Source organism: Haemorhous mexicanus, chromosome 4 (genome assembly GCF_027477595.1).
Source record: "Haemorhous mexicanus isolate bHaeMex1 chromosome 4, bHaeMex1.pri, whole genome shotgun sequence".
NCBI classification, from domain to species: Eukaryota; Metazoa; Chordata; class Aves; order Passeriformes; family Fringillidae; genus Haemorhous; species Haemorhous mexicanus.
The window spans coordinates 16559815-16679984 of record NC_082344.1 but is presented as its reverse complement, the minus strand read 5'-3'; the positions used below and the strand labels follow the sequence as shown (position 1 = coordinate 16679984).

At 45.0% G+C, this 120170-nt stretch overlaps 5 protein-coding genes across 28 annotated transcripts; 3 read left to right on the top strand and 2 right to left on the bottom strand.

Annotated features, from left to right (window-relative positions):
* Positions 1 to 23168: 23168 nt before the first annotated feature.
* MEPE (matrix extracellular phosphoglycoprotein) lies at positions 23169 to 29130 on the bottom strand. Its single transcript, XM_059843882.1, has 5 exons — positions 28315 to 29130; positions 27529 to 27600; positions 25894 to 25947; positions 25660 to 25752; positions 23169 to 25559 (listed from the first exon to the last, which is right to left on the bottom strand). Exons 2-5 carry the CDS (start codon positions 27586 to 27588, stop codon positions 23574 to 23576), a joined length of 2193 nt encoding a protein of 730 aa, XP_059699865.1. The 5' UTR covers positions 27589 to 27600; positions 28315 to 29130; the 3' UTR covers positions 23169 to 23573.
* Positions 29131 to 29929: 799 nt separating this feature from the next.
* Positions 29930 to 83383, bottom strand: NUDT9 (nudix hydrolase 9). Of its 19 annotated transcripts, XM_059843867.1 has the most exons (13): positions 82523 to 83153; positions 81681 to 81917; positions 80577 to 80672; positions 80005 to 80091; positions 79004 to 79115; positions 78688 to 78834; positions 78355 to 78439; positions 34213 to 34277; positions 34083 to 34133; positions 33885 to 33956; positions 33644 to 33697; positions 31558 to 31659; positions 29932 to 31274 (listed from the first exon to the last, which is right to left on the bottom strand). In XM_059843867.1, the coding sequence occupies exons 1-13, from the start codon at positions 82621 to 82623 to the stop codon at positions 30735 to 30737; spliced, it is 1749 nt and encodes a 582-aa protein (XP_059699850.1). In that variant the 5' UTR covers positions 82624 to 83153; the 3' UTR covers positions 29932 to 30734. The 19 variants fall into 19 exon arrangements, 18 of the variants coding, with proteins under 18 accessions (XP_059699861.1, XP_059699864.1, XP_059699850.1 ...); XM_059843864.1 differs by lacking the exons at positions 29932 to 31274; positions 31558 to 31659; positions 33644 to 33697; ... (2 more) ...; positions 34213 to 34277; positions 82523 to 83153 and adding exons at positions 43568 to 45473; positions 45592 to 45846; positions 46328 to 46369; positions 46469 to 46542; positions 83237 to 83383; XM_059843862.1 differs by lacking the exons at positions 29932 to 31274; positions 31558 to 31659; positions 33644 to 33697; ... (1 more) ...; positions 34083 to 34133; positions 34213 to 34277 and adding exons at positions 43568 to 45473; positions 45592 to 45846; positions 46328 to 46369; positions 46469 to 46542 and having other exon boundaries at positions 82523 to 83155.
* Positions 64760 to 73263, top strand: SPARCL1 (SPARC like 1). Its single transcript, XM_059843891.1, is given in 14 exon segments — positions 64760 to 64778; positions 64781 to 64811; positions 64914 to 64968; positions 67346 to 67768; positions 67771 to 67846; positions 67849 to 68498; positions 69175 to 69244; positions 69906 to 69969; positions 69971 to 70022; positions 70594 to 70602; positions 70605 to 70716; positions 71444 to 71580; positions 72034 to 72182; positions 73083 to 73263. Coding segments are annotated over 14 exon segments (2028 nt in total).
* Positions 83384 to 83438: 55 nt separating the features above from the next.
* Positions 83439 to 91414, top strand: LOC132326117 (estradiol 17-beta-dehydrogenase 11-like). 4 transcript variants are annotated; one of them, XM_059843883.1, is made up of 8 exons: positions 83439 to 83737; positions 86093 to 86200; positions 87646 to 87777; positions 88415 to 88521; positions 89217 to 89354; positions 89616 to 89732; positions 90360 to 90518; positions 90681 to 91414. In XM_059843883.1, exons 1-7 carry the CDS (start codon positions 83528 to 83530, stop codon positions 90481 to 90483), a joined length of 936 nt encoding a protein of 311 aa, XP_059699866.1. In that variant the 5' UTR covers positions 83439 to 83527; the 3' UTR covers positions 90484 to 90518; positions 90681 to 91414. The 4 variants fall into 4 exon arrangements, with proteins under 4 accessions (XP_059699866.1, XP_059699867.1, XP_059699869.1 ...); XM_059843886.1 differs by having other exon boundaries at positions 83521 to 83737; positions 87612 to 87777; XM_059843885.1 differs by having other exon boundaries at positions 83521 to 83737; positions 87606 to 87777.
* A 3420-nt stretch (positions 91415 to 94834) lies between these two features.
* Positions 94835 to 102408, top strand: LOC132326119 (estradiol 17-beta-dehydrogenase 11-like). Of its 3 annotated transcripts, none has more exons than XM_059843887.1 (7): positions 94835 to 95138; positions 97494 to 97601; positions 99047 to 99178; positions 99816 to 99922; positions 100618 to 100755; positions 101017 to 101133; positions 101842 to 102408. In XM_059843887.1, the coding sequence occupies exons 1-7, from the start codon at positions 94929 to 94931 to the stop codon at positions 101927 to 101929; spliced, it is 900 nt and encodes a 299-aa protein (XP_059699870.1). In that variant the 5' UTR covers positions 94835 to 94928; the 3' UTR covers positions 101930 to 102408. The 3 variants fall into 3 exon arrangements, with proteins under 3 accessions (XP_059699870.1, XP_059699873.1, XP_059699872.1); XM_059843890.1 differs by having other exon boundaries at positions 94929 to 95138; positions 99013 to 99178; XM_059843889.1 differs by having other exon boundaries at positions 94929 to 95138; positions 99007 to 99178.
* Positions 102409 to 120170: the final 17762 nt, after the last annotated feature.

Here is a 120170-nt window from a genome sequence, read left to right as displayed (position 1 = left end):
CTGTAACCTGTAATGATGGTCAGCTCACGCAAAGAAACTTGCTTCCCCCAATCTATAAATGCAGTTTTCTGAAGGCTGAACATATGCCAGAATATGCACATGCTTTGTGATCCTGTGTGACATGGCAAACCCTGGTCTGATTTCAGGTTGTGTTAAAACTTACATAAAAATGCCTCAGTTCTGACAAACCTGCTGCTTTCAATACCTGAGGGGAGCCTACAAGAAATCTGGAGACTAACTCTACAAGGATATAGGACAAGGGAGCTTTAAACTGACAGAGAGCAAATTTAAATTGGCCATTAGGAAGAAATTCTTTGCTGTAAGGGTAGTGAGGCACTGGCACAGATGGACCAGAGAAACTGTGGAAGCCCCATTCCTGCAAGTGTTTAAGGCCAGGTTGAGTGGGGCTCTGAGCAACCTGGTCTAATGGAATGTATCCCTGCACATGGCAGGAGAATTGAAATTAGATGGCCTTCAAGGAACCTTCCAACCCAAACTATTCTATGATTCTATATACTTTCTCACACACAGCTCACACAAGGGTGGTGGAATATCCTTTCAAAGACAAAGAAATGAGCCAGACTTTCCTCTGCAGAAGCATTTCCTAAGAACCTGACCAAACATGGGATCATCACATTTCACTGTGTGTTTGCCCTTGCTCTTCAGGTGGCAAAGCACTTAAAGTTGTACACAGCTGAGCCCCAAGAGCTGTTGAGAGCAATGGAGTATGACACAGTGGGACTGGATGGCTGTAGCCCAGGGAAGCAGTGGTGAGTCATCTCCTGCCTGGAGGTCACTTTACCCAGATGGGCAATTCCCTGCAACGTGTCCTCACATGCAAAACATATAATCCAAGACGGAAACAGGGGACTGAAATAACAAATGGTTTACTTTCCCCTGCTCTCCATGCCAGGTCAATCATTAAACATAAGTGAAAAATTACATTCCATCAACACGAACCCTCACTAGTAGAAGTAGGCATTTGTGGGCTCTACAGTCATTACTATAAATCTTTTTTGAGCCAGTATACCTTAAGAAAACATCAGCCACTTTCTCTCTTATCTTCTTTATTCACTGCAGGAATATACAAGTGCATACTCTGTCCTCCATCCATAAGACAAGACACTGCAGCACAAGTGGCCTGCCTAATAAATCACTGGGTAAAAGCAGGTAACAAATTTGCACCCTGAGGAACTGCAGACCAGTCAGTCCCCCCTCAGTGCCTTGAAAGATCCTGGAGCACGTCCTCCTGGAAACTGTGCTAAAGAACACGGAAAATAAGGAAGGTGATTAGTGACAGCAAATGTGGCTTCACTAAGGGCAAATCATGCCTGACAGATTTGGTGGCATTCCACAACAGGATTACCCTGTTGATGGATAAAGGAAGAGTGACTGAAATCATCTACCTGGACTTGTTCAAAGCATTTGACACTGTCCTGCACAACATCCTTGTTTCTAAACTGGAGAGGTGTGGTTTCATGGCTAGATCACTCAGTGAATAAAGAAGTGACTGGATGGCAGCATGCAAAGTTACAATCAACAGCTCATTGTCTACCAGGATACCAGTGATGAGTGGGTCCCTTGGGAGTCAGTTTGGACAGGCATTAACACTTTTGTGGCACGCATGGACAGTAGGATTGAGTCCAGAGTCAGTAAGATTTTTGACACCACAAAGCTGTGTGGTGTAATAGGCACACTGGAGGGAAGGGATGCCATTCAGAGAGACCTGGACAGACTTGAAATCTTACGAAGCTCTACAAGACCAAGTGCAAAGTCTGCATCCAAAGCAGTGTGGTCAGAAAGTCAGGAAAGGGGATTCTGCCCCTCCACTTCACTCTGCTGAGTCCCCACCTGGAGTGTTCCATCCAGCCCTGGGATCCCCAATATGAGATGGACCTGGAATTTTTGGAGGGAGTCCAGAGGAGGTCACAAAGATGATCAGAGCACTGGAGCACCTCTCCTGTGAAGACAGGCTGAGACAGATGGGGTTGTTTAGGATGGAGAAGACTCGACTCCAGAGAAACCTTATAGCACCTTCCAGTATCTAAGGGGGGCTGCAGGAGAGCTGGAGAAAGACATTTTACTAGAGGACATAAAGAACAACAGGGAAGTGGCTTTAAACTGACAGAGGGCAGGTTTAGATTAGATATTAGTTAAAAATTGTCTGCAGTAAGGGTAGTGAGACACTGGAGCAGGTTGATAAGAGAAACTTTGGAATCCCCATCTAATTGTTCAAGACCAGGCTGTATGAAGCTCTAAACAACCTGGTCTAGTGAAATGTGTCCCTGCCCCTGGCAGGGCGTTGGAACAAGATGGTCTTTAAGGTCCCTTTCCACCCAAACTCTTCTGTGATTCCGAGTTAGAAGGTCTAGGAGCACACATGACTAAGCACAAGTGGTATATACACACAGCATATACTTTTAAAATTAATTTTCTAGATATCAGAAGATAGCTGGTTATCTATCAGAAGGTACCCCCATCCTGCCGGGAAGGTGTTCAGAAGGGGAGCTGGAAAGATGACTAAATATTTTGATTTCCAGGTAATTGCACAAAGGCCACTTCACAAATCTCCTGAAGATCTTCTTGAATCAAATTCCTGCTAAAAACCAGGAATCCAAAAATTGTTGCCAGTGTTTCATGATATTTTGACCTATTCAGTCTGATTACTTGCTCTGTCACATACAAAGAACATAATGAACATAACAGTCACAGCTACAGCTCAGCAAGGATTTCCCAGATTCCTGACCCTTCCAGCCAGCTTTTAGAACCTGATTACTCTTCTGGCTCTGTCTGTGAAACCTGTGAGAGGATTCATCTGTTAAAACCCAGGACCTTGGTGGCCTGGGTGGTCCTTGTCTGGGCAAGAGGATAATGCAGGCAAGCAGGTGCAAAGGAGGGTGAGGGTGCCAGGCACAGCTTGGATTTATCATTCATCTGACACTGACAGTGGTCACTGGACTGCCACAGGCTCACAGTCATACAAAGTTCTCCACATAGCTTGTCATAGGGTACAGAAAGACTTCTTAAGGAAAAACAAGCAGGAAAAGGCACAGAAAATTTGTCAGGCCAGTCACTGACAGGAGGTGGTTTAAGCAAAGCATTGTGTGCAAGGATTCTGCCTCATGCACCCCCATCCACAGGCTCTGTTGGCTTGTAGCTTCTTGCAGGTGCCCATCTCTCAGACCAGACACCTGCAGGCTTTGTAGAATGAGCCTGACTCTCAGAAGGAGCTGAGGTCCGAATTTCCTCTTCTTGTTTCAAACATAAGGAAACACACATGAATTCTGAGCAGCTTGAGAGATGTGACAGACTGCTTTGTTTCAGTACCATGTAAAACTTTAAACTGGAATTTTCCAGCAGCATTCCAGTGCCAAACTAATGATTTATGAATCAGCAAGGTGTGTCAGTCTCTGCAGGAAGGGACTGAGCTCTCTGTTGCTCACTGAAATGAGAGCAGGGTCCAGCCTGTGCAGTGCTCTACTTGTAAAAAAGAGGGGGTAAAACTTACACCAGTCACCAGACAACATCTCTCCAGTTCAAGCTTTGCCTTTCTGGGGGCAAAGTGACAGCTTTCCATGTCAAGACAGAACAGCCCCAAGTAAAAGTATTTCTTAGGCGCACAAACATGGAATATCTAAAAGTGTTAGAAGAACACAAGTAGCTATCAGTAAGTGCGTTTATATGAACTGAATTGAATTATATCAGCATTTTGCTAGAAACTATACTGGAAACTAATTCCTGTATGGTTTCTGCAAGAAGGGGAGGGAAACAGAGCAAGCCATGCCACATACCTTGACAAAACCTCCCCTTTGTGCCTGGCATGCATCAGTGGCCCTTGCAGCAGGCTATGGAAATACAAATCCTAAGTGCAGAAAGAGTAAGAAACAACATCACCATTGCCCTTCTGATACAAGTCACACCAAGGGATTGGTTAGCAGAAGTGGAGGATTAAAGAGAAAGCAAACAAGCTAAATACCTTTTTTTTGCTAGCTGATTCTCTTCTTCTGGAGAGCACATCACAGTAGCTGTTCTAGACTATCACCTGTACACAGTCAGCTGTCCCACATCGAATTGTTTACAGCCTTAGGGCTTTATCTGCTCTTGAAAATGTTAGCTTTTGACCTGTGCCCTTATATTTCTTCTATCTCCGAGCCCTTAAAAACCTTTTCTGTGGTCCTCATGGCTACTGGAATACTTCTGCAAACGCTGAGAAGCAGAATAGCTGTTTTGAAAACAGTCTCATACAGCAAGTCCATGCCAAAGCCCTGCACAGCTCTGCCTCCTGAGCCCAGCAGCCCTAGGAAGGGGTCCCCTTCCTTTCCCCTTTACAGTGCCCTGGATAAGGCTCTGAAATGAAGCTGTGTACTGGTCAGTTTGTCCCTGGTAGCATGGTCTTTGAAACCATGGAGAGAAACCAAGGCTGACACCAGCTGCTGCTGAGGCTTTTGTACTGTGGTGCCAAAGTATTTTATTGCTGTCATTAAAAGTCAAGTGATTTAATCTCACTGGTGTCCTAATGCATACCTTGTTAACTAAACCTCATTTTCTAGTTAGCCATGAACTATCAGACTAGTCATGCCTTTAAACAAGCAGGACTTTCAGGGATTAAGTCTGGTGCAAAGCTTGCTATGTCAAACCCACTAGCACCTTCCCTTCCTATCAGGTGTGCCAGAGCAGCCTGCCCAGACAGCATGACCCAGGATAGTGCCTGGCCACAGACCTCAGTCCCTGGGGCATCAGCCCTTTAATTTTCCCCTTCGGAAGCGAATGCCGCTGCCAATGCAGAAAGTGTTAAATTTTCTCCCCCACCACAATACTCCTCCGGATGACAGAGACGCCCTGCAATTTCCCTCCACATGCCCATGTGGAGAAACACAAGTCCACACCCCAACAAACACCTCCACCTCACAACTCAGGGGAGGTCTCTCTGGCTCTGGAAAACCAGGCCTGGGCAGTGTTTGAGCTGCATGGAGAAAGAACACAGATTCGTTTTTCCAGTGATGATAGCAATGCTTTGCTCTTTTCTGGGATCTGGCTTTCTGTTTTAAGTGGCCCAGAGCCAGGCAGCACTAAGTAAGCAATAGCAAAGGTATAGCATAGTTTCTGTTAAAAACCTACTCCTGGCTCTGCAAACAGGAAGCTAAAACCCTTACCTTCCTCAAACACATCTCCACAAAGCCCCTTTAGTAGGACACACTGGTTAGGGCAGGCAAGACAACACGGAGGCTAAGGAAAGCATAAAGGGCTTACAGGGAAGTTGTGCAGGGTGGAAACAGGGAGTGGAGACACCCTCCTCTGATGGGAGAGGGCAAAAACATGTTAGACCATGTGTATCACAGCATCTCGCCCTAAGTACTCTTAGGTACTCCCAACAGCCCTATCTGGTGACTAAGGGAGAAGGCACACAGGGAGGTTAGAAAAAGGCAGAGTTTCCTGACATTCATTTCCAGGAGCATTTACTCATTGCTGGAAAGTGCTGAGAGCAGCAGTTGTTCCCCAGTTCTTCCACAGAAAATCCAATCTTGCCCCAAGGCATGTGTCAGAGACTTTTTCCAGTGATCCATGAGAGCTGGGAGGCCACAGCAGACACTGGGTCCAAATGAGATGACAAAATCATCATCATCTGATTGTGACTCACCTCAAGTAACTTAGTTTTGGGAAATTAGCTTGGAGACCAACATCCTTCCCCACCTGTTAGTGATTTACATCCAGAATTTACATCCAGAACCTTGGGTACAGGAACTGTCTGCAAAACCCAGAGATTTTTTTCAGGGGAAACTCATCCTGAAGGGTCCCTCCTTAGCTGCAGCATGGACCTCCTCCTGCTAAGTGGAGTCAGGACCTGTATGAAGTAACCTACAGGTCTTCAACATCAACTTTCTCATCCCCAGTGTAGCAGTTATTTACTTTGTTAAAGGGGACTATTGCACAGCAAGAACCATTCCTTTGCATTAATGATCATTATTCAGATGCATTAATGATAAACAGGAATAAAAGCAAAAATTTTCCAGGCAGCAAATGAGACTTCCAGATATGCCAAGCCATGGCAGCACTGGGTCTCTTGATGTTCTCCCACAGCCTTCCCTACAGCACCTTCCTTTCACTTCTGTTCTGGCTCATTCAAAAAGCATAAAATTAAGCTGGGAAGCATAAAAGAACCAGATACAGTCAGTAGCTGTCTATTGTACAAAACTGATATCTAAGGGATTTCATTAAGCAGTCCCTTGACCTCATTTGGCTGAGAATTTTGGACAGTCAGAGCAAGGAGCTAGCACCAGTTTACTCAGGTTGAAACAGAGAAGGTGAACACTGACAGAGGGCAGAGCAGGAGAAAATAAAACACCAGGGTGGAAATGCATAGTGGAAAAGGCAAAGCTGGAGAAACAGCAGTGAGAAAAAAGGGTTGAGGAGGAAAATGCCAATAGGGCAGAAAAGCCAGAAGTCTGGGAGGGAGAAGGATTGGAGCAAAGGTAACTAAGGAAACTGGACTGGAAAAGGGGGAGAGAAAGCAAAATAATGAAGTGAAATCCACTCCATAAGGCTGAGCTGGTCTGTCAGAGGCTGAGCTTAAGCAGAGGGAAAAAGCGTGGCCCCAAGTCTCCCTGTCCCCACAGGATCACAAAGCCTTCTGCACAAGTCTGTGGCAGTGGTCCCTGCTGGGGTAGGTCTGGCAGTGTCTGTTCTCCTGCATCAACTGTGCTCTCATGAGCTTGTTTGCTTAATTAATATATTATCCCCAAGAAATCAACTTTGCAAGCCCTGCCTTGAAGCTTGGTGTGATCTGCGCAAAAAATTTTGAGTGTTAACTTAAAATGTTTATGGCACAAGTCCTGGTGCTCATGCAGTGCTCTGAATTTCCATAGCTTGCCTAAGAATGCCGGTGTTATTGCTGGCATGTACAGCCTACGCTGCCATCAGGACTCCACTTAAATACATGCCAACTGCAACTATTTTATGCAATTTCTCTCAAGGTGGAGAGCGGCAGTACTGGCAAAGATAGAGGTAAAGAAATGTTGAGAACTTCTGCCTCACGACCAACCTTTTTAGTGTTTCTGGTGATTGACTCACAACTCCTTTTTTAACAGGGCCAAAATTTCCTTTAGGTTTCTGTCTGTTGTTTACATATCTAAAGAACCTTTTCTGGCAGTTTGCAACATCTCTGGCCAACTTAAATTCAAGCTGAGCTTTTGCTTTTCTAACAGCATCTCTGCAGTTTTAGTATTAGGAAGAGATGCTTGTCATCAAGGCTATGGGATTATGACCCGACCAAGACAAAATGTGTTTAACATCTGATGGCTGATTCACATCACCACTTCTCGCAGCAGCATCCCCTGGTCCCTGCCAGACAATCATTACATGCTTTTGTCAGGTTTCTATATATGCTCTTTTCTGTGAATTTAAAGCAGACCTTCCCTTCCAGTAAATTACAGCTTTCTTTTTGCTTTCAGGCCAGGCTCATGTTTTCATGCAGCCCGAGCTCCTTGCGTTTGGCTTTTCCGAGATGCTGACTGCGGAGAAGGTTAAGCAGTTTAGTGGTTGAGTGGCTAGTACAAAAACAAACCTACAGATTTCTCATCCAGAACACCAAAACAACACAGTATAGAGAAACATCTCAGCTGGGACCAAGTATACGTGCTATTGCGTTACACACCCCCGGTGCTTATTTACAAAGCAAGCCAAGTTGGGCTGCCATCCCTCCTTAAACATGTACTTTTCATGCCCAGAAATTGTCCTTGGATCAAGTTTCTGGTGGGAGGAGTGTGTAAAGCAGCAGTGCCTGCAGGATCTGTGGCCAGCAGGCTTCTCCAGCACATCTTCCCAGAGGTGAAACCTGAGAAAACAATGGGGTTTTGGCACCTGTGTCGCAGGCAGAGTGGGAGCTTCAGAAAAAGTTTATTAAGAGAAGCCCTCCAATTAAGTCAAAAGGTGTGGAAAGAACCCCCTTGCTCTTTGAATTCCTCGAAGAAGAGCTTAGTTTGCAATCCAGTCTTGGGCACCAGACTTTGTCAATGGTATATGTCCAAAAGGTTATACAGGGGTAATTAAGACTTTGCACAACTTTGTCCAGCAGCGCAAAGGATGGCAACCCAAATATATTTATAAAAATAAAATTAATTATTCATTTAAACTGGTTGCAATAATAATAATTTTTTTAAGGTCTTAATCAGAATTATTTACAGCTAGGTAGCTATAACTACTAGTATAGTGCACTGGTTTTGAAGCAGTATTGAAGCAGTTATAATAAAGCAATTATATTGAAGCCATTATGTCCTTAGGCTTACAGGCTTTTTTGAGTCGAAGAGCTTCATAGAAGATGGCAGTGCTCCTGTCATCAGCTGGCAATCATCAATGGAACATTGTAACCAGCGACAAAACAAGAAGCAGCTTGGGCAATAAACAAGCTGTCTAGATACAAATGAATTATTCTCAATGAAAATAGTTGCCTTTGGATGTGTGCACAACCTGCTGCTCTTTCAACCTTCAAAGCACTGAAATAATGACATTTTTTAGCAAAACATCCAGCTGTGTCTGTCCTAAGAAGCAAAAGCCTTCTCACCCCAAGGTGTTTCTCACCCCAAGTCTGTTTCCCTTTCCCTATAAAATACACGCTATCACAAGAACTACAAAGCTTATGCCTTCAGCATTTTCCCCCCAAAATCAGTTACTATTGTGTGATGAGAAGAACAAGCACTTCTGACTGATCAAACCAAGGGTTTTATTTCTGCCTGTTGAAAGAAATCTCTGTCTACCAGCAGAATCTAACATAAATGAGCAGACTTGATTATATTTAAATAAATTAAAAATTTATTTGTAATTAAATTCTGAGAAAATGGAACTTTATACAACAAAAACTATATACACATAGGAAAAAACCTCATTGTACCACTTATCCCCCCCAAATCCATCTGAGACTGTCTTGAAAAATCGAAGTACTTATATATAAATGGGATGATATTGTCCTGGAGTGAGATCTGTCCTGCAGGTTGGGCAAAAGCTGGCAGTCTGAAGGGCAAAAGGGAGGCATTGACTGCAGAAGACATGGCCACACAGTGTTGACAAAATCAGTCGTCCACTTTGCACAATCTGGAAGAAAGGAAATCACAACAGGAAAGAATTTGAGTTAGCTGCTTTACTGGAAGCAGGCAAATAGGACTTGGAGCATCTGCAATGTGTCAGTTACTGCTGAATAATGAGGAACACATAGGTCTGGCAGTGCCTCCTTGGCAAGTGTTTCTCCCTCTACATACACCAACAAGAAGTAACTTTTAGAGCTCCAAAGCAAGGTCTGTGCTTCAAACCAGCTGTCCACAGCATCCCACATCAGCCAGCTCAGTTGTACAGCTCCCCATGTGCCCCATTCCCCACCCACAAAGATGGAAAGATGACAACAGGTGGGTCCTTACCTGTGGGTAAAAATCCATGCAGATCGGACACCTAATAGTACCTGCTGGCCAAGCACTAGAGAGAACAGAACCAAAAAGAACATGCAGCTGTTTATGTCACCACACTGAGGGTCACTGGCACATAAAATGTCACATAATCTCCAGCCGCACTGAGCAGCCATGACACATTTCCTCTGGAGAACCCTGCATATCCTTAACTCTCTCAGTTTGCTGTATGCAATAATGAGTGTGGGTCTCCCAAAGGAAAGAGCATCTTGGTTTTCATTAAGAGAAGGATGAAGTCAGGCACTCTGCTCTAGGATCTGAAGTATCAACAGGCTCCAGCACTGGGTAGTCCATGTACAGCAGCATTTATGTCCAACAGGTCATCAATAACAGCTTTGTAACTAAAGCATTGAGCTGTCCTCCAGGAATTATTAGTTCTAGAATGGAACAAGGCCTGACACTACAGAGTAACACTGCAGACAGCTCTGGCAAGAAGGACTTTGCTCAGCATTAAATGCTGCTTTTCAGCCTCACCTAAACAGAGCAGGAAGGCACAAGTTGTAACAGAGCAGCTTGAGATTAAAGGGAAAAATTATGCCTTTTTTATATTAAGTTCTCTCCTATCTTGCCTTCCAGTAATCCAAAGCACACCAGCTTTATTAAAACCTGCACAGAATTTGTCCAGCTTCTGCCAAGCCATCAATACCAATGAAAGTATTCCCTTATCTGATGGCACTACTAGAGCCTGGCATGAAAAGAAAATGTAATGTATTGTGAGCTATGGCCTGTGCCTAATCACCCTCTCTTGCTATACTCCCAAACTCATCTCAAGGGTTGTGTGCAAAGCTTTCCATCTGCCTTGGGCTGCCTTCCACCTTCCTCCTCTAAAGTAAAAATGGTGTAATTTGATTATCATGCAGCATGGGATGTGGTCATCATTGGAAGAGGGAAATGAGTAGAGTAAGTAAAGGTTTCAAAGGTAAGCCAGTCCACAGCAGTAAAACACAGTCTTGTCTGTATGAAAAACAAAAGGCAAAATTCAATGTCTGGTACATAATGAGGCATACATACCCTGAACTTCCAGTTTCATCTTCTGATGAATCCCTTTCTTCAGATGCTGAATCAGTCACAGACACATCATTACTTGTTGCTTCATCTTCATCATCATCACTCAGTGCAGAGCTGTCCAACAGCAGCTGGCTTCTTTGCTGATCACACTCTGCAATTTAATTTCAGTAAGTTAGATCTATTATTTACTCTCTCTCCTTGGAACTACCCTTTAAATGAGTTATTATTAATTGTCTGTAATGGTTCCTATTTGAAATGGACCCTATTCAACTGGGTTAAAATCAGTCTTAAATAAACTAGTTTTCCTAAATACTGAGGCTGAACTCTTCCACACACTGAGACTATTCTGCTACAGACCAACACAAAACATTTGTTCTATGCTCCCTACGAACAGCTAAAAATGTTACTTGAGAGAGTCTCAGTGTCATAAGTTCCACAGAGTTATACTATTTGTGAACAAATCTGCCTTATAAAGGGTAGCTCTCTCGCACAATTCTTACTAATAGGGTCTGCTGTGGTCCTAAGGTGTTAAGGTAACTTGAAAGTTATAACACATATAGTTCAAAGGAGATACATTTTTAACGGCCTGGTAACACCCAAAGGGTAAGAGCTGCTGTTTGCTTTTTAATTCTTGGAATACACATGCAACAATGATCTCTGCAACTCCCATGTCCGTGTAACAAAAATCAAGCACTAATCAATTAAAATTACAGAAAATGTCACCAAATTAAAGTTCCTTCTTACATAAGTATTAAGCAAAAACTTATGTTGTGGGGATTTTCCGCTGTGCTTGATAGCAGCCATCAGACATAGATGGGATCCATTCTTTAAGACACTGGCCTGAGGCTTTAGGACTGTTCTTTGCCTTTTGCTAAATGCAGTTTCAATCCCTGCTGTTCGAGATGGACACAGAAAAACTAATGATTATATTTATAACAATTCCATTATCAACTTTAAAATGTAAACTCACCTTCAATAAGCTTGCATCAGTGCATATGGGAAGAGAGAAAAAAGAAAATGCAATTAGACTTTGGTGTGCAGCCCTGGTGTTACATACCACCACCAGCTCATCCAAGCAATTACAACAGGTCAGATGAAGAATGCAAGGATATCGCTCTCTAATTTTGGTTAAGAACATTAAAAGTAGTAGCCAAATAGCTGTTGTCCTGAGAACAAATAAGAGGTTGCAGCTAGTTCTCTTCCCACTGCTGGAACAGGATAGAAACAGAGTCAGCTTTATAACCACCTAAAAACCCTCCTCCTTGCTCCCATTTCAGTTTCCAAACTGGATGTTGGCTGGAGGTGTTTCTTTCCCTCAATTTTCCCCAATCAGGAAAATTCATATTAGACGAACTAAAGAAAAAAGAAAAAAAAAAGAAAAAAGAAAAAAACCCAAAGCAAGCAAACAAACAAAAAACCCAACAAAACAGGGATTGGGAGGAAAGAATTCCAGTTGTCTGCTCTATGGGCACTAGGGAAATAGAACTCTAATATTTGCAATCTCTCAGTAGCTGCTAGAAGAATGAAGAACCCACAGATCTGCCAGTGCCACCTTGGCAGGAGTTTCCTCCTCAGGGTACACCACCAAGAAGTGACTTGGAGGGACGAGCTATTTGGAGCTCCAAAGCAAGGGCTGTGTTTCGAGCCAGCTGCCCACAGCATCTCACACTGGCCAGATGAGCTGTATAGTTCCCTCTCTGCCCCATTCCCCTCCCACAAAACAGAAATTGTAACAACACATGGATCCTTACCTCTAAGTACTCATCCATCCAGTTTGGAGAACTAAGAATACCTGGTGACCATGCACTAGAGAGAACACAGCCAGAAAGAACATGCAGACATTCATTTCACCACACATAAAGGGTTACTGATATATAGAATGTCAGAAATTGAAACATTCCCTACTCTGACTTAGCAACACCCCAGCCCAGCAACACAATTATTCCAAAAACTCTAATGTACTGCAAGCATTTCAGCACATCTCAAGCAATTATGTAAGACACATTCATTAATGACCTCATGAACAGAGAAGAAAAATTTCCATTGGATTTTGCTAGGATTTTTTTTTTTAAGTAGTTCTCTTCCAGACAGGCCGCTATATTCTAGGTCTGAAGTTTTCACACAGAATTAAGCAGAACCCAAACTTTGTCAAAAGACTGTTTCTACCCTATGTCAGAAATTACACTTTAGAGAGACACTTTATCCCACATATACCTATTATTGTTTCTTCCTTCCTCTTCATCACTTGCCAGTAGCATGGCTGAATTATTATCTGCTCTGGAAACAAGTGAGTGCTGCTGGTTTTGCTCCAGGTGCTGCAACAGGGTAGAAACAGAGGCAGTTTAGGAACCACCTACATACACTCCAGCCTGCTCCCCCAGTTCCATGATTGGATTTGGTTTATACATGTTTCTTCTCCTCTTTCGCCCCCAAATGGGCAAATTCAGTTGTGATAGCCACAAACACTTGGTGTAAGATGAAAAACTGCTGAAGAAAGGAAAACACAACAGGGACTGGGAATAAAGGATTCCAGTTTGCTTCTCTATGGGCAGCAGGCAAAGAAGAAGTGAAATATCCTCAGTCAACTGCTGCTAAATAATGAGGAACCCAAAGATTTGGTAGTGCCATGTTGATAAGGGTTTCTCCCCTGATGCAAAAAAATTACTTGGAAAGATGTACAGATTGGAGTTTCAAAGCAAGGGCTACACCTCAAGGCGGCTGCCCATTAGACAGAAGAGTTCCATAGCTCCTCCTCTGCCCCATTCCCCTCCCACAGAAAATGAAAGGAAGATGACAGTGGGATTCTTACCCATAAGAAGCAGTCCTTGTAAAGCACACTTGTTAGGGGACCAAAGCGCCTTGTGGTAGAGTGAACAGAACAAGAAAAATATGCAGTCATTATTTTCACCACACAACAAGGGTTATTGATACATAAAATATCAGAAATTAAGTATTTCCTATTCTGATCTAGCAACACCCCAGCCCAGCAACAGCCCAGTCCAGAACAGGAGCATTCTAAGTACTTTTATGTACTGCAAGCATTTCAACATATCCCAAACCACAGTGTAAGATACAATCAATAATGGCTTCATGGACAGAAAAGTTTCTGATGGATTTTACGGGTTTGTTTTGTTTTTGTTTTTTTTTTTTTTACTCAGTTCTCTTCCATACATGCCACTATATTCCAGGTATTACCTTTTTGCACAGGATTAAATAGAATCTAAAATCTTGGCAAAAACCAGTTGCTGCTCAGTCAGAAATCAGACTTTGGAGAGACACTTTATCTGTCACATACCCATCATCATCTCTCAGGTCTTCATCATCATCACTGGCCAGTAGCGCAACTGAATCATCCTCTGGTATGGAGAGAAGTGGGTACTCCTTCATTCAGGTGGGTAGAAAGGGTAGCAGCTTAAGAAATATGTTAAAACCCTCCTCCTTGCTCCCCTGTTTCATCCCTATCTGGATTTAGACTGCAGGCAAATCCTTCCCTATTTCTCTCTTAATTTTGCCAAACAGGCAAATTAAGTTGTGTTAGCCATAGAAATCTCATATTGGTTGCAGAGCTGATGAGAAAAGAAAGCCAGAACAGGGATTGGGAGGAAAGAATTCCAGTTGTCTGCTCTATGGGCACTAGGGAAATAGAACTCTAATATTTGCAATCTCTCAGTAGCTGCTAGAAGAATGAAGAACCCACAGATCTGCCAGTGCCACCTTGGCAGGAGTTTCCTCCTCAGGGTACACCACCAAGAAGTGACTTGGAGGGACGAGCTATTTGGAGCTCCAAAGCAAGGGCTGTGTTTCGAGCCAGCTGCCCACAGCATCTCACACTGGCCAGATGAGCTGTACAGTTCCCTCTCTGCCCCATTCCCCTCCCACAAAACAGAAATTGTAACAACACATGGATCCTTACCTCTAAGTACTCATCCATCCAGTTTGGAGAACTAAGAATACCTGGTGACCATGCACTAGAGAGAACACAGCCAGAAAGAACATGCAGACATTCATTTCACCACACATAAAGGGTTACTGATATATAGAATGTCAGAAATTGAAACATTCCCTACTCTGACTTAGCAACACCCCAGCCCAGCAACACAATTATTCCAAAAACTCTAATGTACTGCAAGCATTTCAGCACATCTCAAGCAATTATGTAAGACACATTCATTAATGACCTCATGAACAGAGAAGAAAAATTTCCATTGGATTTTGCTAGGATTTTTTTTTTTTTAAGTAGTTCTCTTCCAGACAGGCCGCTATATTCTAGGTCTGAAGTTTTCACACAGAATTAAGCAGAACCCAGGAACTTGACAAAAAACATCTTTCTACTCTTTGTCAGAAATTACACTTTGGAGAGATGCTTTATCTCTCACATACCGATCACTATATCGTGGTTCCACGTCATCATCACTTGCCAGTAGCATGGATGAATTATCATCTGCCCTGGAAAGTGGGTGCTGCTGGTTCTGCTCCCACTGCTAGAATGGGTTAGAAACAGAGGTAACTTAGGAATCACATGAACACCTTCCACACTACTCCTCTGTTTCAGTTCCCTGACTGGATTTAGGCTGGAAGTGTTTCTTTCCCTCTTTCTCCCACAAATGGGCACGTTCAGCTGTGATAGCCATAAACTCTTTGTATGAAATGAACAGCTGCTGAAGAAAAAAATCCAACCCCAAACCCACACTTATTTTTGCAGAATTGGAGCTGGGTAATGCAGATTCTTCCATAAAGTTCAAAACCTTTGCCAGCATCACTGCTGCATGTTTCTGCTTTGCATGGTAGCAGTGGCTACCATGCAAAGCAGAAACAGGGAATAAACTACCCTGTGGGCTGGATCTTTGTAAAATACTTATTGGAGTAAAAAATAGAACTGGATTAATAAACTTTAAATACTTGGAGTAATAAACAGTCAGTACCCCAACCAGCTACAGTTGTGCTTGGTACCTAAGTGGCAGGAGTACCTCAAATCAATGTTGCAGCTAAATACTTTGCATTTGGGAAGTCAAAGGCTTACTGTCCTCATCTTTCCTTTTTCTTTAAGTCACTGGCCTACATCTTGTGTGTTTCTAGAACAGCTTTAAATTTAAATCGGTACCCTCTATTCTATCACCCATGATTGCTAAACATTCTCCCCAAGTTTTGGAGCAACAAAAATTTTAAATTACTCTTTAAATCACTCTGCAAGTGATACTCAGAGATGCTGATGCATTCATAGATGCATTTAGGGTTGACTGGGAGCTATATCTAAAGTATGTAAGTCAGATCTGTGTTTCAGCCCTGAACATTTGGATGCCAGAAGGCAGGCCTGGGAGCACAAGGGAAAACTAATTTCGCTGTGAGATAGAGAGAAACTTGTCATTCACTACTTACCACAATACTGCCAGAATCATTGCCAGTTAGACTGATGTCTTCAGAGTCAGGAGAGTCAGCTCTGACACCTATGAATTCCTCACCAGCTAAAAACCAGAATGTTAGAATCAATACGAGAAATTGCAGAGGAATGAAATGGGTAGCCCCAGAGGAACAGGCTGAGGTAGGATTCATCTGTGCCCTGGGTCTCTTCTTTTCAGGAATGTGTCCAACATTTCACTCCAGCTTTGCTCTCAACAGTCCACAGGAGAGCATTACCAGACCTGTCCTCTGCAAGAAAGAGTGGCTGAGCTCCTCACACAGTTCTGTTGGATGACAGCAGCTTGCAGAAGGTACATATGAACATAAGATTTATCTAACACAGGGGAATGTTTACCATACAGGAAAAAAACCAAACCAAAGCTGGAATCATAGCAGTATCCCGATTTTACAGTACCATACTGTAGAGGTTCCCTTGAGAGACGGGGCACAGCTAATGACAAAGTTTCTTTATCTGCTTCCCAGCTGGGAGATCCCAAACTTAAGTTTGCTACCCTGTGTAGTGTAAGCTGGGGCAACTGCCTGCTGCTCAGAGTGACATTAAGATACTTGTGCAAATGTATCATAGCGCAGTAACAAACCCATGTGCTTGCCGCGAGCCTTACTGTTTACAGATGCCATACTAGGTGCTTCTAAAATCCCACATTTCCCTTCTTCCCCACTAAAAGGCCTAGAGACTGGCAAATGCACATATTTGAGTGGACCCCAGCCCTCCAGAAGCAGGTTCTGTCCTTACCAAGCTCAAAAGAAAGTGTACCACTTTTCTCAAAGTCTACTGGCTCTAGCTCTGAAGCTCCATCTGTGCTAGGAGCCAGCAACCTGCTCCATTTCCTGAGCTTGACTAGAATCACTTGCTTCTCCACAGTGCTTTTGCTGATTCTAAGAGGGAGCAAAGCCTTAGCATTTTCTGTGGGAGTAAGGGTAATGTGGCCTCCATTTTTGCAATACCAATGAAAGCATGAGGGTACAGATAACACTCATGCAAAGGCTGGAATATGCATCACATGGTGCTATGGGTCACTCCTCCCTGAGCACATGTCATCAAGGAAAAGGAGTTGCCCCTGATCTCTTACCAGCTGTTTCACCAAGAAAAAGCCTATCCCAAAGGCTTGAAAATGAGGACACTACTTCACAATTTTATCAGGTCATTGTTCACACTGTAAGCATTTCTGAACTATTGCTAGCACCCAGAGAGATTCAAAATCTTCCATCTCCTAAAACATGAAGTTACATGAAGTCTTAATAGGCTTCTGTTCCCATGCATTTACTATAAACTCTTTAAATCCTTTCCTGAAGTACCCCAGACAATGTGTTTTAGGAATAGGATTTGCATTGAGTAGTAAAGTACTCACTGTGCTCATGGTGTTTCATGACCTAAAACCACTGGAAGAATATGCGGGACAGGCATCAGAGAAGGATGTCAGAGAAGCTGCAGCAATTGATCCCTTCAATTCCTTTAGGAAGCACGCTGCTACAAAACCTGGACTTCTAGGGGTCAGAGAACGATGCTCTTCCAAACCTACCAGAAGAGAAGAGAGGAGATTACCTGTCTGGAATACTTGTTCTCTTAAATACCACCTCTGCTCCAGGATTCCCATCTCTAAGTCCCCAGTTTCTGTACAAGTTCGGTACTGGAGCCTCAGACACCTGCAGCTGGGCCAGAAGTCCAGAACAGCCCCTCATCATCAGAAATCTTTCCAAAAATAGTCTACACTTACCTGTGTAGTCAGCCAAGAGTTTTCTTCATAAATGTCAGCAAATCACCTTCTGTTCCCACCAGGGATGGAGCAGACGCACACCACACGGAGGAGACAGACACTTTGCATCTGCTTCCCAGCAGAGGATCCATCAACTGTTTTAACGGACCCCAGGTCACATGGGCACCCTGGGATGGAATCCTTGTGGCAATGGTTTGGCTGTGGCAACATTCCATTAACGGTAGCAGAAGCCCTCTTTGCACCCTCCTGGTGTCCCAAAATGCTTTGGCATGGAAGGGACCTTAAATATCAGCTGGTTCCAATCTCCTGCCATGGGCAGGGACACCATCCACCACATCAGGGTGTGCAGGACCCTGGCCAGACTTGCCTTCCAGGGAAAGGCATTCCACAGTTCCTTCATGTATTTTAGTCTGCGGTTGAAAACTCTCATGAGACTGTTTTAACTTTAATCCCCAGTAAAAAGAAATTTAAATTAAATTAAGAGATTTTTGAGGCTGGGTTGGATTTTTTTCTAAATTGATGAAAGTCTAATAATTTAGATTCTTATTTAAAGTCTCAGAAGTCTTGAATTTTTCAAGTGTTCTACTATCCCACTGCTGAGCATTTCTCTAGAGGATTGGGAGGAGATTTTCTCTGCTCCTGGAGACAGCACCTTCCTCTTGAAGCCCTGCTCTGCTATGAAAGGCAACAAAGCAAGGAAAGCGAATTTAAAATTCAGTTTTTCTTCTAGCCAGTCTGCCACTGGACCTGCATTCAAAGGGTTTGGCTGGCGCTCCTGAGAGTAGCAGTAAACCCATCCCAGCCCTGCTTAATACAGGGATGCTCCTCAGCCCCTGGTCCCATGAGTGCACTTGGGTGTGGGAGGATGGCAGAAATTCATCCAGTGCTGTGGATAGCATATGGATATTTTCAGCTCACAACCTACATGAGGAGGATAATTTCTTAAAATAATTTCTCTGCTGATACAACAGTTGCTATTAGGTAATGGAAAAGTATTGAGTGTTTAAAGATGGTTGGGGATGACTTTCCCATTTTTCTCAGTCCTGTGTCTGGAAATTGAATCAAAGGTTGGTTTTGGTCATCATACACACATCCTTCATTTCTCATATTCAGTGTCTGGCACAAAGTACTTACTTATTCATATATTAAACATGTATTTGGAATTGATCTAGCACCTTAGCATTTTTATTTCAAGCATTAGATCTCCTTTAGGATTTTTATTATCTAAAACTCTGCCCTTTGGATCCTACATTTTTGGAAAGCAGGAGAGTTTAAAATGAGATGAAACACTAGTGGATTTACTGGCATATAAAATATCCCATGTGTTAAGGCAGGGAACCTGTACACTCACTCTACAGGTACAGCTGAGGTTGGCTGTGTGGGCTCAGCCCCACTTGTATTTTGGGGTGGAATTGGATGGCTCTTTGCAGGAATGTGTCAACAGGGATAAGGGAGGAGGGAGCACTGAGGAAAAGGAGGGTCAGCTTTCAGTAAGTCAAACATTTGAAGGCTGTCAGGCTTGATCTTCCTCATCGCTGGTGGATGAAGGCAGCAGGGGGCTGGGAGATTTTATTGTAAGGCCCAACACTTTTTTTAATTAAAGCCACTATTGAAAATATTCATCACATGGTGGTGGGAGGGAAATAAAGCTCCTGCCCCTTCTCTGCACGTTGCAGGGAAGCTGAAAAGGCAACATACCTATTTTATCTCCTCCCATGCAGGCCAGCTTTGAAGCAAGGTGTAAGATCTCTGAAACACCCTCTGGCATTCCATTTCATGACAGAAGAAGTTTTTATCTACCAACTTCCCAAACTTAAAAGATTAATTCTAGCCAACAGCCTAAGCTGAACCCAAAATGACTGGCTTGGTATATTAATCACCTGGAGGAATAGCATTGGGATTTTCACACAGTGGCTGTAGTTTGCCAGGATTTTTTGGCAGGAGAAGTTTTTTCCAGACAACCTCAGGAAGTGTGAAAAACCCACAGTTCACTGGCCAGAGATTGTCAGCTCTGTACTCTCCCAAATCAGGTGTACCCTGATGATCAGAGCAAGGCACATAAAGTAATTTAAGAAGGGTGAATGCAGTATAGATGTTGTTTAACAAAGTATCTAGCTGCAAGGCAACTGCTCCCCAAAGAAACCTTGCAGACCAGTCCCTCTAAAGTTACCACGAGGATGCAGGGAAATAGGCAAGGATTACCAAAAGAGGCCCCAAATGGATTGTACTATTGGCTAATAATATTTTTACTTATGTCACTGAGATTTGCATTTTACTCCATGTATCAAAATGTGCCTTTACTTGACTATAGCAATGGTTCTGACTTCAGAATATGTTTTCCAAAATATTTACAGGGAATTGCTGGTGGATAGTCTATTAGAGACTGTTCAGAGTAGGTAAAAACATTTCTGAACCCCCCTGATAATAGGCAGTTCTGTGTGACTTCCTCTGCAGAAACAAAACCCAAGTTTCTTATTGCTGGGGCTGCTTTGCACCCTCCTCAGTGTCAATGAGGCAAAGGATGGAGGCTTTGGGGCATCTTCCATTGTCTAAAAACCTAGATGTACTCAGGCCTCCTGCAGTTGCCCAGCCTTGGCTGCCAGCTTAGGAGCAGGAAGGCTGAGCTCTGGGAGGAAGGGTTTGCTGGGCAACTACACAGTATTTTAGTCCCTGTCAGTCCCTAGTCTTTGGTGTGGGTTGAAGATGGGTCTCACTGAGTAACTACAGCAGGTGACAAGGAAAATCATTATTGTCCTGGAACCATGCTCAGTCTCTTTTGAGAGATGCTGCTTTCAGGTGCTCCCTCTGGCTGTTTGCTTCTGCCCTCTTCTGAAAAACCATGGTGTTACAACGGGGAAGGCACTCTTGTCTCTCTGGGAGGTTCCCGCTACCACCCCACAGCCAAGAAAACATCTGAGAAGGGCTATTTGTGATGGGCACCACCTGCCCCGTCCATACAGCCAGCATTGATCTCTGTAACTGAAAATATACAGTTCAAAACTCCATTTGAATGGTTTCTCAAAGGGCATCGTTGGTTTTTAGACTTCTTTTAGAAAGTATTTTAGCAGTTCTTTGCAACCTTGCTGGCCTGAAGCAGCAGTGTGTACCCATACTTGCCTGGTCACATGACCAAAATTAATATTCATAAGAGTAGCTGGGATTTTTAGGGACAATTTATTTTTTGTTCTGTACCCTCAGACAGTACATATCACTCTTCACTTGGGTTCACATACTTACAAGATGGGATGAATGACCTTAAATCACTTCAACAACAGCCTCTGCTATCCCAAAGAAACACCTGTAGATCAATCACTGCTGCCCTTGATTAAAAAAACAAAACAAAACAAAACAAACCCCAAAACACAAGGAACATAATGTAAATGTATATCCATTAAGTATTATTAATATTAAAAGTCTAAATTAAATATTTTCTCAAAAACACACAGCTCAGCCGAGCCAAAGAGTAAAAGGCCACAGAAGAACCTCTCCCAGACTTGGTGACTACCTCTAGCTCAGCTGTAAACTTGCTGTGGGTGTTTGAGCATGAGAGGTGGGCAGTGTCACCCTGCCAACCCCCATCCTGCCAGCCCTCATCTGCTCACCTTTCACTGCAAGGAAAAAACACCTCCTTCAATACTCTGGGAAAACCTTTTCCTAGGGAAACTTGCAATTTTTATATTCAGTGGCTTCTTGTGCTATTTGGCAGGTGAGTTTTGAAAGAGCAGGACCAGGCAGCATTGTGGTGCTGAGCAGGGGACTCAGGGTGAGCATACCAAAACACTGTATTCTCCCAGATGTAGAGCCAGGGTCACAGCACAAAAATTCCAGGTGCTTTTGCAGTGACTGTTCAAGGAGGTAATGCTGGTTTATATGTATGCCATTTATACCTGAACTAGCCAGTTTTATACCTGACCTTGCCACTCAGGCAGAGCTCTCCAGGACCTCGGGGAAGCAGTGGGACAAGATTGCAGCAGTGCCCCCGCCAGCATCAGGCAGAACTGGGCATCATTCAACAGGCACAAAACATTCCCTGCAACAGGCTTTTTATTCCACTAGATGGTGCCAAGTCCTCGCTTAAGGATGTTGCTTAATCTTTTGGACAAGGGTGTGGTCAGGACTGAGGACGGAGGGGCCTGGGCGCTAGGCTGGGGCTGCAAACTCCTTAGTTCCAACCCTGTCAACGGTGAGACCCCAAAACCATCCTCTTCATTCGCCAGGCAATCGTGCCGAGCCTTAGACCCCCAGAGCATTGCCGTAGTCCAGAAATCCAGGGGTGTGATGTGCCATGGCAATTCGAGGGGTGAGTTATCCAGCCCAGATGGGCAGCAGCCATGCAGCACCTTTTAGTCTGAGCTGGGTGGGCCAGCATGGGAGGTCCATGAGCCGTTGGGGGTCTTCTGCATGCTGCCCCAAGCCTGGGAAGCTGCAGGCAAATCCCTGCCACGGGCTGCCTAAATCTCCATGTCTCTGAAGCACTGGGACCAAGGTACACAGAGCACCTTCCCCGGAGATACCAGAGCCTAATGTCCTGGTGGGGGCCATGGTGGGCACATGCAATTTTGACTTTTTCTGCTGGAGAGCATGAGCAGTAGCAAAGCAGAATCCCAAGAGCTGGTGGTAACTTATAGAACCAGTGAGTCAGTGTCCTACTGTTCCAGCATGAATCAACTATGTATGATCCCTAAGTACCAAGTTGCTGCAAGAAGCTATGGATGTTTCATCCCTGGAAGTGTTCAAGGCCAGGTTGGATGAGACTTTGAGCAACCTGGTCTAGAGAGTGACATCCCTGCCTGTGTCAGGGGAGTTGGAACTAGATGATCTTTATGGTCTCTTCCACCCCAAACCATCCTGTGATTCTGGGTCCCGTAACAGGATTTGCCACTTCCCTGCATGCAGGTGTGCAGAGGGCAGGGAAGCAGGTGTTCTGTGAGTACTTCACTGACATCATGGCTGCTCCTGGCTGCTCCTACCTGCTTCCTGCATGGGCACAGCACTGGTGGTGAGTCCCTTCAGCATATGCTGAGGCAATACCTCTCCCCTCAAGGCTCAACGCCTCTCCCACTGTGCCATTCACTCTGGCATGCTCCTGAAAGCACCTGTTTTAGCAGATTCTCAGACAGAAAAAGCAACTTGAAATTGCATATACAGTGATTAACTTTGATTAATACTCCAGTATGTCGAAGCCCAGCCTGGCCTGTGTGCAGGGGCCAGTGGCAGGAGTGGTGGTGGCACAGTCAGTGTTATAGTGCTCCTGGAAGGACAGTGTGTCCAGGAAATGTACCATCAGGAGGGCGTGATGGGGACTTCTTGCTGGGGGAGGTGGATGAACCAAGGGGTAGGATGCTCTGTGGGCCTCCCTAGCAAGCCCAGGGATGCCGGTGGCCCTGGGCAGGATCTGGTATCCCAAGGGAGGGATGTGTAGGGCTTGTTGGCCAAATTGCAGTCCCACAAGAAATGGCAGGGCCAGGGATGGGCTGGGGACAGAAATCCCCTTATGCCCAGGGACCCGCACACCCCCAGCACGCTGTGTGTGGCAGTGACTGCCTGAAGTCCCATTGCAAACACCAGAGTCAGCAGATCCATAGGTACAGAAATGCCTTTATTTCTCCAGTAGGCTGGAAGTGAAACTGCGAGGACAGAGGCTTTTTCTCACTGCTTCTTTAGTTGCTTCGTATCAGTGCACAAACACCGCTACCCTATGCCCTGTAGCATAGCTGCTGTTCCCCGGCTGTCTAGCACAGCACACCCATGCATTCCTGCTGCTGCGTCATGATTAACAGCTCCCAGATTAACAGCAGATGGCATGAACCAGTGATTTTTGGCTCCTCAGCTGTGAAGCACTGTCTGCCCCCCAACAACCTGCCCCTCACTCAGGCAAGAACAGAGCCCACAGGGGGGATGCCAAGGGGGAAAACACAGTGAGTCACGCCCCAACTCCACCACTGGACCACTGGAGCCTACCGGGGTGGATACTGGCCATGCCTCAGAGGGGCCCCTGGATCCAGTGGCCTTGGGAGTACCCTGGGGATCCCCACCCTGAGGGCTGCAGTCCCGTCTGTCCACTCTCGCTGTGGCTGCCCCAGTCCCCCTCGGAGGACTGGCTGCTGTCGGCACTCCCGAGGCCAGGGTAGGGGCCGTGGGGGCTGCCACCCTCCCCACCAAGGCTGTAAAAGGCTCGCTCGCGGACGTGGAGCTCGTCAGCACGTTTCACCTGGTCCAGCTGCCGGCTGCGGCCCAGTGTTGCAATGGTGCCCGACACACCAGCCCCCAGCCTCCTGCTGTGGTGTCCGGGCAGACGGCCGCTTCCGGCCCCCAGCATCCCTGTCCCACTCTCTGCACCTCGCCCCCACTCCCAGCCCCTGCCTGCTGCTATGCTGCCCTTGTCTTGCCCTGCCTGTGGAGCGGGGCTGGCTCCTCCTTTGGTGGCAAGAGATCTGCCCCCAGTGTCACCATCATAGCTGCCAACACTTCTCTGGGCCCCACTCAACACCCCACCACTGGGTTTCCCACTTTGGAATGGTGCTTTGTCCATCCTGGGTGTCTTGTCCAGCCCTGGTCCCCCTGGACGGACCCTCATCCCTGCCCCGGGCCGTGCCTCCACACGGAACGGTGTGGAGGTGGCTGTCCCCACTTCCCCACTCCCTCCTCTGCCAAGCACAGTGCCCATGCCTGCCTTGTGATTGCTGGCTGTCACTGGTGGGGTGGTGAGGTCCCCCTCAGTAGCAGCTGGGTGGATGCTGGCCCGCTTGGCTGGGACAGTGATAGTGGCCTCCATGTCACCCCTGTGGTGGGGGATCGTGGTAGCCACATGGTTTGGCTTCCCCTTGGACTTCTGCCCCTCTCCTCTCAACTCATCATCATCTTTCCCATGGATGCTGGCCACTGTGGGGTTGGTAATGTCACCACTAGTGACTCTCCAGGGGACAGGGGTTACCAGTCCTCTATCAACACCAATGGTGGTGGCACCTTCCTCATCCTCTCCAGTGAGACGGCCGTTCCTGAGGCTGTTGGTAATGCTGTTCCCATGGTTTGGGGTGGCTGTGGTGGCCAGTCTTTCAGGCTGCCTGCGGGCAGGCTTGCTGTCATCTTCATCTCCACTGGGTGGCACAGTGATGTCCAGCTTGTGGAGGGGCCTGCTGCTTCCCACAGAGGGGATGTCGTCATTCTCCCTGCTCACTGTGACACCAGCCTGGGTGGTTACCTGCTCCCCCACATGGATGTTGGCCCTCCCAATGAAGATGTTTACCTCGTCATCCTTGCCTGGAGAGACCTGGGTGAAGCTGTGGGCCCTGTCTGTGCTGCCCATGCTCCCATGGGTGATGGTGACACTGCCTGAATCGGGGACGTAAGTGTATTCATCCACACCTGCAGCATCCACTTGGACATCCTCCATCTTCTCAGTGACAGAGGACAAAGCAATGCCTCCTGTCCCTATACTCTGCTTAACACTCTCCTGCCCTTGGCCAGAGACAGTGGCCTCTCCACTGCCCTCATCCCCTGCCCCTCTGGTAGTAGGGGCCCTCCCCCTCCCAGCAGTCATGGCTCCCCCCACCGGAACCACCCTGGGGGCACCATCATCCTTATTCTCACTTCTGACCATGGACCTGTTCCCCATCACAACCTCACTGGGGCGTTCACCCTGAGGAAGAATGGGAACACTGCCATCAGCTTCCACCACCAAATCCAGATCACCACTGCCCTCTGAGCTGGATGGGGTGGGACCCATGCCACCACCACTGCCACGTGCTCGCATGCCAGTGCCAGGGTGAGTACTGGGATCGTCCCTGCTGATGCCCGGGGTGCTGAGGTTTTCAGGATTGAAGATAATCCCATACTCAATTACTTCAGTGCTGCTGTTGTCACTGTGCTCTGGGGCTGTCCCAGCTGACCCAGCTGGTGGCTCCCGCCTGGCATTGCCCTCATCCAGCCAGTGGCTGGGGATGATACTCTGGTGGTCAGCCTCTTCTTTCTGTGTAGTACACACAAGGGAGAGGTCAGGGTGATGGATTGCTGCTGGAGGTACCGCAGGCAGGCCAGGGTCCCGCAGTGTCCCCTGGCTATCTCCTTACCTTTATCTGTGTCTGGTTCCTCCGTGTTGAGAATGAGTAGACATATTTGAAAATGTAGAAGCCATGCTTGGCATTGCACCTTTTCAGAAGTATCTGTTAGGGAAGAAAATCATCAAACCCCACAATTTTCTTATTAATTACATTGGCAGGAGTTTCCCTTTCTGCGTCTGGCACTGCAGTAGAGTCCCACGAGTACCCACTGAGGCCCCAGGAGGTTGGCAGAAGGATACGTACCCGGTGTTGGCCCACACAGTTCCCAGCAGCTCTCTCAGGCAGCTGCGGTGGCACCTGTGGGCAGCAAAACACAGGGAAGAGCTGAGGCATTAACACTGCCTTACCATACAGGCAGCTGCCAGCGCCAACTGCTGACCACCCACCCTTTCTAACCTTCAGGGAAGGGTGGGAAAACTGCATTGATAAGCCACCAAATTCCCACGCACTAGCTGGCGTGCTGACTTAAAGACAGCAGTAGTAGGAAAGGTCAAAATCCCATTTCCAGGGTCTGAAGAGTATTGTGAATTTTGCTACAGCATAATTGTATTGCATGCTAGCTTTCTGATGGTATTGTTGATAAATAACAAATAACCTTTTCCTGGAGTCTGATGCAGAGGATTTTACCACAGAGCATTTTTAATACACAGCACCATTGCTCACAAAAGAATGCTCCCTCTTACTGCTTGGATCTGCCTGTGATGAGAGTCCAGAGCTGGTTAACTGGTGGAGTTTCCAGTGTTTACTAAGCTACTGAGCAGCAACGTCTGTGTCCTCACAGTTGAGTTTCTGTACATGCTTGCAGGTTTCCGGCTCTCCCTGATTATCCTGCCATCTTTTGGTGGGTATTGGCTAGTGCATCCCTCAGGGCTGGGGAACCTACTGATGCGAGTATTCTGTGAGCCCCAAAAAGCCATTTCAGGCATCCTTTACATGCCAGAGTGAGAGACAGCCCCATGGAGGAGAGTCCTCTTTGATTTCAGAAAAATTAGTCACTGAAACATCCCAAACCCAGCTGAAGGGGCAGAAACACACCCCAAGGTATTGAATATCCCCAGGTTGTTTCATTGTTTGTGAACAGTGTCAAAGGCTGGATTACAGCTCTGGTCACAGAGCATAGCATTAACTCCCATCCGTGCTCCTATCTGAAAAGCAAATCTGTGCTGATTTATTGCCTTCCCCTGGGCTGCTCTGCTACAGACCGGGTTGTAAGAGCTTGCTCTATGGGGTAAAAGACACATGGGAAAGGGGTAAAAGACACATGGGAAGAGCCATCTCAGGGAAGATGGGATTTCCCTCCTCCTTACCCTGACCAAAAAAGCAAGCCTTTTCTAGGAGCAGACTTTCACTCTAGCTGTGTATTTAGTAAGCTGAGCAACAGTTATGCAGGACAAAAATGGCTCCTATTATATTCATCTTAGCTTGCCCTGTTTTTAGTTAAATCTCTCAATATTTCAAATTAGGAGAGCGGGAAAATAATTGTGGGCGCCCCTCTGACCGCTGTTCTCCACACAGGTAAGATGAGCATCCTTCCTGCACCTCCCTTCCTGTGGCTTGATTCAGGCCGTTTGCAGGCCAAAAGCATCAGGCAGATCCTAGATCCACAGAAATCCAGGAGGTACAGCCACCCAGACGGACACTTGTGCAATGCCATGATTGCTAAACTGAAAGAACATGCTCAGCCACCTCAGTGCTAATATATATTTTTTCTTCTAGGGTCACCTCTGCTGTTTACCTTACTCCGTTCCCCAAGCATCAGAGGTGGTGTACACAACTACAACCCCTGTTTTCCCACTGCTGAAAGCATGCCAGGATGCACCAGATAGCACATCTCATGCTTCCAGCAGTAGCTGGGAACCCAGGAAAAGCCGTACTCACAGGTGTGGCGAGGGCTGTGCTGAGCAGGCACAGGCACAGACAGACAAGGGATGTTTGCATCTTGGACTGCTCCTGGAGGTACAAAGTGAAGCATTGCTGCAGTTTGTATTTCTGAGATTTCTGGTCCTCAACAATCCTGGTTAGCAGCAACCTAAAAGCTCCTGCTATCCCAAAGCTCCCATGACAGCAGGGTTTTCCAGTGACCCCAGCTTTTCCCAGGCTTTGCGGTGGCCCTTGGCATTGTCCTACCTCTTTGCATCCCTCGCAACAGGGGCAATGCTCTCACCATGTGCTTAGGGCACAGCCAGCAGCTGAGTGGGAACCCTGACACTGGCTATTAAAACTGCCTAACTTCCTCTGTCAAAGCAGCTTGGGTGGATATTTGCAATACATGATCCCCTAAAGTTGCTGCAAGCTTAGCTGCTCATAAATCCGAATCAAGAAAGCAGCAGGCTTTAGGCTTTCACAGCGCTGATAAATGGCAGCAGGCAATATCTCCACTGGCCAATTCTCATTTCACCCAACCACCCTTGCTGGGCTTGCAGATCCATCCCAGACACTGAAGCCATACCAGTATTGCTACAGGAAACACCAGAAGGAAATACATGCACAAAGATCAGCAATACAAAAGCAATGTAAGCTCAAGAGATGTGCACAGCCAAGGATTGGGATGTCCCCATCCCCATTGTGGCTTGCCCAGAGTGAAAGCAAGAGAATCCCTGCTCAGGGACAGCAGAGCTGAAGGGCTAGGGAGAGACGGGGCAGGAAGCTAGGTAAGAAGATTACCTTTTCCCGATGGAGGCAGGTCCCAGTGGCAGACTGTGGAGCCTGTGCCCACTTTGCTGAAATTTAAAGTTGGCCCTGGGTGCACAAAGCCAATCAGCTTCTGCCCAGGGACATTTGTCATCTCTGGCAGCACTCACAGATAACCAGGGGGAGTAATTTCCAGCTAAAAATGTGTTTGTGGTAAAAGACAGCTATCAAATGTTCCACCTGGTTGGATAAACAGAAAGAGTAGTTTATAAATATCTGTTCTAGAGGCAAAATTGCTCAATGATTAGTGCAGATCTTAATGTGGCACACATCCAGCTTGGTTATTGATAAGAGGGTGTGCAGTGGGTCTTGACTTGCTCACTGTGACCAACATGGGAAAGCTGGCAGGGCTGCAGAAATGGTACGGCAAGATCCAGAGCCAGGTCTGGTTCTGGCCCTTTGGCACAGAAGGGCAGTGTTGGCCAAACTGAGAGCCACCACCATGCTGTGTCTTCTGACACTTGCTTTTTTGGTTTCAACCTCAACCCCTCTGAGTTAAACCTGTGCAAGCGCAAAAGAGAAGGGTGGCAAAAAAGAAAAAAAATATGTATGTTTTCCCATGCACTGCTTCCACAGGTCCCTTTGAGCCCAACTTCGTTACAAAGAAGTGCTACAAGGGTGTGCACAATGTACAAACCCTTCTTCTCTCCGCCTATACTTTTGGTGGCATTGGAACCCTTGCCAAGAAGGGTTCCCACTGCTGCAGCCAGCCTGGCTCAGGCAGTCACTGTGGTGGGTGGTGACAGCAGCTCCCATCCCACTCTCCATTCTGCCCTAACCCAATCTCTGGGAGCTGGCACGATGCCCATGTTATCACCAGAAATGTTTAAACCATCAGCATCCAGCCTCAAGCAGGAGCAAATCCTGGAGCCAGTGGCCAGGGAGTGGCAGTCGGATGCCATCCCACAGGGCAGCCAGCCCATGTGCCTTGGCTCCTGCAGGAGAGCCTTTGCCAGATGCCTGGGGGGCTGACGCACACAGGACTGGGCTAAGGGCCCTGTAGGAGTGGGACCTGGTCCCTGGCACCGCCAGGGCCCTTTGTCCATGCCAGTTTCCTGACGTAGCTGAGCACCCCCTGGGGATGTGGATGATGGAACTCTTGTGTCCCCGCACCAGCCATGAGTGCATGCAGGGCTCCTCAGTGCCACCATAGGGATTTGTCCCCAGGGGTGCCCATGCTGCAGGCAGCACCTACTGCCTCCCCAGAAGCTGCAGCCTGGCTTTGGCATACAGAAGCAATTTTGTACAATGGCCAGTGACTTGCTGCTGCAGGAATAGACTAGTTCTGCAGTTAGACCTGCATCAGAAACTGAACTCAGGTTTCCTTCCTAGGAGTGCAAAAGAAGCACGGTACCTGCCATAAACTGTGAATGAGGGCCATCACTATTCCCAGGTGGTGGCATCTACCGGGAACCCAGTGGGATTTGTTCTATCCCTATCCATAGTGCAGATCACCAGTTGGCCAGGGACATACTCCTGTTGGGAATGGACCCTGAGCAGGGATCCTGAGGACTGCCAGCTAGGCATTGCCATCACTGATGGAGGAGGGGAGTGGACGCACCACTGTCATTGTGACAGGCCCAGCTTGCTCTGGGAATGAGGCTGTGTGACAGGGACATTTTGGGCTGCAGTAGTGCTGTTCAAGACACACATCCAAGTTGCCCAGCCTTGTACCCATGTGCCTGGTGCAGGGACAAAGCAAAGTCCTCATTACAGGGGTGTGCATCTACAACTAGTGATGCACAGAAAGAGAAATTAGTGGTTTTGCCCTTATTAACATTGTCTGATGTGTGGTCAGGCCTTGGGAGGCACATTACCAAGGAATAGAAGACATGATTAAGTTATCACTGCTCATGTATTGGAAATTCACATCAACTTTACATAAAACATGGCTGTAATCCCACAGCAGTGTCCCTAAAAGCGCCCTTTCATTTTTCAGAGGGCACTCTGCAGAAGCTTTCCAAGTTAGCCTTGCTATTCCTCCCTCCTTTTAAGTGCATCTGAGCTGGAATAACAAGATTCAGACCTAAGCATCATGGGCAACCATAGACCCTAAGCCCCTCACCAAGCACTGTGCTCCTCCGCTGAACACAGAAAATTTGCCAGCAAACCTTTTGTCACCAACAAGCTCAGTTCAGTTGCTTTATTTCATTTCATTTCATTTCATTTCATTTCATTTCATTTCATTTCATTTCATTTCATTTCATTTCATTATTTCATTTCCCTTTGCAAGATACAAAAAAAAAAAGCCTGGGATGGAGCCAGGGAGGGAGCCTGCTCATGGCAAGCTGCCTGGCATCCCCTCTGGCACGCAGAGGCTCCAGGGAGCCTTTGAATGCACCTTCCTGAGTGGCTGGGGCTGAAATGGAGAGCACCAGGGCTGTCCCCCATGCTCACTGGCTGTAGTAGTAATCGTGGCCATACACATCGTACCCGTGCCCTTTGTAGTAGCCGTACTCATCCTCATAGGCCCGGTAGCTGTCCCCGCGTGCATACTCATCCTGTTCCTCGTACCCACCCTCAGTGGTGCCCTCATCCCCCCGGCTGTGGTCCCTGGCTGTCACATCATACTCCCACAGCTCCCCAGCTGTGGTGGCATCTGTGGGTCTCCCACCATCCACAGTGGTTGCCTGTGTCAGACCCTCTTCGTTGGTGGTGCTTGCAATGGTCGTGGCTTCAGCTTCTTCCTCCTCCTCCTCTTCTTCCTCTTCCTCCTCTTCCTCAGCTTCACCAGTGCCCTCCTCAGCCACCACAGTGCCATTGCCATGAGGTCCAATACCCTCTGTGGTATTGGTTCTTGTGCCATTGACACCATTCACATTGTCATCTACTTCTTCTTCCTCCTCTTTCTCCTCATTCTCATCACTGTCTTCATTTTCAGAGTCCTCCCCCTTGCTGGCAGTTCTCTGCCTGATCCTTTGGAAACCCTTGCCCTGGCAGAGGGAAGACAGCACAGCATTACTTGGATATCAGAGACTGCAGCTCCATGTGGAAAGGGCACAGCTGAGCATCCCTCCACACTTTTCTTGGCAGGACTGTCTTTTTGGGGTACCCTTTTCAACCCCAAGTTAATGCCCAGAGCTTGGTCCAGCTATAGGTATTTCCACAGCAACTCCCCAGGCAGAAACAGGGTGCAGGGTATCCCATGGATACAAGCAAACATGCAGTGAACAGCCCCTTCCCCATGGGTGCTCCCTCTATCTCCCCAAACCACACCTGCTGGGGGGATGTGATGTCTCCTTCCAGTGCAACTTGGCAGTCCTCGGGGGCTGCTCCAGCAAGGTGTTCAGCTGCCTTGGTTCCAGCATAAAATGGCTCCTACAAGGACAGGGACAGGACAGGGCAGGGTGCCATCAGCTGGAGTGGAGCGCAGGCCTCCCCTCAGTGAGAGGGATACAGTGCATCCAAACAGAGCATTTGGGCATTGCTCCGAGTTCCCTGTTTTCTCATGGGTCTCGCTCCAGGCTGAAATGTAGAAGCTGCAGCAGGGCATCTGGAGCTGTGCAATTACGTGGTGGTGGCTGGAGTTGGGTGTTCCCATTCTGGCTCCAAGTTTTGCTTTGCAAAGCATCTAAAGGTTTTCTTCTGAAGTTACCTCTCCAGTTTCCAGTAAACAAAGCCACAGGCACACTACATGTGAACACACTGCACGTCATGTGTGGACGGTCAGTGAGAGTGTGATGGCTCAAAGCCAGGCATGAGCCCAAACCCCACCAGCAATCAGCCATCAGCAACACTTGGCCCCAGAGATCAGCAGGAGAGTGGGGCTCTCAGTAGGGTGCACGGCTAAAAAAAATTAAGTAAGGAATAGCCCAAATACAAACAGAGCCTGGAGCAGACACTGAGGAACTGGTGGGGCAATTCACCCAGGGCCCAGCCTGGGAGGTGGAGCTTGTTGGCACCAGCATATGAACCCAGCCGTGGCATGGAGATCTGAGGTCAGTGTCATCACTGCCCTGGGCAATCCCTGCTGCTCACATGCCAAGACCAAGGACACCTACCCTGGCATTTTGGGCCACTTCAGACCTTGAAATACAGGTGAACGCGCTGTCAGAGAAAATCCAGGCTGCTCTCCTCTCCAACAGGAGAGCCATCAAATTGCACAGTGCAGCCAGCTGTGCCAGTGGAAGTGATGCTCCCTATACAGCAGCTAATATAATGCTTTTTACATACCGATATGCTTTATAATGCTTTTTACATACCTATAACTGACCTTGGGGCCTTTCAGCATGATTCATCTTGCTGACCACCCTGCCAGTGAAGGCACATCCCTGCATGGGATCAGCCACTGCTCTGGTGCCCTCAAAATGAAAAGGGCAGACCTAAAGAGCTGCTACATTCCTGCATACCAGTTAATTTCTTCCTGAGAAATGAAATTCCATCTTTTGCTGCCCATCCCACTGCTCAAATTTATCCCTAGAGATTGCAGTGGTAGGGGAAAGAAACAGCTAAAATGGGGCAAGTTGCAGGGAGGGGCCAGGGCTGGCACAGGGGCCACCCCATGCTATATCCCAAGCCCTGACAGGCCTCCAAAGTGGGGTTTAAAACCAGATTCCCTGGCTTTCATTAAATAAATTTTAAAAAGAACAGAATAAAAGACTTGATTAAGTGTGACACACAGGATTCTAAGCATACCAGATCCTTATTTCAAAGCACCTATGTGCCTGAGACCACTGAACTATTTTTGAGCATTTGCAGCACGATAAGGCACAAAAGATCTTTGTAATACCTTACATATAATTTTGGACCTGGTTTGCTCTCATAACTCCAGAGGTGCCCAAGCTCACACTGACCCAGCAGACAGGAGCAGCTTTACCATCTGACTGATACAAATTTGACTTTCCCAATACAACATCAGTTTGTGTCACTCCACAGACACACATACAGAACATAACTGGGTTTTCTGTAGGAGTATTCTCAGTGCTACAGGAGTAACAGACCCTGAAAGAGGAAGGTAAGTGGAGTTCCTAACAGCACCTTCTTCTTTGTGTGAACCTCCCTGGTTCTGTTCTTTGGCCTGTCCTGCTCTTTTCTGAGCCACTGGAAACAGAAACCCAGAGAATTTGTCTCAGGGTTGATTGGTGCAACCCCTGCCCAGGAAGAAAAAGGAAAGCAAAAGGAAAATATCGACCAAAAAATAAAAAAATAAAATAAGGTACAGAGTAGAAAATCCAGTTGTATCCAGAGTGCAAGCCTGTGGGAAGTCAATGACCACAAATGCTGATGAGCAGAAACTACAAAACCAAAGAAAGTTCCCAAATTCCTGTACTTGTTTTGCAGACTGCTGGTTTGCCATACTCACCCCCTCTTCCTCCTCCTCTGAGCCATCCCCCTCTTCCTCAGACGAGTCACTACTCTAAGAAGAGGAAAAACCAAGTTGGAGGTGGGTGGGTGGGTTCCCAGTGGTGTAATGAGTACAATGTTCTGTGCCCAGGCCCACAGGCCATGCCAACAGGGCACAGACCATGCCCCCATCTCATTTGGGCCAAAATCTCTGCATTTGGAGGGTGGTGAAGCAGCAGCAACCCCTTGGAAGCACCCACCTGGTACTGTTGCTGCAGGGGATACACGTAGATGTATCTGTACAGGTAATGCCGGTGCTGGCTCTTGAAAACCTACCAGGAGAAGGAAGGGAAAAATCCCATCAGTCTGGGGCCTTGGGTACAGGAGCCACCAAAATGTGCTCTTCCTCAAGATGAGCCCCATGTGGGACTAGGCACACAGGGTGGGGGAGACTCTACCGCATTCTCTTCTGAGTCATCCAACTTGGGTTGCCGCAGCCAACTCTTGACCTGGGGGAAAGGGTGGGTTGGTAAAAGCCCCACACCAGCCCCGGCAAGACCAGGGGGCCCCCCCTCACCTGGCACTCACCGAGAAGGTGCACACCATTCCCACCAGGCAGACAAACACCAGGACACTCCTCATGGCTGCTGTCTCTAGGAACACCAAAACACACTGAGGCCTTGCTTGTCAGCTAGAAAGCACCAACACCACTCCAAAACGTCCACAGGTCTGTGTCCACATGGGTGACTGAGGAGAAGAAAGGCTGACCTCCAGCCTTCCTTGGTGAGGTCACCCTACCCCTCCGTAGATCCAATACTTTGTTTTTCTTCTTTTTTTTAAAGATCTGCCTCAACTTCCATTAATACATTTTGTTTTTTCTAGAAGCCACAATATACCAGAAAAGCAAGTTTTACCATGTAGTGAACTCAAAGCTTTCCTGGAGAAGGATGACTTATTCCTGTTTTCCCATTGCCCTTAAGGGAGGGGAGAAAGCCAAGCCCCACTGGAGATGCAACAGGAGCAGCTGGGAGCACTGCCCACTGTGGCGGCCCTTCCATATCTCCAAGACCTGCTTGGGCTTTGCCCAGGAAGCAGTGCTCCTGGGAATTACACCACAGACAGTGTAACCTCACTGAGGAAAAACAAACAAGCAAACACAGCCTGCCTTGGCAAAAATAGCAGTGGCAAGGCACCAATGCAAAGAGCCCCCACAGGCATAGCTGGAGAGGACTTAGCTCTGGGCAGGTCTGAGCTGCACACCCAAAGCACTAAAACACAGCCTACCCTCCTGCATTAAGGAGAAAGGAGTACAACCAATCTTTCCAAAATCACTCCAGCCTTCCCCCAGGGAACAATGCTCCCAGCATCCCCCTGACCTCACTCAGGCTTTCTCCTACCCTTCCTCTGCCTAAACTCATTATCAGTTGTGCTTGTAGGAAATTATTACATTTATCTGTGCTTGAATTTTCCTTATTTTTGCTTAATTCAGGCTATAAAACAAGAGGCCACAAGTTTCTCTGACCTTGCAGCAAGGCTCTGGATGCTCATCCCCTTCACCCAAGCGCTTCATGAAGCCACAGATCCAGGAAAAGACTAAAAGCAGCACCCCAATCCTGCCAGCAAGCTGACCCTCCCATCTCCCTGCAAAAAGCAGATATCAATGTACAACCCAACTGGGAAAAGCAGCAGCAAGCTTACCCTGCCCCAGCACCAAGAGCTAACCATGGAGTCAGCCAGCAGAGATTTCCTCCCGTTGCTGCCCTGCTGGAATATAAGGTCTGGCTTTGCCCCCCCCAAGCCAGTCACCGCCCTACCCAGAATGACGCCAGCTCTCCAGCATGCACCAAAACCCCTCCAAAACTTCAACGCTGGCAGATTTGGTGCACAAACATAGTACCCCATGCCACTGCCAAACCCAGCAAGGTTTGCATTGCACCACTTAATTGAGGGTCCGGCCTCAGATGTGCGGCTGGGAGGCTGAGGATATAATAACACTCTGGGTTTTAATTAAAATAAATATTGGGAAATCTGTTGCTGGGGGGTGTCCACCTCCCTTTTTGAGAAATCCTGTCACTGTTTTTTCAAGTAGACAGAAAGACTGACCTCAAAGGCCCAGCCCCACAGCCACTTGTACAGAGCCGTTAGACCGAAAAAAAAAGCTAAATACAAAAAAAAAATCCCTCTCCAGGGTGACTGCAGAGGCCTTGGTAAGGGAAGGGAAAGAAAAGGGGACTCAGATACAGGTGTCACTCAGTGCCCCTTTCAGAGCCATTTCCGCCACAGTATTGCTACCAAATGCAGGTCTGCTTTGTTTCTAATGCCCTGCAAACTATGCAGACCCACACACGGGTCAGCCCAGTCCCCTGCTCTCAAAAATCAGGCATTGCTCAGCTGAAATCTGTGTATGTCCCCAGCAAAGCAGAATAACTGCCTGGGAGTGGGGGGAAAATTAAAAAACCCCACCCACATGTGCACTCAAATCACATTGGGGATCTTGGTGACAGGATACAGCAAGCAGATGCTGCCCCCTGCATCCACCTCTGCAGGGATGTCTTTTCTCCTTTACCTATATTTATCATTTCCTGCTTGGATTTTATCCACCCAGCTCTCCAGTGCACCTCTGCTAATTATTTCCCAGATTTTTCTCGCACTCATCAGCAAAGGCCCCTAAGCTCCTGCATATCTGGGCTGCAGCAGTTCAGGGAATAACTATTTACCAAATGCAACTTTGCTTTCTGCAGTGGCAAGGAGAGCTGCAAATCCCACTTGATGCTTTCAGCCCTACAGCGCTAGGAAAAGGAAGAGAGGTGCTGAAAAATAAATGCCTTCAGGCAGATCTGTAATGGCAAACAGCCAGTGGTAAAACTATGGTTATTTAGGGCAGAAAAATCCACTTTGCCATGAAATGCCTGAATTTTTCTTCTCAAAACTAGGGGCAAAACCAGCCTCAACTACACGCAGGGGAGCCCATCATTGACAGGTACATGGTGGGGTGTTGATAATTGCTGATGGAACACTACGCACATAAGTTGTTTCTGAGGAGGGAGAGGTCCTCCATAGCCCCTCAATGGTCCAGCACCCCTGGCAGCAGACCATGCCACATGCCCACCATGCAACCCCTGGGGCTGCAGGGTACAGCTGCCCCATGGGCTTCAAAGCCCCTTGTGTCACTGTGAAGAGTCCTAATTATAAGGGAGGCCTGGAGCTGGCCATGGCTTTCAGCTGATGCCTTGTGCCAGGAAAAGCTATGCAAAAAACCTCCCCCCCCCCCAAAAAAAAAAAAAAAACCCACCAAAAAACCCCACAAAAAACCAACAACAACAACAACAACAAAAAAAAAACACCACAAAAACACCTCAGCCATGCAGTTCTTCAGTGCCTATGCAGCAGCCTCTGATAAAGAGAGAGAAATCAGCATTGGTAAGGATGAGGATTCCCATGTCCCCCCATTGATCTCCATAGGGCTGGAGCACCAGGAGGGGCTGCCCTACTAGGCATTCAGGACAGAGATAGCCCTGCTTCCCATTGTCCCCAGCTGTGCTAAGCTGCCTGGCCTAGGAAAGCAGTGAGCATGTGCCTGGCTTTGAGCTTAAAATTTCATCAGGGCTTGGGAACAGAGAGTCCTGGTGGGAGGTGATTTTTAATGTAATTAAAGGGCTTCTGCTCCAGGCTGCTTAAAAAAATATGGAAAACTGACTATATAAACACATGTTTCACCCAAGGTCCCTAAAAAGCACCAGGATAATTAACATATGCTGAAGTGCCTTGTGCAGCCAGCACCCATGTTTAGCTCCTGGAGCGGGTGCTGCCCAGGCAGGCTACCAGCAGCAGCAACCTCACCGGCACCATGGTGGGAAACCAGCAGGGAACACAGCCAGCACATCTGAAACATTTCCATTTGAAATTTATTTTCTATTACTACTTTAAAATCATCACATGGCAGGCGTGGAGCATTGCTTTTGCAGGAACTCCATCTCTCCAAGGTGGGAGGGCTTAGAGTGATCACCCTTATGTCTGAAAGGAATCTGTTATTAAAAGTGAATGCAGGCTTTGAAAGCTTTATTAAATTATATCACCTTGCTGGAAACAAAACATAGAACAGCTTATCTGCCTCCAAAGAATGAAGTTTTAACCAACGTGGTCTAGTGGAAGGTGGGGTTTGCATCAGCCACTGGCTGCAGCTTTCTGCTGCAGCTTGCACCCAGCAAGGGCACCCTGTGCAGTTTGGGTGTACTTGCCTGGGCCCCTGAGGATCTCAGGGTCAGAGTGTCCCTGTCTGGCTCAGGCTGACATGGCTCCTAAGTCCAAATTTAGTTATTATTTTTGCAGAGCGGTAAATGAGCAGAGCAGAGTGCTCCAGCCCCACCCGGGCACACCGCAGGGCTGAGGCCACACCATCCTATTTCCATGCCCTGGAGCTATTCTGAAATGAAACCTCAGGGCCAAAAATAAGTAAAGAAAACAAAACCAGAAGGACACTTTGAGCATGGTGGGAGGAGACAAAGGTGTTGCTGCAGCTAGGGAAAGGGGCACCCCTGCCATGCAGCTCAGTGGCCAGGGCACCCCCAAAACCTGTACAGGAGTCACCTGAGCCCTGGCTTCCAGCTCTCCCCACAAACTGTCAGGGACAGGAGTGTGTGTGCCACTGTCACCATCTAGGGAGAGAAATGATGAGCAAGAAGAAGGAGCAACAGCATAAGAATAAGGAATGCCTCTCTTTCCCCTTACCTCTCAGAGCACAAACACAAATGCAAACCAGCATCAGCTGCACACACAGTTCATTATTCTTTTGCCAACGTCCAATTTTAGAATAAAAGTGTGAGGGGCGAATATCTAAAATGCACCTTGTATCAGTCTCCATTATCAGTACACAACCTTTATATATTGGCCCTCTGCAACTGAGTATTTCACATGATTTTCCTTTTTCTCTGAGTAGAAACCAGAAAAAAGGAAATTAATTCTATTTCCCAGCAAAATGCAGGCCAAGATAGCTCTGTAATGTGAGCACTTTGAAGCATCCTGAACTCTGGGAACCAAACCCAGCAAATCACTGAGGCTAGGTTGCAGCATTATCGCAAATCCCAGACTTGCCACCACCCAGGCCCTCACATGTTTAAGCAATATCTGTATATTGGATCTCCTCTGTTTGTTTGTTTTTCTTTTTTTCAGGAACAAGAAACTCCTCATCAGCCAGAGCAAGTTACCAGGTCCGGTCCCCCCAGCTGTCTCTGCCTCCATCCACATATGAGAGCTCTCAAACACATCCTCAGGAGAAAAAGCCAAATAAACCCCCCAAAAGATCTTATTTTTGGGAGGCAAGCAGGAAGATAGCCTCTGTTCATTGCAGAAGTAACAACCAACCACCTGCACATCCAGCTCAGGAACTGAGCTCTCTAACAAAGTTAAATCAGTGTCCCTGGACCTTCAGGCATCTGAATGGCATGGAAGCACACTGCTTCTGTGCTGCACTGGTGATGGCTGCCCACCTCCCTGCCACTGCATACACTGCTCTAACTTGGTAAAACCCCTGAGTCTGGCATTAAAAAGGCCCCACTTGCAGCAGAGACAGAGTGTGCTGTGTGTATCAGCAGGAACTTCTGCTCTTGAACTGGTTATTTGTTATCGTGTACACACATGAGTTGCAGAAGAGTGATGTATGTATCCACATATCACAGAATCACAGAATGCTTTGGATTGGAAGGGACCTTAAATCTCATCTAGTCCCAATCCCCTGCCATGGGCAGGGACACCTCCCTCCAGACCAGGTTGCTTAAAGCCCCATCCGAACTGGCCTAAATACATAGAGAAGTATGTGTCTTCTGCAAAAAGTACCTAGACGCTCAGGCACTCATTTCCCTTTTTTAAAAGGTGGCTTTATAAAGTTTTCACACTGTTGTAAAACTACTTTGCAGGTGAAACAACATCAGGTCTAGGACAGAAAGGGCCGATGTTGCCTTGGCCCCCCAGGTGCAGTTTCAGCCCCTGTGTTCAGCAACCCGATGCTTTCTGCTAAAATACAACAGCTCTTTGCAGCTTTGCATTTCAGGAAACGGGAAAAACTGAACTGCAAACTACTTGCTCACTCTGAAGGTTTCCATCATGAATTTGGGGAGTGCAGTACGAGAGGATTTAAGGTTTCCATCATGAGCTGGGAGAATGCAGTACAGGTGGATGCTAACACTTACACTTTACTTGTACTATCCTGTGGTGCCTGGCTTCTTGGGGCGGCGCTGGGGGAACTACAAAACTCCCAGGACATGGCTAAGCCAGGGATGGGAAAGTTATTTGCCATAAAAGTGCATGACAGTAAAGAGAGCTGGAAGAAAAATTTCCTTCAAGCATTCAAAAGGTTTGTAACATTTTGGGGTTTCATTGAGGTCAAAGGCTGTTTTCCCATGTCTGAGAGATTTCTTTTGTTTAGATTGATGGCCTCAGTGATTCCGTCAGAGGTTTTTCCTCCCCATTGAAAAGGACAGAGAAACGCAATCAAACTCTCCTGGCCCCACTGTGTGCTTGGAGAGGACTGGTTCCCACAACAGAATTATATCACAGAGGGCACAGATGAGACAATCCCATCAGACCTGAAGGGAGCCTACAAGAAAGAGGAAGAGAAGTTTCTTACAAGGGCATGTAGTAACAAGACAAGGGGAGGGGATGACTTCAAACTGAGAGAGAGAAGGTTTAGATTCAATACTAGGAAGAAATCCTCTACTGTGAGGTTGGTGAGGCACTGAAACAGGTTTCTCAGAGAAGCAGTAGGTGCCCCGTTCCCGGGAGTGTTCAAGACCAGGTTGGATGGGGCTCTGAGAAACTTGGTCTAGTGTCCCTGCCCATGGCAGGGGGGTTGAATTGAGATGGTGTTTAAGGTCCCTCCCAACCAAGACCATTCTGTGATTCCATCATTGTTTCTTCCACAGATTTTCCTATTTTGCTAAACACAAACACAGGCCAAGAAAAAGCCCTGCAGCCAGCTGTGGAACTCAGATCACCATGGGAAGCCCAGGAAATTTGTCTGCACTGTCAAAAAAGCCACTGCTGAATGGAGAGGTGGTCTGCAAGTACAGGGGTCTCTCTGTTTCTCCCACCAAATCCAGGAAAATAATGAGGTTGAATAAATACAGCTTGTATGCCATGGCTGCCCCAAGTTCAGCTGCCACAGCCAGGCTCAGTACTGCTGCCTCCCACCATTTCAGCCACTAGATACTTATTTAAAATAGAATTTTTTCTTCTTAGGACAAAAAACAAAAAAAAAAAAAAACCCAAACCAAACCATCAACAACAACAAAAAAAAAAAAAAAAAAAAAACACACACCAAACCAACAAAAACAAGAAAACTTTATTTTAAGGTTATACAAACTCATGCTTTCAAAAACCCAAATGGATCCAAAAATACCTACTTTAAACCCCAATGCTGATTTCTGGGTAAATTGCTGCATTCAGCTCTGGAGGCCACCCCCAATGCACAAAGAATGTCATGGGGATGGATAATAAAAGCGTACATTGACGTGGGCATTTTTTATCCCTGCCTAACCCATTGGGAAAAGTGATTCTGACAACTTCATCACATAATCATCCTGAAACTGGAGGCAGGAACATCTCCAGCGATGGCATAGCCTGTGGCTGACCTTCTCAGCTGCTTATCCTGCCAGCCCAACAGCAGAGAGCAGGAGTTTCCCCCTCCAATGCTCCCAGTGCACAGACACATGGCACAAAACCCAAATTCATAACCTCCTAAAAATGCCTTTAAATTCTCCCAAAGAGCATCTTTCGGTCACACTCCCTCTGCCCCTCCAAAACCTCACCCTGTGAAATCCTGCCCATCATCAAACCCTTCTGGATGTCAAGCAGGGTGGTCCTCCTTATACACGGATGAACAGCATTTGATAGGGATAGTCCGATACCACCAGTGTCCTCCAAAACCTTGCAGATGTCCTTGACAGGTTCTGGGCAAATCCCTGTGTGAGCCCAACATGAGCACCTCCCTCCCTGAGGCCAAGCAGGAGGTTTTCCCAGAGAAGGGCAATGCCCAGGAGGGATGGTCCCCTGGGAAGCTGTCCTGGCAGGACCAGCAGGCAGCAATCAGCTCTGGCACCGGCTCCCTGGCTTTTGGGGAGCAGCCAGCCAGCAGGAGGCAAGTTTTGGGCGTTGCTGGCCAGGACACGAGTGTAGTGGCAGCATGTCCCCAGGAACACACAGCCGGATACCCTCGGCCCTGTTTGCAAGGCACTCGTGCCTCCCGCTCGCACAACCCAAATCAATCCAGTTTTTCTCTCCACGCATGAAATGAGGAGGACGGGGACATGCAGTCCCCTGCCCAACTGTGCCAGGCTGCTGTGCACCCCAGCACCACTCCCACAAGGATGAAGATGGACACGTCATGAACAAATTTGTAAGAAGAGGTTTCACCCCACTCCTGAAACGTTTCCACTGTCCTACTCGCAGGCTGGGCTCACTGCAGAGCTGCACGCCTCTTCCTGGAGGAATCCGAAAAAAACTGCTCCATCCCCACCCCCGCCAGCTGTCGCTACGTGAACATCTCCTCCGACGGTCCCCGGGGTGTGACCCAGCCCTGCGACAGAGGCGGCGCCACAACGTCGCCGCTGCCTGAACAGCAACACCACTTGCTGTTCACGGGAGAGCTCTCGGCCCTGCCTGCCCCGCAGCCGCAAACACGTCATTACTCCAACTTTAAACTACAGCGACAGTGATGTGACCCAGACCTTTTGGCTGCAGCCCAACCCAAGATAGCCACGCTTGCTGTCTTTCACCCCAGTGGTGGAGCTGCACTCCAAGATTTTGGTGCCCATGACCCTGACAGGCATCACTGCCATCCCAGTATCCCCAACTATTCACACAACTGATGTGAGGGGTCCAAAAAATAAGGACCAGGTCACAGCTGAGGTATTCACAGTGAAGTGGGGACTAGTGGGATGAAGGGTCAGGAAAGAAGCTCATTCCCAAGGCAGCAGCATGGGGAAGTCACAAGTTTCAGAGTTGATCTCATACAGAGGCAGAAAAAGGTAATTCACAGGGTGAACATTAAAACATAATTTCCATAAAGACCAGGAGCTGTTCAGCTCCCAGCCTTCAAGTGGTGGAAACAGGCTACAAATTAAGTGTGGTTCTGCTATAAGTAGCAGAAAAAGATTTCATTCTTTTACTGGTTCTTGAATTTGGTACTGCAATGCTCAGCAGTGACACACACCCCTGAGACTTGACAGCTGAAAGGAATGTACCCACTCACCCTGGTCCCTTGGGGACCGTCCCCTGCAGAGCCACAACTCCATGCTGTAAAACTGCACATTAACACAACAGCCCAAGGCTTCACCTTCAGCATTGAAACCCACACTGTACTGCTTGTCTTGCACATGTGAACAAGGAAGAAGGGCCTGGGTGGCATTTAAAATAATGTGATTTTAAATAACATGTTGTTCATTGGCTGATAGGAGGAAAAAACCAACCAAATGTCACACAGAGTAAAACAGGCTTTATGCATGGTAACACCTTTACCTTGCTCACCTCTATCTCTGCTGCAGGGAACCTGGTACCAGGCGCCACCAGGGGCACACAAAGCCAGTGGACCAGAAGAGTCCTCATGCCCGGGGACACCTTTCCAGCACCTCAGGAAGAGCAGAAAAACCCTAGCTCACATTGCAGAAGGTGATGGCCCTAATATAGCAAAGCCTTAGGCCCAGCTCACTGGGGTCATCGGCCAGGTTTTCCACTCCACTGCGGATTCACCAAGGGGCAGGGGTGGCCTTTGGGGCACCTGGAAATAGAGGGAGTGGGAACACTCTCAGCTTTTGCTTTCCCCCTCCTCCCAGCATGCTGTGGCTCCCCACACAAATATCCTGCCCTTTGCTTCCTGCTCCTTCTGGTCCAGCCCCAAATTGCAGACCCTGACCCACCCAGGAGAAAAAACCAGCAACACCTCAAACCACACTACAGTGGAGTTTAGTGGTTTTAATGGTGATTAAGGAAATCAACAGAATATATTTCAGCTTTGAAATACAAGTGCAAAAAGGATACAGTATAATGTTTTCTGTACATTTCTTACAAAATAATAAAAATATTACATACATCTCATCCTGAAGTGGTACTTCACACCCTGCTGTGCCCATGCACCACATGTGCACACCAGCTGTAGCTTTTCCTTTTTATGTGCTGGACATAGGGTTAACGGAAAGCTCCAACTGGATTCTGGGCAGATGTGTTTAGGGCAGTGGTAGGTAAACACAAGGGGTGAACACAGGGACCAGCATGCCCAGCAGTGCCAAGCCATCACTGTGCCCCTCGGGCAAGTGGGCAGCATCACCCTGCTGGCACTTACAGCTCTCAGCTGCTCTCCAGTTTGATACAGAAAATACCCTTTCTTGCTGAGATTTGGAGTTTTCCCTGTGCCTGGCAACCCTTTCATTCCCTGTGTAGCATGCCCAGGCCTAGCTCTGGCAAACCCGACTCCATTTTAACCTCAGCATTAACCACTCCATTTTAACCATTTCTTGAGAAGAAGTCAACCAGGCTTTATGGCAAATAAATTAACCCCTCCCCCCCCCCACACCCTTCATGCCGCTGAGGCCACGGGGCGCAGGTCAGTACCCGTCCCGGCAGTCATTGTCATCATAGTCAGCAGCAGGCCTGTGGCGGAGGGCAACCAGCCGCTGCTTGAGGCCCCTGCTCTCCAGGCTCTGCAGGGAGCTGTCGTCCCCGTGGCTGCTGGACTCATGAGTGGCATCCTCCTGGGAGTGGCTCTCCATGTCATCCTCATCTTCCTGGGACTCACTGTTGTCACTCTCTGTGGACCTGCTGTCCTCACCTGTGTTGTCCTCTGGGCTGCTGTCATCCTCTAGCACCTCTGGGCTCTCAGCTGATGTGCTTGGCAGAGGAGGATTCTCATCCTCCTCTGACTCCTCCACAGTGGAATGGCTCTGGTCATCATCATCTTCCCTGGACTTGCTCAGTTCACTCCCTTCTTCCCTGGACTCACTGTCAGGTGTGGACAGCACACTCCTGTCCTCAGCAGAATCCCAGTCCTCCTGACCCTCCCAGGTTCGACTGTTGCTGTGCTCATTCAAGGTTCTCACCACCTCTGGAGTCTCCCCTGGCTCTTCATCTGACTGCTCATCAGTGGTCTCCCTGGACTCACTGTCCTCATCTTCCCTGGAGGGGCTGTCCTCCCCGTCCCCATCACGATCCCCATCCCCATCCTCCCTGGAGTGGCTGGAGCTTTTTTCCTCTGACTGGCTGTCAAGAGGCTCTTCTGACTGACTGTTGTTCTCTGTAGATGGGCTGTCTTCTCCAGAGTCACCATCCCCCACCTCGGGGGACCCACTGTCACCCTCCTCCCAGTGGTGGGAGCCAGCCCCTTGGGCATTCTCCCCACTGTTCCCCAGAGCATGGGGGCCAGCGTGGCGCATCCTGTAGCTGCTGCCCGGGCCATCAAAGACAGAGGGATCATCCCCCTGCATGGCTTCATCCTGGAAGTCATAGCTCTCCTCCTCCTGGCTGCTGCTGCTGGCCCCTCTGTGCCTGTAGCTGTGCCCAAAGCCATAGGTCCTGTAGCGTCGGTGGTCTGCCCCAATGCTCTCGCTGCTGCTGCTGCTGCTGCGCCCCACCCCAGCCCCAGCATCCCCAGGGCCAGTGTGATGCTCGTGTTCCCCTGTCCCATCAGCACCAGCCACATAGATAGGGTCTTTGCCCCTCTCTTCTTCCCAATTGGCATCGAAGGTGTCGTCCCCACTGTCATCCTCCTCGTCCAGGAACCCGCCGCCATGGGAGGGAAACCCATTGGCTCTGGTGCCGTAGTGGTCTCCATTGTCAGCATCATCAGTGTCACGTGCATCCACCTCCTATGGAGGTGAAAAACAGATGAATGCAAAGCCAAGCACAGCCTTGACCAATGCCAGCTTTGGGACCAAGGGAACTTTCCTGGCAGAACAAAACATTCCTCTCCACTCACTCACTCACCAGGACACCGAGGTCATTCCCATTGTGGGCTCTCGTGTCTTTGTGGTCCACCTGGTTCACGTGCTGAGCCTGCCCAACTCGGCCTCCCTCATCCTGGCCACTGAGTTCACCCAGCTCCTCATCCATGGCATTCCCACCCGCCAGGTCCCTGGCAAGCACATTTTCCCCTGTCTCTGGACCGGCAGGATGATGTCTGCCATCCCCACAATCTAGGTGGTTGCCCAGCTTGCCGATGTAATCTTCATTTGTGGTATCCTGGAGGCAAAACATGACATGGTGCTTTTGGTTTATTAAACACCAACCACAGTACATTTACTGCTGCTGCTGCAGGACCTCACTCCCAAGCCATGCAAGAGCTCAAGTCTTTTCTATTTCTTGCACCTCAGTCCTTTAATTATTTCTGCAGATACAAAATAAAATGGTAGACACCAACAAAAGGGCAGCCCAGAAAAGCCCAAGCTGGGATAGTTCAGAGCACAGAAACTCCTTTTTTCAGGGCCAGCACAGCAAAAGGTGTCAGGTGAACTGGGAACTTTTTCAGGAAGGCAAGTCAAAACAGGGTGAAACCAACCCAGTTTGAAAACACTGAGCAGACAGACAAAGCTCAAAGACCCATAGAAGCAGCAGATCCCTCCTAGGTTCCTGGTCCAAGGATGCCTGCCTAGGGCTGGCTCCCCATCCCAGACTTGCTCCCTGAGGGACTGCTCCCTGTGGGACAGGGGCACCTGTGGCTTACCTCCTGCAGGGTGCTGGGGTGGGCAGGTTCATGGCCAGGCACCTAAACACATCCAGGAGACATTTGATCAGTGATCAGTGTGCCTTGGCTGGGCAAAACCAAGGGGTTTGGGGTGGGAATGTCAGTCCAGAGGGTACTTACAGGGTAAGCACAGGCCACAGCCCATAGGAGTGGCACCAGGAATGTAGCCCTCATGTCAGTCGTGGTCCCTGTGGCTGCAACAAGGAATGAAATATTTGCAGGCTAGAGCAAAGCCTTTGCATGTGCCTCTGGCTGGAACTTGGTCCCACAAAGCCCTCCCAAATCACAGTGCTCAGCCTGGCGTGTCATCAAACAAGCCAGGGATTTGTCCTTGTGCCACCTCCTGGCACGTCCTGTGCAGAAATCTCCCTTTAGTTTGGGATTTGAAATACCCAGCCATGTACTGGCAGATTTTTTGTCTGAGCATCATTAAGGAACAGGAAAGCTCTCCTGAGCTTCCTGTTCCCATAGTAAGGTCACCACTCAGCTGAGCTCAGAGGTTGTGACAGGAGCCTGCACCTCAGATGGGCAGCACTGTGAGACTGCAGAGCTGCACCTCCCACCTGGAGTGGTCCCCATAGCCTCATAAAATCTCCTACCATTCCAAAGTAGAGCATCCCAATCAGATAACGCCACAGACAGCTGCATCTCCAGAGCCCTCTGGGTGGGCACCCAGCAGCATTGCTGCCTGGCAGGCAGATAAAGCAGTGGGGGCTTTCCTCCAGCTCTGCTCTCATTTTCCAAGCATCTTCTTTAAGCCCAGCCCAGCATCTCTTCCCTATAGGATACACTAACCACACTGAACATCATCCTGCACCCAAAACATGCTGGAATGAGCACACTTCTAATTTCTTCCCTGACAAAGTAACACCTACATCCCAGATGATAAGCCTCCTGCTTTCAACCAAAACTTGTGAGGAAATCTTCAACCCTTTTCCCAAACATTGCCATTTTCCCTCCAGGCAATGCCAGATCAACCCAAAGAAACCAAGACCTTTACCTCAAGGTGTGATGCAAGCCTGTGTCTCCTGTGGTGCTGGAGAAGGGATGAACTGGCTGTCTGTGTTGGAATGCTCCAGGCTGTGTGTCCCAAGGTGGCCAGGCAGGCATTTAACTGCTGGTTAGTGCCAGCCCCAGGCCGGGGGCAGCCAATGGCACCACCGGGCAGCGCTGCTGTGCCTGGAGGTGTCACCAGGAACTGGCCTCCCACACTTCCTCTGGCCTCCACCATGACACCAGCCCTAAAAAAGCTCCTTGTGGTTGCAGGATGATGAGATGGGAGGGCAGTTAATGACAGACTGTGCTGGCCCTGGGTTTTGACTGCTAAATTTATCCCATTCACACATTTCCCTCCATGACACACGCAAACAACTACAGCATCACCCACGCCAAGCATTGGACCCCATCCCAGGGATGACATCTTCCTAACCTGTACAACCTAACCTTGGGAGCAGAGTTTGCCCTGTGCCATAGGCCAGGGTGCTGAAATACACAGGGACCATTTCCCTGCCAGGTCTCAGCCCTGTCCTGTACCTTGGGGAAGGAGTACAAAACCACCTTAGAAAGAGAGTACTCATCTTATTTGCATGCCCACACAGGTACTTGTACCAGGAAGATGGGAATTACTAAATGGAGGTGTATAGGGAGCATCACACACTCTGCACTGAGTGTAGCATTCCAGTGCTCCTTCCAGCTGCTGGACAGGGAGGGGATGCTACCTCTGCTCTGGAAAACTCAGGCTACAATATATGCCATGGGGACATGGACAGGGTTGCAGCTTTGCTGACATTCACAGGAGATGCTGGCACTGTGAAATAAATGACTGAAGGAAGCTTGGGCAGGGTCAGGATTGAGCCAGGGCTCTGTAAACTGCAGGATGTCTGAATTAGCTCAAGCTGTAGAAAACAGCACCCATATGGCATGCCTCGTGCTGGACAGAGCATCTTGTGAAACCAGACATGTCAGTCTGCTGCTGGGTGTAATATCATCCTCACAATCTCCTGCTGTTCTCCCCCTCATTACCAGCCCACAGTCCACGTGTGTCCGTCCTGCGAGGACTGCAAGGTGCTGCATGTGATGAGTATAATTTTTCTCCTTCCTCCTGCACCCCATGCAGGGAGGCCCCAGTGCCACTGTGGCCCCACTGCTTTCCCCACAGCCCTATGACCTCAAGATGGTCACCATCAAGCTGCTCATTCCTGTGCCCATACCTTTAGCAGATGTTTTCCCTCTTCTTCCCCACCTGACCTCTGACGCAGATACCGTGGGATGTATTTTCCTTTTGACCTGTGTCAAAATTATACCCCTGTCCCCAGACAGACATGAGTTCATGTTGCCAACCTTTTTTAAGCGCCCCCAACAATTACCATATTTTGTCTTTTTCTTTTTTTTCCTTTTTTTTTTTTAATGTCAAACCTGCGTTTAACTTAGCCCCAAAAATCTGGTGGTGCCTCACGTCCAGGTGCTGTGGTGCAAGAAAGAGATAAACACCAAGATCTGCGTGCCCGGCTCTTTTATGACACGTCACCCATTGCCCCACCAGCCACTACCCCAAGATCACTTCCCTCCTTTGCAACGGCCCTGAGACACCCACAGCACCAGCACACCCAACAATGCTCTCTCTGACAGCACACTGACCTGACCCACACCCCTGTAATCTCCAATAGCCCTGGGTCCATCAATGAGGTCTGTGCCCCAAATCCCTTCCAGAGATCATCCTACAGCATTATCCAGATTGCCAAAGCAGATCTGCCTGTGTTTTTCAAGTAAAGGAAACCCAGCTGACATATTGCAACCTTACAATTAGCCTTACAAAGAAAAAATAATGTTAAGGATTATTGTTGTTACATCAGAGATGAGAAATGGATTGAGGAGGGGAGCTGCAGCTGTCTGTTGGGTGTTTTAAATGCCACTGGGCATTTTCCCAAGTCCTACCCTACCAAGATGCTCAGTCCTTGGAAGGAAGATGGGGGAAGCCTGGCCAGGCTAAAGTTGGCACTCTCAGACTACCAGGGAGTATGTGGCCAAGTCAGAAACTAGAAAACTGGCAGGGCTGGTAAGAAGATGCAGAAGATCCTCTGTTTAACAGTCTGGACTGCGTAGTGTTCATGAGAACAGAGGAAAAAAATGAGTGCAGACAGCAGGAGGGATAAGAGACACCAAAGCCAAAAGACAAGCTGGCACTACAGCCAGCCAGCTGGCAGAGAAAGAACATAACAAGCTGCTCTCCTCCACTAATCGAGACAGCTCAGCATCAAAAACTCAAGAACTAAATAGTGTTGAAAAAAACACTGTTCCCTCTTTTGTTTTCTAGTCCAGGGTATTTTAATAATATTAATGTTGCTGGTGCACTTCTCTCCTGAGTAGACTTAAGGATTTTGACAGCAGCATCAAAAGGAAAAGGATCAATGAATGAGGGAAGTAGGGAAGACTAGGATGAGAACAGTATCCAAGGCACATGTCCTCAGCATTCAACCAAACACTCAGTACCAGCTCCTACCTTATGGTCAGATCCAAATCCAAATCCCTTTCCTCCACACTTTCTGGTGACAGGTGTTGTAACACAGTTTCATTTTGTTACCTGAGTAAACATTGTCTGCAATTCATAGCATTAACATGACACAGAACCCGGTAGCTAATGACGACATTTTAGGTGTTTGAAGAGCAACACTGATATTCCAATTCCTTCTGGGAGCAAGCCCCATAGCTACAAATGCTGTGATATGGAACTACCAGCATGTTTGTCACAGCACAGAGCCATGCACAGGCTTGATTTCTTCTAAGCCTCTAAAATTTGCTACTTCACCTTGCTGGAAAAGAACATCTCACAGGAGCCTGAGTCCAGGGATCCTGAAATACAGACCCGCACAAGGCACCCGCTAATGCCAGACCTCTGCATAAGATCAACAGCCCTCTTTCCTGGCGTCCTGTCAGCACAGGGGTAGGAACATTAACCCTATTCCATGTCCACCATGGAGTTTTCTCTACAGCCAGACAAAAAAAGGCACTTTAAAAGCGCCAGTCATTTGCTCTATTTCAGGCACCTATTTCAGACATCACAGATTGCTTGAAGTCTGTGTGACACTGTCAAAGGGAGGTGTTGACCCTATCCTACTCACAAGATGCACCATGCCCTTTCCCAAAACCTATGCGAGGCAAGCTCCCTAAATCCCTCACTTCCCATGTCCTGTGCCAGCCTCACACTCTACATATGTCTATTTATGTCATTTTTCTACCATCCTACTCTGAGCAATGACCTCCAGCAAAACCAGCACATCGCCCCGATGGTCTGTGGGGACAAAGTTTCACAGGTGTTGTACCTGCTCTGTGCAAAGCAAAACACATGGAGCAATAACTGCTATCCACATCATGCCCACTGCAGCTGGAGCTCATGGCTGGACAGGTGCTTTGTGCCATTCCTCCCAGATGTATGTGACTGGATTGTCAGGTCCTATTAATCTATAGTCATCCATCAACTTGGCTGAATTCACTAATTTGAGGCTGTGACGTCATCAGATGTGGATAAGGATGTCTCATTTCTGCCTGGCCACTTTCAGATCCAACACACCTTCCTGCACACAGGCACTACTGCATCTTGCTGCCCTCAGTCAAAATAAGGGCAGGGGCAGATGCTCAGCTCTGCCTCACAGCAGGGACCTGTTTTGACAATGCTGGCACAGCTACCAGGTAGCTCCAGTGACACTGGGCTGTCAATAGCTCAGCACTGACAGCAGTAATCATAGAGACACTAGAGGGTAATTACAGCTCCTAACATCTAATTCAGAATACAATATCTTTTACAAACACTTCCTGCTCACAATTCAACCCCTTGGGAGGTGGGAGCAGTAAGTATTTGTCAATCACAAGCTGGAAGTGAAACAATAAACAGCCTTAATACGAAAAGCTTTCTGCAGCCTCAATATGAAAAGCTTTCTGCAGCTTTCATCCTGTGCTTGCTCCAACTGGAATCCAACAGGAATTGCAAAGATCTGGAAAGCAGCATAGTGTCAGTGCTCTCAGGAAGGAAAATATAGCAGCGATCAGGGGTCAGCCTTGCCCCTGATCACACCAGTAAACTGCTCAGGGTGACATAGGGGCAGTTGTGCTGTTTCTGCAGGTCAGGTGTGTGTATGTCTCCTGAGTCACAGCACCCTGATTTCTTGTTGGAGGGGAGAAAACATCAGAAGGAAATGACTGGTGGAAAAGATTGTATGAATCATGCACTGCAGGAGTGGAAACGGGTAATGTGAAGGCACAAGCTGCCCAGAGGGAGCAGAGAAGTCAGGACAGGGCTGGTAGCTCAAGGGATGAAGATGTCTATATGGAGAGCCAGACCCTCTTGGAAGAACCGTCAGGAGTCCTCTGATTCCTGTACTGTCATTATGGCTCTCTTGGGCTAAATTTATTGCTGTTTGGTGTAGCTGGACAGGAAGCACTACCACAGTCCCCTGGGAGCCTGGAAAAACTGACACCAAGGGTGCAGCTCTGAGCAAGAGATCATCAGCAATCTGGCTCATACATCCAAAGGGTATTTCAATCCTCAAAATCCTAATAACTTTAAAACAATAATATAAGGAACCAAAAAAAAAGAGAAAAACCAACCAAACAAACAAACAAAAAAAAGGCAAAAAACCAAACACAAAAAAACCAAAAACCACCACCACCAAAAAAATACTGAACCTGAAACCCCTCACTACCAAAACCCAAGCAATGCCAAACAACTCACAAAGCTAGAGAAGTCTCAACTAATACAACCTCAGAAAATAAAAGCATAGCACATCACACATCCGGTGACTTTCATCTGGTTCACAATTTAACAATTTATTAATTATTATTATGCGAGTGCTGTACCCACATCTTCCACAATATTCTACATTGCACAAAGGTCTATGCAACAAAAATCCCATAGCAGCTACATGCTTATGATAAACTGCTTTTCAGCAAGAAACAAGTATTAAATCCAAGGAGATGTTTCTTGGTTTTTCGTGATTCCTAAAAAGGTTGTTAAATACTGGGGGGAGGGGTAGGCCAAGCTTAAGCAGTAAAGGCGTGTTCTGAATATCAGAGTAACAAAGAAAAATCTGGAATAGTTTACTGGATGTTGTTTTCCTGAAAACAGTATGTGGGATTGTTGGTGACAAACCTGTATAAGCATTCAGCCAGCAGCCAAAACACTGGTGGGCACTTCCCAGGGAAGCTGTGCACAGCTGACTGTCAGCACCCTAAAATACAGCACAGGAACATCACCATGGCAACTGACAGCAGCCACCCCTGATCCTGAGGCAGGGATCTGCATTTCTGCTCCACTTTCACAGGGACTGCAGTAGGAATTGAAGCTGATTGCTTTTAAGACCTACATTTATGAGATCTTCAACTTATTCCCTCAGTAGTTAATTCACCCAATTCAGATACCAGTCTTAAAGGCTGGATCCAGCCTTCACCCTTCCTTGATGACTTTAACACTCTTCCTACTCCCTAACCATTCCACCCCCACCCCACCCCCCACTCCCCGCCCCACCAGGTTGTTCTTTGTAATTTCAAACCAATCACCTTAAATGAGCAGCTGTAAATGACAGATGAATTCTTACACAACTCATTCACACTTTGTTAAACTTCCAGTAGAATTTAATGGTATACCTCACAGCAGCTGCATATGTGTGATTGCACATGCCAATCAATACCTTTTGACTCAGTCCAGTTCCTCTTCATTATTCCTGCTGGAATACTCTCTCATTACTGGTGGTTTTTTTCTGAATGCTGAATGCACAGAAGATTATTACACAGGAGATTAGAAGCAGGAATCTTAAAAAAAAAAGCTTATAAGAAATGAATACTGGGTAAGCATTAACTCTCATGCACAGAATTTGATTTTGCATAACCAGTCACAAACAGAAAGATGTGAAAATATGTTTGATATGCAAGCAGGGAAGACTGATGCAAACAAATGAGAGCAAGGTGTTATCTGGGGAAGCACGGTCGAGAACATGTGCTGCCTGTTCCCTACCTGCATGGTCCCACAGCAGGAGCAGGAACACAAAGCTCCCCTCCAAATTTTTTAGTAACTTCAGGGCTTCAGTTATTGACAAAACCTTTCCTGAGGGTTTCTAGTATTTCTGACTCCTGACATATCTGCAAATTCCAGCACTGTCTGCTCCAGTCACATACGTAACTGTGCTGTGGGAGCAGCCCTGCTCTGCCCAGATGTAATTACATGGTACACTTTGTGGCTTTCTACAAGGAAATAGCATCATCATCTCTGTCTTCCACCAGGCTCTTCTCCAGAACTAGCCCAAATGGGAATGCAAAGCCATGAAAGGACTTCCTTTGTCTGCCCAATCACAGAGGATCACTGGAAGTGTCACCCCAGCTTATGTGCCAGGGCATCCTTTTACCTTCAGCAGGGTCTTGGCACTCCTTATTGAAGAAATCAGGCCAGAATCACAAAAGTTGATCCATCTCACCCATAATCCTCCCAGCACTGTGGGCTTAAGCACTTCACTACCCAGCCCACGTTCAAATCTTGCCCATGCCCACAGCCATCATCTCTTCATATGACTAATGTGCTACAGCAGGTAAGCTCAAATCTTTCCGTTCCCTCCAATTGAAAAATAAATGGAATAAAGGGAGGTTTCAGTTTGATTCACTTCCCCTTTGTTTTTCCTTTCAATGAAACCAAAGCCCAAAACAAAGCCAGTGTGAGCTAGCTGAGCATTAGTGCACTCAAAGAGGCATCATCAAACCCCATTCAGGTTGTGATATTTTCCAGAAAAGCCATTTCCCATTAACAAACCAGCCCTTGCTGTGCTGTACCAGGACAGCCCCACCACCAACAGGGGGCTAATAGTCATGATTCCATCACAGTGGTACAGCACAGGGAAATGCTCCATGATGGAGGTGTGGGATGCAGCACAGAGGGGCTGACATGTGGGAGCAAGATTTGGGCACGGGCTAGGCACTGCAGACCCCAGAGTGATGCATAGCTCATCAGAACATGGGCTGAAACTTCTGCCTTTAGGGGATAACAAAGAAACTAGAAAATATATAGTATTATGGAGAATTTTGAATGTAGAAATATTCCAAGCTATTATCCTTTTTTTCCTTTTCTGTTATGATTAGATCCTGAAATGGTGGCCATGGAGATCTTGCTCTACACAATGTGGGGTGCTGCTGAGAGGCAGTTATTTAATGGCTGTGGACCTTAGGAGATTAATTTCTGGGGCTAAGCAGGCAACAGCCAGGGATCCCTACAAGGTGGTACTTCCTCACAAGTGCTTGGCTTGCTCCCAGTTTGGGTCCTGCTTCCTTCTGAGCACAGGGAGACAGGCACCCATGCCCACACAGGAAGAAGGTATAGCATCCTTTTCCTTCCCCCTGCCTCATCCCATGGCAAAACGATAATTTGATTCCTCTCTCCTCAGCTATTTTTTGATTTTTCAGCACTGAAATTAGCATAATTCATACAGACAGAAAGTTGTTGCTACAGCACTAGAGAAGGGTGCTTGGAAATGAAAACCAGTCTTTGATCACACATCTCATTGCTCCTTTGCTCCCTTCTCCCCAGTACAAATCCAGCGTCCTGAGTGACCCCAACAGGCATTAGGACTGCAGTGAAAGCCACCAGCCACTCCACCACTCCCCTCAGCGTCCCGTTCCCTTCTTAATTAGTAAATTTTGTTTTGATATAAACACCTCTTCAAATAGCTTTCCCATCAGAAAACTGAAACGTGCTGGGCGTGGATTGCCTTCTAAAACTACTCTCATCAGGTCATTCACAAGTGGTATTTTTAAACCCCTGGCTGGCTGAACAACAGACATTACAGACATTACAGCCACTCACCCACAGCCCCGTTTTTGTCTTTTCAGAGGCTGTAAGACATCATACACACAGATGGCAGGTTTGATAGTAGCCTGATCTTTGTGCTGGCATGAATAGCACTCTCTCCTCAGTATTTATTTCTTTTTGAGGAACAGGCATTGCATAGAGTTGAGGATGCATGAAGCAAGGGGAAAAACCTGAGGGAAGAGGGGAGCAATCACCCTGACACTGGGGACACAATGCCATGGGGAGGGTACCAAAACTGTCCTGTGCCCTGAAAATCCTAAAAGTAGCTTTCTGATTCAGGGAAATGCCTAGCTGCCCACAGCTAAGTCAAAATGCCCCAAGAGCTGCTGTTCCCAAGCTCTCAGGGGCAAGGGAAGCTTTCTGAAATGCTGACTTGGAAGCAGGGTAAGAAAGGCCAAGGAGCAGGACAGACTCGTTCAGCTGTACAAAATAACACTTGGGTTTTTCTGATTCCTGAAGAAGACAGACCCAGCATTAGAGCTGAAACAAGTCAAACACTATAAGGAATATAAGCATAAGCAGGACCATGACAGGAGAGGGTGACACTCCATGCTAAGACCATGCTGTTCCTGAAATAACAAGGAACAGATGAATTGCAGTGTTTTACAATCCTTGTCTCCTTATGGACCAAGGCTTTGCTGCTTGTCACAGAATCACTTAGGTTGGAAAAGACCTCAGCAATCATCAAGTCCAGCCTGTGACCAAACACCACCATGCCAACCAGACCATGGCACCGAGTGCCACACTCATTCTTTCCATAAACAGCCCCAGTGACGGTGACTCCACCATGTTGCTGGGCAGCTCACTCTAATGTCCAATCCCCCTTTCTTATGAATAAATTCTTCCTAATTTACAACCTAAACCTCCCCTGGTACAGCTGGAGGTAGTCTTCTTCTCTGGTCGCTGGTTGCTGGGGAGAAGAGACTGACCCCCACCTGGCTATACCCTCCTCTCAGGCTGTTGTAGAGACTGATTAGGTTTCCCTTGAGCGTCCTTTTTTCCAGGCTACACACCCTTAGCTCCCTCAGCCATTCCTCAACAGAGTTGTGCTCCAGACCCTTCACCAGGTTCACTGCCTTTCTGTCATCACCAGAGATCACAGCACATACTAAATAAACAACCTTGACAAATTCCTTTGCGTGTTTTGACACACTTTTTATATCAGATTGCCCATCAAAAGTGGACTTAGCTTTTTCCCTGACTTATATTTGCTTCATGGTGCTCCCAAACAGCTGCAGAGCCACTTCATAGGGCAGTCAGGTTGGAAATCCAATGAAATGGCACCCATGCATAATATAAAACTTGTTTTTTCCCTATCCTAAGATTTAAACCCATCTACACAGGCAGTTTTAAGGCAAGTGCTCAGCGGAACATCAGAAACAAGGAAGATGAGCCACAATGAGCAGTCCTAGCTGTGTTACACTTCCCCAAAAGCCTCCAGCCATGCTGTGCATCTGAAATAATTAAGTGAAATAAGAACCTGCTCTCGAGACACACGTGGAGATTGCACAACCTCCACAATGTGTTTTCAGCAGTATCGCTCTTAAAATCCTCACACTGAACTTAATCTCTTTGGCTCATTACTAAAGCAAATGCACACTACAACAATAAAAATAAAGCACATCTCTACAGCCCCAAAGAACAGAAGGGCATAGATAAGATCTTTTCAGGTTTGAGCCCTGTCTACCTCTTGCTGGCTTAAGAACTCCTCCTGCTCATTTTCATTCCTCTTTTTAAGAATTTGGTCAAGAAAATGGTTTGAACAATTTAGACCATTAGCTGAGTCTGTCTGGCTGAAGGGCAAAAATAGTCATCTTTCAGTCTAAGCTTTAAAATAGCTCCTCCCCAGTGGGACTCAAATGCTACCCAGCCAGGCAAGATATTTGTTTCTCTCTCTCCTTTTAAAACATATAATTTCCACCTATGCAGGCACTGTGGTAAAGCATGACACGGTCCAGAGCAGCAGCTCTCAGGAGAGAGGGATGAGAGTCTCTAATATCCTGACTGCATGACAGACAAAGCCTGATATAGCAGCAGCACAGGGCAGCCGTGCTGGAACCTCGGCCCCATTTGGAGTTGCTTTCCACACACCGGAAGCCTGACTCATGCCATACGTCCAGGGAATAGGAGGTCTGCCTGGCACTTCTTGTCTTCCCAGGCATCAAGAAAATCACAGACAGAATTGCATCCCATACAGCATTTAACACAGGTAGAATAAGAAATAACAAGCCACAGCAGGGTTTCGATTAACTGAGATTGCTGAAGAGTTGGAAAACTCACTGCAATAAAGTAGAAAGTAGGCAGAACTGCTGCTGTATGGAATAAAACACTGGTGATGGAGGGCTCCTGAATTAGAGCAAAATATAAATTGCAATCACATCATCTGTATTCAAGAGAACCTGATTTTAGATGCAGAGCTGACCAAATAGCAGGCCACAAAAAGAACAAATAGGAAGACCTTTAACTTCACATCTCTGTGATTTTTTAAAAGTTTTTAATGATAAGCCACACTTTGTGAGATTTTTCACTATAAAGCTCTTGGGAGATAACTCAGTTTCAATATACTCATCAGCAGCTCATATGCATTTATTATTATGCTCCAGAGATGCTTGCTAATCTTGAAAGGAGTCAAGGCATTGTCTTTTGAGTCAAAAAAGACTGTAGAGAAGGGCAGCCTTTAGAGTAAAAAAAGCTGTGCCAAAAATTCATTTTCCAGAATATAAAAAACTTAATTCCAAATTCAGCACAAAAAGCCTCCAGAAGGAAGTTAAGCTTTCTTTCTTCTGAAGAAAGAAAACAGGAGAAATGTACTAATATTACTTAGTCAAGGGGTTATAACTTAAATTTGTCTGTGCACACATCTATATATTATATTTACTATAATTATCAGTGATTTATTTTTGGTAGATAAGTTATTTTAGAAAGAAAGGCATGCAAAAGTACTTGGGCAAACTTCCTGGGCAGAATCACTATTATAAGATACCTAAAGAGCCACAACTGATATTCTCCTGCCTCCCCAAAAATAAGGCATAGAAGGCCCCCATGTCCAGCATTCCTTTGGTGTGGCACAACTGAACAGAACTGGTCAGAGGCATCAGCTCCCTCCTACCCCCAGCACTGTCTCCAAACAGTTTTTCTACCTTTCTCAAGAAAACTAAACTCCCCATTAAATGCCTCTATGGTCCACATGAACCCTATCAATTATATCCAGTAGGAAAGGACAAAAGTACTTGCCAACATTTCCAATGGGAGTTGCTACATGCTGTGATCTTTTGAGAATCTAAATAATTAATACGGTAATCTAAATGAAGGCCATTTCATCAGCACATGAAAGGCTTCAGACGCACCTTTTGTTAAGGAAGTTACACCGAGATTTCCCTTAATTTCTTGATCACGTATTTAATGGCTAAGAGGCAACCAGGGATGTGCTTAGAGCCTTCTCAACACCACCTGGCAGACTGTGATCTTCACCACCTGGAACTTCACAGCACACACACATCAGCACTGACAGCAATCAGACTCAAACTGTTTCACGTCTGACTGTTGTATTCTGGTTCATTTAGTTGGTTTTTTTCCTCTGTAATAAAAAGAGAAAACATATAGACACATAGCTAGGTATTATATCGTTGATATATTAGCCAGTATAAGTGCACAGTTTCTTTACCTACACTAAAACACTTGAGTTCCACCTTGCTTACACTTTTTCATTTTGGGGTAAAGCATATTTGATGGAACAGCCAAACTTTATTTGTAAATCAGAATGAGCACTGATATTAAAATTTACTTTTTATTTCAAAAACCTGGAAGTTGAAGCCTGGTACGTGGTCTGGAAGCCAATGGCTCAACACCACTCTCTTGTGGGCAGAGATATGAGCCCTCTGGCAGGACTGAGCATGCAAAAGTGCAGACAGCTCAAATGAAAACAAATGTCTTTTGAGCCTAATCCACAGTCAGACCCACAGATCATTGCTGCCAGAGACAAGCACATTAATAAATATAACAAAAAATCACCTGAGGTTTTGCTCTTCTTCCTTTGTTTAAAGTGTTTTGTCTAGCAGCTGCCACAGTGTAACAGATAAATCAAAAATTTTCACCTCCCTGTACTCCTCTGTTTTCTTTCTTCTATGTTTAATCTTTATTGTTTGCTCCATATCCTCCCTTTCACTTAGCTCAGCAACTGCTTGCCTTCCCTCTTCCCCCCCCATACTTCACCTTGATAGCACAGCACATCTTTCTGGTGAGAGAATTACTAATCCTCCACTGAAAAGGTTTCCAAAAAGCACACTGCCTGACACAGTGGGACTGGCTGAGGACTGGAGCACTAGGACTGATGGCTCCAAGACAAGCCCCGACCTCTCACTGACATCAGAAAACAACCAGAGATGTTCTCAACTAAAGCATTTTGTCATTAAAAGCAAAGATAGAAAATTTTGCTTAATGAAGTATTTTGTAAATATGTAACAGCTCTGATAAGCAATAATTCCTCAATATTCTCAAAACAAAAATGTTTCCTCCCCACTGTCTGGCAAGCCCCAAGAAAGCTGTTTAAAGGCAGAATCAGGCAAAGCCTACAAATCACATACAGTTTTCCAATAATAACCTTCAAACTCCTACAAATTTCCACTTCAAGTTTCTGCACAGTTCTTCAGAGTCTGGCACTTTTTTTTCCTGTGAATTAAGAACTTCAAGGCAAGGTTAATAGCCATTATAGAAAATCTTATGACAAAAAGAGTTAATATTTAGTTACCATAAAATTAACATTGCTGTACTTGTCCTAATTTCAGGGTTGCCACCCAAACAGTTTTCTTTTAATAGCTGAGAGTCCATCCATATCTCAAACATTGAAAAATCACAGCAGAGCCACTTATATTTGATAACCCAGTAAAGCTAATCTGATGGTACAGCACAAAGAGTTTTGAATAAATAAAACCAATCATCTTTTCAGCATGCACAACAAAAGAAAAAACAAATGGGAAGTTCTGAAATAATGCCCACTCCTTTCAGACACCAACTGGCTGACAGACAAGCAGAATTTCAACTCCAATAGGCATGGATTAGTTTCCAGGAAGAGAAGCAGAGATAAAAGGGAAAAGGATTTTAAGAATTTCTCATGGACTTTTGTCAAAGGGTTTTTTTTCTGCTTGGTCTACAGAGTGAGGGCTCAGCTCTGATTTCAGGCTCTTTTGGTTTATTTTAAATTTTTTTTTATTAACTATAAACTTCACAGTTTGCCACATAAAACATGGTAAATTTTTGTACATTTCTTACTGTATTTTTTCTAATCAACACACAATGTCTATTACCTTTTTGGGTGAACAGAAGAGAAGCCAGTAAAACTGTAACCTTAAAAAGAACCAATTAAAATATTATCTAAAGTGACTGGATTTTCAGCATTTGCATTACAGTTCTTACCATTCGCACACTTCATTTGATTTTGCTTCAACCTCTCTTCTAATCACGTCAACACAATATGTAAAGTGTCCTCCTTAGGAAGAGAGGATATTGGCAGAATGTGGAATTTGAGACTGGATTGCTGCCTTTACTACTGAAGTGCGGTAGTGCCTTTGCTCTTACATTGGTGCATCCCCTCCACTATTTCTGAAAGTATTCCAGCTCAGGTGGAGCATTTTATGGAATAATGAGATGACCCAAAAAAAAAAACCAAAACAAAACCAACCAACCAACCAAAAAAACGCCCAAACTTATTAATGCTTGCAGAACCAGAAGCCACAAAGCCTCTGCTGCAGAGGCTCATGGAGTTTCCACACTCCTCACCAGCTCACTCTGCATTGTCCCTATAGCAGACAGGCAGCACAGCCATAGCAACAGCTTCCAAACAGCAAACTCCTCAGAGTTAGGCAAGAGTTTCCAACCAATACTGGGTTTTACATACCTAATTTAGAATTTCTACTTTTTTGCAGGCTCACACACACCGTGTGAAGCATACTGAAACAACACTGGGCAGCTCAGCAGGGACTGGCATCCCCTGTGCTCCACTTTCCCAGCCAACAGCGTGGCTGCCCCAGCAGATCTCTTGGTTCAGCTCTTCTGGGAGCAGCTGATTCAGCAGAAACTCTCGCATCGGCTCCCTTTGGCCCCCCTCCCTGCAAATCACTAAGTATGTCTTTCCCACACAACCGCTGAGCTCCAGTGGCCCAGAGCCCATGAGCACTAAATTGTCTTTCTGATTCAACCAATCCACCAGAATTCCACCAGCCCATTGCCCCCCACCTTGTCCCATGGAATCCTAGGATTCCTTGTTCAACCAAGACCCAAAGAGTACCATCCCCCTTCACTGACACTTGCAGCACAAGGCACATGCTGAGAAGATCTGTTCCAGACACCAAAACACATCTCAGGAAAAGCAGCAACATTTTGCAAGGCTCAAGGATTTCCAGTACATCAGTGGCAGGCCAAGAAGGAGCACCTCTTCTACTGCTATGGTACTGTTTCTTCTTTATTCTCAATTAAAACTTTAGAATGCTTTATATCTAACCCTCTGCAATTTTTTCTACTGACTACAAAATAGCTGAAGTTTTCATACAGTGTCATCTGCTTTAAGGATAACACATTTCAGATGTTTATGTCTAGAACAGAAAATGACCTTTGTAAGAGAAAACAATGTGTAGTTGCTGTGTTTAGGAATACAACCCTTATCTTACCACTGGAATAATTATTTTTCCAGTGATCCTGCAAAACAATAAAGCATTATGGCCAACAAGAGCCAAGAAAAGCACACACCTCCTTTGGAACCGTACAGTGGTCCAGCTGAAAGCCACAGTGGGACCTAATTTCCCAACACTTCAACAGTCTCTTGAAATATCAGTTTAAGAACCTTAGTCTGATAGACAAGGCCAAAAAACCAGATTTACCTTCTTTTCTCCTATTGGAAAAGAAAGAGAGAGAAATGCTGGCTGGTCTTGGAGGAACCTTTCAAAAACGTTTTGGTAGACCTAGTGAAAGCATGTACCAAACAGGGAGCCCTTGAAAGAAATGTAGGATCTGGGAGAGGACAAAACCCACCAACTAATATCAAAATAATTCTGCGTAATAGGTAAGTCTCATTTTGATCCTCCTCAAATTAAATCAAAGTAGCTCATTGTGACTTGATCTGGTCTTAAATTACAGACAGCTCTGGTCCAAAAAAAAAAAACAAACCAAAACCAAAAAACCACCAGAACTCTAAAAACTCAAGATCTAACAAGATCTACACAAGCATAAAATAAAATGAAATTGTAGAAAGGAAACATAAGAGATTAAACAATTACAGTAAGTTAATGTGAATGGTTTGTTAAAAATTGTTTTAACTTGTCCTGAAATACTTTTGGTTTGGTTTTGATCTTGTTGCAGTCAGCCATCAAGGACTTATGTCCGATGGCTTTTGCAGCTGTAAAACTGGCAGCATCAGAAGGATCAATTCTCATTATCAACTATTTACTGGTACAGAAGGAGTGAAATAGTTTTAATGCTTTAATTTCTTTTTCTTTTTGTGATCTCTTCTTTTACTCAGATCAGAAATCTGCCTCAAAATCTGCCTTTCAGTTTTATGTGTGTGCACACATGAACCAGCTTCTACATGTATAATGTGCTCATGCTCTCACAAGGGGCTTTTGAAACAGATCTGGAAACAGGAAAGTGCTATACCAGTTGTAATTTAAAAGTATCACACTTATACTTTTATTAAAAATTCATGTAATTGATTAGTATTTCAAGTGACTGCAGACACTATTAGAATGGCAGCCTGTAGCCTCCTTGCCATGCAAACCCAGTACCCCTTGTCACCATTGCTTGCTCAATAACCCAAGATGAAGTACTGTTAAATTACTCATTTTTTGGTCAAAAACCCCATCGTACACAAGAAATTTTCCTATTCACCTTTTGGCTAGGTCTTCCTACAGATTCTCCTGCAGAGTATAATGATTTCATTTTCCCAGAGAGATGTCTCCCTGCTCATATTTTTTAAAAAAAGCTTATTGCGTAATCGTTCCTTTCTGACAGTTCTCTTAAACTTATATGTTACAAAAGCTTGCTTTTAAAAATTCTCTTTTTTAGGACATATTTAGAAATTAAAGCAAGAATGAAGTGCCTTCCCACTTAGTGTAAAAAATATCATCTCACAATCCATCATAGGACACTCCAATCAGTGTGGTCAGCCTTCTCTAATAATTTAACACTTATTCAAGACCAAATACTTAATTCAAAACTTATACTTCCTATGGTCTGCTGCAGGCTTGCTGTTAAAAAAAAATACAAAAGCCCTGTCCTGCCACCTTAACTCAGATTTATTCCAACTAGTTTTTGATTATTTGAGCAAAGGTGGTAGAGGCAACTTTTACAGACAGAGACAAGCCAAGTTAGACAATTGCAATCATAAATTAAACACAACATGGAGAACTTTTCATTTATAACCCTCAAACTAGTTTAACAAAACAAATATGACAAATGAGAGTTTTAAAGAAGGAAACTCAGTTAAGTGACATGCCCAGGTCTGTGTTGCTCACCAGCAACAGAAAGAAATGGCGTACCTGACATTCAAATCCTTCTTTCCTCAGTCACTTGCAAGGCCTTCAAAAAGCACAGTATGCAGTTTTTAAGGCTTTACATGAAATTGGATTATTGCCCTGCATTTCTGACAAGCTGCCTGCATAATCCTCAGTCTAACCACACTTGCCTTGATCTGAAGTGACTGCCCATATCCAGTCCAGTGAGGCATTTTGCATGTGCTCATTACTAGCTTTTGTTGTATTCTGCCTTTCCCTCTGAGAACATCTTAGACAACTAACTGTGAATGCCAAGACATAATAGATATTTAGTCAAGAGGTAATTTGGAGACTAACTGCAAGGAAAAATGGATTGCATACAAGACATGCCCCACTAATGAGTATTTTGACCTTCATTAAGGAAAGATAGTGACATTAAACAATGTTTAACAGAGGGCTCTTCCAAAAGTGTACACTTCAGGTGACAATTTCCAAGAAAACACAGAAGCAGGACTGCATCCAAAGCCGGACTGCACCCCTTCTTCAAGCAGCCTGGGCAGCACTTCTGAGCTTGGAGACCTGCTGAGCAGAATTTCACTACTTAATTCTTCCTACCAGACACAGAGGGAAGCAGCCAGCCGTAGAGGTGCCACAAACAGGCACTGCCTTAGAGCTCAGTAAAAAAGAGGCATCTTTCACAAAGTGGTATCTCATAGGGGTGGATAAATACTTACAACTATTTTTAAGTATTTAAATAATTAACCTATGTCCATTCACAGCTCTGCCTCTCAGTAACACCCACCTGGAGTTTTTGAACACAGCCTATAGCTTAATCACTGTCAAAGAACTGAGACTAAAATGTCCTCTAGTTAAGCTGGTCTCACATCTGTTTACAGGACACTGCATAACAATTTTGTGGGTCTCTAGACTTAACAATTTACGGGAACCACTACACTGCTTCCATCAGTCATTTCTATGTCATTATACCCAAATCCTAATGTGTTTTGTTTTCATGTCTCTTGCAGAAAGGAAACCTCTAAGCCCTACCCCTGAACCATTAATTATTGTCCTCTACAAGATCTGGAAAACATGAAGGCTGTAGCCCTCTTCTTTGTCTTGTAGGACCAGTTTTTGCTATTTCAATAAGTCCTCACCATGCTATTATTATCTGTCACTTAATTTCCCATTCTGAGAATATTCTATGCTTATGGATGTGCAGATATTCATATATTTGTCTTTTTTAGACCCATCCTGTAAACCACAAGCTGAGAATTCACAGACAGAAAGCTCCAGAAAAGGTACTCTTCTTGTTCTTTAAACAATAGGAAGTAACTTACTTTATTAATCTTAAATATAAAAACACATTACCACATATATAGGTTGGCAAATTGATTTATGTTAAAAAACTTGAGACCCTCTCACCTCAAGAATTAATGCCAAGTATCTCATGCCTTGCATATTAACTATTGCAAACAGGACAAAATCTAAAGCTCAAAATGGAAGTTTCATTTATTTACAAAATTACTTTAAATGAATCCCCACATATCATCATTACCCGTATTTGCACGTGACAGTGACAGTCAAAATTGTTGTTATTACAGCGCCAGTATAGGAGGAGGATGAAATCCTCAATTTATCACACCAGGGGATCATATGCAGTCTCAAATATGTAAGAATTTTAGCCACCATATGTTTCATTATTCATGGTGCAGAGCATTAGACACAGCTTATCCTGGCAGAGAACTCTGTGGCTGACAGGCCAGGTGCCCTGATGGCAATGAGACAGAGGATTTCACCAGCCCTCCCTATGCAACATATGTGTGCTAATGACGAAGCCCATAGTTTTGCATTCATGGCTGACCCAAATAAAAATTCCTTTTTATTGCACTGAGCCTTTGTGACTCAGACAAAATGGATCTTGTCTCCAAGTCACTAGATATTTCAGAACTACTAAGGTCAGATCATGCTTCCAGATACATTTCATAACATTCTGGATCATGCTCTGCACTATGAAAACAAAAAATTAACTTTTCCTAAAGAAGTATCCAGTAGAGGAAATGGTATAAAGATTAGTTTGCATCCTACAGCTGTCTACCAGAAATAACACACATAAGACACTTACATCAAAAAAAAAACCTTGCAATAGCCAATGAATCATCAGTTCCAAGTATGTGCATCATCTATCAAAAGCCAGCTCTCCCCCACAGTATCTGATCACAGATAGTGACTGAAATTTGCTCAAGTTCCTTCAGTAGCACCTAAGTTCTAAGCTGATTTTACCCAGGTGACAAAGGTATAACAGAAAGCAGCATCTGGAAGCTGTATCCAGGCACATCTCGGCAGAATTGGTGCAGGACAAGGCTTCCTGTCAAGACATGAGTCAAATCTTTCTCAAACTGCTGCTTCAAGCACAGGTACCCACAACAGAAAATCTTAAAGACTGTTTGGCCTTGTGTTTTCTGAATCTGTAGAACTTTGGAAAAACTCCCCAGTAAATTTTTGTTAGATTCTGTTAGACATACAATCTTCCCCTGAAAAAGTTAGAATTGGAATTTACACAGTGAATATAGTTCCCAGTACTATTTCCACATCAGCAAGGACACCAGGCAAAAGACAAAATTGTAAAACATTAAGATACCACTTTGACATTCGGAAATAGGATATAGCTGATCTACAAGAATCAAATTAATATTTCCAATCCTACCTTTAAAAATAAAATAAATATAAGCACTTGTGAGTAGAGTGCTTGTTTCCAAGCAGTCAAACTAAAAGAAAAAGCTATTCCAGCAACTCGGATGGACCAAGTGAGAAGGCCCATTCTTCCCAAATTAAACCTCCCAAAAGCTTTAAGAAATATCAGCATCAGGTCCTATATTGTTGTAAGCAATAAGCATCACTGAACATCCATAGATAGATGTTGTTCAGAAACACACACAGCAGCAGAAAGGTAATTGCTTCAGCAAGGCCTGACAGTCATTTTAGTACCTGCTTTCTCCTCAAGCATTTGAATGATTTCCACTGAAGGTACCACTTTTGCTATTGTCTTGACAGATTAAGTAAAAAAAGGCACTCAAACATCTGTTGTTGATCTAATAATTGTTACCACACACAATAGTTCCTGGTGACTTCAGCTAGGAAGTAATGATATATTGGGCTCAAAGTAGATTTATATATGGATTATAAAATCAATGCAGGGCACTTCTCAGGAATTACTACCACAACACCTTGAGAAAGGTACTCTCTCTTCGCCTGCTCCTCTGTTCCCAGGTCCCTTATTTTTCCCTTATCTGTGCAGGAAGTAATGTTTCGCATCTCCCTTCTCTGAGGTAAGTGCTAATTACTGCAGCCTACAAGTGCCTATGGTTATGACTAAAAAACTAATTAAGCATTCTGAGATCTCACAAGACACCCGTATGCATCTGTCTCTGAAACAGAGTTGCACAGACCTCTCCAGAAACTCCATCAATAAAAGAAGGGACAGATAAACAGATTTTCTGAGAAAGAGAAGGCACATCAGCTGTTAATGTCATGCTCTAGGCTAGTTTAAGAGGAGCAATACAAAGAAAACAAATAAAGCCAGTGTCATGCTTTGCAATACAAGGCAAAAATAACACTGCATCAGCTTAAAATAAATCCTAAGATTTATTTATCTGTTATTTAAAAAAAATTTTTAAGAGTGAATATATTCATCCAGAAGCTTCAAAGGAAGAGAGCACAGGGTATGTAGACAAGGGTGATTTGCTGCCCACTCCCAGAAACTTAAAACCAGGCTCTGAAGACAGGGATGGGCCCCAGACCATGAGGAAACAAGAAAGCACTGGGAGCAAGCATCAAGTAAAAAACAGCCTGAAAAGCATCAATTTCCTTGCAGTGCACAACATACTAGGTTTGGTCTCTGATAACCAGGACAGTGACTCTGGGAGCAGCGGCAGAGAACAGTCCAGCTCTGAGCACAACCAGCTCAGGAAACATGAGAAACATGGGAACACAGCAAACCGACACCTCCCAGGCCCTGCAGAACACCCAGTGGGCGCTTTCAGCCTTCATCATGAGCATAACATGTGGAAATACAACAAAAATGCTGTTGGCCTGTCCAAAATAAAAACAGCGAAAGCAATGATGAGGAAAGCATGGAAGAAGAGGATGAGAAATGGGGTGAAGAAACTGATTACAGAGACACAAACACAAAGACCATCAGACATGTCAAGGTGACCAATACAATAGACAGCAACATGAGAACAGCATGCAATTAGATGAACTATTGAGAGATTACAGCCAACTAACCTGGAAAAACAAAAGACACAGTGAGAAATTCGACCTAGAGGAAGAAGAGAGGGAGAACAGGAAGAAGTCCTATAAAGAAGAAATCCCCCTCTCTCAAAAAACCCATAATGAATATCAGGATGGCAAACAGCAAAGTCAAGAGAGAAAATACCGCATTGAACTGAACTATCAGAGTGATCATGATACAGTGGTGAAAATACAAGATAGGGAAGACAGTAATGATGATGACAGTCATGACAGTGGTGACATTGATGGTGAGGAGTATCTCAGCAGTACCTCGAAAGAAACAGCCAATGAAGAAGAGGAGAGAATCCAGAGTAATGACCAGGAGAGGACCAGTACCAAGCCTGAAGGAGAAGGAACCACTGAAGATGACACTGCAGTTCACAGAGAGACTGAGGATTACCAAATTGTCAAGATTAAAGACTTTGCTCACTCTGAACAAGATTATTATGATCACGAGTCACCCAATTCTGACAACAAGCAACAACTGAAAATGAGTAGCTCCATTCAGAACATGAATTCAATGGACAGTGAAGATAAGGTAAATTATCATTAAAATAAAACTTGAGTACTACAAAAAGAGGGAGACGGACCAGTTCTAAATTTAATTCCTGATGATTGAAATGACCTGTTGGAGAAAAACAGATGACTTCTTAATATGCAGAAGTCTCATCTCCCTTTATACTCACTATTCCTCTGGTTCATGCTGTGTCACTGCACCCAGAGCACTTAGGTGAACTGGACCAGAAAGGAAGTGAACACCATTCACATAAGAGCTCCAGATCCAGTGGGGTGTGTAATGAAACACACAAATAAACACAGATACACAGATGCAAAACCTGAAATCCAGTCTCCAGTTTACTAGGCCAGCCTGTTCACTCATCTCTCACAAAGATTTTAAATGCTACTACACAAAAGTGAACAGCTTGAAAAGGCAGGACTAGAGTTAATAGAACAATTATAAGAAACTCAGGCCTTACTGAGCTCTATTTCTCTCTCTCTCTCTCCACCTCCTACTCTATTTTTTTCCCCAAATAACAAGAGCATGGTAATTCTACCAGAGGCTTTATGCTCTTCTCACAGATTTTGCGTAGCAAAACAGAGCAAACTGTGCCTCAGTCAGCTCTGTATTTGGATCTGAAAAAAAATTAGGCCAAGTATTTTTTTCTTCCCAAGATTTACCACAACTTTCTGCTTATGCCTCTGTGACTGTGCAGGTTAAGACTACAGGCAGTTCCCATGGTGAGATGGAAAGTGTCAGCAACAGGAATGAGGAGGCTCTCCTTGGTAAGCCCCAAGAAAAGCTGTCATGTAACTCCCAACTCTCTGCCACTGGGGAACCTGCTGGTCTGCATTTCTTTTCTGCCTTTTGCAGCACAGGATTTCCTGTGACTGAACTGTGCTTGTGCCTAATCCTGTGTTCCCAGAGCATCCTTTCCACACTCCCTTGGATTTAGTAATTTGTTAGTGAGAAACATTTGTAGGCAGTGCACAAATTTTTATGTCAGTTATACAGAAATGGGCTTACTTTGTGCTGAGAGCTTTCAGTTTCAGAACAGTAGCTTGAATTCAAGTAGGAGTGGGACAGAGGCCAGTGCTTGATTCAGCAAAGACAGATGGGATATGTTTCACCAAAGGAAGCTGGAAGTCTGGAAGTGAACGTCAGTCTCTACAGAACAAACAGCTTTTTCTAAAAAAAAAAAAAAAGAATAGTTCCCCATCCAATTCAAACCTGGGACTGCTAGAAGTCTTCCAAAAATTCTCATTTAAAGTTTGGCTTGTTTTATACAATACAAGATCCAGCTTCATAAACAACTTGAAAATGCAAACTTAAAAATGCATTTGAACTTCTTGATGAATACTGGGCTGTGTTTTGCTTTGGCTCAGTAGTATCTGACAAACACTTGGCTTTATCCCATCATCCCTTATAGTCCCTCTTTCCTGCTAGGACTGCCAGACACATGTTGGAACTTCCACTGCAAAAGAGGCAAAGTCTGTCATGCAGACAAACAACTGCATTTGCCAAGATCCTGCTGCTTGCCCTCCCACCAAAGACTATGAGCATGTGAGTATTTCACCCAGAGCACAGGACTGGGAAAAGCCACCTAAAGTGTTCACAAGATAACATATTCCCCTGCTATTATTTAGCATGGTTCTACCCTAAAAATCATGCAAGTTAGTTTGAGTGATTCCAGTAATTGAAAAATTAAGTATAAAGCACACAAACTCACTAAGTGTGGTTTGAGAGCAGTATGAACCCATGTAACTACATAGTAACTGACTTGCTTTACTCAGTCTCAGGGATTGCACCTTTTCCCAGTCACAAAAAATTCTATGTATCCATTTGGTATTTTAGAGCACATGCTTAGTACACATTCAGTGAAATAATCCCACAGCATCTCAGAGGCTATATTGCAACCATAGAATTAAACTGTAGTGTTGCATAACTGGGCATACCAGTACAGACAACTACTAGTCCTCATAAGGACATACAACAACTACTAATTCCAATACTTCTGATCACATGTACTCCCTGTGGTATTCACCACATTAATGACGCTTTTATTACTGTAATGACTCTGAATGACAAGACTTTTCTCAACACAGTGGTAGGGTGGCGTTTTTCCTTCCTCTAGGTTTGTGGTTTGTGGATAACAAGACTTATGATGGGACGCGTCAACTCTTTGGCACCAAATGTCAACTGGAAGGGACAAAAATAGGACACCAGCTGCACCTAGACTACATGGGCTCCTGCAAATGTAAGCTTCTTTTCCTTTGAAGAATTCAGCTCGGTATAAAGAGCCAGTAGCTTTAACACATCTGCCAGCCCTAAATTACCCTTCTTCCTATAATCTGCCACTTGTGCATCAATTATCTGCAAATTAAGGCCTTCAAAACCCTAAACATGTTTAAAAATTATCTGAAACCTTATCTTCCCCCTGCACTGTCTTATATGTTCCTATTGCTATAGTCTTTGAAGATTTTTGTAAATCCTTGACGAGAAAAACAGTGTTTACAGGGAGTTGATAAATGAAAATGTCCATCTCAAACCCCCATGGAAAACAAAAAACCAAAAAACGCCAACCAAACTTAGATGCAAAATGCAGAAGTTAGGATCTAAAAGCCAGAACTGATTTCCAACCTCTTCAACTGCTGCATATGGTAGGAGGAAAGTGCATTCCCAGCCAGAATATTCCTTTGCCTCAAAAACTCTACTTTCATGCAACTGACTGATTAGAGCTTCACTGCACAATTATGCTCAAAAGCTGCACAGATATATAAAGATTGTGGTTTGCCCAACTGGTTAAGCTTGTACACTAAAAAATTGTAGATTTATAACTGAACACATTAGGTGCATTGAAAATTTTATATATTAACAGCTCCATCAATTCTAATTTTTACTGGAAGTAGATCTCAAATCTCAGAAATGCTCAAATGGGGACTTAACAGATGACTTGTTAACAAAAGCTTTTCTTGTTGGCACAGACATCCCCCCCTGTACTGATTATGAAGTGGATCAGTTTCCCCTCCGGATGCGAGACTGGCTTAAGAACATCCTTATTCAATATTATGAACGTGACCTGAACATTTCTGGGATTCTAACTGAAAAGCAAAGGAATAAGGTCAGAAATTCTTTTCAAATAAGACCATGCAGTTATAGGGACTAGCCCAGAACACCTCATACAAAATGGCATGAATTAGATGACTTCTGAGATGGTTTATTTCCCACCAAAACATGCGTTGCTTGCCTCAGGACAGAAGAGGTGATATAACTGGTTTAATCTCCTAACATGCTGAAGCTACTGCCCCCCTTAGCTGAGTCTGACAATTAAACCACAAGAACTTCACTTCCTTTCTAGTTACTGCCAAAGGTGACATAGAGAGCAGCAAAAATGTCATGGACTACTAAGGCAAGCTTTTCATGCTGCATATGGTCACCAACACTAAAACACATTTCCCTAGGGGTATTTTATTATCAAGTTTCATTTCTCCAAAACACCTTCTTGCCAGATAGTTCTCTTCAAGACAGATCTTCAACTTGAAACAAAAAAAAACAATTTCTGTGTTGAGCTCAGGTAAAAAAGATCTATCAGAATGACAAGCGCCTTGTGGCTGGTGACCACCCGGTTGAGCTGCTCCTGCACGACTTTGAGAAAAATTACCACATGTATGTGTATCCTGTGCACTGGCAGTTTCACCAGTTTGATCAGCACCCTGTTGACAGGTAAAAAAATATCTGTGGTTCCGTTCAGATTTGCTGATTAAACTCAGGCTGTTTTACTTTTTTAAACACCTCAAGGAATTCTCTACATACAGAACCAGTCCCTCAGCTGTTAGAAGCCAGTATGACCCCCTCTCTAACACAGAACTTTTTCTCTCATTGTTTTCCTGATCATAGTCTAGGTCAGAATCTGCTATCCTCTTGCCTTGCACAATCATGTATTACACTGTAAGCTCTACAGTGTCTTAATACCTACTAATGCTCTCAGTCAAGAGGAAGTCCTGTTATTACTGAAGCTAAGAGAAACAGGCAAAGTACAAAGGACAGAGCGCTGGCAGCAAAAATCCACTAGTGAGGTATCCATAGTTTTCAACTAACACCACAGAGGTCTCTCAGTTTAAGGAGCAGATATAGTCACAGTTCAGAGCAGCTTCCACCTTCTGAGAACATAACTCAGATTTCAAGGTTTTGGTCATATCAAAAAGTGATGGGATCTGTATTTCCAAGTTCAGACCTTCAATATCTCAGGACAGCACCTACCATTTTAGAACATAATTAAGCACTTTGCAAGCTTGGTATCCCGAGGATTAACAGCAAAACTCCACAAGCAATGAGTTGTGAGCAAGTTGCTCCTTTCAGTACCTGTAATTACTACAAAAGTAATACTTGTTCTAGGAAAAAAGATGTTAGCAAACAAACATTCAGCAAAAGCATTTTAGCTCATCAGATATTAGACATCTATCATGACCTGGGACATTTTCACTACAGAAGCACCACAACAAAATCCACTGGGACATCTCTGATAAAGGCATCACTGTCGTCTTGTAGCATCTTAGATCAGCTTTGATAATCCTGCTGGTTTATTAAGGAAATGCAGCTCTCCATACCTGCCCTTTCTTTCAGATTATTAACACACTCAGAGCTTGCACCCTTGAGAGCCTCCCTTGTTCCCATGGAACACTGCATAACCTGTTTCTTCCAAGAGTGCAATAGAGACAAGGACAAACTCATTGCTTTGAAGGAATGGTGCCACTGCTTTGGGATTAAAGAAGGTAAACCTAAAAGAATAGGTAGATGTACCTGACAGAATGTTCCCACCAAGAACATTACTCAGACCTCAAAGAAAGACAAAGAAATTGTAAGCAGAAGCCCATGGCTACTGTGCCTAAAGGAAAACAGAACACTAATAACAAGACTGCAAAAGGTCAAGAGGGTTAACAACGTAGCACAGGTTAATCCCAGAAGAATTATGGGACAGAAGACACTTGGCCAAACAAGCAGACTGAAGAAATGTGTTTAAAATCCTACTACCAAGTCCCTAATTTAAGTGGAGGCTGATTCTGGTCAGAAATCAGACACACAGAACCTTTGCTCTTCCCAGAATTTTTCCAGCTCTTCTGATGACATTTTACCAGTCATGAAGGACAAAAACTGCAAGGAGTTATCTTAGTATCTATATTTCTGCCACTAATTGCTCATTCATAGCATCAGTCCCTTTATTTATAGTGATACAGCATAAAAATGTCTCTTCAGCATAAAATGTTAATAATGTTTTCTTCTTTTTTGTTGCAGAGGACATAAATGAAAATCTCCTTTTCTGAGCCCAGCTGAACAGACTCCCACTACTGCACTAAAATTGATGAATCCTGCTTACTTCTGTAATTAACAGCTTAACAGCTTTCAAGAAAACGGTGGAATGAGGTTCACTGAATTCTTATCAAACAACCCAAGTGCAGAAAATTTCTACATTCATTAACAGCAGAAAAATTTAACTACTTCATAGTTAAAAAACAGTGTTTCCCCCCACATGTATCCACGATCTTTCTGAACCAATAAATATTACTAACCTAATGACTAAGCTGTTCACAAAACTCTTCAGTAGAATTATAGAATGTAGATGTTATCACCCCTGAAATTGTCAGCTTAACACGCTGCATAGAAGTCTCAAATAAAATAGAAGTCTATTGGAGATATGGGTATCGTCACAACTTTGTTGAAGAAAATTGTGTTTCTTTCACCTTTGCCCATCTTTTGCTCTCCTCAAGAGAGACACAATTTAAGCATAAAAAAAACCCAGGACAGGATGAGATTATTCCTGAATCCCCATAAACTTGTGATTTTAAGGTAAGCACTTCACTGAAAACATTCCAGGCATATTCTGCTTTAAGGAAAAAGCCCCAAATGCTATTCTTACAAAGGATGATCAGCAAACACCTTTCGCCTGAACCACATCGCCTCTCCACAGAAAAGAATATGGGAGTCAGAAATGCTATTTTGGTAGCTTAAATACCAAGCTGGTATTTAAGTCCCATCCCCCTCTGCTAATTTGCTCTTGAACCAGCAAAGACTGATAATCGTAGTCCAATGCCAGGCTGATGCCCTGGGATACAATGAATTAAGCTGTGATTATTTTCAACAAAAGGACTTCTTACACAAACCAGAGATTACTCCTAGCACTGCCAGTTTTTTTCCATAATCCTGACCTGTTGCTCACTTCACATTCTGCAGTGTTACACAGAAGTGCGTAAATAACTCAGCCTTGATGGCATGTACAAAAGCACATTCTCTATGCCAGTTCTATTTGGAAAAGATCCTTTCTTTGGGACTTCAAATGTCTTGGGAGAGAAAGTAATTTTGACAGCACTTTTCCAGCCTGGCTACAACCTATTGCTTATTTGCTCTGGTTTTTTTTAACCCACACAGAGTTGGGTGGCAAAAGCACAGCTCTCAAACTGCAAGTACACTGAGGGTACACAGCTGGCCTCAAAAGGTAATGACGTTCACCCACAAATTCCCATTTCTTCAGGAAAAAGAATTTATGCTGTCTCTCAGTTTGCAGCTTCAGTACTCTCAGTATTATCACCCGAGTACTCCTCCAGCATTGCTGCTGTCAGAATATCAACAGTGAAAAAACAAACAACAAATATTCTTTTCATAACACATTTCCACTGCCATCCTGTCAATCCTCTAAGGATTAGCAACGGTTGTTACAAAAAAGCCCTGCAGGTTTTATCAGCTGAGAAGTAAACTAATAACCCAAAACATCTGAAGAAGTGATGATTAATGACATTTTGTGGTTTTCTGATGCAAGACAGAGTATTAAAAACTGTATACAGACACTGCAGATCCACATCCCCTGACTCTCTAAGAAGAGTCTGCTCTTATGGATCATGCTTTCAAAACCAAACTACACTGCTGGGAGTCTACTCTGCATAATGCAGCACATCACAGAAGAAAACAGACGGGCAGGAAGAGGTGAGCAAGGATTGAAAGAAAAATAAATACCTTTTGACATTGCCTTTTCATTTGAAAAGAACACTAATAACTCTGCAAGATTCCCAGGGTTTCCTGCATAAACACCCATAACTCCTCTAGGTTTCACTAGCTAATTGGAAGGCAGGGGTAGGGTTGAAAAGTGGAAAGTCCTAAACCCATTAATTAGTTAAACAGGATGTGGATAAAATCTCAACAGTGCATGAATGTGTCACAGTACTGTTACACAAGGTAATTCCAGACCATGACATTTATCACCAATTTACCTCAACATATGTGTTGCGGTGTGAAGCAATATCCTGTCCCAGTTTTTCAGGTGTGCCAACTTCTTCCTTCCCCTCCCCCTTGCCCCCTTCCTAAATGCTGTCCGTCAAGTTCTACATACCAGCAAGTGCGTCGTGTGATTGGCAGAAGTTCAAAAGATGCTTCTCAGACCTGGGGTCATTGGCCTGTCCAGGTGTCATTGTCCCCTGAGACCCTCCCCCTCCCACCTGGTTGGTGGCTCACCTATCCTTTCCCTCCCCCCGCCCTGTGAGCTTAAAAGTCACGGAGACATGCGGTCGGTATTCTGTTGGAGCTGTTACCAAGATTCAGAGCTCTGTGACCCTGGAATAAAACTCTACATTTAACCCTCCCGCAGAATCCGCTCTCTTTCCTCTTCACCATTGCCTGAACCTTTTCCACTAGAGGTAAACTGAGTTTCTAACATGCTTGGACTCATTCCAAGTGCCTAACTGCAACTTCCAGCCAGCCAAAGGTGTCTCTGAGGTGAAACTCCACAGCTGTTGCCTTTGGTCCAGAGCACTAGGGCCGGACGAGCCCAGGCACATTCCACCCAGCAATATTGGGATTTTATTTCAATACACATGGATCAAAATTCCTGAAGTCCTCAGGTCTCAACATCAACTTTCAGCTGTCACTGTCACCAATTCCTGACACCAGTACACAATTAACAGCAATTGATTAAAAACTCAGAGAGAAATGTCAGCAACTGTTGAGCAGCCCCTGTTAGCAGCATAAATGCCACAGAAAGCCCCCATCAGCCTCCTAACTGCAAGTTATTCACATCACCTGTAGGGTAAGAAACCAGCACAATTTACAAGATTATACTTCAAGGCTCTTTCCAGTGATTCTTTTTATGATGCAGTCTCCACAACAGTTGTACTGTACCCCACAAACCGCGGGAAGAGAAGGAACCACAAAATTCAGCTCCTCAAATCAGTCACAATTTCTTCTGACACAGAGGCACAGTTACACATTCAGATGTGAATCCCAGTCACACTGTAAACTAAAAAGTAATTGAATGTGAAAACTAACCGCTCAAAGTAGAAAATCCCTGCAAAGATATGTTAAGTGAAATGACTCAGAGAAGAAATTTCACCTTATTACGCAGCACTTAAGTCATTATTCAGGTTATCCTACAAGTCTCTCATTCCTTAGGGATTCATATTCCTGAAAAAGAATCAGTGCAAAAATAAAGAGCCTGTGAACTACCACCAGTCAGAATGACAGTGCTGCCATGCAGATCTGCTGACATTATGAAACAGCTGCAAATAATGAAGCCAAGAAAGCAAAGCAAGAGCTCCACATTCTTCTAATTTCACACTAGCTAAGAAATCAAAAGAAGCAATCTGAAGTCTCTGAAAAAGCCTCTGTTTATCACTGTCCAGTGTTTCTTCCAGCTGAATTTCACAGAATTTTCACTGAGGATCACAAGGACATCTGTTTCACAGCTGGAAAACATGTTCTCCTCTCAGAGTCTGTCAGTTCCTAGTTTCGATCACTTGTGGCACTCAGAGCCAGGATCCTCACTCCAGTGGGCTCCCTGTTTCTCAGTCACCAGCTTGATGAAGTAGCTGTGACTCGCATACAGCTCAAGCTTCTCACTAATGTCAACCCACTTCACCACTCCAGCATCATCACCTGCTTCCAGAGGCAAATTATCCATTGTCTCACCTGTTCACAAAAAGACAGAACACGCTATTGCATCTTTTCTTCCTGCTTTTTCCCTTCTCACATCCTATTAATTCTGCCTTTCCACAATGCTCCTTCACAGGTAGCAACTTTCAATGGCTTCTCAGAGAAAAAACAATTAAATCTCTCACTGATTCTGTGCCATAAACCTTTTTCAGACTTGCACTACTTTAAGGCAAATCTGAATGGCAGAAATGGTGTTAACACCCTATCATCATTCCTAGGATATCACCAGCAGCATGAAAAGTTACTGGAAACCATCATGACAACATGTACTTATTACCCCAAGTTTAGCCAATACATCTGCCTGGATTTTTGCTTGTTTGCTTAATATTTGACTGCTCCTTTTCTCACATACTATTCTACAGGACAAACTGAATTCTGAAACTTATATACAGTCATGAAAAAAAAAATGAAAATTTTATGGAAGGCCCCAAAATAAAAAATACTAGTTTTTAAAAGGGGATGCTGTTGCTTCTGAATTGCTTTTTTTCTCCAAGTTTTCACTCTGTTTTTAAAAAGAATCTCAGGACTTCATAGACAACAACCAAGGAAATGCTTTTCTCTTCTGTATTGGAAACAGAGGCCAAAGATACACTATCTCCACTACTTTGGGGGACTAATAAATCTAGGACCAGTGACATGAGAAACTTCACAACTGGCACCTACTATCCCAAATTCAGTGGAAATGTCATTGCATGAAGTCTCTGGCTTGAACACATCAGAAGCATTTAAGTAGATTGATTTATCTTACAGGTGAAAAATGGGAGTCCAAGATAACAGATCAATTTAAGAATCTAGTCCCATATTTTACACCTGACTTTCATGCTCCCCTGATTTCATTGCCATTCTCAGCTCAACAACAGCCCCAATTTCAAACCAACATATGGAGTAAAAGGCAAGTAAAAGCATGCCTGGAGATATTTACCTGTTTCATCATGATAGTTCACAGCCTCTGTCTCCATCCAGGCATTATCAGTGTTACGAGGGTCATCCACATATCCTCTGTACACCTACAAGGCCCCGAACAAACCAGAACAAGCTCAGTGTCAAAACAAACAAGGTGGAATCAGTCATACTTTTTTCTTTCCCTCTAAGACATTTGCCCTTACAGAGTTTTCAACAGTCCCTTCAATTTTCTACACCCCAAGAAGATGAGCATCACAACATATTTTCATTTCACCTGCACTTCTTCAGGCTTTATACAGCTATGAGTTACATGTACAGCTCAAAAGGCTACCACAAGAGACACAGAGCTCACCACAAAGTGTTCCTGGCTGAACAGCTTCTGGAGCTGCTTCTCCAGTTTTGCTTTCTCCTCAGGTGATTTCTGCAGAGAGTTCAAGGCCTCCTCCTCAAATTCTCTCTTCAGAGTAGCAGTGATCTTTTCCCCTGGGTCTACCATCCCCTTAGAGGGGGGGAAACAAATAAACAAAAAAATGCTATCCCTCAGATTCTACACATTTTAACTCCTAGCTCTTAGTATATTACATCCACTTGCATCACACATGTGCCATATCTGTCTCATGGCTTCACCAGCAGGGAAATGCCAGCTGCCTCTGAAGCTTTGCCCTTACCCCTGGAATGGCCCACTCCCCACAGTCTCTCCTCTTGATGGCTACAAACTGCAAGATGTTCTTGCCAGAAACTGGATGAGCAACTTTATTGCCACTTCCATCCCTTTTCCACCTGCAGAAAATGATAAACAAGAATATGTTTTGCTGTTTCTTGACACCTGGGCCTGAGAGAGGAAGAGCAAGGCACTGCAACTTGTGTGGTGACGAACAAAGCAGAGAATGAACAGCTGGGGCAACCAACAAAAGCCATCCAGCAGGATTGCAACCAAGGACAGAACAATGAGGGCTTTCCCCAGCCAAAAGGGCAGAAAATGCCCATAAGATATGTTTCTGCAGAGAGGCTGGTAGCAGGAGCTCCTCTGAAAGCTCTCCAAGCTGTACTGGTGCTAATTCATACTAAGAGGATGAGAATGTTTCTGCTGGAACAGAATGGTCACACAAGCTGCAGCGGCACCAGGACACAGCCACAAGCAGTCACCATCACCTTCAGTAAAGAACTAAGAACTACCAATAAGTTGTATAAACAAAACAAACAAACAAAAAAAAAACAAAACAAACAAAAAAAATTAGAGCATTCACTTGCAAGGAAGCAATTCAGTAGCATTGGTATCCTTCAGGAAAGGGGAAGAAGTGAAATGCATCAGGATGATTTTCCACAATGGTTCTGTCTTCGGCATGGCACTTTCTAGCTCACACTTCTGTTAACAACACCATCTTTTCTGAATGCTTTGTGTAAAATGGTTAGCACATACACACACACCCTGCTGGAAAAGCACATCAAAACAAAGCATACAGTGACAAAAAGAGTATCCTAATCCTACCTCCTCCTGTCATAGACTAAATCAAGTTAGTGTTTCTTACATTAGCAAAAGCAGAATGGGCTTACACATAGAAAACACACATGGAAAAAGGGCAATGAAAAGTAATATTCTGCCCAGAGAAGCAGAAAAGAAGCAAAATGCATGGGTTTTTTCTCTACTGCAGGGTACCTTGCCCCTTACCTGGTTACAACAGGATCAGCAGCATGGTTTGGTCCCCAGCGCCCTAACAATCCTCGGCCAGTGAGGCCAGTCCTTCCCACTGGATTACTGAAATAAATGCCACAGTACATGACTCATGTAGTCCTGAACTGGCTCCAACTGGAAATTAAGCCCAGCCACACCCAGCTCCTCTGATCTCTGAGGACCAGCTGAAACACAAGGGAGTTTATTTTCTGCTAAATTTCCAAACCCTTAACACATTACATGTATTTATTTCCCCACATTCAAAACAGTCTACAAAAAAATAAAAACCAAACAAAAAACCCAACCAAAACAAACTCAAAAAACACAAATTAAGATTAAATAACAAAAAAGGGAAGGACAGCAACACATATTTTGTATTAAAGCACATACATACTTTAAAGGGCAAGAGACACAACACGTGTTTCTCATTCACCAACTCAGATTCTTCAAACTAGATTCCATTTTTCACTCTTGGCTTTGTAGGTACCATGTATTGGAAGTGACAGACCTGTAAGAGCACTGAAACTACACCACTGAAATGAATATACAAACAAAAACCCCACACTCACCGGGGTCTCCCATTTTCAACCACATACAAGCCATTCAGACTCTTCCTCTCCACTTCTCCATCTCTCTCATTGAATTTGGGAGAAAAACCTTCATCACTGTGTGGGAAATAGGAATTTAACAGAGACAAATTACAAAACACAAAAGCTTATATGCCAGCCATCAGACCAGCAGCGCCCCTTTGAGTGTGCTGATGAGCAGTTTTTACTAGAACTAGAGTTGCAGGCCCTCCCTTTTCTAAAGGAGCCTATGAAGTCCTAACCTTTTCTGATTACAGTCCCTCCGTATTTAGTTCTGCAGGCAAAAGTGCAGAACTAAAGTTGCATCTCTCTCGAGCTTCACTTAGACAAAGTGTTTCAAAAGTATTTTTGTTCAGATTAGAGGTGTAGAATCACACAATCATTTTGGTTGGAAAAGACTCCAAAAATCACCAAGTTCAATGCAGCACTGCCAAGCCCACTACTAAACCATGCCCCCATGTGCCACATCCAGGTATCTTTTAAATGCCTCCAGGGAAGGTGATTCCACCAGTTCCCTAGGCAACCTGTCCCGCTGCCTGATAAACTTTTTGGTGAAGAAATTTTTCCTATTATCCAATCTAAACCTCCCCTGGCACAACATGAGGCTATTTCCTCTTGTCTTATCCCTTGTTACTCAAGGCAGAAGAACTGATACCTACATTGTTACACAGTCGCAAAAAAAAAAACCTGTGTTTCACAACCTTTCACATTTCCTGAGTCAGAGCGCTCCCTTCAAAAACTACAATTACACTTACTTTCTCCATGTTCCATCCCAACCATGATAAACAAACAAGTGTATCACTAAAATGTTCTTCAAAATTCTTAAGAATTAGACTTTTATTTAGCTCACAACACAGCATCAAAGGCTGTCCATTATTCCAATCTCAATCATCAGCTCAGTAAAATCACGTATCAAAGGCCTTCACAACAATCCAAAGTACTCAGTTCTCTAACTACCACTGTCCTTAATCTTAATTTTCACACATCACTGTAGAATCACACATCACTTCAGATGATCTTAACTCAATAAATTATTATTTCCTGCTTTCATGTTCTCAGGGGAAAAGAGCCACCATTTCAACTCACTTGATTTGGGGATCTGCCCAATTGGGTCTGGCCAAAACAGACTTTGCAGTGTACTCCACAGGATTATAATCTTCCCACTCAGTCAGCCAGCCCACTTTATCTTCAGGAACTTGGCTACGCTCAATGTGTGATCCTGGATATGGGGAGGTGAGAGCTTTTCTGTGGTGGAACTTCACGTTATAACTGTTGAACATGTTTACAGGACGAAGACAGGACCAACAGCTTGCAGATAAATTACTAAAAGAAAAAAAACCCCATCTCATTCATTACATTTTAACATGCTCTTTAATCCCCAATCTTAAAGTACAATACAGCAAGTGGAATAGACTCAGCTCTTTCACAGAATCAGTTAGGTTGGAAAAACCTTTGAGATCATTACGGCCAAACTATGAACAAATACCATCGTGTCACCTCGACCATGGTACTGGCGACACGACCATGGTACGAGTGCCACATCCAGTCTTTCCTTGAACACCTCTGGGGATGGTGATTCCACCATCCCCCTGTGCAGCCCATTCCAACGTCTAATGAAATTAGAAGAAATCCCTCCTAATATTCAACTCACGAAACGCCAGAAGTTCATAACAAAAACCTTTAACAGAAACGTGGGAAAGGGCAAAACCGCTCTCGTACTTTCCAATAATTAGACCACTTTAAGGGATAGCTCCGCTTGCCTTTCCCCCAAAGAGACATCCTAAGGGGCATCGCACACTCCGGCGCCCCGGGATCGCGGCCGAGCCATGAGGCGGCTGCTCCCGGCGGAACAGGCGCCGACCGTTGGCAGCGACACCGGGGCCCGATCCCGGCTCCCGCGGCTCCGCCACTGCCACAGCCCGCCGTACCTGTGGGCGGGGCGGCGCTGGGCAGCGCCCCGGGCCCTCACCAGGACGGAGAACGAGAGCACGACCACCACCCGAGGCAGAGCTCCGGCCGGCAGCGACATCGGCCCCGCCGCGCCCGCACCGCGAGCGATCCCGCCTCCGCCTCAGCCCCGGGGCCGGGGCCGGACCGATGCGCTGGACCGGCGATGCGAGGCAGCCCGCTGCAGGATGCCACTTCTTGATCCCGCTCCGGGATGCCGCCCCTTGATCCCGCTTCTTGCCGCCTCGCGCTTGTGCAAGCTGGCCCCCCCTTGGCGGGAGCGGCATCAAGGGCAGCGCCTGGTGCCGGCTCTGGCTGGGGCGGAGCTCCGTCCTCAGAGCAGCCCCGCAGTGCCGGGCCGTGCACTGGCACTCAGGAAAGGGTTGGTATTGGCTGCCGCTGGGCAGCGCTCCCACAGCACCAGCGCTGTGTCCCCAGTATTCCCAGCCATATCAGTGGGCAAGATCCTGGGAGGGAACACAACCAGGCCAGCTGACTCAAACCGACCAAAGGGTTATTCTATGCCACATGATGTCAGCTCAGACATAAAACATAAGGAAAGGAAGGGAATGGAGGGCATTCGTTATTTAGTGTTTGCCCTCCGGACAGACCGATGTGCGTGCGGAAGCCCTGCATCCCGCGGGGAAGTAGAGAATAACCTTTTCTCTTTTATATCTTTTACTTTAATCAACTACCTTATCCCAACGTAGGAGTCTTCATTTCCCATGTCATTGTCCTCCCCTGTGGAACCCGGAAGAGGAACCGACAGCGCGATTCGGAGCGCAACCAGCCCCACGCGGCCGGCCCCGACACGCCCACGGCCTTGCACCGCCCACAGCCACGACACCGCCCACAGCCACGACACCGCCCACAGCCACGCTCTGATTGGGCGCGGAACCCCAGAGGCGCGGCCTCGGCAGGCTGTGGGGCAGGCGGTGTTGGCGGCTACAGCGCAGTTCGGGCTCCAGAGGAGCTCCAGGAAAATAATGAATCTGTTCCTGGAGCTTCTCCTGTTCCTGGCCACGCTTCTCTACTCCTACCTGGAGGCTTTTGTGAAGCTGTTCGTGCCTGTGAGGAGAAAGTCTCTCGGCGGGGAGCTGGTGCTCATCACGGGCGCTGGCCATGGCGTCGGGAGAGCGACCGCCTTGGAGTTCGCCAGGCGCCAGAGCAGGCTGGTTCTGTGGGACATCAATAAGGTAATGGACACACTCATGTCCTCACTCCGTGTGAGCTCCGAGTCCATGGGGCATTTAGGGGCGTAAGAAGGGCAGCACCACATTGCACCCTCATCGCCCAGCCCCTTCCAGCCCGTTCCCATCGACTCCCGCTTGGCTCCTCCGGCTGGGACGCTGAGCGCCAGGAGAGGGTTTGGCGCCACTTGCAGCAGAGGATGTGGGGCTCTGGTCCCACAGTCACTCGGTGCTACTCGGGAGGGAGCAGGCAACACCCGGCAGAGCACCAGCGAGAGGGAAAGAAGTGCCCGGGAAGCTGCTGGTGGAGCTGCTGCCTGGGCTGACAGAGAAAGCCCTCTGATACCAGAAGGCTCCTTTGCAAAGAGGAACAGGTCTGCCTTCACTTGTTCTCTCTGTGGCCTCGGGTGTTTTGTGTGCATTGCTGGGAGATGTGTTTTCTCTGCACTCTCACCAGCAGCATCCCTGTGCCGGGCTGTAAGTGAGCCTGACTGCCCTCTGGGCAACTGCACGTGTAGATGGCACTTCTCTAAATGTTTACACCCGCCCAAGCTCTTTATTTCAGATTATTTGAATGGAATGGAAAAACGCCGTGGCAAGTGGAGGATGGGCAGATACAAACATGCAGCATAGCATTCAGAAGGAATCCAGGCCAAGTGCTGGGTGTAGGTGCAGCAGGGTGGGTGAGAGGCTGTGTTTCCTCTTTATGACACACTGGGTCCGCAAAGGAGTTCATCATGGAGCTGCAAAACAGAACCCAGCTCTCCACAAACAAAAAGACATCAAACCTGAGGCAAGCTGAGTGAGAGGATGGATAAACAGGGAAGATAATGTTGAACATTTTCAGTGTCTGTTCATGGTACCCATTATGCCTAAGACCAGACATTGGAGGGGTGGGAGGAGGCATGGCACTGCTCTCACAAAGTGTACAGGGCTGTGAGTGAAACAGAGAATTGTTCATGTTCACTGGATGGAATGAGGAGATTTAGGTATAAATTTAGTAGCGAGCAACACCTGGCTTTAGTGCTGGGAAGTAGATTGTAATGCTGGGAAGTAGATTGTAAGCATGAGTGTCAGCAGGAACTGAAATACAGTATCAAGGGAGGTTGTGGATTCCAGAGGATTTAGGAGTATGCTCCTCCAACCCAAGTGCCTTGACGAGTCCTCCTTCTTGGGGGCTCTCAGCATTAAACAGCAGCTGGTGTTGAGGACAGCTTCCCAGTCACCCACCAGAGGGACTGCTGAGTTGTCCCAGGCTATTTGTAACCTAGAGCTGTTCACTGTACAGGTTCCACTGGCATGGCCTTCTGGCACCTGGGAACAGGGATACAACAAAGTCACTTCTGCTCTGGCTTAACGAGTTGATGTAATGACTTCAGGGAACTTCTGACCTGTGTGTATCAAAGGTCATTTTGAAATTAAAATCTTTGTACATTGTGAACTATGGAGGGCACCTCTCTTCTCACACCCAGCATATAAGTACAGAAACACATATGTTATGGACTTGGTTCGGTTAGTTTTGGGAAAAGAGGGTGTTTGTTATGGATGGGTTTGATGTGGATGGTCCAGGATTTGGTGGCGGCAAACGGGCAAACCAGGGCGAAGGGTGATTGGACAAAGACACCAACCAATCATTCGACGCCCTGAGGAAATGATTGGCCCAGAATGAACCCCGTTAAGGGCCAATTGGGGCCCTGAAATTCCACCAATCGGGGCAAGGATCCAAATCCCACCAATCCTGGGCCAAAGGGTGTTATAAAGGGAGGTGTTTTCAGTTGGGCAGGGTTCTTTTCTGTTCTGGGAGTAGAGAGAGCTGCTTGTGAGGGAGAGAACCCAGCGTGTTCTGTACACGTTGTCATTTTGAGCTGTTGTGAGGGGGTCCAAGCCTGTCTTGGACCCTCCGTTCTTTCTGGTTAATTTTTTTTAAAATAAATGGGAGCCTTTTTCGTCCCCTTTTGAAATCTGGCCTCGTTCGTTCATAACACATAGAGCCGGTTTTCGTATCTCAGGGTGTCAGCCAGGCCTGTATTTTATGAGCTATTTACATTCACAGTGCTGCCTGCTGTGCTATGATAGGAAGCGTGTGCCCCCTTTCTTCAGCCTTGCTCTGTCTGCCTTACCAAGCCAAACTCACACTTGTTGCCACCCTACCTTTCTGGCTGTCACTACATGCAGATCCTAAATTTAATGCTGAAATGCCTGTCCTCTCAGCAAAACCATCTACAGCTCTTTCCTTGGGTAGCCATGAACTGTTCTGGGGTTGGGCAATGGTTGCTCAATCCAGGAACAACTTCAGCTTCTGCTGCTCAGCTGTGGTGAGGGGACAGCTGTGCACAGTGTCTTTCTCTTTGCCTCTTCCAGCACGGGGTTGAGGAGACGGCGGCAGAATGCCAGAAGCTGGGAGCCACTGTTCAAACCTTCGTGGTGGACTGCAGCAAACGGGAGGAGATCTACAGCGCTGCAGACAAGGTGGGGTAGTCTCGTTGCAACAGGCCCCCAGCCGGATAATAATTGACACTGAATCCATGATTCATAGAAGGCTGATCAATCTCTTTATTATATTATTATAATTATTAAGAAAACCATTGCTTTTAGAGACAGTTATGATACAGTTAGACCTAATTGGTCCTCCAATCCAAACACCGTCAATATTGGCTAATTAAGAAACCACCCTTTGGTAAACAAATCTCAATAACACATTCCACATGATCACAACATGTCCAGCAAGTGAAGATAAGAATTGTTTCCCATTCTTTTCTCTGATCTTCTCACAGTCTTCCCCAGAAAGGCCTGGGAAAGTTATATGTTGCTCTCTGTGGCCAGAGAGCTGCTGCCACAGGGCAGCAGGGGCATGGCCAAAGGCTTTCCCGACCATGCTTTATTTTCAGAGAAGGCAGGAAAACTAGAGAAGACGTGTTGCACACAAATCCTGCCAAGCCCCTGGAAGCCCTCCATTCCTCGCTGCTTTCTGGACACAGAGTGCTGTAGCATTTCCAAGATCACAGCCAGTCTCGTCCTGTTTGGGAGGCTCCAGCATATCACATCCTCTTGCCAAGTTTGCTCTCTAGGGTTCCAGCCTGTGAAGGAGCATAGCACTGAGAACATAATGAAACATTTTTTTTGTAATGGCTGTGGTCCAACTGCCTCAAAACAGTCTGTACCTCTTTGGTCCCGAGTGTTGGACAATACCCTTTTCCTGACCCCGAGATGGGGCAACTGAGAGTCGTTTTAAAAACTTTTATTCTATTTTCAGTCTTAGGAGAAGGGTGAGACAATAGAGATCTTATAATTCTCGCCATCACAATCAGAAGCTGACTATTTCCTAATTGCAATATACTATAAGTGTTTCTTGACCTATCAGCTTTTTGCCATGCCGTGCTGTAGATGCCTTAAAGTCAGTCATCTAAAACTACCCCTCGTGGGTCCCAATACAATCCATAATTTATAGTTCTCTTTCGCCAAAGTATCTAGTCTTATTTGCAAGGCCATCTTTTGAAGCTTTTTCTAGCTCCATTTCTCTCTCAACAATATCTCTCCTATTCCATGGCATTTCTAAGTCAGCATTTCTTGTCCAGTTTGCGTACGGATGCATACTGTATGGACCTTCTGCCAGGCCCTGAGAACTCTCTACAAATCCATTTCCCACACCAATTGTGACTACATGGTCCAAACTGTGCACAGTTTGTGGAACACAATAAATACTGGCATTAATGAATGGGGAAGAATCAGATCTAAACTAGATTCCATGACTCTACTGCAAAGTTCCTGCCACATCTGGAAATGTATTATGATCTCCCTCTCCCTTGAAGATGCAATGTTAAGAATTTAATTCCGGTTCATCTTCCCCACCCTTACTTTTTTTTTCCCTCCTGAGTGACAGACACAATTTTGGGCTTTTGCTTTCTCGCCAAAAGGTGAAGAAGGATATTGGGGATGTGACTATCCTGGTGAACAATGTCGGTGTGATTACAGCTGCCGACTTTCTCTCGACTCAGGACCACCAGATAGAAAGGATGTTTGAAGTCAACATTCTGGGTCACATGTGGGTAAGGGCCACTACCGTCTATATATATACACAGTTTTTTGAGAGTGTCAGTGAGGACGCATATTTAGACCAACCATTATTAGCAGTGAAATTACCAAATGAATTGTTACAGCACTGGGGCACTCAAGCAGACTGTGTGCTGGGAAACTGGAATGGCTTCTCGCTGATGTGAGCTGGCTAGTGACAGCCACATCTGCAGCACGCACAGAAAGCCTCTGTCAGAGGTGTCGTGGGGCTGACAGGGTGGGAGGGTTTCAGCAGTACTTGTTTGTGGCAGAAGAAAAGAGAAGCCATAGATTGACAAGTGGTTTATTGTACGTGCTGGGGGGTGAGACCCTGCCAGCATTTCTGATGACACCTGAAACCTTAAAGGCAGCAAAGATGTGAAAACCATCTCCTGTTTATAGTCAACTGCTGAAGCCTTTGGAGAGCAGGTTGCCAGCTGCACCACTGGTCAGAGAGCAGGTATCCCTGTGGCTCTGGGAATCTGAGGTGCTATGCAGCACATAGCTTTAGGGATAGCTTAGGCCACCTAGTGAATAACATTGAGGGTCAGTGGTTAGTATGCCTAAGAAAACAATGTTCTTTTCCTCCTTCCTGTCCCCTGTGTTTTGCCTCTTGGTTTAATGACTTCCAAGACCACGAGAGCTTTCCTGCCAGTCATGATGAACAACAACTATGGGCACATTGTCACGGTGGCTTCAGCAGCAGGTCATTTTGTGACTCCTTTCATGGTGGCATATTGGTAAGTCATTTTGAAATCAGCTTGCTTAATTTTTAAAAATTTTAATTGCACCTTTTCCATCAGGAAGTACCAAGTAACGAGCTCTAACTGAATCGTGAGCAATGTCTGTATGAAAGAACAGTCATGTGATATCTGGTTTTTTTGGAATTAATTAAAACTTATGGCCCACACCTATTTCTGTGGCAGGTCGTTCCTCCTCTACATTTTGCTTCCATAATATCCCACTATTTCAAAGCACACACAGTTGATTTGACATGGTCCTGTGTGGTACAATAAGTACTCAAAGGTAATCTCCATTTCTACCCTGCCCATCCTTCCTAATTTCAGACATTCATGATGCATTCCTTCTAAGAATCTTCTCTCATGGGAAAAATTGGATGTGCATCAATTGACGCACACTAGTTAATGTTTTCTAAGATTTCCTGATGTCTTCATCTCTGCTTTGTTTGCCTATTCACACCCTGTCTGCTTTCCACAATTACTCCACAAGTTTCAATATCTTATCTAGCACTACAATCTGGCATACGGAAAGTTAATATAGTCCTTGCTCTGCCTCTCAGCTGGATTATATTATTTGGAGGTTTTTGCATCCTACCCTGTACTGTGTGTGTATGATTTGTTTAGGCCATTTGCAGTGGTAGAAAGGTGGAAATAGGATTTCTGCCTTCTCATTTGTGCTTTCTCCCTTTCTGCAGCTCAAGCAAGTTTGCTGCAGTTGGATTTCATAAAGCTCTGACAGAGGAGCTGTCTGCCCTTGGAAAGAATGGAATAAAAACAACATGCCTTTGTCCAGTTTTTATAAATACTGGATTTGTCAAAAACCCCAGTACAAGGTAACTCTCAATCCTCTGCATTCCTGTGTTTCCTTCTTTGCATCAAGGCACTGTATATTATCCCCAGCTTTAGGCCTCTGTTCCAACTGGCACTATTACAACAGTTTGTATCATTCACTGAAGAAAATCTGCAGTGTCCTTTAACCCATGTAATTGTTGCATTTGAATTACCTGAGTTTGTACACTTATGAAGCCTCCTAGATCAGCTGGTACCACCCCTTTTTATCACTGCAGCTCTTATGTGTTTGCTTTCCTGTGTAGGCTTGGAAAGATTTTGGAGATTGAAGAAGTCGTACAGGCTTTGATGGAAGGAATAGTGACCAACCATAAAATGGTTTTCATTCCACCACAGCTAAACATTGCTTTGCTTTCTGAAATGTAAGTACAAAGCAAAATTAAACAATGGATGTGGAAACAACAATACTACCTGAGTATACAAGGTTCAAACTTGTAACCTCTGAGTCAGCAGAAGTTCCAGAAAGAGCTGAGGACCTGCTGCTTATTAGTGTTTTTTCTTTATGTCAGCACTGAGGCCACAGAGGCTGAGAACATTGCTTCAAAAGGACTGTACTGCTCTCTGCTATGTAAAGCAAGATTTATCGTCCCACACTACCTAATTATCCAGTGCAGCTGTTCTGTTGAGGAGGTGTTTTTACCAGAGCTTCAGTTCCAAATCTGGAATTTATATCTGAACAACTAAGTTAGATTCCCAGTTAAATCCTATAGTATCTCATGAAATACTTGGTAGTTTCTTGTTTCTTGTTGATAAACCAAACACCAGACAGCAGTAAAAATATTTTAAATCCTTTTGCCACTCCAAGAGCTGCTTGTTGAGAGTGTAAGTCTGCAGAAGCATAGGCAAGTCAAAACTGATGCTGTCAAAGCACTTAGAATAGCTTTTTTGTCATAATTTAGGACAGGGGGATAAAGAGACAAAGCTCTTTAAAAGGAGGAAGCTTAGGAGTGAAAACTGTACTTCAGTTTTAAAATCTCATCCTTCCACAGGCATACTGCTTTCAGAGCATGTAATACTCACCTACATCTGTACAATATTGAAACTTCCTGGATCCTGCAGCAATACTGCAGTTCACATACTGCCCACCGATACCTGGCTTTGGAATTGTCCTAAAAGGCCAAGAATGGACTCTAATTAGTCAGAGATTGGTGAGAGCTATGGAAACAATGCCCAGTTTGATACATAGTCTCAGTTCATATGTGTGCATGCATTCTGCTGTCAGACCAGCTCTTCCCTCCCCTGCAGTGACACTTTTCCCATAATTTAAGTTTCTATCCCACTTTTTAATTTCATGTTACTGTCTCTTCCAGGGTGTTTCCAGAACGTGCCCTGAACCTTCTGAAGAAGATGACCATTCCAAAGTTTGATGCAGTCATTGGGCAGAGAAGCACACAGTGAAAAGCAAGAATTGATTCTCATTTTCCAGAGGCACCAGTGAAAAGAGAACATGTGCTGAGCATAATTCAGCTGCCTTGATTTGGAACAGAGCTCAAGCGGGTGCTTCCAGGCCACCATTCCCAGGCACACCTAAGGGCTTGGGCTTATCTCACACCTGCAGCTAGAACACACCTGCATAACAGGGTGTAATAATAGCAGGCTGCATAATAGCAAAGCACTGATGCGGCTCTAGAAGGGCTGCATTGAATGTATATCCCGTCACCTTTGTCTCATTGTGCTGGGGCAGGCAGGATGCCCACAAAGATCATGTTTGGGACAACATAGCTCCTTAGTTGAGTGCAAAGGGATTGCCTGAAAACATGTTAATCTGGACTCATCCCTGAGCAAAAGCATCTTGCAAGAAGCAATTTATAGAGGAGGTGGGTGGCCTGTTTCATCTCATTTAATAATTTTAAGTTTAAAAAAATGTGCTCTGATGAACACTTAAAGTTTCATGTGCATTTATAATGAGCATTATTGAATTATTTGTATTATTGAAATAATACAGTCTTATTAGTAATGTAATGCCTAATTACAACATTTATCAATTATGCATTAGCACCACGAACACTCCATGTTACAAATAAATACATTTTACTAACCCAAAGGTTTCTCTCAGCAATGAAAGTGGTATCCAGGTCCAGCACCAGTGGAGCACATGCCGCAGTGCTGAAAGGATCAGCCAGAGTCTGCCAAACACCAGCCCAGGCTGCAGGGATGAGCCAGACCCCAGGAACATGGGGAAGCCACATCAGAATCAGTCAGGTACAGCGCCAGGCAGTGAAACCCATGTAGGGGCCAGGGCTTAAAGGCAGTGCCAGGGCAGGGGGTGCAGGGGAAGGCTCCAGAGGAGCCTTCACACAGCTCCTCATAACCAGCCAGGGGCTTGCTCTGATGGCACAGGAGGTGAAACCCCTGAAGGTCTTTGGCCTGGGGTCCAAGAGAGCAGCAGCTGCTGACACACGGGTCAAAGACCCCTCCGGGACACAGAGGATCTATGCACCCACTTGTGCAACTCCTGCTGCAGGCACTGCTGCAGGCACTGCTGGCCCACAGCCATCCCAGTCAGGCCTGAATGCACTGCCACCTTTGGCACAGTTGGAATCTGTCCTGTTCACCTGAGCCTTTCAAGTTGTTCTGTAAACAGGTTCTTCAGAAAAGGGAGAGCCCTCACCACCCAGCCCCTCCTCCTCTTAGCTGGCAACAGGTAGAAGCACTGTTGACAGTTTCAATAACACACAACTGTTTTCCTTTTTGCTCATGGAACATTCATGTAACAGGACACTTCCAGCTTCAGTTCTTGTGATTCACAGTGCAAGATTCCTGTAGCTGAGACAGGAATGGAATAAAGGGGGTTCACAAAATTCAGGACATTAAAAGAAATGTTATAAGCCAATCAAAGAATACTTAGGCACAGTTTCCATTTAAAAACCAAGCCAAAAAGAAGCAGGGTTACATCCCTGCTTCTTTTTGAGTTGCATATTGCCCTCTTGCTACCATGACAGTCCTGTAACATGTGAGACACTTGAAGCCACATCAGTGTAGCTTTTTGATTATGTTCACTTTCACCTATTCTTACCTAGTGAGGAGTCAAAAAGTCTAAAAATACAGGTGCTTCAAAAGTTCAAAAGATCTGTCAGAGCAAGCAGCATACCAGCTAAAATGTTTTTGCTTAGCCTTCACTGGAACATAAGAGCTAAATCACTACTTTACAGATTTGTTGGTATTTACCAGTTGTCTCTTGTATGGCTGGCAGGCTTTCTTAACTTTCCACCCAGCTTAGTCTCTCTTTCTACCCACCTTCCACATTTCTTCTGTTTCGTGACTTGAATTCTTGCTCAAAGGAGTCACAGTCCAGTGACTCCACAGAAAAAAGCTTTAAAAGACCCTGGAGAAAAGTCAACATTTGATGACTTGGCCCTTTTCTTAGACTAGGGAAGGACTGGTTTCAGTAGGAGGCGTCAGACAAGATGCTTGGCTTCTCCTGGCACACCATTCCCACTAGCCCATTTAGATTCTGATGGCAGCATTAAATTGGAACAGAAGTCCATCCAGGGGATTACAGTGCTCTTCTGCAGAGTCTGTTTCTTAGCACCCTTGCTCCTAAGGAAGGGGAGACTGTAGTGATTCCTGCTTTGCCAGATCTAGTCCAGGGTCTCAGAGCCCAGAGGAATTACTGGGCAAGGCAAGTTGTGCAGTACTCTGTGTGTGGCTGTGGTTCTGTTCTGTGTCTTCTATGGCTGCAAATCTTTTGCTTGGCATAAAGAAACCTATGCAAAAGCAAGGATTTCAGCCTTCATCTCCTGAACACCAGTGACAGAATTAGGGCACCAAGCCTTCCAGGCTCCTCAGTTCTCTTTCTGGCCACAACAGTCAACTGAAGCTCAGCCCAGACTCTGGTCACGCATAGGTGCCCAGCAGGAGTCCAAGTGAGTAGCTTTCATGCAGCCCCCTACAGCTAAGTCCCAAATTTGAAGAGTGGTACCTCACACCCTGGCCTAAGGACTCCGTATGAGTCAGGTTAGTGACTCTGGCCCTGTGCTTTGCCTCCTGCTGAGATGTCTCTTGTGCTTCCATGTCCTCCCTGCCTCCTCTTCCTTGGCCCCAGCACTGACTGGAGCCCTGTGCCAGGAAAAGGACAGCACCACTGAGCTGTGTAGTTGGGGTCTGGCCCAAATGCTGATGTGTTAATTAAGCAGAGAACCAGGTTCCAAGAGAAAAATAGGAAGCACCTAGCTCGAAATCTCTGTGCTGAAACTGACCCAGTCTCCCACAGACAAGGTGAGCTGCAGCCAAACCACCAGGGCAAAAATAATACTTTTAAAAAACTGTAGTATTAACTGGACATGATTTTGGTCAGTTGTTAGATGTTTGTGTACCCTTCACTCTTCCCCAACAGCTCAAAAATATCCTTGAATAAAATTATGAACATGACTACGATAGATCAGATTTTTTAACTGAAAAGTAAAGGAGTAAGGTCAGCAATCCTTTCCAGGAAGGCCATGAATTACATTGATAGAGCTGGAAGAAACACCTGAAAGTACTTTTCTCCGATTTCCTATAAGCATTCCTGATCTGCTTAAGGCTCTAGAAACTCCATTACATATAAGTGAGTCGAATGGTGAGTTATGTGATTTAGACTAAATTAAATAAAAATATTCCAATTCATGCAATTTAATGCCATTTTTCAAAGGACTTATGTAAACTAAGCGGCTGCAGCATAAGATGGAAGGTCTCAGTATGGATAACTAAATAAAAAACATAGTAAGACGAACAGCTAGGCAAGAGCTCACCTGTCGAGTTCCAGAAGTTGAAAGGACTTGTCTCATTCAGCTTTCCTTAAGGGACCTGGAAGAGGATGGTGGGGGACAAAGCCTGCTGACCAGGCAGGCTTTGCAGAGATGCAATGGAAAGAAGGGCCATGAAGAAAAGTCAAGGACCTTATGGCATGAGCAACTTGACAGGGGCAAAGAACAAAAATTGAACAGAATTACAATACAGAGTAGAATGGACCTTCAAGATGCTTCTGCCAGTAAACAGGATGAGCAATTTTATTGGAAATGGACTTCCGTCCATTTTCCACCTTCAGCAAATGACAAAGCAAGAACATGTTTTGCTGCTTCCTTGATACAGGGGCCTGAGAGAGGAACAGGAAGGCACTGCCACCTGTGTGGGGACAAACAAAGCAGAGAATGAACAGTTGGGGTGACTAACAGATCAAAACCAAGGGCAGAACACAGAGGGGTTCACACTCCTCTATCGTCTCTGTTTTCCTTAGCCAAGAGGGCAGAAAACGCCTTAAAAGCCACATTTCTTTATCCATGTCCGGTACGTCCTGTTAGCTGCAGGGCGACCATGGTTCTGCGAGGGCAGGTTGGAGTGAAGACTGCAGCTCCTCTGCACCGCTCACCCAGCGCCACCACGGGGACACCAGCACCGGGATACCGGGAGCAAAAGGGGGGAAAGCTGGGCGGAGCAGCCGCCGGTGCGAGGGTGGATCCTGCGGGAGCGACGGGGCTCGCGTCGCGCACTGAGACGGCAGCGGGTAAATCAACAAATCGCGGGTCCCTTCAAAAGAGATTAAAGATCAGTTCGGTCCTCAAAAGAGCTCCAGGAAAATAATGAATCTGTTCCTGGAGCTTCTCCTGTTCCTGGCCACGCTTCTCTACTCCTACCTGGAGGCTTTTGTGAAGCTGTTCGTGCCTGTGAGGAGAAAGTCTCTCGGCGGGGAGCTGGTGCTCATCACGGGCGCTGGCCATGGCGTCGGGAGAGCGACCGCCTTGGAGTTCGCCAGGCGCCAGAGCAGGCTGGTTCTGTGGGACATCAATAAGGTAATGGACACACTCATGTCCTCACTCCGTGTGAGCTCCGAGTCCATGGGGCATTTAGGGGCGTAAGAAGGGCAGCACCACATTGCACCCTCATCGCCCAGCCCCTTCCAGCCCGTTCCCATCGACTCCTGCTTGGCTCCTCCGGCTGGGACGCTGAGCGCCAGGAGAGGGTTTGGCGCCACTTGCAGCAGAGGATGTGGGGCTCTGGTCCCACAGTCACTCGGTGCTACTCGGGAGGGAGCAGGCAACACCCGGCAGAGCACCAGCGAGAGGGAAAGAAGTGCCCGGGAAGCTGCTGGTGGAGCTGCTGCCTGGGCTGACAGAGAAAGCCCTCTGATACCAGAAGGCTCCTTTGCAAAGAGGAACAGGTCTGCCTTCACTTGTTCTCTCTGTGGCCTCGGGTGTTTTGTGTGCATTGCTGGGAGATGTGTTTTCTCTGCACTCTCACCAGCAGCATCCCTGTGCCGGGCTGTAAGTGAGCCTGGCTGCCCTCTGGGCAACTGCACGTGTAGATGGCACTTCTCTAAATGTTTACACCCGCCCAAGCTCTTTATTTCAGATTATTTGAATGGAATGGAAAAACGCCGTGGCAAGTGGAGGATGGGCAGATACAAACATGCAGCATAGCATTCAGAAGGAATCCAGGCCAAGTGCTGGGTGTAGGTGCAGCAGGGTGGGTGAGAGGCTGTGTTTCCTCTTTATGACACACTGGGTCCGCAAAGGAGTTCATCATGGAGCTGCAAAACAGAACCCAGCTCTCCACAAACAAAAAGACATCAAACCTGAGGCAAGCTGAGTGAGAGGATGGATAAACAGGGAAGATAATGTTGAACATTTTCAGTGTCTGTTCATGGTACCCATTATGCCTAAGACCAGACATTGGAGGGGTGGGAGGAGGCATGGCACTGCTCTCACAAAGTGTACAGGGCTGTGAGTGAAACAGAGAATTGTTCATGTTCACTGGATGGAATGAGGAGATTTAGGTATAAATTTAGTAGCGAGCAACACCTGGCTTTAGTGCTGGGAAGTAGATTGTAATGCTGGGAAGTAGATTGTAAGCATGAGTGTCAGCAGGAACTGAAATACAGTATCAAGGGAGGTTGTGGATTCCAGAGGATTTAGGAGTATGCTCCTCCAACCCAAGTGCCTTGACGAGTCCTCCTTCTTGGGGGCTCTCAGCATTAAACAGCAGCTGGTGTTGAGGACAGCTTCCCAGTCACCCACCAGAGGGACTGCTGAGTTGTCCCAGGCTATTTGTAACCTAGAGCTGTTCACTGTACAGGTTCCACTGGCATGGCCTTCTGGCACCTGGGAACAGGGATACAACAAAGTCACTTCTGCTCTGGCTTAACGAGTTGATGTAATGACTTCAGGGAACTTCTGACCTGTGTGTATCAAAGGTCATTTTGAAATTAAAATCTTTGTACATTGTGAACTATGGAGGGCACCTCTCTTCTCACACCCAGCATATAAGTACAGAAACACATATGTTATGGACTTGGTTCGGTTAGTTTTGGGAAAAGAGGGTGTTTGTTATGGATGGGTTTGATGTGGATGGTCCAGGATTTGGTGGCGGCAAACGGGCAAACCAGGGCGAAGGGTGATTGGACAAAGACACCAACCAATCATTCGACGCCCTGAGGAAATGATTGGCCCAGAATGAACCCCGTTAAGGGCCAATTGGGGCCCTGAAATTCCACCAATCGGGGCAAGGATCCAAATCCCACCAATCCTGGGCCAAAGGGTGTTATAAAGGGAGGTGTTTTCAGTTGGGCAGGGTTCTTTTCTGTTCTGGGAGTAGAGAGAGCTGCTTGTGAGGGAGAGAACCCAGCGTGTTCTGTACACGTTGTCATTTTGAGCTGTTGTGAGGGGGTCCAAGCCTGTCTTGGACCCTCCGTTCTTTCTGGTTAATTTTTTTTAAAATAAATGGGAGCCTTTTTCGTCCCCTTTTGAAATCTGGCCTCGTTCGTTCATAACACATAGAGCCGGTTTTCGTATCTCAGGGTGTCAGCCAGGCCTGTATTTTATGAGCTATTTACATTCACAGTGCTGCCTGCTGTGCTATGATAGGAAGCGTGTGCCCCCTTTCTTCAGCCTTGCTCTGTCTGCCTTACCAAGCCAAACTCACACTTGTTGCCACCCTACCTTTCTGGCTGTCACTACATGCAGATCCTAAATTTAATGCTGAAATGCCTGTCCTCTCAGCAAAACCATCTACAGCTCTTTCCTTGGGTAGCCATGAACTGTTCTGGGGTTGGGCAATGGTTGCTCAATCCAGGAACAACTTCAGCTTCTGCTGCTCAGCTGTGGTGAGGGGACAGCTGTGCACAGTGTCTTTCTCTTTGCCTCTTCCAGCACGGGGTTGAGGAGACGGCGGCAGAATGCCAGAAGCTGGGAGCCACTGTTCAAACCTTCGTGGTGGACTGCAGCAAACGGGAGGAGATCTACAGCGCTGCAGACAAGGTGGGGTAGTCTCGTTGCAACAGGCCCCCAGCCGGATAATAATTGACACTGAATCCATGATTCATAGAAGGCTGATCAATCTCTTTATTATATTATTATAATTATTAAGAAAACCATTGCTTTTAGAGACAGTTATGATACAGTTAGACCTAATTGGTCCTCCAATCCAAACACCATCAATATTGGCTAATTAAGAAACCACCCTTTGGTAAACAAATCTCAATAACACATTCCACATGATCACAACATGTCCAGCAAGTGAAGATAAGAATTGTTTCCCATTCTTTTCTCTGATCTTCTCACAGTCTTCCCCAGAAAGGCCTGGGAAAGTTATATGTTGCTCTCTGTGGCCAGAGAGCTGCTGCCACAGGGCAGCAGGGGCATGGCCAAAGGCTTTCCCGACCATGCTTTATTTTCAGAGAAGGCAGGAAAACTAGAGAAGACGTGTTGCACACAAATCCTGCCAAGCCCCTGGAAGCCCTCCATTCCTCGCTGCTTTCTGGACACAGAGTGCTGTAGCATTTCCAAGATCACAGCCAGTCTCGTCCTGTTTGGGAGGCTCCAGCATATCACATCCTCTTGCCAAGTTTGCTCTCTAGGGTTCCAGCCTGTGAAGGAGCATAGCACTGAGAACATAATGAAACATTTTTTTTGTAATGGCTGTGGTCCAACTGCCTCAAAACAGTCTGTACCTCTTTGGTCCCGAGTGTTGGACAATACCCTTTTCCTGACCCCGAGATGGGGCAACTGAGAGTCGTTTTAAAAACTTTTATTCTATTTTCAGTCTTAGGAGAAGGGTGAGACAATAGAGATCTTATAATTCTCGCCATCACAATCAGAAGCTGACTATTTCCTAATTGCAATATACTATAAGTGTTTCTTGACCTATCAGCTTTTTGCCATGCCGTGCTGTAGATGCCTTAAAGTCAGTCATCTAAAACTACCCCTCGTGGGTCCCAATACAATCCATAATTTATAGTTCTCTTTCGCCAAAGTATCTAGTCTTATTTGCAAGGCCATCTTTTGAAGCTTTTTCTAGCTCCATTTCTCTCTCAACAATATCTCTCCTATTCCATGGCATTTCTAAGTCAGCATTTCTTGTCCAGTTTGCGTACGGATGCATACTGTATGGACCTTCTGCCAGGCCCTGAGAACTCTCTACAAATCCATTTCCCACACCAATTGTGACTACATGGTCCAAACTGTGCACAGTTTGTGGAACACAATAAATACTGGCATTAATGAATGGGGAAGAATCAGATCTAAACTAGATTCCATGACTCTACTGCAAAGTTCCTGCCACATCTGGAAATGTATTATGATCTCCCTCTCCCTTGAAGATGCAATGTTAAGAATTTAATTCCGGTTCATCTTCCCCACCCTTACTTTTTTTTTCCCTCCTGAGTGACAGACACAATTTTGGGCTTTTGCTTTCTCGCCAAAAGGTGAAGAAGGATATTGGGGATGTGACTATCCTGGTGAACAATGTCGGTGTGATTACAGCTGCCGACTTTCTCTCGACTCAGGACCACCAGATAGAAAGGATGTTTGAAGTCAACATTCTGGGTCACATGTGGGTAAGGGCCACTACCGTCTATATATATACACAGTTTTTTGAGAGTGTCAGTGAGGACGCATATTTAGACCAACCATTATTAGCAGTGAAATTACCAAATGAATTGTTACAGCACTGGGGCACTCAAGCAGACTGTGTGCTGGGAAACTGGAATGGCTTCTCGCTGATGTGAGCTGGCTAGTGACAGCCACATCTGCAGCACGCACAGAAAGCCTCTGTCAGAGGTGTCGTGGGGCTGACAGGGTGGGAGGGTTTCAGCAGTACTTGTTTGTGGCAGAAGAAAAGAGAAGCCATAGATTGACAAGTGGTTTATTGTACGTGCTGGGGGGTGAGACCCTGCCAGCATTTCTGATGACACCTGAAACCTTAAAGGCAGCAAAGATGTGAAAACCATCTCCTGTTTATAGTCAACTGCTGAAGCCTTTGGAGAGCAGGTTGCCAGCTGCACCACTGGTCAGAGAGCAGGTATCCCTGTGGCTCTGGGAATCTGAGGTGCTATGCAGCTCATAGCTTTAGGGATAGCTTAGGCCACCTAGTGAATAACATTGAGGGTCAGTGGTTAGTATGCCTAAGAAAACAATGTTCTTTTCCTCCTTCCTGTCCCCTGTGTTTTGCCTCTTGGTTTAATGACTTCCAAGACCACGAGAGCTTTCCTGCCAGTCATGATGAACAACAACTATGGGCACATTGTCACGGTGGCTTCAGCAGCAGGTCATTTTGTGACTCCTTTCATGGTGGCATATTGGTAAGTCATTTTGAAATCAGCTTGCTTAATTTTTAAAAATTTTAATTGCACCTTTTCCATCAGGAAGTACCAAGTAACGAACTCTAACTGAATCGTGAGCAATGTCTGTATGAAAGAACAGTCATGTGATATCTGGTTTTTTTGGAATTAATTAAAACTTATGGCCCACACCTATTTCTGTGGCAGGTCGTTCCTCCTCTACATTTTGCTTCCATAATATCCCACTATTTCAAAGCACACACAGTTGATTTGACATGGTCCTGTGTGGTACAATAAGTACTCAAAGGTAATCTCCATTTCTACCCTGCCCATCCTTCCTAATTTCAGACATTCATGATGCATTCCTTCTAAGAATCTTCTCTCATGGGAAAAATTGGATGTGCATCAATTGACGCACACTAGTTAATGTTTTCTAAGATTTCCTGATGTCTTCATCTCTGCTTTGTTTGCCTATTCACACCCTGTCTGCTTTCCACAATTACTCCACAAGTTTCAATATCTTATCTAGCACTACAATCTGGCATACGGAAAGTTAATATAGTCCTTGCTCTGCCTCTCAGCTGGATTATATTATTTGGAGGTTTTTGCATCCTACCCTGTACTGTGTGTGTATGATTTGTTTAGGCCATTTGCAGTGGTAGAAAGGTGGAAATAGGATTTCTGCCTTCTCATTTGTGCTTTCTCCCTTTCTGCAGCTCAAGCAAGTTTGCTGCAGTTGGATTTCATAAAGCTCTGACAGAGGAGCTGTCTGCCCTTGGAAAGAATGGAATAAAAACAACATGCCTTTGTCCAGTTTTTATAAATACTGGATTTGTCAAAAACCCCAGTACAAGGTAACTCTCAATCCTCTGCATTCCTGTGTTTCCTTCTTTGCATCAAGGCACTGTATATTATCCCCAGCTTTAGGCCTCTGTTCCAACTGGCACTATTACAACAGTTTGTATCATTCACTGAAGAAAATCTGCAGTGTCCTTTAACCCATGTAATTGTTGCATTTGAATTACCTGAGTTTGTACACTTATGAAGCCTCCTAGATCAGCTGGTACCACCCCTTTTTATCACTGCAGCTCTTATGTGTTTGCTTTCCTGTGTAGGCTTGGAAAGATTTTGGAGATTGAAGAAGTCGTACAGGCTTTGATGGAAGGAATAGTGACCAACCGCAAAATGGTATTTGTTCCATCAAATCAGAGCATCGCTTTACTGCTTGAAAGGTGAGTAGGGCAAAAAAATGTATCAACTGTAACCTCCTGAGTGTACCACCCTCAAACATCTAAAATCTGATTCAAGATTACATTTTATTTTAGAACATATCACAAGGTAGTTAATAATGCAGTGGTTCTTTCCAGTGACAAAAGCAGACATCATCTGGAGATTTTGTTGAGCCCTCTCACAGGCCTTTGCATTGAACCACTTGCTGCAGCTGACTGGTGTCAGTGCAGAACTTGACTGCTCTACAGGCCATTACATTCACTGAATCAGCAGCCCCGGCATAGACCTAGAATGAGAGGAGGACCTGAGTGTTTTTTTCTCCCTGTCAACACAAAAAATTCATGCCATTGAGGCTGGAAAATTGCTTTTAAAGGGCTCTGTTGCAAAGAGAAAGTAAATACTTGCATCTCTGTTCAGTATGAAAACTTTCTGGATTCTGCAGCAATATTTCAGCCTAAATCATGGTTGGTACATACCTTTCTTCGAATTGTCATAAAAAGAGATGGGTGGGATTTGAGTTAAAACTTGTCAGAGATTGACAAGGCCTACATGTCCTTAGGAAATAATGCCCAGTTTAATACATAGTCTCCGTTCATATGTGTGCATGCATTCTGCTGCCAGACCAGCTCTTCCCTCCCCTGCAGTGACACTTTTTCCCATAATTTAAGTTTCTATCCCACTTTTTAATTTCATGTTACTGTCTCTTCCAGGGTGTTTCCAGAACGTGCCCTGAACCTTCTGAAGAAGATGTCTGAGGTCAAGTTTGATGCAGTCATTGGGCAGAGAAGCACACAGTGAAAAGCAAGAATTGATTCTCATTTTCCAGAGGCACCAGTGAAAAGAGAACATGTGCTGAGCATAGTTCAGCTGCCTTGATTTGGAACAGAGCTCAAGCAGGTGCTTCCAGGCCACCATTCCCAGGCACACCTAAGGGCTTATCCCACACCTGCAGCTAGAACACACCTGCATAACAGGGAGTGTTAGCAAAACAGTGATGTGGCTCTAGAAGGGCTGCTTTGAATGTACATCCCATCTCCTTTGTCTCATTGTGCTGAGGCAGGCAGGAATTCCCACAAAGGTGGGTAGCCTGTTTTTAACTCAATTTATATTGTTGAATTATTAAACGCACTAATGAACATTGAATTTCCCATATTTTTGTGGGAAATACCTGAAATAATACAGGTCTTTATGTAATATACCTAATTACATTGATTATCAATTACGCATTTGCACCATCAATATGCCTTTATATGAATAAATGCAATTCTTTAACACAAGGACCACAGTGTCTCTTGGCAGTGAAAGTCATAATCATATCCTAGAGGTGCATTTAAGGTACGGTATCAAGGAATGCACCTTTCCCTGTATCATTGCTCACACTGCTCCTGTGCACTTTCTAGACATCTTTAAAACACCTTCTCATGAAAAGAGTGCAGTATTTCTCTACAAATGACTGGGTGCCACAAGTGCAGCCTACACAGGTGCCAGAACCAAGGCTAGGCAGGGGGTGCAGGGGAAGGCTCCAGAGGAGCCTTCACACAGCTCCTCATAACCAGCCAGGGGCTTGCTCTGATGGCACAGGAGGTGAAACCCCTGAAGGTCTTTGGCCTGGGGTCCAAGAGAGCAGCAGCTGCTGACACACGGGTCAAAGACCCCTCCGGGACACAGAGGATCTGTGCACCCACTTGTGCAACTCCTGCTGCAGGCACTGCTGCAGGCACTGCTGGCCCACGGCCATCCCAGGCAGGCCTGAATGCACTGCCACCTTTGGCACAGTTGGAATCTGTCCTGTTCACCTGAGCCTTTCAAGTTGTTGTGTAAACCAAGGTTCTTTTCTTTTTCTTCAGAAAAGGGAGAGCCCTCACCACATAGCCCCTCCTCCTCTTAGCTGGCAACAGGTAAATGTTTTGCTGCCATAAGCACAAATTATTGCTAGATGAGCTAAATGACACAAAAATAGTTTCCTTTTTGCTCATGGAACATTCATGTAACAGGACACTCAGGGTGAGTGAAGCTTATGCTCCCAGCTTTGGGTTTTTTGCTTCATAGAGAAAGCAAAAAAAAAAAAGAAAAGCAAATTTCAGAGAGTGTTAGATGTGGTTAGTATTTAAAACCAGGATCCTCCAACCCCCAAAGCATTTGAGAGAAGCATGCTTTGAGTCCTGAAGGATAAAGAGTACAATTTGCATGCATTTTCAGTAAGCTATTTAGTAAGTCTGTTTTCCCTGCCTCAACAGCATCCCCCAAATCTGAGTAGAGTGACTTAGTGACTTTTGTCTACTCTGAAAGAAGTTGTTTTTCCTTCCTTCTATTTGAACTACATACTTAGCTCTTTCTCAGAGGACAGGCCTGTCACAAATGAGAGCTACTCGCTTTTCTCCATGTTGCTTGAGTCTCCAAGTCTTCTGCTTGGCATAAAAACTGGACAAAAATCAAGGATTTCAGCCTTCATCTCCTGAACACCAGTGACAGAATTAAGGCACCAAGCCTTCCAGGCTCCTCAGTTCTCTTTCTGGCCACAACAGTCAACTGAAGCTTAGCCCAAACTCTGGTCACGCATAGGTGCCCAGCAGGAGTCCAAGTGAGTAGCTTTCATGCAGCCCCCTACAGCTAAGTCCCAAATTTGAAGAGTGGTACCTCACACCCTGGCCTAAGGACTCCGTATGAGTCAGGTTAGTGACTCTGGCCCTGTGCTTTGCCTCCTGCTGAGATGTCTCTTGTGCTTCCATGTCCTCCCTGCCTCCTCTTCCTTGGCCCCAGCACTGACTGGAGCCCTGTGCCAGGAAAAGGACAGCACCACTGAGCTGTGTAGTTGGGGTCTGGCCCAAATGCTGATGTGTTAATTAAGCAGAGAACCAGGTTCCAGGGGAAAAGTAGGAAGTGCCTAGTTCTTAATCTTTGTGCTGGAGTCAGTGTAGTCTCCCTCAGACCTGATGAGCAACAGCTCAGTTAAAAGCATCATGTTGTTTGCTAGAGTTCTATGGAGCTCCTTCCTCAGCTCTTCCAGCTGTTCTGCTTTTAAAAAGCACAGGAGAGTGAGGGTCCCACAGGGATTTAATGTGCCAGGTGCGCTGTGTACTCCCTGAGGGGCTGCTGCCAGCAGAGTTGGGACTGCCCTGCCAGGTGACAGGGGCTCTGGTCCCCAAAGCAAAAGGCATAAAGGTGAACTACCTACAGAATTTCTAATGGCATGGACTAAAAGTCCCCACAGCACTGCCACCTGGGGACTTTTATGGACTGTCTCTTTAGCAAAGTCTGAGGGTACTTCTTTGGAGACTGGCTCTGCCGCATTTTTCCAAAGTCCTTGAATCCTACTCAGAATGTTAGGAGAATCATCTCAACCTGTGTTTCTTGGTACAAACCTCGGCCACTTACAAGAGAAAATCATGGCTGTACTTCTTAGTGCCACTGTCTGCTAGCACCAAGACCCCAGTGTCATGTCTAGGACACTATTTCATGCTTGCAGGTAGTACCAGTATGCATAAAAATTCAGGCAATTTTAGGCCGCATTTCAGAACATGGATTTCTAAATGCACAGAATCTCCTGAATCCAGCAGTTCAGGATGGGTTTTTGTATTGTTTTGTGGGTTTTTACTACTTCTCCACTGAAATTAAGCATCTGAGATCACTGGTGGTTCACAGTGTTGCAAAACTGTCTGCAAAATTCTAACTCAACTTTTTGGTACCTTCAATCTCTCAGAGTCTTTCATTCTTCATCTATTATCTGACCATGCATTTTTTTTTTTTCCAAGCAGGTCCCTTGCTTTGTTTGAGCTCATCATCAAGAGAATTGTAGGATTATAGCTTTACTGCAAAACTTCTACCAGAGTATGAATAAGCTTACATTTATCCAAGAAGACAGGTGTTTCTAGGATTAAACTTGCTCTTGTGCAAACTATTTCCTCTCTGTGTTCTCAGCCTTTTAATGTTCACAGCTGGTAGCTGATCATTTTCTAAAATATCACATTCAAAATTATTTTCAAGAAACATTCTAGTTAAACTAGTGCTGACACAGGAAGATGCACTCAATGCTCAAAAATAATCCAGTGGCAATAGTTGTCGGCAATGGAGAGACACAGGGAGACTGATTCAGTGATCAGAATCCAATTTTATTGTGGGATATCTATGCTTATATACTATTTTAAGGAGACTAGTAATGTGTACTACAGTGATTGGGTTAAAATGACATGCACAAATTTATGGATACAGCAATATCTCTTGCTTGCAGAGTTTAATGAGATTTTCTTTTTCTGGCAAACCTGTCTGATTTAATCTTCTTGCAATCTAGGTCTAATTTTCAAAGTTTTGTTTACTTTTGCCAAGGAATCCTGTTATCAAATCTCTTATGTTAACCAGGTCCAAAGTCCATCATCTGTCTTGTGTCCCTCAACATACCAACATCTCCCCCTTTCCTTTCGATCAGAAATACTCTTTGAATGGCCTTATCAATTAATCTCTGCACACATAGAAACGTATCATGATTAATACAATTATTATCAAAATTACTACATACATACCTATCCTAAAAAGAATCTTTTAGTTAACTCCAGCCACTAAAAGGCTCAGGCTTGATCTTTATAAACCAAAAACATCCCTGATGGCAGCTGCATTACTGGATTTAGAAAGTAATAATACTTAATAATAATAAGTAATCAGTAATTGGGCTAGAAGTGTAATTGTACCAAAAGGTTTGATTCTTATACACAGGGTGATAGGAATAAACATTTTTAGACTGATTCCTTCCCATGTATTTTAAATTTACACCAAAATCCTATTTCACAGAATCCAGGAACTCTAATTCTTTGGGTTCCAAGGGTGTTTCAGGAGAGTAAAGGATCCAATTTTATATGATTTGGTTTGCTTTCAAAAATTTTTAGTGTAAATATTAGTGTAAAATTCTGGAGGAGCTATATTCCCCCTAATTTTTTGTGTAAATATTAGTGTGAAGTTCTGGAGGAGCTATATTCTCCCCTAATTTTTTGGTTTTTAATAACATGTATGTTTCTCATTACGAACATGAAGGTAACATAAAAGCAAAACAATATGTAACATAACAATAAACTTATACTAAGTAAAAACAAATCAGACAATAGCTACAATTAGTAGTACATGAAAAATAGAATAGTGATTTAAAACAATACATTACCAATTTCTTTAATATTGTACTATTAGTTAGAGTCCATAGTAATTGGCAAGCTTTATTTTTTAAAGAGAGGGCTTGGAAAATCATTCCCAGCTAAGATTTCCAAGTTCACCTTAAAAGGAGGACCAATTTAGGTCCAAATTTGGTAAGTCAAAATTACTTGAATATAATTTTGGTGCAGAAAAATTTCTCTACTAGTTAAGGCCAGGACTTGGTCAGGGTCCAGGCTTCTAATTGGAAGAGTCTTTTTAATATATTTTTAAAAACTTTTAGTAATAGTAGTTAGAAAAATAATATATGTCTTATAAATAGCTATACAACAATAAGTGAAGGTTTGTAAAGTAGCTGGCTTTCTCGTTTATCGTTAGTTGGTCAATGGTACCATAGACAGATAGCAAGTGAATAAAGTAATGCTTGTTATAAAAAGTCAGTGAATTCACATGCTAAGATTAACAACATAATCAGGGTTACTAATACATCAGTAGAAACTGTCTTAAGAAATTGAGGTTATATTTTCCTAGACATATATGACATTAAAGCAAAAAATTAAAAAAGCATTAAATAACTCATAAAATTGTTACTCATTCTTCAGTACTACTTAGAAAATAGCAAAAATTGTTCTTATTTCTATAACAAAATAGTGCTATATTGCAATTTAAATGAGCAAATTTTAAAATCATTCAGTCTTTATGGCATTCACTTGTATAGCAAAAGAATTATATCTTATAACTCAAATAGGTATACTTCAACAAAACTTAAAATGAACTTCACTAAAACTTAACCTTACTAAATGTCAAAAATAGGTTAGAAACCATTGCAAAATAGTTAATAACTGTTAAGCATGTACTGTTAAAAAGTTTGGTTATTATATTGTAAATGGGGTTAAAAGGGTAGTTATAAGAAATATGGTACTCAACATACTGTATTACCCTTAAGTAAAGTGCGTTCCCACCCTCTCCCAGGCAAAACTGACCCAGCCTGGACAGAACTGTAATGGGCCAATCAAATGCCTTAAATCTTCATGCAAATGAAGGATCCCAACAGAAACCAATCCAAAGAAAACAGTATAAAATGGGGACATCTGAGCCAGTGAAGCTGTGTCGCTCTACCTGGAACATTGGGAACATTGCTGCTCAAGAAAGGAAGAAGATCCAGCACCGGCGCTGCAGCATTATCGACAGGAACGCTCCTGCTTGACCCATGGGCCCTGTAAGCTTTAGGCCTTATAATAAATGCTGAACTCACTTTAGTTCTGGGAGAGTGTTCCCGTTTATAACAGCTGAGCACTCATCCAGGATACAACCTCGCCTAACCGAGACCAGAGGACGGGATGGCTGCACGTCCTCCCCAGCTCCACAGAGGGACTTTGTGTCGGTATCTGGGCAAAAGACCTGAGGTACATGTGAGGCATGGCAGAGCGAGACACTAACTAGTATCACCCATCCACTGGCAGGGGGAGGGGCCAAGGGAACGGTGGGGTGAGTGTGTGCAGAGCATATTTTAGGTGTGGCCGGCAGAGGCCCGGGGTGAGTGTACCTTGTACCAGGGTTCCGGCTTTCTGCGAGGAGACTGGCTAGAAATGGAGGGAAGCAAAAGAGGGAAGACCGAGTGAGGCGCCCTCCCTACCCCTCTTTGTTCTGGCACCCATTAAAACCTGGCAAGCCGTCCCCTGGGTGTGTAGGGGGCAGTGGTGATCTCTAGGGAAGGTGTGAGTGACATGCAAACAAGCCATTGTTCCCAGGCGTGTGGGGACTGTGGGGAGAGAGTGAGTCACACGGAAATCAGCTTCAGCTCCCTGGGCATGGAGGGGGAGGTGGGGAAGGTTTGAGTGAGACACAAGCAGCTTCACAGGTGAACTGGCACCAGAGGCGACCAGATTCAGGGTCCTTCCCAAATGCCTGATGGTACTGAAGACTGGAGAGGCCGACCCCAAGGCGAGAGGGGCTACAGTCTCGTAGGACTTTTACAGCACCACAGCTGCGAGGGATGGTCGTGTGGCCCATTCCTCAGGGTCCGGGGGCTGGGATGTCCAGCTTGGGCAAGGTGTGGAGGTCCAAACCCCTGACTCTGAGACTATCTCTATGGAAGAGGGATAGCCAAACCTTGGGGGAGGCGGAAGGGATCAGGGTGGGGGCCTACACAGACCAGTGATTCTTTGGCAGCAGGGATCTGCTTCGTGTAAGTCTAAGTGGTTTGCTAACCTTTCCTTCCTCTGTCCAATAAAAGAGAAGTGAAATTTACGGGGGTGATGAACCTAGTTCAGTGGGGAAACTTGCGGTGTCAGTACTCAAGGGCTCTAGAGTGTTGAAAAAAGTATTTACATAAGTCTGAGTGGGTGAGGCACAAATGCCAAAAATTTGGCTAAGCAGAAGTCGAGACATATGAATGAACAGGCCTGAGGGTGTGAATTAATGTGTGTGTGAGTGACAAAGAGTAAGTGTTCCTTAGATAAGAACGCCAGGTAAGAGTGCCTAGGGGCACTAAAGTAGATTGTTGAGGGCAAGGAGACCTGTTGCATAAACAGAAAGAGATTAAAAGGAGCTAATTTTAATTCAGAGAAGGAGAACTTCTCTCTCTTAAGTTAAAAAATAGTAAGACAGAACTTTTAAAAGGGCCGGTAACAGTAAGCAGTTTTATTTACCAGCCCAAAAGCTTATAGTAACTGAAAGTCACCATGGGTCAGAGCCACAGTAGACGAGGAGGGCAACCAAGGAAAAAGAATAAGAATATTCCTCCTGGTATCTCCCTTGGTGGTATACTGGATGCCTGGAATAAGTGGGAAACAGCTAAAAAGTTAGATCAAGTGAGGATAATTCATTATTGTGTGGAACATTGGCCAAAGAAGAAATTACAACAAAAATCTTTAAAGTGGCCCTGATATGGAAGTATAGATGAGTGGTTATGTAATTTATTATATCAGCAAGTGTGTAACCAAGAAAACCCTAATTCGGAAGAAGTAGAGTATGTCATTTGCTGGGTCAAATTCTTAGAAGGAGATTCTAAGGTATACAAACTAAAAAAGGATAAAAAGTAGAAATCAGAGGAAAAGGATAAAGAAAAAGAGGTAGTTATTCAAAAGAGGTGGGATCCCCTTGATTGTGCAGCCCCACCAACTCTTCCTCCAAACTATCAAACTACCCCCACACACACTTAATACCCAGCCTCCTGCTTCTCAAAACCTACCTTTACCCCCTCCAACGATCCCCACCTCTCCTCTATTTCCTCAGGGAATCTCCATGTCATTTTTACCCCCTCCAACAACTCCACTCACTCATATATATCCACACCTTGATGCTTTTCCCCCCGTGAAATAAATAGGGCAGGAGATCTTTCTCCTTTTAAATGCCTTCATTAAATATCAGCTTGTGTGGGAAGAATCAATGGGTTGCATTCACACCGCCGCTGCTTCCAGGAGTGGCACGGAGGAGGAGGAAAAGCGCAGCTTTGTCCGCTGGTCTGCAGGCAGAGTTGGGGCTTCCATCCTCACAAGGGCATCAGGAGATTCCCACTTTTTCAGTTTGACATTCAGGGTCCTCTTTCTAGCTGACATCTTTAGGTTAGGGTGAAAGGTAAAAATGGTCTCAGCGGACACTGCATTCTGTTCCTCACGTCTAGATATCACTTTGATCTCTTAATTCCTTGTTGGCTCATTGTTTTTAGGGGTTTTTGCTAGGTTTGGTGAGGGGTTTCCTCATTTGCATGCCAACCCCGTTGTCCCCTCCTTTTCACCGTCCCGGGTGCCATCCTCCAGGAAGCAGCAGGGTGTTACTCAACAAAAAGGGGAATTCTCAACCATCAACAACAGGTAGTTAACGAAAAACTACTAACAACAGGTGATTACAACATGAAACCATCAACAACAAACAGTTAGAACTCCACCCTCGCAGCAACTGGTCCAACCTGTGAACTCTGCAACTTCTTTAAAAAATGGGAAACTTTTCTACTCATAACACCCTGCTGCCCCCTACACTCACTAACCTGCAGCTTGCTCAACCTATAAGTCAGAATACAACACCTTTCCCTTAGAAAAACCCTCTGGATATATCCTCCAACCTAACAACTGAACCCTCCCAAAATGACAACAAAGAATTAGTGAGCCAGTCAAATGTCCCTTCAGACGCTGGCTCTTACTGTAATACCAGATCAAAAAGTAGTAAAAAGCCAGAGGTAAATTCGGACAGGCTGTTTCCCCTGAGGGAAGTTGCACTAGGAGGAGGGGTAGAAAGAATAGGTTTTGTAAATGCACCCCTGACAGCTTCTGAAGTAAGAACATTTAAAAAGGAACTGGTTGGCCTGGTGGAAGATCCAACTAGGACAGCACGGGAAATAGATCAGCTCTTGGGTCCCAATATTTATACCTAGGGGGAACTGCTTTCTATTATGAACATCCTCTTCTCCCCAGATCTTTATCCCTGCTGACGCCTCATAAGGTCAGCAGGGATAAAGATCTGGGAGAAGGAAAATCATTCTGGACCCCCGGGTGAGCAAAAACTCCATATAGTAGACCCAAATTGGAATCCCAGCCAGGAAGAGGGCCAGAGAAACATGCAAGACTACAAGACCCTAACTAAGAGGCATAAAAGAATCTGTACCCAAAAGCAGCAATACCAAATTGGCATTTGATGGGAGTCAGGAAAAGGATGAGTCCCCGGGGGCATGGCTAAATCGATTAAAACAAAATTTTCAGTTACATTCCAACATTGATCCGGATGGACCAGAGGGCCAAGTATTATTAAAAGTACAGTTCGTTACCAAAGCTTAGCCTGACATTTGACGGAAATTAGAAACATTGGAAAACTGGCAAGAAAGGGGAATTAACAGTCTGTAAAGGGAAGCTCTGAAAATTTACTTAAGGAGAGATGAGGAGAAGAACAGAACAAAAACAAAAATATGGTGGCAGTAGCAAGAAAAAGCATAGGAGTGGGAAGAGGGGAGACAAAAGGGGGAGCAGAAAATAAATGGAAGCTGGTAAATGGAAAAGGCCACCATTAGATGATGTGTATTACTATTACAGTGGCGAAAAGGGGCATGTTAAGCGGTCATGCAAAAAATTACAAATGGATGAAGCAATTGAGAAAGAGCAGGACACCCTGGAGAAGATTCTGAGAAGAGATGATGATTAGGGGTGCCAGTGCTTCACGCTCTGGGGGATGAGATCGGACACTTGGTAGAGCCCCTGGTAAACTTAGAAATTGCCCCACAGAGTGAAGAATATATGAGTTTTTAGTGGACATAGGTGCTGATCGATCCTGTGTGATGAAGCTCCTCAGAGGGGCTCAGCTAAGCAAAATGATCTGCCAAGTGCGAGGAGCAAAAGAGGAACAGTTTGGAGTCCAGATTATAGAGAGCATAATTATAAAAGGCAATTCAAAGGAATGCAGGGCTGATTTCCTTTATATCCCGAAACTAGGTAGTAACTTACTGGGGCTGGACCTGCAAGTAAAGATGGTAATTGGAGTAGTGCCAAAGGAGGGGAGGATGGTACCCTAAATAATGTTATTAACTGAATGGGATACGGGATAATTAACCCAGTAGTCTGGGCAGAAGGAGGAGGGTGAGGGTTGTTAAATATCCCACCAATTAAGATAGAAATGCAGTCAGGAATTCCCCCTGTTCGGATAAAACAATATCCCATCTCCCCTGAAGGCCAGAGAGGACTAACATCTGTGATACAGAGACTTAGGGAAGAAGGCACACTAGAACCATGCATGTCATCACATAATACACCAATTCTAGCTTTCAAGAAGGCTGATGCAACCTATCAATTGGTGCAGGATTTGAGGGAAATTAACAAACTATTTCCAGATATCCAATAGTATCAAATCTATATACTGTTCTTAGTCAAATTCCATGAGACCATGCATTGTTTTCAGTAAAAGATTTGAAAGATGCTTTCTGGGCCTGTCTGTTAGAGGTGGGGAGCAGCAATGGGTTTGCCTTTGAATGGGAAGACCCAGACTGCAAACATAAACAACAATTTAGGTGGACCCACCTCCCACAGAGATTCACAGAGTCCCCTAACCTCTTTGGACGAGCCTTAGAGTATCTTATAAAATCCTTTGTACCTGGGGAAGAAATACAAATTCTACAATATTAGTGGATGACCTACTAATATCAGGCAAAGATCAAGAACAACTCCAACAGGCCAGTATAAGTTTACTAAATTTTCTGGGAGAAAAAGGATTAAAAGTATCAAAAAAAACCCCAAAAAAACAATTTGTAAAAGAGGTAAAGTACCTGGAGCATCTAATTGGAAAAGGGTACAAAAAGCTCAGTCCTGAAAGAGTTGTGGGGATCCTGTCAATTCTACCACCCGAGACTAAAAGAGACGTAAGAAAGCTATTAGGTCTAATGGGCTATTGTAAATTATGGATTGATCAGTATACTCAAACAGTAAAATTTTTGTATGAAAAATTAATAAGCACAGAACCTCTAGCCTGGACTCTGGAGGATACCGAACAGTTCCAAAACTTAAAGGCTTGATTGACGAAAGCCCCAGTTTTGAGTCTGCCTAATTTAAGAAAACTATTTGATCTGTTTGTTAATGTTAATGAAGGGATAGCATATGGGGTAATAAATCAAGACTGGGGGCGAAGCAGGAAGCTGGTGGTTTATCTATCAAAATTATTTGATCCACTTGCAAGAGGGTGGCCAGCCTGTATTCAAGCTGTGGCAGCCACAGCTACCTTATTAGAAGATATGGTAAAGCTTACATTCAATGGGAGGATTTGAATACACCCACCCCACAACTTGAGGACAGTGTTAAGCCAAAAATCTCCTCAGTGGTTAACAGGCGGCCGAATCCTGAGGTATGAAATAACCCTGATGAATATCAAGAATCTAGAGACTGTCACCTCAGAATGTTTAAATCTTGCTCAATTCCTTAGCGGGGAACCAATGGAAAATTTAGAGCATAATTGTATAGAGCTAACTGAGATACAAACAAAAGAAAGAGAAGACCTAGAAGAGCCTCATAATATGGAAGGCTCCTGTATATAGACGGATCCTCTTGAATTGTAATGGGAAAAAGGGCATCAGGATTTGGCATTATTGAAGCAGGGAAAATCAAAGAAAAAGGGAAATTACCCTCTAATTGGTCTGCACAAAGTTGCAAGATATATACCTTAAAGAAAGTTTTAGATGTATTAGTAGATGATACAGGGACAATCTACACGGATTCTTGATATGCCTTTGGGATAACTCATACCTTTGGAAAAATCTGGCAAGAGAGGGATACCTTAACTCAAAAGGGAAAAATCTGGCACATGAAAGTCTGATCAGGGAAGTACTCAAATCCCTCAGAGGACCAAAAGAAATTGCCATAGTCCATAATAAAGGCCACCAAGAACGTGATAGCCCTGAAATCCAAGGAAACAAATTAGCAGACCTGGTGGCCAAAGAAGCAGCCTTAGAAATGAGGGACCCAGTCATAGTCCTAAGGGTAAAAGAAGACCAGGGAAAAATAAGGGAAGAGGGGGTACCAATTTTCAACAACAAGGAGCTAAAAGAAATAGAGAAAATGGAAGGGGTAAAAACAGAGGATGGAAAGTGGTGGACCCCAGACGGGCGACAAATATTCAACCAAATAATAACCAGGAAAGTGATGGAAGAGATACACCAATGAACTCACTGGGGAACACAAGGAATATGTGATCATTTCCTGAAATATTACATGGGGTTGGGAATATATGAAATAGTCAGATCCATCACGGGAGAATGTATAACCTGCCAAAAAGTCAACAAAAAGGTAATACAAAAAACCACTCCAGGAGGGAGAAAATTAGCCATAAGACCTTTCCAGAGTATTCAGGTTGATTTTACTGAATTAACTCCCGCCCAAGGATATAAACATCTATTGGTCAAAGTTGACCATCTAACCCACTGAGTTGAAGTGTTCCCCATGAGAAGGGAGACAGCCCAAACTGTGACAAAAGTTCTGTTGGAAGAAATTATTCCAAGATACGGGCTAGTAAATATTATTGATTCAGACCGTGGCCCCCACTTTACATCCAGTGTTCTGGAACAAGTTATTCTGGCCCTGGAAATTAAGTGGGAGCTACACACTCATTGGCATCCTCAGAGTTCTGGGAGGGTCGAGAGGACTGTTACGAGATTCGGTGCAGTTGGAGTGCAGTTGTGTGCAGGGTTGAGTGCTTGGCAGGTTCTGTTTTAGATGTATAGAATAATATAGTATAATAAAGTAATTGATTAGCCTTCTGATATCAATGGAGTCCTCTTCATCATTCCTCCTTCATCGAGGCCTTCTCAGCACAGCTATGAGAACAAAGGAGAGGGGGTGGATTCATGCAAGTCGAGTGAAGGGTCCAGTACAACCCCCAGCTGAGGCAAGCGAATGGACTATAGCCAACAGAAATGATAAAGACTTGAAACTGGTCCTGAGAAAAGCACCGAAAAAAGTGCAGCCCTGAACACGACCTCCCCCACAGGAAGCATCCACATTATTATCCTTGTATCCTTAAAGTTTGTTAATATTTGTTATAGTAAAAGTTCAAGTTTTATTCAGCAAAGAATTGACAAGCAAAATAACATCTCAGTTTCCGGTACTGTTCTGTAGAGCACTCACCTTGAAACCCTAATGTCAGAACCCAGGAAATTCCTTTGGCTGCCCTGGAGGGCTCTAGGCCTTGCCTGGGGGGGCTCAGAAACCTTGGCACAGAGCCCAAGACCTGTATGCCTTTGATCTTGACCCATAGGAAAACAATTATCAACGTTTATATGAAGAATTACAAGTCAAAACAGTTTAAGTAGAATGATAGTGAATTTATCACAGGGTGAAAAAATAGATTTTTGGCGTTTTAGAATGAAGGTTTAGGAGGCAAGATAGAGGAAGCTGGGTGTGTCCAGTCTTTCTTCTTCTTGGCCTCCATCTTCTGCTGTGATGTTAGCATTTTTAGATTGGTTTAGAATAGAAACTTACTGTCTAACATAGGTGATAGGTATTGAGAAGTTATTGTAAATAGTGTACACGTAGTTTTTAGTATAAAAAATAACACCGCCCCAAGGACAGGCAGTGTGCCTCAACCTGACCTGATAGACAGACCTTGTCAGGTCGGAGAAAGAATTTTATAGATAAGAAACAATAAACAACCTTGAGAACAAGAATAGAAGAGTTCTGACTCCTTCCACTGCTGGGCTGGGAAAAGAGACTTTCTAACACACCTCGGGGTCACTCTGACCAGCAGAGATTCCAAGACCCTAATTGGGAGCAAATTGAAGAAAGGGAGTCAGTATGATAAGGGTCATGGCAGAATGTCTCCAGAAGAAGGGAAAACCAGAGGTGGGAGGCTGTTGTGGTGTGAAGCTATATCCTGTCCCTCCGGATATAGGGATAGGATATTGTGCCAACTTCTTCCTTCCCTTCCTCCTGCCCCCTTGCCCTCTTTCTAAGTGCTGTTTGTCAAGTTCCACATTCTAGCAAGGGCATCGTGTGATTGGCAGAAGTTCAAAAGATGCTTCTCAGACCTGGGGTCATTGGCCTGTCCAGGTGTCATTGTCCCCTAAGACCCTCCCCCTCCCACCTGGTTGGTGGCTCACCTATCCTCTCCCTCCCCCCTTCCCTGTGGGTTTAAAAGGCACTGGAACCATGTGGTCGGGATTCTGTTGGAGTTGTTACCGAGATTCAGAACTCTGTCACCCTGGAATAAACTCTGGATTTAACCCTCTGGCGGAATCCGCTCTTTCTCTTCACCATCACCTGAACCTTTTCCACTAGAGGTAAACTGAGTTTCTACTTTGCTTGGACTCATTCTGAGTGCCTAACTGCCAGCCAGCTAAAGGTGTCTCTGAGGTGAAAAACCACAGCTGATACCTTTGGTTAATAGGAGGCAAGACTAGATTGGGAACGACCTCCAGGAAAAACTCTCAGGGCACAGAGAAAACCCCTGTGGATCGAAAGGTGAGGAGGCCAGCCCGTAGCAGACTCCCACTTGTAGCAATGCTACTACTCACCAACGCTGAAGGAAACAGAGGAAACATTTGTGAGAAGTGTTACTATCCCTTGTATAGAGCAGATACAGTAAGTGTATTAATCAGAGTACACACAAACATGAATCATAAATGTATCAATCACTCCCAGTTAACCTGTAAAGAAGATAATAAAATATATTGGCTGGCTAAAAATATTGCAAACCCAAACCAGAGGATGTCAGGAGAGTGCCCTATGAAAGAAAGATGGGTATGTTTTGAACAAGAAAGTGAAACCAAATTAGAGAATACATTCAAAGAGAAAGAAGTGCACTTTAAAAGAAAAGGCATAGAGAGGGACAAATGTATGGAAAGAATATTTTTATCGATATGGTAGAAAAGATTATGAAATCATTTATCTTGACTGATTGATGTATGTGTGGGGGGACACACTTAAGTGAAATTTGGCCACAGGATGGTATCAGTTTAGGTCCCTAGACATTTTAAAATGGATTACATCAAGAAAAAGCATGGTAGAACCTAAAAGAAGGGAAGGAGAGTGGAAGCTAAAATCAACAATAATAGGGGAAGAGTGTTTATCAAGAAAAGGGACAATTTATACTATAGAAGTAGGAGAAATGCCATGTTAAAGATATCTAGCAGCAAATGACGCACACACCAGGTGGATCCTGGAAACCCCCTATTCATACTGGTCAATAGAAAAAACTGAAAGTAGATGTGTATACAGTGAAAAAGTAAAATGTTTGAATGCCTAGGAGATTATATTAACCTATTCTGGGCAATAGAAACCCTATCCAAATACTGGAAACATATAACAAATTGAGATTCTAATTTCTGGGAGGCACCTAAAAATTTATTTTGGATCTGTGGTAGCACAGCATGTGAAGTTACCGGGAGGGTGGAACAGAAGTTCCGCAATTGGAGCAATAGAATCATCCTTTTTCTTACTGCCTAAGGATTCGAAATCAAACTTGGGAGTCCCAGTATATGATGATCTGGCCAGAAAGAAAAGGAGTTTAATTGGCAAAACCCGAAATTGTAACAATGAAATTTGGACGCAACAAAATATTATTGATACTTGTGGGCCAGCTACCTGGGTTCAAGATGGATCCTGGGGGTACAGAATCCCAGTATATATGCTTAATTTTATCATCCGTTTACAAGCAGTACTTGAAATAATGTCAAATCAAACAACCCTGATCATCTGTCTCTTAAACCAGCAGCAACTACAAGCATGATCAGTAATTTACCAGATTTGATTGGCAGTGGACTACCTCCTGGCAGAGGAAGGAGGGATCTGCAGGAAATTTAATACTTCAGAATGCTGCCTAGAGATTGATGACCATAGTCATGCAATTTAAAATATTACGCAAAATATTAGAAAACTAACCTATGTTGGAACACAAAAATGGACCCCTGTTATATGTAGATAATGACATGATTGTCTCTCACAATTAAGGGGTGAATATTGTGTGAATATTAAGAGAAGCAATGCATAGTTATGTTATATTTAGTGATGCATAGTTATGTTATTGTAATTTAGATGTCCTCTGTTCTCCCCATAGTTCACTTCCCCCCTCCCCCCCGTATTGTTGCCATAGACAGCCTGGGTTGTCTAGGATAGGTAAAAAGAAGATGTGCACGTGCCCCTTGCATGGGGCAGTTGGAAATGGAAGCTTGTTGCTAAGGGGGAGCAGCATGACAACACCTCACCTCCAATCAAGTTACAAGAAAGCAGTCTCCACCAATAAATGACAAAAAATATCTGACTCACAGACTTTGGGAGGGGCCAGGGCTGGCTGATGCAACCCCAAGAGTATAAAAGACTGAGCATCCATCTTGAAGACAAACCGGCCACATGATGTCCACGAGGGCAGTTCCCAGAGCTGCAAATTTTTCCTTATGTAGTCCTTTTGTTGTATTTTTGTCAAGGCTTAATAAACCATTTAAATTTTTCAAAGTGAGCGGTTGTTTCTCACACCCCCTTGTTTGGAGACTCCGACTGGTGAGACAACTTGTTCACCTGGAACTGTAAAGGGTGGAAGAAATTTGCCTTCTTTGTGGTGTGTGCAAGTGTAGCAAGTGTAACATTTCTACCATGTGCAATTTCATGTCTAGTCTGGATAGTAACCAGAATTGTCCAAAGCAGCATCATGCAAGGTAACGTAGAAGGGAAAAATGGTGAAAAAGTAATGTTAATAAAATAACAGAGTGATCAGAATGCCAGAGATATGCTTGAACAGTACGAGAAACTGAGAAAAATACAAGTTGAAGTTTAAAAAGTTGATGCAGGCTGGAAGTCGGATCAAATAGTTAGAGGGAGGAATTGTCAAAAATAGATTAGAAACTGTTGTAAAATAGTTAATAACTGTTAAGCATGTACTGTTAAAAAGTTTGGTTATTATATTGTAAAAGGGTAGTTATAAGAAATATGGTACTCAACATACTGTATTACACTTAAGTAAAGTGCATTCCCACCCCCTCCCAGGCAAAACTGACCCAGCCTGGACAGAACTGTAATGGGCCAATCAAATGCCTTAAATCTTCATGCAAATGAAGGATCCCAACAGAAACCAATCCAAAGAAAACAGTATAAAATGGGGACATCTGAGCCAGTGAAGCTGTGTCGCTCTACCTGGAACATTGGGAACATTGCTGCTCAAGAAAGGAAGAAGATCCAGCACCGGCGCTGCAGCATTATCGACAGGAACGCTCCTGCTTGACCCATGGGCCCTGTAAGCTTTAGGCCTTATAATAAATGCTGAACTCACTTTAGTTCTGGGAGAGTGTTCCCGTTTATAACCATAAATATATCTAAAAGAACTAAAAGTTAACATCACTGAGACTAAACAAAAATCAATCTTCGCAAGAATTAACTTATTTAAACTCTCTTATTACAAAAAGATTACTGAAAATTTGTCATATTACAGTTAAACATCAAAATAAACTATATGCAAGTTAACAACTGTACTGAAATATTTACAATAAAATTACCTTGTTAGAACTGTGGAGTAAAAAGCAAGTAATGAAGCTGGCAGTAGAGTTAAGTATCAAATAATTACTGCAGATAAAGTTCAAAGTTTGTTTTGAATGTGAGCTCAATAATCTTTTATTTATGACTTATCTAATTACTCTCAGTGAGCTATGCAGGTTTGCTATGTTACTAATATGTAAGAAGACACCACCTCTATACAAACACCTTTGAATTTTTCTAGTAACAATCCTGTTAAAAATAACAAATCACAAGTTAGAAGGTAAATTTTCACACTGGCTGGTGCCAGGCGAAGTGGGGCCCACCCCCTACGGTATCTTTTAGAAATTGCTTGTAGGATAGATTTAAGTCTGGCTTAATAAGAGTAATGGGATATAAACATTGCAGGCTAAAACAAAGAGATTTAGTTATACAGTACTAAATAGCTGTACCGGTAAATTCACAAAATATATTGCTAAAAAACCCCAAGTGACTGGTAATATAACCACTTTGACCAGGGCTAGGTGTCTCTCAGGGCTTTAGATCAGTATCAAGGGTGCCTTTGGTAGCTGCTGCTCCTTCCAATACTTGAAAGTGCCTGGGGCACTTCAGCTAGGGAACATTGTGGGGGTGTTGAGTGTCCCTATGACTTCTATACAAAATCTGAATGCATAAAAATTCTCCACTGTGTTATTACATCTCTCCCCCACAAAACCAGGGAGACAGCACAAAAAGCTTAACTGTGGCTATCTGCCCATCAGGTCCTGTTATTTGCACCAAGTATTGTCCTTGCAGACTTTCACTATTCACACCCACCCCAGGAGCACCTGAGGCACAGTCATTCATGGCCACTCACTGGGCCATTGGCGTTTTGAGATAACAGTCACACTGGCTCTTGTATCAATGAGTCCTGTTAGGAGCGTCTCTACAATTCAGAGTCCCTTGCACTGGCATGTTGGATGCTTAGACCTAATATGTTG

Excerpts from the sequence above, each read along its gene's own strand:
- MEPE (XM_059843882.1), bottom strand. The coding sequence starts at position 27,588 with ATGCAAACATCCCTTGTCTGTCTGTGCCTGTGCCTGCTCAGCACAGCC. Across the intron at positions 25,753-25,893 it reads ACTGTGTGGGCCAACACCGG|ATACTTCTGAAAAGGTGCAA; the intron begins GTACGTATCCTT and ends CTTCCCTAACAG. Across the intron at positions 25,560-25,659 it reads GGAACCAGACACAGATAAAG|AAAGAAGAGGCTGACCACCA; the intron begins GTAAGGAGATAG and ends TGTACTACACAG.
- NUDT9 (XM_059843862.1), bottom strand. The coding sequence starts at position 82,623 with ATGTCGCTGCCGGCCGGAGCTCTGCCTCGGGTGGTGGTCGTGCTCTCG. Across the intron at positions 78,440-78,687 it reads TCAGCCAGGAACACTTTGTG|GTGTACAGAGGATATGTGGA; the intron begins GTGAGCTCTGTG and ends GGGGCCTTGTAG. Across the intron at positions 46,370-46,468 it reads CTGTGGCCTGTGCTTACCCT|GTGCCTGGCCATGAACCTGC; the intron begins GTAAGTACCCTC and ends GGATGTGTTTAG.
- LOC132326117 (XM_059843883.1), top strand. The coding sequence starts at position 83,528 with ATGAATCTGTTCCTGGAGCTTCTCCTGTTCCTGGCCACGCTTCTCTAC. Across the intron at positions 87,778-88,414 it reads ACATTCTGGGTCACATGTGG|ACCACGAGAGCTTTCCTGCC; the intron begins GTAAGGGCCACT and ends ATGACTTCCAAG. Across the intron at positions 88,522-89,216 it reads CCTTTCATGGTGGCATATTG|CTCAAGCAAGTTTGCTGCAG; the intron begins GTAAGTCATTTT and ends CCCTTTCTGCAG.
- LOC132326119 (XM_059843887.1), top strand. The coding sequence starts at position 94,929 with ATGAATCTGTTCCTGGAGCTTCTCCTGTTCCTGGCCACGCTTCTCTAC. Across the intron at positions 95,139-97,493 it reads TTCTGTGGGACATCAATAAG|CACGGGGTTGAGGAGACGGC; the intron begins GTAATGGACACA and ends TGCCTCTTCCAG. Across the intron at positions 97,602-99,046 it reads TCTACAGCGCTGCAGACAAG|GTGAAGAAGGATATTGGGGA; the intron begins GTGGGGTAGTCT and ends TCTCGCCAAAAG.